General features: G+C 37.4%; 2 protein-coding genes, 1 long non-coding RNA gene and 1 pseudogene across 12 annotated transcripts in view; 2 read left to right on the forward strand and 2 right to left on the reverse strand.

The window, feature by feature from the left end:
• LOC103042831 (keratin, type I cytoskeletal 13-like) overlaps positions 1–2,839 on the forward strand; it is a 4,327-nt pseudogene extending 1,488 nt beyond the window's left edge. Inside the window, exons 4-8 of the transcript XR_007438471.1 lie at positions 1–66; positions 332–457; positions 2,165–2,237; positions 2,323–2,471; positions 2,635–2,839. The exon at positions 1–66 is cut by the window's left edge and continues 96 nt beyond it. The product of XR_007438471.1 is annotated as a keratin, type I cytoskeletal 13-like (transcript). The remainder of the gene's footprint in view (positions 67–331; positions 458–2,164; positions 2,238–2,322; positions 2,472–2,634) is intronic.
• A 13,127-nt stretch (positions 2,840–15,966) lies between these two features.
• si:dkey-89b17.4 (zinc finger protein 646) lies at positions 15,967–31,800 on the forward strand. 9 transcript variants are annotated; one of them, XM_049476361.1, is made up of 7 exons: positions 16,241–16,597; positions 18,578–18,696; positions 22,488–22,575; positions 23,147–23,242; positions 23,732–25,847; positions 26,288–27,427; positions 28,458–31,800. In XM_049476361.1, the coding sequence occupies exons 5-7, from the start codon at positions 23,761–23,763 to the stop codon at positions 29,404–29,406; spliced, it is 4,176 nt and encodes a 1,391-aa protein (XP_049332318.1). In that variant the 5' UTR covers positions 16,241–16,597; positions 18,578–18,696; positions 22,488–22,575; positions 23,147–23,242; positions 23,732–23,760; the 3' UTR covers positions 29,407–31,800. The 9 variants fall into 9 exon arrangements, with proteins under 9 accessions (XP_022538756.1, XP_049332319.1, XP_049332318.1 ...); XM_022683035.2 differs by lacking the exons at positions 16,241–16,597; positions 18,578–18,696 and adding an exon at positions 15,967–16,226; XM_049476362.1 differs by lacking the exons at positions 16,241–16,597; positions 18,578–18,696 and adding an exon at positions 15,967–16,226 and having other exon boundaries at positions 22,491–22,575.
• LOC125799506 (uncharacterized) lies at positions 19,413–19,836 on the reverse strand. Its single transcript, XR_007438474.1, has 3 exons — positions 19,762–19,836; positions 19,588–19,703; positions 19,413–19,500 (listed from the first exon to the last, which is right to left on the reverse strand). It is a non-coding gene; the product is annotated as an uncharacterized LOC125799506 (long non-coding RNA).
• Positions 31,801–44,535: 12,735 nt separating the features above from the next.
• Positions 44,536–115,545, reverse strand: stx1b (syntaxin 1B). Its single transcript, XM_007236496.4, has 10 exons — positions 115,198–115,545; positions 78,311–78,385; positions 71,146–71,245; positions 59,231–59,305; positions 55,826–55,899; positions 54,906–55,014; positions 52,419–52,492; positions 51,934–52,071; positions 48,534–48,644; positions 44,536–47,314 (listed from the first exon to the last, which is right to left on the reverse strand). Exons 1-10 carry the CDS (start codon positions 115,225–115,227, stop codon positions 47,234–47,236), a joined length of 867 nt encoding a protein of 288 aa, XP_007236558.1. The 5' UTR covers positions 115,228–115,545; the 3' UTR covers positions 44,536–47,233.
• Positions 115,546–121,942: the final 6,397 nt, after the last annotated feature.

Here is a 121,942-nt window from a genome sequence, read left to right on the forward strand (position 1 = left end):
CGTGAGCACTATGAAGTCGTCGCTGCCAAGAGCCAGAGGGAGCTAGAGACCTGGTTTCAGGCCAAGGTCAGTTCATTCAACATGTTGTTAATAAATATGCTTATTATGTATTAACCTTTAGACATCTGCAGTTATTAATGTGGTTTTTACATTTGATATTAGTAAAGAACACAAAGTGTAAAGAAACACTTGTAAAGATAATACTGTTTGTAATTATATAAAACATGTTACATACTATACAGGACTATGCTAATAACACATGATCACATATTATAAGGACTCTTTTGACCACTAACTCTTTTCTGTTGTTTTTTTTTTTTTTATTGAACAGTCTGAGACCCTGAAACAGGAGGTTGCTGTGAGCACAGAAACCCTGCAGACAACTAAAACAGAAGTGAACACAGTGAAGAGCACATCGCAGTCTCTAGAGATCGAGCTCCAGTCTCTGTTAGCCATGGTAAGATCACAGAACTACTCTAATACACACTTATCTATATTACTCACATATCTGCATTACTGCATTACACGGCAGATCTCAAAACTACATTAATGAAGGATCAATTATTTATTAACAGTGGCAGGGTGTATAAAGGGCAAGGGCGAAAATATAAAAAGTGGACCATGTATGATACAACTAATTGTACCTTTTTTATTGGAAGGGCAACCAAATAGTTCTTGCTCTTGGGGGCACATCATTTATATGAAGACGGGGCACCCTAGAAGGCACTCAGTAATTTGGACTATGGGAAGGGCAGCCAATAGGGCACTTTAGCAATGTTTTTTTTTTTCAACCATAGGAGTAAAAGGGAGGTGGTTAGTTCACCAGGGTTTCTGAGTCACTCTGAATGTAATCCAGGTACCTTTGTACTTAAAGCACTTTTAACAAAAGTTCTGCACAGAAACATCAACTAAAGCTAAATAGATTACCTAAAATCTACGGAAAAAAGAGAGACTAAAAACATAAAAAGAAATTTAATCAAACAAGTAACCACTGAAATCTAGCTGATGGTAGAAGCAAAAAAACACCAAAATAGAACAGGTGACAGTTTGTTACATACATCTACTGATGCAACCTGGACACATCATCAGTGATGTTACCTGGGGTCATGAAGTGTTTCGGGTCTTTCAAACATCATACACTCTCACCCAGGCGACCCAGCTGGGGTTGATCAGGCCCCAGCTTGTGTCCAGGTAGCGCTACCACACCCACGGTTCTCCTCTCATTATCCACAGCCACCTTGAGGCAACTTCTGCTGCCTCAGTGGCCTCCTTAATAGCCCTTCGCTTGCAGGCCCCACTGATGCCCAAGATGTTGTAGGCCCTGCAGAGAGTTTGGCCAGAGAACCCTCTGCATCCAACCTTAATGGGCTCACACCGTGCCTGCCACCCGTTGTTCCGGCACTCCCCCACAAGCTCTGCATACTTCGCCCTCTTCCTCTCGTTGGCCTCCTCAATCCGCTCCTCCCAGGGTACAGTGAGTTCAAGGAGAACAATCTGCTTGGTGGTCTTGGAGATTAGCACTATATCTGGCCGCAGTGTTGTAGTGGCAGCATTTTCTGGGAATTTAAGTTGCCTCCCCAGGTCAACCTTCAACTCCCAGTCTTGTGCTGTTGTAAGCAGGCCAATTGAGGCAGCCCTGGCAGCTGATGGTGGATTCTCCTCAGGGTGAACAAAAGTGATTGTGTTCTTGGCTTGGCGGAAGCGCTTGCATTGGCATAGTGTATAGAACTGGTAAAACAATGAAGAGTATTCCAAAAGCCTAAAAGTATTGATTGGGGGGAGAATGACTTATATAAGAAAAAAGGGAATGAACATTAATGTAGGAGTATGTGGGAAAAGGAAAGATGCCTCCAGAGATCACCCATCTAAATAGCCAAACATGAAACCATGAAAACTATATAAAGATGCAGAAATAAGAAAACAGATTAGTTTTTCAAGGATATCTTTACACATCTCGTTGTACACTGTAAGCAAAAAAAGGAATCTGACAAATGGAATCCTTTCTAGCAATAAAAAAAGAAAAGGTTTCCACCTACCAAACAAGGTCACATGAACCATTTGAGCATCCATATGGTCTTAGAAATGTATTGGAGCAATATGAAATTACTGTCTATACTAAAGAACATAATTTCAGGCAAGTTAAAATCACTTCTTCTTACCACAGAAAGCCTCAATGGAGGGCACACTGGCTGAAACTGGCACGTTACTCCAGACAGCTCACAGGATACCAATCACAGGTGAGGTTTGATAAAAATCTTATATTTTACATTGTTTAGAACACACACTGGGATTTACGTGTTGTACAAACTGCCTGTTCTGCAGGTAAGCAGTCTGGAAGACCAGTTGGTGCAGCTCCGCGCTAACCTGGAGCGTCAGGGTCAGGAGTACCAGATGCTGCTGGACATCAAGACCAGACTGGAGCTGGAGATCGCTGAGTACAGGAGACTACTGGATGCAGAAGCCAGTGGAAGGTACATCTAACCTCAAAACATAACCTATACAATTATAACCTATAGATAATGTAGTTAAACAAAATTGTGAGTTTAAAAAGTTTGTCAGTAGTTACACTGTTTTGCAACGACACATTAAAATAAGCAAACCGACCTTAAGATCTTTCTCTTTCTGTTCTTCCAGCGCCTCCATCTCTGCCAGCTCCAGCTCCACTACCAAAGCGGCTGTGATCACCGTGGTGGAGGAAGTGGTGGATGGAAAAGTGGTCACCACCTCGTCTTCCACAACATCCATCACTCGCAACTGAAGACCCTCCAACCCGCACCTCCAAAGTGATGAGAAAACAGAATGTAGTTCACTGAGCAAAATAAAGACACCGTTTCAGTGATGCTGTAGTTGTGAGTGTGTGTTTTTTCCCAGAAAAGATCTTTAGTTTGTCCTAAAAAACGTTGGTATCACTTTACTTAGATGGTCCATTATAGACGCCTTTTAGATGCTCAACTACCATTCATCTTACATTCAACTGCATGTCTGTTAAATGCAACTGAACTCTAAGGTGAAAGTAAACAATTGTCTATAGAGTCTATCAAACCCTACATCCAACTTTCTTTTCTTTTTTTTATAATTTTATTTCTAAATTTTTCCCATTTTCTTCCCAATTTACACGACCAATTACCCAACCCACTCATTAGGACTCCCTCTATCACTAGTAATGCCCCAACACACCAGAATGGTGAAGACTAACACATGCCTCATGTGAAGCCACATGTTTTTCGAGCTGCTGCTGATGCAGCATTGCCGAGCGCGCTCGGAGGAAAGCACAGCGACTCGGATCTCGGATACATCAGCTCACAGACGCCCTGTGCTGCAGACATCACTGTAGGAGTGATGTGGGGAGAGAGCGCCATCTACCCACCCGGAGGGAGCGCTCCCTCTGAGCGCCGGCGGCTTGATGGCAAAGCTGCATGAGCTGGGATTCGAACCTGCGACCTCCTGCTCATAGTTGCAGTGCTTTAGACCGCTGGACCACTCGGCGCCCCCCTACATTCAACTCTAACACAAAATCTAATCTTAACATTTTAGGGTTAAGTTTAGTGTTAGATTTATGGTTTGGTTTAGGGCTGGGTTTTAAGGTTGATTCTGGTTGAGGTTGATGTTTAAGTTTTGTAATTCAGTTGCATTTAACAGACTTGATTCTTTAGTTGAGCATCTAAGAGTCATCTGTTATGGACCATCAAAATAAAATGTTACTAAATATTTCGATAAATTGATAAACTGCACTGCATAGTCGTTTGAGAAGAAACTGAGTTGGCTATAAACTTAATAATGCTATTAAGTATGGTACCTAACACAGCATAAACAAAATGAAGAATACATGATCAGCTTGCATACTCTGCTGCAGTTTGGGATGTTATTGCCAAACTTCTCACTTTTGCTGATGTTTATGCTAAAAGTGCAGTTTGAACACCTGCCACGATAACAGTAGTAGGCCTGCCACGATAACAATTTTTTTGCATGAAGAAAATAATTGCGATAAACAATATTATTTATATTTTAAGACCAATTATTGTCGATGATATGAAGAAATATAAGATAAAAAGCAAGCACATAATTAAATAATTAAGCACATCATTAGCTTTCAATTAATTATAGTGTGGACATTGCAAACTTTCTTTCTTCACTTTCTGCAGTCTACTGTGTGAATGGTGGGTTTGTTTTCAAATTGGGCATTGTGCCACTGGCTATACTTAATAATAATAATAATAATAATAATAATAATAATAATAATAATAACAATAATAATAATAATAATAATAATGCTAACAAACTTGTAAGGAAATACAATGGACGATACTAAGATCAGCAAATCTTATGAAGGTCATATAAATTTATTATTAAGTCAATAACATAATCATCATGACAGGTCTACTTGCATGCACATAATGTGCATCAGCTTAACTTGGCACAAATAGACAAGCTTTAATAGCCTCTAAATGATCTGTTTAACAATCTGCATCATAGACACATGGACTACACTCTTACAAACAAATATGTAACATAAAAACATTTTTTTTGCAGTGATATAATAAAAATCTTTTTTTTTTTTTAAATGTACACATACGATTCTTTAAGGCTTTTTACCAGGCAGATTTAAACAGGTAAAACATTCTTTAATATTTGCCTTACTCAGCCAATAAGGTTCTACCTACAAAAAAGCACACTATCAGAGCTATATATAGTACTGTCATGACATAAATGCAAATAACCAACTGAGAACCAACCAGTGTTTTAGGCGCGATGAAAGATTGCAGGCCTTAAAGCCCTCTGGGGGAACAGAGATTAATGACGGGCTATTCAGTGGAGTGTGTGTACGCGTCCACTGTGAGTGATGTGTAAAGTGTGTGTTGCGTAACTCAGAGAAGAATGGGTTCTTTCTTTAGCTTCGTTTACATTTACTCTTTTCAGTTGCCTGCAGGTTACCGCATAACTCTCAGTGGGGTCAAATTCAGGTTGTCCTCTGCCTTCATGCCTTAGAGGTTAAACACAGTGCATGGCAATATAGTACAGTAACATAAAAATTACATAAGCGTCAGTATTTTAATTTAACCACAACAACTAGAAAAGCATACAATCTGAGGAAAATGCAGAGCAATTCCTAGGTGGTTACTAAAGTGATGCTAGGTGATTACTATTGTGTCCTTGGGGTCATTATAAGAATTGTGACTTTTAATTATTTTGACTATTCATCATATTTATAAGGTTTTTGGACTACACAGAAAAGATAATTTCCCAGCTGATAAATCACTTTTTATTTTCACTTTTTATTTCCAGTCGTTCATGACAGGGTGGACAATTTATCAAAAATTAGAATTACATTTAGACCTTGTTCTATTTCAGAGATACATTTTGATATATTTTTTAAATTGTTTTATCCCATTAACAGAAAATGTTTTACCAACATTTATCAACCTTTTGAAAAGATTTTTAGATTGGTTAGCCAGTAACATTACAAAAATAATGTTCCAGGAACGTTCTGAAAACATGAGATATAATAATGATTTACATCAAAACATTTCTCAGCTAGATGAATACTATAACATTGATGAATAATAAAACATTATGGAAATGTTAAAAGTAAGATTCCCAAAACTAAACATTAAAATATTAACATGAGTGATGTTGCAGTGACATTTTCAAAACCTTTACAAATAATAAAAAATGTTCCAAGAACGTCCAGAACAGTTGTCACAGCGCTTTTCACAGGAGTTCTTAGGCCACGTCACACATCTTTACGTACTTACGTGAAATGAACAGCCTCTAAAAGAGGATCCGGCTCAATTTTACTGAACGTGACCGGCTGGTGGAGCAGTGGAGACTTCAGAAGGAGAAACTCAGTGCTCAGTATCTCATTCACTCATAGTAAAAACAAAGTGTGTATAATGATTCTTCTGCATGCTCAGTGCAATTACCCATTCTCAACAGAGAGGGCCCTAAACCCCAAAACGTACGGACGTTTAAAGAAAACAGTATAAAGATGGTGATGTCACTGATGTCAAAGAGATGATTGATTTCAAATAAGCAGTTATCCCATGATGACAGGGTGGACAGGGAATTCCTAGACATATTCAATTTCTATTAAAAATCTTTTTCACAGCAAATATAATATTTGTAATGATTGTGTAATTTCACCGCTTACAAGAATTATTCAACTTAACCTGGAGGACTGGGTCATGGAAAATGCCCACATCAAAGAGAACAGTAGAAATTGTATTAAAAGTATTTTCAAGTGAAGAGTTAAGGTGTATTCCTCTATATTTATAATATTGTGTTCAATCAGAGGAAGTCTTGAAAATGTATTGTTACACAGTGTAGAAAATTTAAACACTTTTGCTGCGAACACAAAAACATCTTATATTAATATTGACCCTCAGGCTCTTGTTATGCAGCTGTTGAGTGGTTGCTAGGCGATTACAATGCATTTCCAATGGTTTGTTATGCTGTTACTAAACACTTGCTATGGTTTACCCAGGGGTTGCTATGAAGTAGGTAGGTGGTTGCTATGCTTTTGCTAAGTAGTTGATATGGCCTCGCAAGTGGTTGCTATACGCCTGTTGATGTCCCAGAAGGTTGATATGCAGTCCCTATGTGATTGCTATTCTATAGCTTTTTATAGTAGGGGATTAACTAATTATTTGGCAATCAAAAATATTTGGCCAAAAACTTTGACTTGTATTAATTATCTACATGCACACATTAAATAAAAACACTGAGTATTACTTACAGTATTATGAGTTTACTACCTCTTCACAAACTGGATGTTTACCTGCTGAAAGGTTAAAGCTGTACAGGGCTGGCTGAGCTTATTTAGCCTTAGCACTCTGTGTAAATTTCACTCACATGTAGTAGTAGCTCTATGACCAAAAAAATCTATGACAAAAAATAGCACAGCTTAAGTATGTAATGGGTTGGGAGCAGTAGCTCTCCAGCCCAGAAGGTTTTTAGAACCTGGATCTCAGGATCTCAGAGCAGTGGATCTCAAAGCAGGTAAACCCAAGAAAAAAGGAAAATAATAATAATAATAATAATAATAATAATATATATAAAATTATATGTATAAGTCCTTATTACACCCCGCTCCACGCGGGGATTGAACCCAGGCTATCGCGGTCGCAGCCCAGTGCTCTAATCGCTGCACCAGCGAACAGATTGGGATGAGTCCGCTTTAATCGCCCTTTAAAGAGCCTCCGCCGAAAGGGGCGGAGCAATGAAAACGGGTGGAAAACAAACCTCGCGCCGAGCGTGAGTGAAAGAGAGGGGGAGAAAACGTAAACTAGGATCGCTGAGGAAGTGCAGCTACCTCTTATAAAACGAGGTGAAGGAGTAACTGAACAAAAGAGCTTCCAAAGAAAACAAAACTGAACTGAGGTGCTTGTGGATTTAAACGCTGCTCCACCAGAGAGGGGAGGAACAGTGAGGGAAAGAAAAGGTGAGCACACCGCGTGCCTCGCGGCGGCTACCACACACACACACACACACACACAAACAAAGACTCAGAGGAGAGCGGTGGAGCTCACAGCTCTACACATCCACACCAAACTCGAGAGGGAAATAAACGGCACTTGCCGTGGATAGGAAAGAAGGAAAAGAGAGTCGGAGCTCAAAGAAAAATCGGGCATAGATTCGCTCTCACGAGCTTCAAAGATCCAGCGCCGAGTGGCTGGTTGGCGTTGCTTATAAGGTGTTGAAAGCAGGTGTTGATAATTAGCCAACTAACCCTCGGCGCTGGCCTGGCGCGCCCTCCGATGCCCTGGAGGACGCCTCGATCGGCCACCAGCCCTTACAAAGTAAATGTATTATTATGATAACACTACTGATTGCACTAGGTAAATGTGTGCTTAAAAATATATTCACAATTACCTGAGTTAGCTAAATGTTGGGGTTTGTTGGTTTGTCTGCTGGAATAATAAAATGTGAAATAATTTGTTATTTTAATTGCTTTTTTAAAGTGTAAGCACATGTAAGCACATTTAATGTTATGTTTTTATTTTGGTACATCTGCATAGCATAGCAATCATGTAGCCACTGAATACCAACCAACTGGAACATCAAGTTTCAGATTTAAATGATTGTGCACCAAGTGAAACATTGTTTTAAAATAGGAGTTTTCAGTTCACCACTGAACAGGAATATCATGGATAAAAAGAGAGGTTCCTTGCAGTTTAATGATAAGATCATTCTTTATTAGTCCCACAAGGTTTTAAGAAACTGCTGTATTTCAATGGAGCAGCAGTTACTGCTTCTTACAACCTGACTGGTTGAATTCATACATAAGGCACACTGGATTTTAAGGCACACTGTCATTTTTTGGTAAAATTCAATTATTTTAAGTGCGCCTTGTTGTGTAATATGGTCATTTTAATCCAGGGGTCTCAAACTCATTTTTGCCGAGGGCCACATTGGCATATTGGCTGTCCTCTGAGGGCCAGATGTAACTTATAAATATAAGAAAATGTAACCAGATGTAATATAAAATGAATGTAATTACTCCTTAATGTTAAATAACTCTCAATATACTATTTATTCAATCAAATATTACAGTTGCATGGAAAAATGGTTGCTTGTTGCTCTATTAACATAAATCCTTTTAATTTATAAGTTATATTAACTTTGATCAAAACGTTTGATACTGAAATAAGGCTTAATAAATATAAAATCAAAAATTGTGAGCTGTGACAGATTTAGCATTTCCTCAGATTTAGCAGTTCCTCATCCAACCACTAGTCGGAGCTGCAGCTGCAGCACCACAAGCCCGCAGTCTTTGCTTAGTCAGAGCTGCAGCCCAGCCACGGGCTACAGGGCTCAGCTCAGCCAGTCTGGAGCGTTTTTAAAAATGTGTAAGTTCTTCTGTGTATGAAATAAAATAACCCCACTAACCGGATAATACAGCTCTCTACAGTTCATCTTTCAGCCCAAGCAGCTAACAGCAGCAGTTTAGAGCAGCGTCACGGAGGCACTGCTCGGATTACATTATAAACGCGCTGCTAACCTCAGGATGTTTATAACTACGGAGTTTAGTGAACACACCACGGCTGCAAGGTTAGACTGTTGAAGGCTACTGAAGACTACTAAAGCAGGCAACGCAGCGTAAGCAAAAAAAAAAAAAAAAAACCACACACACACACCAAAATACAAGTTAAGATAAAATATGAAAACGAACATAATAAAGCATAAATAATTAAATTGAATTGCGGGCCAGATGTATGTTTATTTTGTTAACCCGTGAGGGGCCGTATGAAACCGCGTCGCGGGCCGCATGTGGCCCGCGGGCCGCTACTTTGAGACCCCTGTTTTAATCCAATAGATGCTTAAATTGTTACAGTTCCTTTTTTTTTTTTTACATTGTTTTCCCCTTCAAACAGCATTTCTTTCTGTCTTTCATGCAACTAAAGGTGCAATGACACCACAGGGTGGTGATGCAGTGAACTATTTCAAACACTGGTTAAAAATGGCAGCGCTTACATTTTATCACCTCAAACTGAAAGGCCACATTACTCTCTATGAGATTGAAGGTTTATTCAAGGTTTAGTCTTTAAACATGATCAACCTGACCAAGCCTGATGCTGGACAACCACTAAGACTGGCATGACCAAGCTGGCTGACCAGAATAAAAAAACATCTAGTTTAACATCACAGTTTTTACCATAATGACCAATTTTTTTATCAACCTTGACTATTAGAGACTTAACCCATCCATAAACATATTGGTTATACTTAAAGTTACTACAGTGTTAGATTACTGGTATTTATGATACTGATACATGGGAATGAGGACATCCTGTACTTTTCTGCAGTAAAAAAAAAAGTCAACAAGGAGGGTTTCAGGAGTATCATTGACTGAGGAGTTCCTACTACAGTCAGACACTTCTCAGAAAGTTAATAGTTTCTGGTGTAAGGGATTGGGAGTGTATGACCCTCTCCAAATTTCTGAGCAAATAATGGATAATTTCCATCATTATCCTGTAAAACCTGGACAAATAATATAGATATATTGAGCATATCAGGACATTTTCTGTTCATTCTATGTTCATTTCCAGAAATGTGTTATTTCATGCATAGAATCATATTTACACACAAATACTAAGCATGTATCTCAGTGCAGTAACTTGTTTCATGGCATTCCAGTTAAAACTGATCCAAAACTGATCAGTGATTCTTCCGCTGTAACACACCTGATACGGATCAGTACTCTTTTTCCCAGTGTTAAATAACACTGACAGCATTAAAATAATACAGTGAGTGTTCATTGTTTCTACCCATAGTATTAACACTAGTCGTTTTTTTATATAACACTGGTAAATTTGCTGTGTAGCAAACTGTCTCTCTTAATAGGTGTATTAAGAGCAGAAAAAAATCATCAAACTGCATTGGACACCAGCCTCTCAGGACCACAGCTCACCTCTCCTGCTGCAGAGAACACAATGTGCCATTATGTTCATCCTCAACACAGTTGTAGTAACATATTTGACCACAAGATGTAGCTCACAACGCACATAATATAAGTTTGACAAAAAAAAAATTCACAAAACCAATTAACTTTAATCTAGCTTTGCATTTGTCTGTCTTATGTTACACAAACAATGTTTTATTTAACATTTGTTTTATCACCCAAATGCATGAATTTTTAACAGAGAGTACGTTTGTTCTACATATTCATGTTCAGTTCCAGCTGAGGTTTCTGGTACAGTCTGTAGTGCATTAATTAAAGTGGTAGTGCTTTAATTAAAGTGGTGGATTTGGAGATTTATAGACTTCTCTGGTCAGAATTAGCAATTGCAGAGACCATTATTAGCACTTTTCCACCGACATGGAACCTGCACCATTCTGGTTTGCAAACCTAATTTTGAACCACTTCACCGCATTTCCACCAACAAAAGTAGGTTCCAAAAAACAGAAGAATTCGTTCTTAGCGGGTACCAAATAATACTTGGTTCTTTTGGTGGAAAAGCTCTATATTTATTTTAAGAACCAATGTGTTTACATTTTCTGTACTCATAACAACTCTGGCATCTCTACAGCAGGGCTTCAGCCAGTATGTTCTGCTTTAAACTGTTACATAGCAGAAAATGTTTGTTTTAGTTGCCCTCTGTCCATCACCTGTCCTAAAACAAAACCACAAACACAAATACATCCCTTTACAAAGCTTCAGGACCAGACACTAGTGTGAAACATTCGCAGGTCTGGATACCAAGCTGTCTAATCTTCTCCTGAACAGGTAAACACTGAGCTTCAGCTAAAATTAGCTAACCAAAGATGGGTAATATCATTGATAATTTATCATTAACAACGACTAAACTGTGCATTTTAGGTCAATTCTTATGATTAACATTTGAATAATTGCATTTAGACTCAGTGCAGCTGGGTTAGCAAAGCAGTAAGTACACTTCCTGGCCTAAAAAGGTCACACATTCTAAGATTTATATCAATTCAGTGTTCCATTAATTTTTCACAATTTCTGGCATTGATGACGGTTGAGTCTGACCGCTGCACAAACTCTTCTCCAGCACATTCCAAAGATTCTCAATGAGGTTAAGGTCTGGACTCTGTGATGAACAATCCATGTGTGAAAATGATCTCATGCTCCCTGAATCACTCTTTCACAATTCCAGACCCATAAATCCTGATATTGTCATCTTGAAAATTTTATATTGCTCTCTGAGCACTGTTATATCATGTACTTTAGCTTAGTAAAAATGTGTTCTAGGTGAGGCCAAATGTTGTGTCTTTTGTGGGCTGACCGCTGTTGTCGCTGAAATGGAGAATTTTTGGATGGTCTCCCGCCATGCAAGTGGCATCAGGTTAGTAACATACAAAATGCCTTGACTCCAACAGATGCTGGTGGCTGGTAGGACAAATAGTGACAAAATGTAGTGCACTGAGTCATTGAACTGTTCAAGTTCTTCTGCAGTAAATTTAAGCAGCTTGGTATGATTGCACTGAATGCTATAAAGTTTTGACTCCTTAACAATAAGCTCAAAGAGATCATCAGAGAGACTTTTGAAGTATTAATAAGGAGTCAGAATTTCATCAGCTGATGGAGGGATGTGTAACCAATCAGGGTTCATTGGAGAGGCAGTGGTGTCACACATTTTTCATCAAGGTGTCTGGGAAAACCTACTGTCTTCCTCAAAAAAACTATCATCTACATCTTTGTCTTCATCTTCATCCCCAACAGTATCTTATCAAAAATAGGTTTCCAGTTCCAACAAAAACACAACAAAGATATTTTCAGCATGATATCTGACCCACAATTTTGTATTTTGTATAATCTATGAAATTAAAACTCTATTAATTTACTTCTGTTAAAACCTTGTTCTCCATTCCACGCATCCTCATTGTCATATTGCAGTCGATCTTACTATCCTCACTGTCAGATGGGACTTGTCTAACATGCTGATTTTGCCCTTTTTTTCAATAGAAAAATCTTGTGTCCATTTTCCTGGCAAAATGTGTTAAAATATGTACAGTTGTACATTATGTACATATATACAAAATATGTATAATTGTACATACATGTAATAACATCCAAACGCATTGTTAGCAAAACCTGCCTGAAAAATGCCTGTTATTGCACAACGTTGCCCTGAGGCAACGAAAAGATAAACTTAATTTCTGTACATGAAAAATAAAAATAACTTCATAAAACCTGACCAATTGCTTGTTGACATCTTAATAAACATACATATAATTTTTATTTAGAGTTAATTTAATTTTAAAAAAGATTACTAAAGCACTTAATCTTACGTTCTTCTCACACCATGTGCTCCTATGACCATGGTTCAAAAAAGGAAGTCCCGCCTTCAAATGGTGCTTGATAGTGGCTCCCACACCTTATTGGTTTGATCTTTAGGATTATTTTGACCATTCTAATTGATTGCAATCATTTAAAGAAACATGTACTAGAAAATGGGCTTAAATAAACGTTCTGTTGCCTGAGGGCAACGCTGTGCTGTAGAGGGTTAAGTGGTTATGGTTTCGAAGATTTAGTTTTTTTATATTTTGAGCATTTTACTAGTCATTTTTTTTTATTTAACATATAAAGTTATTTAAATATGTCCAATAATTGCCTGTTCACATTTGGTAAAAACAACCCTTTAATAAAGTTACCTTTAATAAAAGTAACATCAAAACTTTACAAATGTTTTATTTTCATGGGACTGAAGACATTTGCTGCATGTTCAGCAATTAATAATAGTATTTACAAAGAATATTTCTCAAATAGTCTTCATACTTGACTGAGGTAGAGCTTAAACTGTGCATATTACTGTGGTTAAATCAAGGTAAATAAAATTGTTTAAGAAAATCAACATGTATCATTGTAACACAAGTTCACCATGTTTGTAACTCTAGTTAAACCACATTTTTATGAAATGCCAATTTTGCTAAAAATGTCTACATTGTCATTGTCCAGCCTGTGGTACATTTTTCACAATGTAGAAGGCAATTATGCCCAACAAAACACTGAAAAATAAAGATAGAGTCTGTGTAATAAATATGTAAGCAGTTGTGCATTTTGAGCAAAATATAAAACATTGGATATAAGAGTAGTACTGGTACTGTCATTCCCTCTTGAATCCCCCTCTCATACCTAACTTGTGCACTCTTACACTATTGTCTTGTCTCATGTATGTATATACCTGTGGCCTTGTTGTATCATACATTGTGTCTATTTCATTATTATATTATTCAAAATTTTATTCAGTTGTACTTTAGTCAACTATTACTTTATGTTTTTGCTGTAATTTTGGGAAAGACAGTAACGCAATTCAAATCCTCTAAAACAGAGAACAACCCCTAAAAAATCTCAAACCTGTAATCTAAAGTCTACTTGTTAAATGTATAATAATAATGTTCAATAATTAAAACCCCAAATTCCAAAAAGGTTTAAACACTTTGAAAAATGCAAATAAATGTAAAATATCAAGTAGCACAGACCCATATATTATTCACAATAGAATACGTATCAGATGTTGAAAGATACATTTAACCATTTTAATTTTTTTAACTTATTAAGAACTTGATTCAAGATTCAAAGAGTTTACTGTCATGTGCACAGTAAGAAAGACGTTTCCTCATACAATGGAATTCTTTTTTTGCTCCTCGCCAAGTATGCCACATAAATATAAAAGTAGAAAATATACAAAAAAGCAAGAAATGAACTAACTAAATATAAATATCAAATTGCTGTTAAATTTACATCTAGGATGGAAATATGTACATGATAACAGTAGTGTGTTATGGATATTATTTACTAGTAAGTACATGATTATCTACAGCAGTAAAATATTTTTAAAATTTCAGTCGTGCAATTAGAACATTTTTGCAGTAAAGTGAACATGTCCCTCTAAAAAATGGCCTTCACATGTAAACGTGTAGAGAATAAGGTGCAGGGTTATTTCTGATGTAGGTTTATGAGTCTGGTAGCAGTGGGGAAGAAGGAGATTTTGGCAGCAACATATTTTATTAACATTAGGACAGAGGCAACAAAAGGCTTGAAAAGGAAGTGATACTATTAAAAACAGCCAGAAAGGCATTTTGCAACTAACTCACATGACTGTGAATAAAAGGAAATTTAAGAGATGCAGGGTCTCTCAGAAGCAAAGCTAGAAGGATGGTCACTAGTAGAAAATATTTGGTGCATCATAAGATTTATCGTTGAACATTGTTGATAAAGAAAAATGAATGCTGCACAATGGAAGATGGTAGTTCAAGAGTTAATGATTTTTATGCAATGGTAAAATGCCTCTCAGCTAACATCTGATATGTGTTTTAAGGCCTCTGTATATAAAGAAAATGGAAAATTGACACATTTACCTTTTTCTTTATGTTTATTTATATATCTCTTTTTGTCTGAAATCAGCTCAATCCAATGTTTTCTTAAACTCTTCCAGTCCCTGGAGTTGACTGGGACTCCCCGGTGAGTTTTTTTTTTATTATCTTTTCGGATTTATGAGAATGTTTTGAGTCATTGTCATTGTACTGCCCAAAAAATATATTTTTTGGATCTATCAAAGCACATTGTAGCATGTCTGTAGCACACATGCCTGGGGTGGTGGGCAGCCATCGCTTTGGGGCCTTGCTCAAGGGCCCAACAGTGGCAGCTTATTTCTGATATCAGATGCATGTAACTTGATACTAGCTGTTGCAGGAGCCTACTAAATCTTTTAGAATATATTTTTGGTGGAATAGGTGTTTGGAATAGATTCAGACCGTAGACACTGATAAATGTTAAATGAGAGCTAATTTCTTCTTAGTTTTAAGTATAAGTGTGATTGTAAATCCTGTCCAATCTTTAAAAAACTCCAACATACAGTAGTGTTTGTTCTGTTGCCCTGTTGAAGTTAATATATTTCACACATAAACGATGCAGAACTGTAAAATTTCAGTCACTGTCATCAAAGAATGGGTCAAGCCAAAAAAATTGCTCTTTATAATGCAGACAGCTTATGGTAATACAGAAAGATCAGTCATTATTTCCCTACTTGGCACTAATGGCGTTATATCTTGTCTGTACCCAGTAAAACAATGTTGTGTAATTCTGATGAGGAATTAACCAAAACAACTTAAAAATAATGTAACAGAACCTGGAACCCCTTTGTTTATTATTTGGAAAATCGATCTGTTAGACTTCCTTTAAATCCTTATAGGATTAATAGCTTAAACCCTGTGGTATTTTTTCCTTAGGTATGACTGCTGTTAGTTGTGAACTTTACATGTTCTTTTTTTATGTTTTTTGCCAAACCCCGTAATAAACAGATTGTTTAAAAAAACTGTAATTGTAGGAAATTGTTTTTTTTTTATGAGTGACAACTTTCTGAGATATATGCATGTCATTAACAGAACTGCTAATGATTCTGTCGTGAATTTTGTTTATTCATCAGCAACACGAGGGTGCAGGCTATCATCATTTTATTGACTAAGTCTCACCCACACGTGAAATAAACAGATATGAACACATGCCGGTGTTGCTTCTGTCTGGACACGCAATTTCTCGTGTAATGCTCATTATTGTTTTGCAGTTATGCAAATAAGCGTGTTTTCTTTGACGACGGAGGAAAATGTAAACAAAAACGGATTTTCCCGGGTTGTTTATGTTGTTTCCGACCAAAACCACTGGAACAGAAATCACTTCGTACTGGCGACCTCCAAAGACGTAGCTAAGCAGAAACTTCCGAAGAGGAGGAGGAGGAGAAGGCAGCAGCAGCAGCGGACCGCAGGTAGGAGGAGGTTGTTGTTTGTAATGGTGTGGTGGTGTTAGCTAGTGTTGAGGCTCGGCCGGGCTCAGGGCTGCTGTCTGCCTGCTCTCTCTGTGTGTGGAGCTCCTCTCGCAGCCATTGTGCGCAGTGACGCGGCGAGGCGTCTGCAGCTCAGCCCCATTCAGCCTGCAGGAAGTGAGCGGGCTGGGCGAGAGAGCACGGCGCTCTGCTGAACCCGGGGAAGAAAGAGAGAGAGGGAAAAAAACAGGAGAAAAGATTATGGCGAGCGAATGAACTCCTCCTAAAACATTCACGTATATTATACCGTGCTCGAATTTCGCAAAGCATCGTCGAGAAGCTCGGTTTTGTTGTTGCGCGCCTCCGCCGCCCGGGTAAGTCAAAGCAGTATGCATTTTTTGGTACACAACGGTCACCATCACTGAGATACAGCGCCTCGCTCCTCTCCTTTTTCTATTTTTTTCCCTTTTTGGCCCGAGATCTTTGTGTTGATTCAAAGCTAACGTTAGCCGGCTAACCGCTCGGCTAAGCTAACGGGTTATAGCGCTTTTATTTACTCGCGAATTGTCGATTTGAGCGTTAAATATATGAAGCGCGTTAATATTTCTCTATATATTAATTGCGCTAGTTCTTTGTAATCTGTAATATTATATAAACGGCTATATTTCCTTTCCTCAGAGCATCGTGGGGGTGTTAGCTTAGCCTAGCCTTGCTTAGCCTAACTAGCCCGCTAGCCTAGCAGGTATCGCTACACCCACAAAAGCCTGCGCGCTAAAACCCTGATAAAATTCCCAATTTTACGGTTTACACATTAGGCGCTACGAGCCGAGTTTAGGCTAAACCTGTAAACTAAGCTTGTATTAAGCGATATATCTGTACATATTCAGGCTTTAACTGTATGTTCCGCTCTGAATCGTTTTTTCCTCCTCGGCTCCCCGTTAGCTGGGTTAGTTAAGCTAGGTTAGCTAACGTTAGGTTAGCTGGTTAGCAAGCTAGGCGTTTGCGTTCCCTCCTCAGCGAAGGAATTGCGATTTTTCCCTCTGCTCTCCCTCGTTTATTTTTTTTATGATCGACTCCAGAAAGTCGTTTATGAATTCACTTGTTTTTGCGGATTCCCGGTCCACTTTGCCGCCTCCGCCCGGCCGGGCTGCATTCGCTTTGTCCCCCGCAGAAAAATCGGTGTTAATGTGAACGGGTGTGGATCTGGCCAGGCCAAGGTCACACTTATAAACCCAATAAAGACGAAAATATGCCGTTTACACACACAGACTCATTACATTTTACAGCAATTCATTATCACGGTGTGTTTTCTCTCTAGCCAGCAGCCGCTAATCGTATGTGCGTTTCCCCCCGCAGTGTAATAGCGAAAAAAACAACACCGCTATAGATACCAGCTACATATATAAATCAGGGTAAAATTAATTATTAGGTGGTGTTGGTATACTATTTAGATATTTAATATGTTTCATTTGAATCGCTGCAGCGTTTGATTTACTAAAGTCTGACCGAGCCAGTTGCTATTGAGCAAATGAGAAAAGTAAACACTGCAGCTCCGCGCTTTCCCTGCATTTACACACCATTCTACCCCCAGACCTGATCTCTCAGCGCCTTCTTATGAACTCACCGAGTTTTCTTTCCGAAGCCAGAGGATGTTTGACGGCATATATAGTATTTTCAGCCTGACATTTAAAGTGTAGGCGTCATGTTCAATGACATAAGGCTGCATGTTCTTTTGAGGTGGCACAATACCGTTTTGAACGGTATATAGATATATACCGTTCAATATAGATATAAAAAATGACCTATTTTATTTGTGTTTGTTCCTATATGTAAACAGTATATATGGGTGTGTGTGTATATATGTACACACAAACATACATATATGCACAAAATTCTGCCATTGAAATTAAATACTTATTCATTTTTAAATCCTTCTTGCTTAAATTTTTCTTATTTTTAAACTTTTCAAACTCTATCAATTATAGCACAACAAATAAACAAAACACAACAACGTTCTTCCAGTCTTATTCATGGACAAATGCTACATTACATTGTTCATCTTGGCAGGCTTTAGTTTTTTTTATTATTATTATTTAAGGGAAAGTTCCCTCGTTTTCTCCCCACAAAGATAAGATTCTCTGCATCACTTAACAATTCCAAACAAAATAATTCACAGTGGGTTTAACATGAAACACTCTGCTCTAAAGAACCATGCCTAGTCAGAATTGATCTCAGTGATGGTGAATGGAATCAGAAGTCTAAGGATTTAATGCCTTTTCAAATGATCTTGCATACACTGATTGTTTTATATTTTCCACCATTTTACCATTATAAACATTTGCATATAAACCCAGATCACACACACAGGTTCACTGGTGGTTTCGGATACTAAATAAAATGGCTATGATAGTGTTGTGGCCATGGTGACCCCTGGTTCCCATCACCACCACTACAAAGAAATTGAAGAGAGTTGGTAAGTTTCTCCACAGTTTATCATTTCTCCCATTCTAAAAATTGATCCAGCATTTTCCTCTAAGCCAGTCAGCCAGTATTGATACCATTATCAGATTGTTGTCCTCTAACTAAATACAGTTGTTTTTCAGAGAGTGCTATATATATATATATATATATATATATATATATATATATACGTATATATATATATAATGTACACTACTAAACTGCAAATTATTTTTTTAAATTAATACTTTAGTGCCTTACCCTAGTCCCCAATTTTTATAAATACAAGAAATATCTAAACGCGTCTACATTTTCATGTTTTATACATTTCTGTGATGTGATATTCTGCTTCATATGCAGCAACATAAACAACAATGTCCTGCGACCCAGAAATGGACACATTATAGCGCCACGTATAACTTCTGGTTGAATGTAAACAGCAGAGGAAAGAGTGGAAATATTTTTGTGAAGCTGGACCCAGCTGGCATTTCGCTGCATGAATTTTGACAGACTTGATGAGGCTAACACATCCAGATGGTCTGGAAATGGAGACTGCAGGTCAGGCTCTGTAGCCTCAGGCTACGTCAGGGGGGTTTTGTTTTCACACGATTGCTGCAAGACGCCCCCCGACTTCAGTCGGAAATGTGTGTATGACGTAGGTGTCATCACTCCAGAAACAGAGGGCCGTTTTAGCTAGAACTACAACCAAATGACTTTCGTCACTTTGTACTTGGGAAGACGTGTACTTGCCTACAGCACCTCAGTCCTGCTCATTTGGCCTACAGCACCTCAGTCCTGCTCATTTGGCCTACAGCACCTTAGTCCTGCTCATTTGGCCTACAGCACCTTAGTCCTGCTCATTTGGCCTACAGCACCTTAGTCCTGCTCATTTGGCCTACAGCACCTCAGTCCTGCTCATTTGGCCTACAGCACCTTAGTCCTGCTCATTTGGCCTACAGCACCTTAGTCCTGCTCATTTGGCCTACAGCACCTTAGTCCTGCTCATTTGGCCTACAGCACCTTAGTCCTGCTTATTTGGCCTACAGCACCTTAGTCCTGCTTATTTGGCCTACAGCACCTTAGTCCTGCTCATTTGGCCTACAGCACTTTTGGTCCTGCCAATATCACTGGCCACAGTTTGAGTATACAAGTATAAATATTTACATAACAGCTGCATTTTAGCTGAGTGAGAACATAGCCCATTAACCTACATCAGTCTTAAAGGCAAACTATGAAAACATGTTTTAAAATGTAAAGGGACAGTTTCCCAGGCAAGGACTATATCTATTTATAGGCAATGGTTTCTTTTTAATTGAGAATCTCTATTCTGAATGCTGTTTAGTCCTAGATTAGGCCTAATCCCTGTTTAGGAAACTTCCAGATATTAACACATTAAATGAGTAGCACAGGAAACATATGTAGGACATGGGCCCTTTAATCTAGATCACAGAAACCAGCAGGTGAGTTTAATAGATATTTAGCTGAATGTCTGTTAAACACAAGCTGGCCTCAAAGCATCTACAAGGGAACTGAAAATAAGCGTTATTTTGTGTTAATATTGTAGATTTTATTATTTTGTAGCCCTGTATCAACCAAGTCATCCTCACATCTGAAATGTCTTTTATGAAATCTGTTCTCACTGCAGTCATGACGTGGACATAATATGATAATGGTGTGAGATTTTGCTCACTTCACACTGCGATCGTTTGACTAGCCAGCCATTTCGAGTTAAAAAAGTTCCTCTTAGGTTCAGTACAAGACCATCCCTTGGTTCTTATCTCAAACTTTCATATCATACACCCTATGCTCATTCATAAAACACACAGAACATAAATAAACAAAATGTGAAACAACAGCCCTTTGTGTTTGTGCTTTGCTGGCATAAGTGTGTGCGGTTGGTGACAAAGCCTCAAAGTTCCGCAAAACATCCGTCCTTTGATATTCAGAATGTATTTTTTTAAATAAAAAAAATGTTGATCATCTTGAAAAGCAGACAGCCCTTTTTACTTGAAACACTAGGACCGGTTTGCCTTTCTGAATATCACTGTTATTTCTTACTATAAATAATTTTCCAATTTGTGACTATTTTTTCTTGAGAATTCATTTGTTTATAATTTTCATTTTACTTTTCCAAATTTGATGGCTTTAACAAATCTGATATCTTCCTTCTGAGCTTCCTGGCAAATCACAGGTGTTCATGTAGGTGTTCATGCAGCTAATTGGTGACACATCAGCAAGGGCCCAAGGATGATGGTTTGAGAAACTGTACACTTCAAATCAAGTAATATAGTTTTGTTGAGTAGATGCTCTCTGATTTCTAAAGGAATGTTAGCTTAACCATTTTCAGTGCTCACCTGGAGGAAGGTCGGTATTTCCAGTTCCAGAAAAATAACCAATCTTATTAGTCCTTCAATAAAGTCAGGTAATCTGCTAGTGGAACTGGACAAATGCATACATTGTCAGGAGTTTACTGACCAATAGTGCATTCCAACAGCTGGGTTAATGGAGTAATATAACTTGAATTTGTGCCTCTATGTGTCACATCAAACCACTGTGTTGGGGTCCATTAAAAAATGCAGAAATACTTTCATTGGTTGTTTGAATGGTCTTGAAAGGGAGATATCTTTTTATACAGCCCTGAGGCCTGTAGCCAGATTTGTCTCATTGGCTCTTTTGTCAATTAATTCCAGCTAGCTCTGTATTAGAAGTGCATAGTTAACATGACCCAAGATGCTAAAATGTATTGATTTTATAGAGCTTTAATTATGCCAACAAAATTGGTATTGGAAAAATAGTTCATGATTTATTTAAAATCAATATTTGGAAACGTAACTTTTATAAGAGTAATATTTTTACCACAATTAATTTCTACAGCTGGTTGGAATTGATTTACATTATGCACATATGGCAAGTGAGTTTACATTAAATATGCTCTATTCGTGTATATTTCTCCTTTTAAGGTTGATGTAAGAATATGTGATGGTTCAAAAATGTTTCTAGCTTGCTGCCAATACAATTAGAAACAATAAAAATAAAACACCTGCAAATGTATAAATGTATGTATTACTATATTCAAATATTCTTACACCAGTCTTCGAATGAGAATTAAATAAATTAGTTATATTGTCACTTGGCAATATAAATTATGTAGGCATTTTAAGTACACAGTTGGTGTATTTATGAAAGACAAGGTTCCCTAAGGATGTTTAGTAGTGATGCCACAGTATAGCCAGTGTTCTCTTAAGAATTAAGTCAGACATGTAGATTTAAACATTTGTCTTTACATGCGCAGGTTCATAACTTTGAAAACCCTTGGGCAATATTTCTACTAATGTTTTTTTTTTTTTTTTTTTTTTTTTTTTTTTAAAGCAGCCACTTTATAAATGTAATGAATAAAATATCAAACAGTGGTTTGCCCGTGGCATCACCCCAAATAACTGTTTACAGAAGTGACTAAATGTTATAAAATGGTGTTTTGTGTGACAGGTAAATATAAAATTTTGTAATTAATTATTTCATCCATAATGTAACAAATAATGTATGTTTGTAGCAGTTAAGTAATGAAGTTTGAAATCAATACTTGCATTCAAAATGGAATAAAGAATTCCTTGGTGTCTTGTTTCGAGTTATTGGTCCTGTCATCTGAACTGTTAAATATGCAAATTAAATGTTGAATGCTTATAGATTAAATTTTCATTGTTTTTTCTTCTTCGTTTTCAAAGTATGTCTACACGTACTCTAGGTATAAATAATGCATACTACACACAGCAGTTGCCTTTTGACATTATTTTGTCTTTTCTAAAGTAGGAGCTTCCAGATCTGTGATGCACGGTGTCGAACCCCAGTGATTTGACATGGATTGTGCGTGTGGGTTTGAGGAGAAAGTTAAAAAGTAAGAAATTTAGAAAGTTAAGAAATGTATTATAAAATAAGATTTTCATTAATCTGTTTGGCTTTATGGTGCATTTGGATATAGCTAGAATTTTAAAATTCAAAGTGTTGATTGATGTTTAGATTCATCTGGAATTACATAAATAAAGTCTTTAATTAACTTATTAGGTTAGATTTTGTAACTTTTTTTTTTGAGAGAGAGAGATTTAGATATCATGCTTGATGTTCATTAACCATTCCCACTCTCACAATCTTACAAATATAGTGTTTCATTTTAAAGATAAATTAAACATTTTAATAATGTATGTATAGGTGTAAAAAAAGAAAATACAACAAAATAAAACGATGAATTTAAGAAGTTAATGATTTAATTATATAAAAACTTGAAAACATTAAAATAGTAAAGTTAGGTTGTCAATCAGAACACTGCTTTGTCTCATGTTACAGATTATTCTGCATTTTGGCCAGGCTGATGATACTGTTATCATATAATCTGCACAGCTACACATAGAAGTGGTTATATATATTAAAAATAATGTTTTGATGTGTTTCTCTCTTTTGTATCTTCTCAGTTCCCATCTGGTGCCCTACATCTGTCCAGACGCTCTCTGAACTGCTGTGACCGAGTGGATTTGAAAGGCTGATTGGAGAGAATATCTGCCTCCCAGGTAAAATGGCTGATACCACAGAAGCAGAGAGCTGAGCATCACACATTGCCCCCCCTTTCTTCTATGTTCGAGGATCATTTTATGTGGACATTTCCCCCTTCCATTTCAATTTTCTCATCATGGCTATGCATGATATGAATCGTGCCAAGGGTTACCCTTGCAAAGAATGCGACATGATATGCCCAAGTACACCTAGCCTCCTGGAGCACATGAAAGCCCACTATCACCAAGAGGGGAATGGCAGATTTGAATGTGAACAGTGTGGACGCATTTTCAAACATGCCAGTAGTTTGGCATCACACAAAAAGTCCCACGAGATGGGTTCTTTCCAGTGCCCAGTGTGTACCAGAACACTGCCCAATGCAATAGCGCTGAAGAACCACCTCCGCATTCACACTCTGTCTCCTAGTGCACAACCTGAAGAGGAGAATGAGGATGGTGTTGATGAAGATAGAGATTATGGTTTAGCTCAAGATCTTTCTGACACAGGTTTCCGGGGCCACCTGAACAGCAGCGGAATGATGACGGGACACGACCACGACAAGCAGAAATCGCCAGGATCCGAAGATGCTTGGGACAGACCCTTCAAATGTGATCAGTGCGACAGGACCTACCGACACCACGGCAGCTTGGTCAACCACAAGAAGTCTCATCAGGAAGGCACTTACAAGTGCGCCATCTGTTACAAACAGTTCAACAATTTGGCAGCCCTCAACGCTCACGAGCGCACTCATTCAAAGTTTAAACCCCCTGGAATGTCCATGGGAAGCCTAGTGCCTGAGACCTCACAACCTCGCCCCCCTGCCCCCCAAAGTGATGACATGGCAGCGTGCTTTTGCCATCTATGCCAGGTTTCTTTGCCCAATAAGACTGACTTTCAAGAACACATACTGTTGCATAATGCTGCGTCCTCTTCACTGGGGCTGACACGTAGTTTCCCTGGGATAGTGCCTCACAATCTCAGCACTGTCCGCTCCCCAGCAGTTAACCCATACACCCCTGCTCTTGGCGACTCTCTTCCACTTCCTCCTTTACCTGATAAACGTTATGATCAGATGCTAGGGCCTCCTATCAATACTGCAGTTTACACCTGCGCATACTGTGGGTCTGGACAGCCTGACTTGGACAGTCTCAAAATTCATTACCTGACCCACGAACCTCACCCCTCATCACACGCTCAAGAGGGTCCCTCTGTTCTAAGCTCTGGTGGCCTCGGGTCCAACTCCCAGCCATCTGTGTCCTCACCCAGTGGGGAGTCTAGATCACAGCAGTCGTCGTCCATTGATGACGCCGACCGCAGATTCAAGTGTCAAGAGTGTGGGAAAAGCTATCGTCACGCTGGGAGTCTTGTCAACCACAAGCGCTCCCATCAGACTGGGCATTACCAATGCACTATTTGCTGCAAGGAGTATCCACACCTTGCGGCCCTCCAGAGTCATCTTCGCAGTCACAAAAGTCGCCCAGGCTCCCAGGGACTAAACTCAGAAGGAGACTGGCTATCATCTGAGCCCATGACAGGACTTGACTCCCAGCAAAACTTTGTGCATTCACAGAATCAAGAGAATGGCACCACAACCCCCATCTCCCTGCCTGGCAGTCTTGGTGATGCAACCCACTTTGTTTCCGAGGGTGGCCATAGCAGTGGACTGGATTCACTCGAGTTCCACGACCGATTTGATGGTTCACTGGCTCAGGGCAACTCTGGCCACTCTCCTCTTCCACAGAATCATCGCCAGGGAGACAGACACATGTGCTCAGACCAGGGCAACATGTCTAATGGTTACATTGGCGGCATGGGCTTCCACAATTCAGGGGGTGCCTCCTTGCCAGCTGGTAGTGCCAACCACAAAGAAGGCAGCCGCCAGCGACGTGGGCAAGACCAGCACTATGGAGGAGGTCAGGGGAGTGGCAAGAGAATGGAGAGCAACAAAGATGACGACGGAGAAGTCTACCAGTGCACAGTCTGTGGGAACCATTATGCTAGCCTACGGGCTCTTCGTAGCCACCTGCGTAGCCATGGGGTGAATCAAGGTGCAGGGCCTTCTTCTGCCCTCTCGCCTGCAGGTGAGCAAGAGTGGAGAAGGCGACAAGAAGGTAGTGAGTCTGGCCTAGAAGTCTGTAATATCTGTGGCCAGAGTTTTACCAGAAAGCAGGATCTACTCAATCACCAGTTAGTCCATGGACCTCCCCGGCCGGATGGATCTGTGCAGGGCTTGGGGGGCAACGTCTCTAATGCTAATGGCAAAATGGATGGAAGGAACCACATTTGCGTTGACTGTGGCATGTTCTTTGCAGATCGCCATCACCTGATCACTCACCTGTGTCCAGGCAAGGCAAGAGGCGGAGCGCTGAACAAAAACATGAATGGAGCCAAAGGGATGACTGGAGGTGCTGGGACCAGCAGTGGGGTGGACCACCGGCAGATGGCCGATGACCGTCCCCACAGGTGCGACCAGTGTGGAAGAGGTTACAGACACCCCTGCTCCCTTCTCAACCACAAGAAATCGCACAAGACTGGGGTCTTCCGCTGCCTTGTCTGCCAAAAACGCTACTACAACCTGCTGGCTCTCAAGAACCACCAGAGGACTCATTTTGACTTAAAGAGGTTAGCCAGCATTGCATGTGCCCTATTATACTTTAACTGTGTAGTTCTCTTTGCATACTTTTGACTGTGTATGTATTATGAGTTCCCCACTTGTGATTATCCAGGTCATCACTGAAAAGAAATAGATTTGAATCAAATTGTGATTTTTTTAAAACAATGTGTACAACTCATATTCCCATTAAAAACAAGATGAGGGCAACACACTTAGTCAGTCATTCTCTCTTTCTCAAACACACACGCGCACACACAAACACTTGAATCTGTATTTCATAACATCTGTCCCATTTGAGCTTTTTGTGTAGTCATCGCTGTCTGTGTGTAAAGGTGTCCATGCTGTGTTCTGCATTGTTTGTGTATGGTTGTATTGTTTGGGGGTTTTGGTTGATACAGAAGATTTTGACATTGCTGTCTCATTTTTGTGTGTTTTTTCTGTGTTGCAGGCACAAGTGCGAAGAGTGTGGGAAAGCCTTCAAGATCCAGAAGCAGCTGATCAATCACCTGCGTCTACACGAAGAGCACAGAGCTAAGACTGGGGTCCGTGATCAACGAGGCCAAAGCATGAATCAACACAACGGTGGGCGCTATGAGGGGGGGCCATCCCAGATGCAGCCAATGAGGATGGGAGAGCCACAAAAGATGCAAAACCAACAAATGGCACCCAATTATGGCCAACCTCAAGGCTACAAGAAGCCATACGCTGGGGCGAGGGCTCAGCAAGTGGATGATGGCAGTGGCCGGCGCCCCTTTGCATGTGACCAGTGTGGACGCACTTACCGTCATGCCGGCAGCCTGGCAAACCACAAAAACCTGCACAAGATCGGCGAGTATCACTGCAATGTCTGCAACTCCACCTACCCAAACCGGCTGGCCATGAAGAACCACCTCCGCATGCATTTCGCTTTAAAGAAGTTTGCCTGCAATGACTGTGGCAGGGGGTTCAGAAACCAGAGGCAGCTCGAAACGCATACCAGCAACCAGCTGTGCAAAGATCTTCCCGGTCCCAGCATGCCACCCCCGCCTCCTCCCAGCTACGAGTGCAGCGGATGCTCTGATCGCTTTTCCACTACAACCGAGCTAACTTCCCACAACTGCAGCGCTCAGCTCCCTTCCTCTTCTGCCTCTATGAATAGTTCCACCATGAGCATGGACACTGCTGACCTAGGCTCCCCTGAGCGTGAAGAGCGACCCTTCACCTGCGACCTTTGCGGCTGTTCCTACAAGCATGCCAGCAGCCTGCTGAACCACAAGAACACACACAAGACCGGCAACTTCAGCTGCTCCTACTGCGACAAGCCCTACACCAACTACATGGCGCTGCGCAACCACATGCGTATCCACACGCAGAAGAAGCGGCACATCTGCACCACCTGTGGAAAGGCTTTCCGGCTGGCTCGTTTCCTCCGCAACCACCAGAGGGTCCACGAGGAGGGCCACACGCGCTTCGGCTGCCCCACCTGCGGGAAGAGCTTCCAGGGTCGTTCTGGGCTGGCCAGGCACCGCTGCGGGGACAACCAGGTAGGCATCGAGGGCAGCAGGAAGGCCACTTCAAGCACAGGAGAGGGAGAAGAGTGCCGGTTCACGTGAGTTAACGTCTGTTGTTCGTGATTCTTGAAGTGAACTAGTAAAGATCACAGGTTTCTACATGTCTATTACAGGTATATGATCTCCAATCCGGCTTCCTCGGGACCATTCGCGTGCCGGAATTCGGATTTTTCTGAAGTTTGGACAGTATGATTAGTGGAGACCAGATAAGTTACCCCATTTTGCTTTCAGTTAGCATTATACTCTAGCATATTAGGCTACAATACATTTTTTAATTGGTAAACAATGTACCGAATAGTTAGATGTGTTTTGATTTGTATGTCAGTAAAGACAGTTGTCTGATTAAATCCTTCTTTATTGATGTCTTGTTGAATGTATGTTTGCCATTGTTGTTAGTTTTTTTTTTCTTTCTTTCTTTCTTTCTTTAAGCACTTTTTCATTTACTACTTTGTGAAGGGAGGGCACTGAGACAGTTTTATGATTATGGATGGGGTGGTCCCAGGCATAAGTTAGTTTAAGCATGACTGCTACCTTTATACATGTGTTTGATTTTTGGAGAAAATCCTGCTTAAGTATCTTGACATACTATATTGTAGATCATGATGTTCTTTTTAAGAATGTTTTACTAACATATGAAACTAACATTTAAGGAGATGTACAAGTCATTCACAGTATTGTTTCAGGCTGTCCTGTTCAGTTTCTGCAACAATAACAGTAGATATGTTGTACTAAATTGATATTGGAAAAACTGCCTTGTCAACAGCAAAAAGAATGGGTTTTTTATAAATCTTAGACATTTAATTGAATCCATTCAATGCCATCTATTTGGCACATTTTGCCAGTACTTTTGTCCCAGCTAGGGACAGTATGTTTTTGGCAGCTTGGATTCAAGATCATATACCTGTATTTACCTCTCCAAGTAGTTGTTCCTTTTTTAAGTCAAATGTGCAGTGATGGGTCACTTATATTCAGAGTAGTCTAGCTAACTGATAAGATACTGTATGAAGTCAAGAGTGTGCAAGAGAGATTTATGTTCCCCCTTTTGTGTTTTTGCTTGTGTCTTTACAGATGTGAGCAGTGTGGCCGTTCCTACCGGCATGCCAGCTCTCTCCTGAACCACAAAAACACCCACACAGTAGGCATCTACCATTGCGCCGTGTGCCTCAAGACCTATTCCAACCTGCTCGCCCTCAAAAACCACCGCCGCATCCATTCGGAGACACGAAGGCACCGCTGCCCTGAGTGCGGCAAGGCCTTCCGTGTCTCCTCCCAACTCCAGAACCACCGCCGCATGCACCAGAAGGAGCGCGAGTTTGCCTGTACACTGTGCCAGCGGAGTTTCCCCAGCCAGTCCAGCTTCCGAATGCACTTGCAGATGCAGCATGGAAGAGGCAACAAGTCCTCGCATTACCACCAGCACCACCAGCAGCAGCAGCATCACCAACCAATTTCGTCTGGAAGCTCTGACCTGGGCTGGGGCTCAGGACTTGATCTAACTTTGATGCAGGCCCAAGGACTACACCCTAACGATGTGTCCAAAACATCTCACCACGGTCCCAGTTCTAGTAGATCTTCCGGACACCAGCAGCAGGGCCGCAACGAGACGGGCCGCAAGGCACACGTGTGCGACCAGTGCGGGCGAGGCTACAGGCATGCCAGCTCCCTGCTGAACCACAAGAACAGTCACAAGGCAGGTACCTACTTCTGCAACCCCTGCCAGAAGGAATTCTCCAACCTGATGGCATACAAAAACCACAGACGCATTCACACAGAACCCAAGCGCTATCAGTGCCCGGACTGCGGCAAAGCTTTCCGCGTCTCAACGCAGCTCATCTGCCACCGGCGTATTCACACCAAGGAGAAACCCTTCTCGTGTCAGCAGTGTGACAAGCGCTTCTCCAGCAAGTCCAACCTGCGCCACCACCAAAAGGTCCACTGGAACAGCTCGGCGCCCACCAGCACCATCTCCATGGGCGCCACCAGCTTCTTGGGTATGCCCACGGGCCCCTTTATATAAGTTAGTGGTGGGAGTTGGGGAAGAAGGACTTGTTTTTGTTGTGGAGGGTTTAATGCCAAGGTTTCCTGAGGTGCCAAATAGTTATCCCATGCCCCATCATCTTCTCACCTCATCTGCAGTTAGCACAGTGTGTAAGGCGTGGCTGTGAGTTATTCCTCCTTTTTTTTTGTTTTGTTTTCTTTCGTTGAGCAGGTTGTTGTCTAGGTAAAGAGGACTACCCCTCCATTTTCCCATATATTCCCTCGAGACACTGAATAAAACAAGACTCGGTACACGGACCATTTTACATTAAGAAGACAGTCTTAGGTTGACGTGGTGTACAGGCTCCTTACCTCTGTTTTACACACTGCGGTTGACCTTACTTGCATTCTGAAGTTCACTTGATTTACCCACCCTCTGTTTTTTTTTTGTTTTTATCTTTTTAACCTACAGTGATTATTTTTCGCTCAGTGTAGCATAAACAGCTTGAAGAATAACCGTTTTAAACTCAGTTTAACTTGAACTCTTGCTTGATGGAAAACTACATTTCATGTCAGGTTTTTTTTTTTAGGTCTTTTTTAATTACGCCACAGTGAGCAGGATTGAGGGGAATGAATTAGACCCTTCCAATCATTCATACACCACCCTCAGTGTTGAGATCAGTACAGGCAAAGTGGTTAGTTGTGCATCTGAAATCATATGAAGACTCATTCATCATTTCACCTCCATCCTCCTTTTGGTCACCTTGCAAAACATTCAAAATGTTTTTTATATTATACAAAAGTCATATTCACGGTCAAATTACAAAAATAAAAAAATATAAATATTAACAGTAACAGTAAAAAACAAACAAAAAACATTGAGCAACTTGTATGTGTAGGAGCTAGCTCTGACAGTATATAGATCGTAATTGAAACTGATTGCAGTCACCATGTTGTGTAGAACTCTCAAGGGTGTTTTGTTTTTTTTGTTTTTTTGTTTCTCCCATCTGATGTTCTCTAATATTTTCTAACTTGTGTGTTTCTTGCAGCACGAAGATGAGCTTCAAACCTTATTAATCTGCAGATGACAGCATTGCGCTATATGGGTTCACTTCTTTGCAGCTTTGTTTTTTTTTTTTTGTTTTTTTTTTGCATATTTTTGTTCTTTTTTGTTTTGCGTGTTGCCTCCTGTAAGTTTCCCCTCGAGATGTTGCTCAGAACCGTTATTTTTCAAACACCGCACCTGAGTAGCTAGTGTATAGAAACAATAGGTTGTGCTTTTGAGGAATTAAAAAAAAATATGGGGAAAAAAAAATGAAAAAGCAAAATGATGTATATTGATAGGCTTGTACTGGCATTTGGTTTTAACTTGTATTGTATCGTACTTCTGACTGTATTATTTACAGGAAGACTTTTATATAAACAAAATGACAAAAAAATCACTGTAGTATGCATTTTATTTATATTAACCCTTATAACCGAAGACGCTAGTTTTAGGACCTCCCCGTCGTAGGAGCTCTCTGTTCCACACATTTCCTGCTCTTTTTGTTTTGACCCGTGAATCTTTCATATATGATTGACATGGAGTCGAGGATATGACAGGACTCCCAAAGAACACTCATTTTAGTGACTGTAATCTTCCCTTCTCTTTTTTTATTTTATTTTATTTTATTTTATGTTTCCTTTTTTGGTTAAATGCTTTTAAACCCCTTGTACAATAGACAGTGAGCTGTAACAATGTGTGTTTCTCCGATTGCAGTATGATGAGTGTAAAGATATCACTGTATTGTTATGCCTTCCTCACGTGATGTCGTGAAAGTCCCGCCCACCCTCTGACCCTTCCCCTTTTCTCACATCAAGATTGGATGTGCCTCTGTCTCGTGCTTTTAAGCTCACACACTTTTAAGGGATTTTTTTTTTTTGTGAACATTACAATCACTTTGGCAATCTTATTTTCACATATTTGTTTTGTTACATCCTTACAGTATCCCTTGTATTTATTAGTATCCTTTTTTATTTAATTGCATTTGACTATTTGAAGCTCATTGAACCTATATTACCAGGGAGCACTGGTGCTAGTAAGTCCATTCTATTTTGAGTGAAAGTGAAGTTGTAAGGAAAAGTGATATGACTAGAGCACAGGAAGAAGATTGTGTATATATGTATGTTCCTATAACTTGCAATTAGGGTGAAAAGAAGCTAAACTGTATAACAAACCTTAGGTGCATTCATTTGGGAAGGATTGACTTATATAAGAATTATTGTAAGTTTAACCTTTTTGTTTTTTGTTTTCCCTCTTTCATGCATATATATGTACTGCTGACTATACACTTTTTTTAAACTACATTTTGATAATTCATTTCCTAACAGAACTTGTTTGGATTATAACCTTAATGCTCTCAAGTAATGAAAATAAATAGCTGAAAAATCATAATTAATATTTTTGTGTGATTGGTTAAAACACATATCACTGCTGTTTCACAAACCTTCTATCTCCAAAATGACATCTTTCCAGAAGCAGGTACATTTTGGAGCATTTTTAGTGGTCAATTCATTATGAAATACTGACTCAATATTCAAATCATTTAATTCAATGCTGGATTCAAATCTTGTTCAAATGAGAAAAGGAAAAAATGGAAATGCGAGGTTTTTGTCTAACAGCAATGAAGCACTAGTTTCTAATGCACAGTGCTACACTGATACCAACAATTTGCTGTCATTTCTCTGTTAAAAATGGTTTCCCCAGCCTTTCTGGTTCATTTTAGTGGTTTCTCTGCTTTAATTCACCCCCTTCAAATCTGAAAGCATTTGTAAATGAACTGATCAGTTAAATTATGTTAAACACTACTCATTTTAACAACCTACCTTTATTTTAGACCCTCTTTACAATTTGTTAACATGCCTCTTCTCTTTATACACTTCAAAAAGGGAGAATCTGGTTCTTTACTACAGGTGCTGTTTTTTTAGGTATATCAATAGTTTTTTTTATATCATTTAAAGAACTATTTAAATGTTACAGTGGTTCTTTTTGTGGTTAAATGCATCTTCTCTGATAAAAACCCTCTCGTAGATGCATTTTTAAAGAAAATTGTTTCTGCATAGCTACAAATTAGGGTTTCACTGTCTTAATTATGAGGTATTTTTCATTGCTAAAGTTGCTCTGGCCTAAGTAAGTCTTTTTTTTTTTAAGCATTTTTCTTTAAGCATTTTTCTTTTTTCTCTCTTGATTTGTTCACCAGTATGAGTTACTACAAACCATTTGAGAGTATTCTCTCTGCTTATTGGTTAGACCTGTCTGGGGCAGGATCAATAAATACACCAAATAAACTAGTCCCGTGTTCTGGACTAGTTTATATTTCTGTGCAGTTTAACAGGAAGCAACAGCAGAGAAGGTATTTGTTCATAGTTTTAGTTATCTCAGTAATAAACCACATTAAACAACACCTGCATAACGCAGTTATCTCAAACTCCTGAAGTACACCTGATAGTCGGGTTGGGTTGGACTGAGGTTACATTTTTATCACAATATCACTCCAGAGTTTGTTTTGGACTAGACCAAGACCATCAGTTCTTTACAGTCTTGGTGTGGTTGTTTAGCTTTACAACCAAGCTCAGTTCTAGTGTTCAGACCAGCCCAAACTAATCGTATTAAGGGAAAAAACAAACCAGATTCACAGAAACATACTCATGGGGAGTTTGCATGGGTAAAACATGAGCTAAGTGGGTTCCAGGTGGGCATTTTTTTAATGGAACCTAGGTTGGTTTCCCAAATGAACCCCATCAATACATTTGTGTCTCATTTAGGTCAATTTATTACTACTCCTGGTTCCATCCTGACATTCATATGTGGTGCCAACCTGGAACCCATAGACCAAAACTTGCTAGTACCCAGTTGGGCTACCCACAAATCCCCATACAGGCATGTATTCTGGACTAATTGGACTAAAATGTGCACATGTGAAAACGACCTAACCCTCTACCATACTCACCTACACAAAAATCAATGGAATATTTTTTTGGGGGGCAATAATACAAACTAAACTAATTAAACAAATTAAACAATATACCTCTGAGAAAATTACAACACAAATACAAAATGATAATAAAGAAATGTCTGCTGTACAAGGTTGTGTAATTCCATTATTCAAACCTTTTGCAAGAGCTTTTCTATAATGAAGAGATTTTATGAAGAAGACTAATACTTTATGTATTTCTTGATGGTTTAAACCTAATGTTATGTTAAATCTGAATCTGTTTTTTTTAATATAAAACCATCTATAAGAGGTTTTTCCTTCTGTTTAAGACTCATTTATAAATATGGTTACACACTCGTAAAATCTACATTATTACTAAAAGCTGATATTATAGGTGGACATTTCTTATCCTGTGTGAATCAGTCACACATTTTAAAGATGTTTGGTAGCAAAAATACATTATCCCATCTCACCTGGGTAAACTAATCCCATCTCAGTGGAAACAGTTATTTAAGCAAGTAAAAGAACAGAAAAGTAAAAATATTTAGCTTTTTTTTTTTGAACAAATAATGAACAGAAATAAAATAAGTAAGCTTAGAAATATTTCGTATCTAGAAATCGTACTAGATATAATAAGTACATGTCAAACCATAACAATCAGTGTAACGTTTATTAATTAAATTTTCTGACCGTTTGAGGCTAAATGCAAAATGCAGTGCAGTGTACAATAAATGTTTTCATTTATTTTTCCAATTTTTGTTTTTTTTCCGTCTCTGCCCCTCACAATCGGAATTTCAGGAAAAATGAAAAAAAAAAATATTTTCTGAAATTTCCATTTTCCCAGGACAAATCTGAAAATTTAGATATTTATTTTTTTCTTCAAATTTTGCTCGCAAAAGACTGAAATGAAAAACTAAATATTTGGAAATTTTGATTAAAAAACATTTCATGTTCTCTATACTGAATGGAAAAAATAAAAAGTTTTATACCCAATTTTCTATTGTTGAATTAAGCTTGATACAATCAGAAAAATTAAACTGCTAAACGTTACACTGACCCATAACACTTGATAACATGGCATTCTTGAAGATGAATCTTCTGGGTGTCGTGTTTCTTCTGGTGAGTCCACTCAACCTCACATTTTGTTCTTTAATGACTTAAATACAGAAAACAATATTAGTTTGTTAATACAGAAAAGCAAAGAGCATTTCAGCTTTGCTAACAGGTTTACTCAGAAATAAGGTTAGCAGAGAGCTAGCTAAAGTTAGCGTCAAGCTAACATACTAACTTTAGGTCTCTCTAAGCGAGCTAATGTTACCGGGGAGAGAACTAAGGTTTTATTAGTAGTTAGTAGAAATAGCAATGGTGTTGGCAGTAGTATTAGTATTATGAAAAATCATCACTACAATTTAATTGATCATTTCCTCTTTTTCCCATATGTGCAGGGAGCTATACATGTTGGCTCTGTTCTGCCACAAAATTGAAAAAAAAAAAAATGATAACAAACGGGAAACATTAAGTTTTGATTTTTAACACAATAAATTATTTTCTACCAAAGAAATTATGACAACTTTTTTAGGTCTTAAAATAATATTTATTGAGGTCTTAAAAAGGTAATAAAAACAGTAAATTTGACTTTTAAAATGGTACAAGAACCCTAGTCACTGAGGGCAAACAGTCATTGGTGCAGACAACCAGTGAGATGATCATTTTGCCATCCAATCAACACTTAGTATTCAGAATGATAGCCAATCAGCACTCAGTCAGTAGCCAGAACACTAGCATCTAATGCTGCCCGTGAGTGCTCATCATCATCAAGGCTGAAAATGTATGGTAGCTAGCATTAACTAGCAGGTAAACAACTCAAGTTTATTAAGGCGCTCACATTAGCATGGCTGTGACGCATGGGATTAAGATAATTAAGTTGTCTGCACAACTTATTAAGAATTGGAAACAAGTTCTTAATGTGTGGCCACAACTTAGTAAGGCACAGGAATAAGTTAGTTAAGTCCTGGCCATATTACATCACATCACAACCCATTTTTCTCAAATCCAACTTTTTTGGTCAAATCAGATTTGGCTACCTGTATCTGTGTGTAATGTGAAAGATGTGGAGGATCTTTTGCTCGAGTGGAGAGTAAGCAGCTGATCTGAAGTACATGCTCAGGTCGAGGAGGTGAAAAAAGGTCAGACGGTTTGCTTTTGCCGTTCAGCTGCATCAAGAGATGTGTGGGTACAAGAGAGAAGCGTGTAGTGCATGCGTTAAGCAAAAACACGCATGAATTCTGATTTGACAGTTCAGATTCATGACCATGGATCAGATACGTATCTGGTTTAGGACCACATATGAAAGTTGGCACGTTTATACAGCCATGAAAATCTGATCTGAACCACATTGAGGAAAAAAACATATTTGAGTCACTTGAGCCTGGTAATGTTAACATAGCCTATGTTGTCCCCTGATTCGTGCTCTCCTAGCTCGATCTCTCAGTTTGGGTGGACGGCCATGTCTTGTTGGTAGGTTTGCAGTTGTAGAATACTGTTTCCATTTTTGCATGATCAGTGATTGAACAGTGTTCCTGGATATGCTCAAAGAATATGTGATATGTTTTTATAACCTAATCCTGCTTTAAACTTCACAATTTTATCTCTGACCTGTCTGGTGAGTTCCTTTGTCTTAACACTTGTTTTTTTTATTTTTTATTTCATTAAATCAAAAATCATAAATCATTTTTGCTACACTTCACAATTATGTCACTTAAAATCTAAAATAAAAAATACATTTAAGTTCATGGTTGTAAAGTGACAAAATCAAGGGGTATGAATACTTTGGCAAACCACTATACACTTTGCCCAACTCCAAACAAATCTCTCTAGCTAACAGGTGCCATTATTGCCAAGGCAATATGTTTTTAATATTATTTTAATGTCATATGCTGGACGTCCACACATACTTACACTTTATCCTTAAAATATACTCACACTGCAGTACAGTGACAGACCTGCCCATTTGTGTGTTCCTCATTTATATGGATTCTTATTTAATTATGTATGTATGCAGTTTTTCCCCCAACATATGGACCTCAGCCCTGCTGAGAGAAAAAGTGATAAAAAGTAAAAAAAAAAACATCCTGGATTTGATGTGGTTTATTAGTGTAGGACAGGGGTAACCAAACATTTCTTAATTAAAAGGACTAAATGTGGACACAAGTGGACCATAAAAAATATGCAAATAAAAGTAAAATATAAATAAATAACAATAATAATAATAATGAATATATTATGAATAATGTGTGTGTGTGTTTTAACATATTAATAAAATAAATTATTTTTAATAAATACTTTTTAATTTTTACATTATTCTATTATTCTTTATTTTAATTGAGTCATGCTGCTTATTACGTCCTATTAAGCTACTATAATTGTGTCTTTTGATTGTACTGTAATAGGATAATAAATAAACACAAGAAATTGCCTGATGTATGTTGGCATGACAACGCTCCAGCACTTCCTGGCAGCTCCAAAAGTGTGTTAATATTAGCTTAAAGGGTTGGTATTGGGTTTATTGTGTGGTGTATAGCTGGTAGCATGAGTGTGTTTTAAGCTGAAGGCGTGTAAATAAATGTATAGGAAAGGCGCAAGGTTAGCTGCCTGAGCCTGCCTCTGATGAGACATAGGCTCATGAATATTCATGAGATATAAAAACAAAGCAATTTCAACAAGACTTTAAACAGTCTGCGACCTGAGAAGTGTTTTTGATCGTAGTGACTTATGGGGAAAAACGAGAAAACAGTTTGGACTAATGGAACAAAACGTGTGAAAACCTGAAATGTAATTTTTATCTGCAGGTAACGAGAAAAACGTATAGATTAGGTGATTAAATTCAACATTTTTCGCAGGGGTTGATGGGTAATTTGTTCTCTACTGGAATCTTTTGGCGCTTGCTTATGAACAAGTCTCTATAGGTTGAATGGAAAAGGGTTAGGAGCGAGCTCAGTAAAACACATTTACTAGAGAAACCCAACTCGAGTTAAACACGGCTTTTTGCCCAAATGTTTGAGAGTCAATGACATAGAATGCAGTCTGGACTAGTGAAAAGGAAATGTGGAGAAACCTACACAAAATATTACATACTACATTTTGGTATATGGAGATTTTATCCACAAATAAGAGCTGATAAACACAAATTACAATGTTGATTTAAGTAAAAATACATATGATAGAATTTTTAACAAACTTCTTTCTTTCCTTTGTGAAGTTTCTCCCTTCATCCCTTAAGTGCTTTTGGGCTGCAGGACGGTCACAATGAAGTGTTCACGTCAGTAGTGGTCAGTAGTGTCCGGACAGACATCATAAACACTGACCTGAAGAGCTACTTGGAAAAATGAATGGATTTTTTTTTTTTTTTAATGTTTTGAATATAACCAGCAGATGGCGCAGTTATGCACTTTTACTACCCATCCCCCTTTACACTGAACTCACTGAAGAAGAGTGAAGGAAGCTGAGCAGCTAAATAATAAGAGCAACTAAAAGTGATTGTGTTTAATTTACAGAAACATAAACAGGAGGATATTATTATTAAAATGACGATGAAATGTTAAAAGGTCAGTTCTGTTTGTCCACAGGCCGTGAGTTTTGTTTAGATAAAAAATTAATACGCATTCTCTGACATCAGTTATATAAATTTAGCTCTATTATCAGCAGGTCCTGGAACGACCATGTCTGTGTTTTTCTCAGATGTCCTCTGAAAAAATAACAGGCTGAATTACCTACTGTTTTTAACGGAAACAGTAAAATTTCAGAAAATGTAATCTCGTCCAGAAACACATCTCTCAGCGGCGAGTGGAAATGGAGGAGCTACTGAACGCGATGACTTGTGACCGAGAAAGTAAAAAAAACTCACTGGTCCTCCTGTTTTGTTTTGTTCATTTATCAAAAAATATATATATATATATTTACAATTTCTGAATTGCTAGTGTTGAACCCTTTCATGGGGGCATTAAAACTTATTGCCATTATTAGCTGTGCTGTGTGCTATAAAGACTGTTTCTGAATTGTGTACTACACACTAATACTACATCATTTTTTAATGTACTGACCTTTTTTCTACTAACAGGAAGTGATAAACCAACATACTTCACTGCAAGTTCTACATGTTATCCACCATTTTATTCTAATGTGAGTAACTCTCTCTTTTGTTTTATAACCACACTTAAACACTAACCAATTTTGTATTTATGTTTTGTGCATACTTAGTTTTAACATTTCGCACTAAAAGGCGCACTATCAATGAATGTCTATGTTGTGGTCTATTTTCATACATAAGGCTCACCGGATTATAAGGCGTATTATGCGACACTAGTGGAACAGGGGGTGTCGCCATGTTTTCCCTCTAATTCAGCAGGTCTTGTCGCTGGGGGGTGGTGGTGGACGGGGTTAGTTTCTCAGGGGGATGTCTGTTAAAAATATTTTACACTTCTACTCAGTGAAAAAACTCTTGCATCCGGACTGCAATAAAAAAACAGGAGGACCAGTGAGTTTTTTCTTTGCTTTCTCGGTCACGTGACATCACGTTCAGTAGCTCCTCCATTTCTATTCGCTGTTGTGTTTACATGGATCTCTGTGACAACGCACAACTAAAGTGTAATTACGGTGCGTAGCATTGTACAAATAGCTATTTTATTTAACACGAGGAGATGAAACTCAGAGATGTGTGTCCGGATGGGACTAAAATTACCGGAGGACCACGGAGTTCAGAAAAATACAGTAGTTAATTCTGCCTGTAATTATTTTAGAGGACGTCTGAGTAAAACACCTACATGGTCAATCCTGTCGAGAATAAAATCACAGAGGACCCCCCATAAAAGAGAAAATTACTCCAGGACCCCCTGAGAAACTAATCCCATTCAGATAGATCTCTAGTTAAGTAAAGCTAATGAGGGCTGCGTTTATATAGATATTACAAAGAATTTAGAGAGAAAAAGTTAAGGATATAAAATACAATAGGAATGTTAGTGCTTCACAGTAATATAATATATATCATTATAATGTGCATTATTGAAAAGAGATTTATATTATATGTTTATTTTTTAAAAAGAACAAAAACAGCGTTACGTGTGTAAGGGGGGGGGTTCTAGCCAGTGGGGATTGAGCTCTGTCGTCATCAGGCCGGCATCTCGTCTTGCACGGCTCAAAAAAAGCCTGCAGCCACCTCACACTCGCGAGATTATAACACTGTATGTCATCATCACGTGGTGAAGGTGCAGACGCAAATACTAACCGTCATGCACTGAACTAATGCAGGAATGATTGGTGAAAGAAGCCTATTAAAACAGGTTAGACACACCTCAAACCATGTTAGCTTAAAGTCCTTTTACCATAAAAGGTTTGAGGATGATGTTAGCTTTACATCTGACTAAACATGTGCAACTGTTGCTTTAACATAAAATGGCCACCCTTACAAAACAAAGTACTCCTTGTTTTATTCTGCTCTCTTCCACAGTTGTAGCAAACAGAATGGACTGTTAGAGCTTTACTCTAGCTTACTTTATATTTATTTAGAGGTAAACCACATACTGTAACTCCTGTGTGTGTCTAGAGCTACAGCTCTAATAACTCGCACTAACTGAGTGTGTGCATCCTAATAACAGGTCCGTGCTAAACCATAAACCACAATCCATGAACAGTGATATTGTTACACACCTAAAGTTTACTCTATTGCATATTTCCCAAGAACACTTTATGTAGTAAGTATACTAACGTCAATGCACTATTAGCATTCTTGTACTTGTATTTACTTATTTACACCAATACAAATTACTTGTATAGTATATAAATATGTCTTGGAACTAAATTAGCCCACTTTGTAGTTTATGCTTATGCTAGTTTAAGGTATGCTTTTTACATTACTTTAGTATAAGTGTTCTTTATTTTAACTTAACATATGAGTGAAGAGTAGGGATGTGTCGTACCATATAGTACGCAATAATATCAGCAACATTTTTTAACATTGTTATTGCAAATAAAATACCCTGAAATATTGTGATATTTTAGGGCCATATTGTCATCAGGGTACAACTTTTTATTGTTTGTAGCAAACGAAAAATTTACATTTTTTAATTCCCCAATAAATATCTACTACAGATTATTTTCCTTTAATCCTGGATATATGAAGTGTATTATTAGTTTCATGGCATGTTAAATCACTGACTTTTGTTACAATATGGTAAAAATCTCAATTAGGGGTGTGCAGTATCCTATTGCAAGTCAATTGCAATATTCATTTTGTTGTTGTTCAATGTTTTTTCCAAAAATATAGTTGTCGCAAAAATATCCTAATATATTGTGATATTATTTTAGGGTCATATCGCACATCCCTAGTGAATAGCAAAATCTGTCACTGTTGCCAAATCGATAGAAACTAAACATAAACAGCAGTCATTAATAGTTTTTTTTAAATATATTTTTACATTATATACAGTTAAGAGAATCTTAAAAAACATGTTATATATGGGAATGTAATGTATGCAGCTCAGTCCCCCTTGTCAGACTTTCTGAAAAAAGAAGAGTCAAAAGAAAGATAGAAGAAAGCAGGAAAGACCAGGACAGCCACTTTACACTGAACAATCCTTTTTTCTTTATTCTTTTTTTTTCAATTCATAATGTCTGTTGGACGGGGTTTTGTCTTTTTCCATGTTTTTTATTTCAACTTAAAATTTTGACACACTTATAAAAGACAGCATCTGCATAGAGTTGTCATCTTAAAGATCCATGGAGAAATGGGAGCAAGAGAGAGAGAGTGATATAGAGAGAAGGGTAGAAGTAGATAGCGCAGGGGTTTAGGGGACAGGGTTTGGGGAATACTGGCACGTCACACTAACTAAACAGAACAGCAAACAGCAGTACGAGAGAGAGAGCAAGAGAAAGAGAGAGAGAGAGAAAGAGAGAGAGAGAGACAGATAGGTTTTAGTTTCTCTCTTTTTTTTAACAATACAGTACGCACACATACACGCACACACAGGAAAAAAAAGGGACACGAGTTGCAATTCCAGTCAAAGTTGCAGCAATCGATTCAACTCCTTTAAAAAAAACAACTTAAAACTCTTTGCTGTTGAACTAAATGTGTTTTTTTTTCCTGCCCTGTGGCCCCCTGTGTCCTGATGGGAGAAAAAGACTGCAGGTGTCACTGCAAGCACTCGGAGCTGAAGCAGTTTTAATGTTCCTAAACTGGCCGTGAAGTCTTTTCTGCTCACAAAATCTGTGGTCAATCGTTCTGCGTGGTTGTGGAAAGCCCTTTGCTTAGTATTGCACAGATTTATTACTTTCTTTTTCTAAATAAAAATTGACCCAAATACCTATCGCCTTTTTTGATCAAATTCAAGACCCAAGACCAATCCTTCAATCACCTTCGGTCCCACTGCTGGCTACTTTAAACCAATCTAAAATCTATGAGCATCTATCATGCATCACACAATGAGCTTAAATCCACCAAATAACATCAAGAAACTTTTGGCACGGCCGGCGTTCGGCTTCAGCGAGAGCGTTAGAGCTAGAGTACTTTCTGCAGTGGTAGCTGCAGTGACCTCTGCAGTTTTTTTCAGATGAGGGTGATACAAATGGAGGGAAGCACGTCTCTCAGAGTCACTCTGAGCATATTGGTTAAAAGAAACTGCTTTTTTACAAAACGTTTTTTGTTGTTTATACTGAAGCTGCTGGCCATATTCTGCTGCAGGAACAGAAAAACAAAGCTTTGCAAGACAAGAGATGGGGGGGTCAGGGCGAAGAAGAAATTGATCAACCTTTACAACTTTGGCAGGAACCATTTAAGTAGTTTTTATACATAGACATGCAAGTCATTTTTCCTCTCTTTTTAAATTATTTACAATAATTACAAGACACAAAGATCCAATTCAGTATTACTACTATTATTATTTTGATATAACACAACTCCTCGGATTCTCATACGCTGCTGCAATTCGTAAAATTTTTACTGTATCACTGTATCAACTGTGTCCAATTTTCCCAGGCTGCTGCAAAATGCTTTAATAGTGAAATATTAATTTTATTCAGAACAACCTTTGGGGGCTGACAAAGTCGACAGTGGTCATTTGTGTGAAATAATCCCAGTTTTTTTTTTAAGCTTTGTTTGTGATTGTTTTTTTCTTGCAGGGGAAGCTTCTTTACACAGCCATCCCTCAGCCGTACACTAACACTGGACCATATAAACACTGTCAGAAAGCGGAATGGGGAAATATCCACCCACAGAATGACAAACAAACTCGGAAGAAGGTAAAAAAAAAAAAATAAATAAAAAAGGTCTGAGGTTGTTGAGAGTCGAGCAAATCGGAAGGCCTGGACAGGATTGTTTTTATTAAAGCGTCGCAGTCCAAAAAAAATGGGATGATGTCTGAATGTCAGAAAGGTTGGTGGGGAGTATTTCTTTTCTGCTGGTGAGCTGATGAAACTCTCTAAACAACCTCAGACCGATTTACACCGAACCGTCTGAAAGGTCACACAGGTCAACCAGTTACAAAATTCTTTCTCTGTGAGCGTCAGGCCAGTGGATTCCAGCTGATGATGTATGAACGAAGGCAATAAATAAATAAATACATACATACATACAGAAATAAATACATGAATAAATAAATAAATAAATAAATTAGTACATGAACAGATAAACAAATCAATTGTGAAAAATCTTCCATCCAGGTCAGCGCCCTTGTGTGTATGTATATATGTAAATATATATATGTATATATATATATATATATGTATAAATATATTTTTTTGTTTCATTTTATTCGCTATTAGGTTTTCTACGTCTAGCACAGAGAAAGCAGTGCAATGAGTTGAGCGTGGTGAGACGCCATCACATAGATAAACCGAAAGCAAAGTATTCAAATATTTCCAGGAGATTTGAGTCTGACTGAAGAATGTGTGTCAAAGGAGCATTTATCAGAAAAAAACACCATCAATATACCCTCCCCAAACCCCCCCCCCCATCGCCCACCCCCACCTCCCCACCCAGCCGGAGCCCATGTACTTGTACAGTGAGTGCCGGGTTTAATTCTGGGAAGAACCTAGCAGAAACGAGCTGTCCTCCAAGCTCCGCCCTCCACCACCAGCGCAACGCTTTGGCTTTTACTATTATTACTTTTCCCCCGATTAAACAAATTTTTCTTAATATATCTCAACCCAAAACTGGGACACACACACACTCACACACACTCACACACAGCACACACACACAACTGCAGACGCCCAGAAGCCCTCACATGCCTGCTTGAAGTGTGGAGCACATACATACACACACACACCCACCCACATCCATATCTCCTCTCCCCACACACACACACACTTACGTACACAAGCGTGCACTCGGATATGCTCATGCTTACATACACACACTCACATGCACAAACAACTTTTTAAGTATGGAAAAGAGGGCAGCGCACACAAACACACACACACACACATACGCACATCCTCAGCGTTCCACGAAAGCATTTCTCTAATGATAAAAACACACCACGAGCACAATAAGCAATAATGCACTGGTAAAAGAGTTGAACTGTCAATCCCACACGCAGGGGAGAGGGGCATCTCCAAAAAACACACCCCACACAACCTTGGGCGTCATCAGACATCAGCCAAAAAATCATCTCTTAGCAAAAGAAAGCATAGTAAATGTCTAGTCTAAATACGTAATATTTCTCAATTTGGAGAATGTTGTCAGTCATGTTACCTACTGGAAGTGTTTTTTTTTTTTATCCTAAATAAAACACTTTCAGGAAATAAAATGACTTAAAACAAGCAACGGATGAATGTGAAATAATCTTAAAACAAGAAATATTAGCTAGTTAGACGAGATTTGAGCTAAGAGCTAACTTTTTGAAGTGCACCGGGAGGGTAGTGTGTGCAGTTAATGAAGTTAATAAAGATCATTAACTTCGCCAACTAGCCAAAACACAAAGAATTAAAAGTAAAAAGAAAAAAAACCTAAAACAAAACGAATGTAAAAATGGAGTGAGACAGTGTTTGTTTGTTTTTTTTTCTCCAATTGTAAAGTGCCCACATGATACTGAGCAGTTAAATCACCATGCAAAAGTTCTGACAAAGCCTACGCTGCTGCATGCCTGAAGGAAGAAAGCGTTCTCCAGCCAACAACAAAATCCCTCACTAGGAAAGAACAACAACGATATACACACACACGCACACACGTCAACCCCACTGGAACCACACAGGTAGAGTGATCGGACACTAAATACACACAGAAAAAAGCTTCCGAAAAAGAAGGAAACATGCTGGCCATCGTTAGAATTGGTCTAAGGGCTAAACAGTCCAGGCCCTCTGCGTCACACACTGGAAAACACACTCTGATATAAATGACACCGACACACCAACGGCTCAAGGCCTCAGTATAGTTTCTTCTGGAGACGATGTTTGCTTGGCTTTGGTGAAAATTGCAAAGAAAATGAACAACCTCAGAGACGGCAGCTAAGCGAACACCGAACACAAAGCGACAAAGCATGTGATTGGTCAGTGCAAAAGAGGCGGTCTCTTACTACGTGTGATCCTCTTCCAATAGTCATAAACCTGACCATTAAGTGTCAAAGGCGCCACCTGTAGTACTAGAGCGTCTATCGGCAACAGCCAAAATTTAAATGGAAAAAAAAAAAGAGTGTGCAAGTTTGTAAGCTCACACAGGTGGCTTCAAGTTCGCACAACCCTCGCAAGCTTCGTTTCACTGAAAGTATATCGAGGCCTTTAGTCTCCTACAGGCTAGGCGAACCCGTTTCGAAGGGAGGGCTTCTACTGTAGATTCTGCGGGGAGGCGGAAAGCCGGGAAACAGTTAAATAGTTCACGTCGAAAGGGAACGCCTTTCAGCAACAGTTCTTTTTGCAGACATGTTCAGCGTTGGGAGATTTAGAAGATCGTTTGGAGGAGCTGTGTACTTTTTTAAAATTTTAGAAACAGCGACAATAAGGGCTTTCTACTTCTGTAATCCTGAAACAGAACGGAGGGATTTCAGTCTGGAACCACAAGCTGAGCTTAGTTTTGGTTTCGGATTTAAACCCTTGCATAAAAAGACAACTACCTACGTAACACTAGCTCTGTCAAAAAATAAATGTGTGCAGCAGCTCGAGGCCAAACTGTTTGGCAAATCCCTCCCTGACAGAACATGCAACTCAGACTTTGTCATATTTTTCTGTTAGTCCTGCGGGATTAAATCAGCAAATTCTAGCACAATTTGGGCTAGAATTTTATCACAATAGAGAGTAACAGAATTCTCCCAAAATAATGTTCACCTGAAGGAGGTGAGTATGACTCGAGTCATACATTAGAAGGGTTTTCCCAGCCCGCTCAGAAACAAAGCATGTCTGAGATGTAAGTAGAAAGCCTCTCTTGTCTATAAGTAGCACCAGAATAACTCAAGGCAGCGAGCGTTCTCAGGCCAGAATCGTGCAATTTTCCTCAGAACTGTTCCTCACGTGCCTCAGTGTGTAATCTGCACTAAAAACCACAACAGTTACAACCCAGGTTAATCTTTCTACACGTCAAGACTGCAAATAAAAATGAAGCATAACTGGAGTTGTGTATGTCAAACTCCAATTTGTGTTTGTATATATATATATATATATATATATATATATATATATATATATATATTACTATATGTCTTCAATAGGCATTAATTACTATGTAAAAACGACTACTCAAAGGACGAGTCACACCAAATCACACCAGCTGACGGCAGAACTAACCACCTCTGAAAGACAACTATCAGGCTATCCACTGCTTCAAGTTTTTTAAGTTCTTCAGAACATCTTTCTTCTTTTTTTAGCTAGAAAAGTCTTTAGAACAGCGGTAGGCGATGGCAAAAGTGTGCCATTCCCGTCTCTCCTTTTAGATCCTACTTGAAAAGAGCTAAAACAAGGTTTAATTCTAAAAGAAGGATCATCTCTCTTTATCTATCAAAACTGCATAGTTCAACTGTTTGCACATTGCTATTCTCTCCCCTCTCATAAAAACAGAGCTTCCTGAATCTGCAGGAAACTCCACAGTTAATCAGAGAGACTTCAGCAGGAGCCTGTAATGCACTACTGCAGGTGAGGTCCTGGCTTTTTGTGTGGGTAAACTTGGTCAAGGTACTGATAATCTAAGCATGTGTGCTTGGCTATTTTTGTGTTGTCATGTTTTTTTTAGGTGTCCGGACCGAGGATTGTGGTGCTTATTTATATATATTAAATATGTATAAATATTTGTATATTCAACATATAAGCTTCGTCTGCCAAATACAATTGGATTTGTTTGCTGCTAAAAGTGAATGACCTATACTTATAGGCAGCCCCTCAGAACTTGAAGTCCCTCCCAACGAAACCTGACAATTTCAACTAAAACAAACCATCCATTCTCCATTTCGCTCAGTAGGTAAGTGCACTAAACGCCGTAGAGCCGTATTAAAACTGTTAAATCCATGCTCTACTGAAACACAGCCAATTTAGCAGTCGCTGGCACTGTCCTGGAGACACCCCGTAAAACGAAAGAAATGTTTAAAAAATAAGCAAAAAAAAAAAAATGTAGATTGTATTTCTGTACAGGTAGTAACCCATGTGCTGTTTCTTATGTTCAATACATTTACATGTACAGTTTGTAAATAGAGTGTTTATTGTTTATTTGAACCCTCTCTTTTCATATATGTTTTAATCAGCTATTATATAACATCTGGGTTTTTGTTTTGTGTGTGTTTTTTTTTTGTTAGTTTTTTAATCTTCGATTTTTACGACCCTAACCGAAACCCCTTTAAAGAGGAGTTTTCTCTATCTCGTATTGTTGTGGGTATATTTCTCTCAAATATGCTTCTCTCTGCCTTCGTCCGTCTGCAGATGAGTCTAGAAGCCCAGGGTTCCTCCGATAGTGGACGCCAAGATCACTCCCAGGATTACGCAGCAGATGATGATCATGATCTTCTTCTGCAAAGGGGCAAATAGAAAAACAAGCAATTTGTAATGCTCTGATATTGACATCAGCTTCTTTATGGATGTGTATGATGTGTTCATAGAATTAATAACATGGGATAAAACAAGAACACAATACAGCAGTTTGAGTTGTGTCTACGTGTGTTTGTGGCCTCTAACAAATCTAGTGCCTGTTCCAGGAAGCAAAGCACCCAGACTGTTTCTGGTCCCTGTCTTCTGTGGATCTAATTGGCCCTTCTCAAATCTCAGTCTTGTCTCTGACTGCCCTTTCTGATCTTGCCCCTGTTTTTGATGGTATTTTTTTGGTAAAATAAACCAACCAGTGTGTCATCTGCCATTCCGTTTAAGAGACAGGTGCGCTCTAACTTTGGCGGATTGATATTTTAAAGGCGCAGCACTCCTGCGCTTCTCAACAGAGCAAGCTGACCTGCTTATTTACACAGTGACGGTATATAAACAGGTAATTTACGGTAACAACAATGTTATTTTATTCTGTGTTATGTTTATTGTTGATGTAAAGTTGGGTCTGTGCAATGCTGTGCGTCCACATGTTTGCGTGTGTAAAGAGCAGGGGAGTACGGCACTGAGCGTGCGGCTAGCCTGCATTGCCAAGATAGCAATGAATGTCTGACAGTTGATTATTGCCTGGGTTTAAATCAGTCAGTGGCGCACCTGTGCTTTCCGTTGCCAAGATAGCCATACGCCAGACATTTACCTGAACACACCTTATTTCAAGACCACAATGCCCACCAGCATAGATATATTGATAAGCGCATTTGCTATTTGAACGACGCAGCTGAAGATTTGAAAAAAAAAAACAACAGTTTGTGAGGTGTAAGATAGCAATGAGCATTGTGATACACCTTGCGCTAGGTGTAAGATAGGGTCCCTGGTGTTTTTTGATGTATGTTTTGGCAGTGACATGGTTAACAGGGGCAGTGGTTTACTGATGGTTCTCAGTCTTGCGTCTGCTTTGACTCTTTTTGGTCTTAATCTTTCCTCTCACCTCAGATTTGATCTTGTCTTGGATTTGACCCTTTGTGAATGACTTATTTGTACTCAAACTGTTGGCTGTCAACTGACCCTTTAGAATTCAACCTTATCTTTGTCTTTGTGACCCTGTCCGGACTTGTGTCTGATAAAATGCGTTCTGGTCTTGATCTTGTCTATGATTCGGCTCTTTATGAGTGTAAGTAACTGTGTGTGTTCTTACCTTGCGTGCTTGGCTCTGGTATTTGACAGCCTTCTTGGTGTCGGACACTGCTCTTTCTACATAATCTACTGAGTGTTCCACATTGTACTCAATTCTGTCAATCATCTCTCCCTGGTAATGACAAAAAAAATAATAAATCACACTGTCAATAATGGTGCATCAGCTGACATAAACACATACATTCATAAACACATACACAATGCACTTTATGAGGTCTGATTAACATCATTTTTATTCTCTGGCATAGTGGTATACACACACACAATCTCCAAGCACACATCTATCCTTTGTGGACTAAACATAGAAGCCACATTGCCATATTTCCTTATTTCCCCAAGGCATTTGCAACTTGAACGTAACTGGGTTGATTGCAGCAGACGGTGGGAAGTTTTTGTTCTTGTTTCTGTCCCCCAGCGATGAAAAGGAAATGTGCTTTAAGGCTGTACATTTCTCAAAAAAAAAAAGATTTTGCATTTGGGTCGAGGTTTCAGTCTAGTATACTAATGGGTCACTGGCAACAGATGGCAATTATTTTCATATTAAGTCATATTAAATTGTGTAGAGTGATTAATCATCAAATAAGTTCCACGATTATTTTTTAACATGTCTGATTCTTCAGTGTAGAACTGAAGCTACAAATATCTAAGTATCTAAGTAATGAACAGTGCCCCACATATTTAAAAAGACATTTAATCCATACCACATATGAGTTTAGGACACTTTATATTAAGAACACTGTATTAATATTGATTAATACTGAGTAAGGCTTCACTTTGGCCTCAATTCATCATGGCATAGGTTCAATAAGATGTTGGGAAGTAACTGTTTGAGATTCTGGTCCCTGTTGACATGAATGAACCAAAAAAAATCAGATCCAACTGATTTTTCAAGTGCACTAATTATAAATATGTGCTATTGGATTCCAATCTAATGACTGAGAAGCACTGGCGAACTCAGGGTAGGTGCAAAGAGGCCATAGGTGCCCAGCATGGCTGAAAAAGTGTTTCCTTCCTTCTTGGGGGAAAATGTAATCAGGTTTCCACTATTATGTCTCTACAGATTAAGATATATTGATAAAGTGTCTTAATTAGTGCCTATCTTTTCTGCCTTTCCAGTAGAAAAATTGTACCATTATTAACTTCTTCTATGCAAACCCTGAGAGACAGTCAGGGTTCCCTTTTCAGTAGACAAAATTGAGATGTAGTGCTGTACAGATTTCTACTACAGGTGAAAAAACATGACACTGTTCCCGGTTAGGTGCTTCTCTAATGAAGAAGAGCCAGGCCAGTTGATATAAAGTGATGTGGTGCCCTTTATGTGTCTATTACAATAGGATTCATTGTATTTGATGGTAGTAGACAAAGTAAATTGTTTAAAAGTGACGCAAAAAGCTTTAAAAGTCATTCCAATTCTTAAACTTGCATCTATTCCATCTATTTATGTTTTCAGTGTAGCCACACACCCCTAAAACGTACATGTTGTGTGGTAGGTACTGGAAAGACCACGAGTCTGTCAAACATCTTCAAAACCATGTTCTATGGTAAATTATTGATGTAAAAAAATACCTAAAACTGCTGGCTAGTATCTGCATGATTTATGCAATTTTATCATTTTATGTCTCAATTTTATTGTTTTATGCCTCATGATACAAAACTGTCTGAATGAGAAAGTGTACAGGTGTTCCTAATAAAGTATTTGCATTACACATTGCATTAGAAAGTAAATCAAATGTAAACCAATGTAACCAATTATCTAATGATGCAATTCTATAATGATTTCTATTTATACCTTATCATAAAATAACAATCATAAAGAATGAAGAGGGCTGAAGCACATTTCTCAATGAAGATGTGTACGTTATTCTCCTATATGAGTTTGTTCTTTGAAGGAATGTTGCTCAGCACCCACTGGCTATACGCATATGCCCACACAGCTTGAATAGTGGGGGTGCCAGTCTGTAGCCACAGACTGTAACAAAATGGGAGCTCAGAAGTGACAGGATGCCTGAACAAGGTTAGGCAATCCCTCTTGTGCTCCGATAGTCCTGTTCTCCCTCACCACCAAATTACACCACCACATCATTCTCCAGTAAACCCCAGACACTGGATTGGTCTGTGTTTGTGGTTGTTGGGAATCTGTAGAATTCTCTCCCCACTATTAACAAAGGCTCAAACCTTCAGCTTGTCAGACCTTTTTTGGACATTTCCACTGCTGGTGGTAAATTGTAGCTATTATTAGTTTTGTAGAGCATTCTGGCGTTTAGAGGAGAATGGTGGCATTTTGTACAGAAAGACATGGTTTTAGGGGAAATAATATGTTGGTGGAGAATGATGATACTTTTGGGGGGAATTATAATGGTTTATACAGAACGGTGATGTTGAAGAACAACAGAATTTGGATTATAATATTAGTATTGTGAAGAATTCAGAGTTTAGTGCAATGTTATGTATAGACTGAAAGGAGTTAGGTGAAGAATAATTGAGTTTGGTAGAGAATGTTGTGTTGGTGATTGTTGTAGAATTAGTATTGTGCTTATCTTAACTAATCATTTAGAGAATAATTTATAGGAATTATCCCTTTGAGGTAGATTATTACTATAAGAATTATTTTTTTACATTGCAGTTGTTTAAAAAGTTTATCTCTACATTTTCTATAAGTTCTGAATGTTTTCCAGGGACAGTTAAAAATATTCCAGGCAGGAAGTGAAGTAAGAACTGTATTTTTTGAAAATCCATGTCTGGTTCTGATGTCCAGCCCAGTCTACATATTATGTGCTTTTTAATATAATTTTTAGCAGACAATTCAACTTGTTTGCAAGGAAGGAAAGCAAGGAAAACGTTCCAGCCTGCTACTGTTATAAATTAAAAAACACAGTGATATTGTCAATGCCACTTTGTGAACAGTGTTTACTCAGAGAAACTTGTTCAGAAAACACCTTTGACCCCACACCTAAAACATCACTACTCAAATCTGATCTAGTGTGAAGGTTTGTAAATATCTGTAAATCTGACATTTTAAAAGAAATTGTCTGGGTCTGTCCGAATGAGTTGATGTGTTGGAGAATTATGTTGTTTGGTGGAGAATGTTGAGTTTGATGAAAATTAAGGTGTTTGGTAGAGATTGATGGTCTTTGGTAGGAAAGAATTATTTTTGTTGGAGAACGTTGGTATTGGATTGGTATGGACAATCGTAATGTTCTGTGAAACTTGCTGGTTTAAGGTATAGAATGTTGGTGTCTGATACAGAATGATGGTGTTTGGTTCAGAGCAGAATGGGTTGTGTTTGAAAATGGAGATTGTTAGGAAATGTTGGCTCAGCATGTGTTTAGAACATCTCTCTTTCTTCACATTTGATTAGCTGTTGCTGTAAAAGTTGTCCCATGTTGTCCTGCTGCTCTTACCTGGCTCTCCACAAGCATGGCCATGTCCACGAACATGTCATGCAGCTCACGGATGCTGTTCTCCAGCTTAATGATCTCAGTGTGTCGGGTCTCGATTTCATTTAGAGCCTGCTTGGTCATCTGGGAGTCCATTTTGATCTGCAGAACAGAATTGGGACAAAGCTTAAAACATTAAACATTTCCTTTGAGTTAGCGGTTTAAAGATTTAAAAGGTTAGACAGTAAAAGCCTAAGTTGACATGAATATAAATAATAGTAATACAATTAATAACTAAACTGCTGGCTTGCTAAAAGAAACAAAAAAACTTTTTTGTCTCTGATAAACGAAGTGTCAAATTATAAATAAGCATCTTTCATGCACAAATATATTTTCATTAAGTAATGATAGTATAGTTTTAAATTGAGATGAATTGTAGTTTTTGACATTTGTCTTTTAGTTAAGGGTGTAGCTAAGAAAGTTCTGTTAGTATGAGATATTTCACTTACATCATCAGTAAAGACAGCAAGCTTGCCACTCTCCAGCATGTCCTCCAGCTCTTCATTTGTGGTTGTTCTTCCAGCTAATCAAAGTGCATCAATAACATTTAGTCAGAAATTCTTCAAAATGGTCAGTTTACAAGAGAAGTGGGGAAAACATCATGTAAATGATTTTACTTCAGCTTGTTTTGGGGCATTTCTATTGGTCCACTTACCATATCAAATTGTTTTCAATTATATAATAAAGTAAAAAAAGGGGCATATAGCTGAAAAATGAAATTGTTTTGTTCCAGCAATGTGGATACAAAGTAAAATTAAATGATATACTGTAATATTTTGCAAAATCTGTAAAACTGAAGTAGGTTACTCACAGTATACTACCTACACAGTATCTAGCTTCAATGTTTTTAAGCAATAGGTAAACTCTTTTTTTTACCTTTTGGTTGTTGTTAATTGTTTGCTAAATGTCTGGTAACACTTTACTTGGATGGTCCATTTGATGGCCTCTTTGATGCTCAACTGACATTTAACTAACATTCAACTGTATGTCTATTAAATGCAAATGAACTAAAAGGTGAAAGTATTTGATTCTCTATTGAATATAACCCAAACGCTTATCTTAATATTTTTATGATTGGTTTTAGGTTAGATTTTAAGCTTAGGTTAAGGTTAAGGTTAGGGTTAGGTGTAGGGTTCGATTTTATGGATGATTAAGTGTTAAGGTTAGGGTTAGTGTTTGGTTAGATTCTATTTTTCAACTGCTTTAGTTTTCCTAAGACACTATAGCAGTACTATTAATTACAACTAATTACAACCAAAGTTGGACAGCTAAATATAAATTAGTTAGTGTATTACAGGGCAGAGCACCGGTTTTTGGGTTTACTATTGTGTACAACATTTTACTAGACTATTATTATAGAGTACTATATTTTACTAAAGGAGACTACATTAATATTATAAATTGCTTTTGTTCACTATATGACACATAACCAGTATTACAGATTGCTTTATTTTACTACAGGGGACTACATTATTATTATTAATTGCTTTTGTTCTCTATATGACACTTAAACAGTACTAAATATTACAGATTAATATATTTTACTACAGAAGACTACATTAATATTATGAATTTCTTTTGTTCACTATATGACACATAACCAGTATTAAAAATGACAATATTTTACCACTGGAGACTACATTGTTATTATAGATTGTCATTGTTCACTACAGGACACTACACCAGCATTATTAATTACTTCCAGACACCATATGATTACTTTATATAATAGTTTAGAAACATTTAGCATTATAATAGCAGCATTCCACAGTATAACTTTTTTTTTAGCTCACAGGATTTTGCTTAAAATGCAGACTTGTATAAAGTACTAGAGACCCAAAGTCAAAAAAGTGACTTGAGTAGAAGCTGAAGTGTTCTTTAAGCTCCGCAGTCAAGTGGAAGTACTAAAGTATTCAACCTTTTTTTTTTCAATTAAGTATTGCTAGTAGTTTATTCCTAAATTGACTATGCAAGTACTGAAAGTGAAAGTACAATATTGGGTATGTAGTTAGTACAGAAAGCAACCCAAAGGCTGAATATCATATTGCAGCCAGGCAGCAGAGTGAAAGGGAGAATGGGGCTGATCTTCTTATAAGAGAAGCTTGATTACTTGATTCATTCATTGAAGAGGAGTTTCATCAAACCCGGTGACAATGCAGAGCATCTACTGCTCTAGATTTAGTGATAAATAGGGTTTGGAACGATTCCTAAAATTTGTGGTGTAGTGTAGTGAATTAAGATGCAGCACAGAATATATTGGAGTAAAACTACTAAAAATATGTAGTGAAGTAAAAGTGGAAGTAGGAGAAAAATAATACTCCAGTAGAAACATATACAGTATTTTAGAACTTAAGTAGAGCACTAAAGTAGTTCTACTTCGTTACTGTACAGCACTGGAACAAATTAAGAGACCACTTCAGTTTCTGAATCAGTTTCTCTGATTTTGCTATTTATAGGTATATGTTTGAGTAAAATGAACATTGTTGTTTTTTGTTCTATAAAATTTGAAAAAACATTTCAAATAAAAATATTATCATTTAGAGCATTTTTTTTTTTTTGCAGAAAATGAGAAATGGCTAAAATAACAAAAAAAAGCTTTCAGACCTCAAACAATGTAAAAAAAAAAAAGAAAAAGTTCTTATTCAGAAATCAATATTAGTTAAGAATTAGGAATAACCCTGGTTTTTAATCACAGTTTTCATGCATATTGACATGTTCTCCTCCTTTTGGATAATTTTATGCCACTCCTGGTGCAAAAATTCAAGCAGTTCAGCTTGGTTTGATGGCCTGTGATCATCCATCTTCCTCTTGATTATATTCCAGAGATTTTCAATTTGGTAATATCAAAGAAACTCATCATTTTTAAGTGGTCTCTTATTTTTTTATCTCTGATAAAATGTGTGTGTACTTTATATAAATATATATATAAAACTCACTAATTTCCAGCTGTCTCTGGATGCGGTCCTTGCAGCGGTCCCTGTATTTGGACTGCGTGGTGTTGTACTCAGTCATCACCTCCACAAACTTGCGGGACAGCGTGGAGTGCTGCAGTTAGAAAAAGAGGGATGAAAGAGGGACGGAGAGAGAAGAGATGTGAGGAAAATGCAGAACTGCAAAGCTTTAGGCTTCATTGTGAATGAGGTTAGTGAAGCAGTGTGGCTGAGTGTGGTCTGCTGCATAAAAGGCCCTGTCTATTCCACTCCTGACCAGCAAAGGGAGCTGATGAGACAGTGCGGCCTATCAGAGGAAGATGACTCTGTAATTTTAATGTGGCGCCACCATTTTCAAATATACTGTTTAACCCCTTAGAAACTAGTATTATTTAGGTATTCATTTTAATACTCATAATAATGATTAATAATCATCATTGTATACTTGGAATGGATTAATATAGATTATTATACATCACATATAGATCATATTACAGCTTTCTCTGTTAACATCAGATACCATTATAGAGTCAGACTGAATCAATAGTGCAGCCTCTGCCTCTGTTCATGCAGCAGTGTAAATAAAGAAGTAAAGGATGATAAAGGAGTGTGTTATGAGAGCCTCCTTCCTTCTGACCTGTTTACAGCTAACAAATCATGTAAGATTATGTCACAAGTTTATGTCATTCCTGTTACATAATTGTGTGGGAACTGCAACTAACAGTTTCCTTCAAGTAAAAGAAAGAAATGCTAAAAACAATGATGATGTTCATAAGATTTTCTGTGAGAGCAATACAGATTAACATTAAATTCCACATGTTCAGGCTAATTAGAAGCACACTCAGAGTGAAGTGATCAGATACAGAGATGCAGATGGATGTTTTTTTAGACAGATCTTACAGAGCGGAGCTGTAAATATGTCTCACCTGTGTCTTACGGATCCTCAGGTCCGCTGATGATCTGTTCATGACCTCCTCCTGTTCGATACTCTGCTCTATTGCTGAGGAAAGAAAACAGGGTGATTATAGGAGTGCAACTTAAGAGAAAACAACCCCTATTTTCTACTCGCTAATTACATTAATTTTCATAAAAAATAGCTGCACCCAGACGGAACTGTCGGATGGCAATGCTGTTCAAAAAAGAAGGAACTAAATTGTAGTTCCTGCAGAAACTGCGAGTGTGATTGCAATGCTGATTCGTGGGTGTGTTCCAGTGTTCCTAGGTGGTTTCTAAGGTGTTGCTATGGTATCTGTGGTGGTTGCTATGGTGTTGCTTAGCTCCTCCATGCACATATAGTACTGAAAAGCTGGCTGATGCGCGGGGTGTCCAAACTTTTGCCCAATAGCTGGTTGATTTTCGAAAACAGCATAATGTTTTTTTTAGTACAATATATTTTCCCAAAGTATGCAGTAAGTTCTATAAGCATATAATTGAATATAATCAAAATTTGGCCTTTGTATCTGACATACATAGGTGTGCAATTTTGCTCCCCATTCATACTTAATTCATACTTAAAGCTGCATACAAGCCTTATTATGTGCTGCATCTTTTATTTCATCACCAATATATCCATATTCCAATATTCATCACCAATGTATCATAATTATGCATTACAAATTTGTACATTACTTATTACACTACTCTCCCAATTTATCTGGCCAATTGTCCCACCTTTTCAGCTGCTAGTCAGCTGCGTTTCCCCCGTCACTAATGATGCCTCCACACAAGGAGGGTGAAGACTAGCACACGCCTCCTCCAATACGTGTGAAGCCAATCACCACCTCTGCCGAGTAGCATCACAGTGCACTCGGAGGAAAGCGCAGCAAATCAGTACCGATACATCAGCTTACAGACACCTTATGCTGAAAGAGCACGACCTACCCACCCAGATAGAGCAAAGCCAATTGTGCCCTCTCAGGGCTCCAGCAGCTAATAGCAAGCTGCATGACTGAGATTTGAACCAGCTGTTATCTATAGATCCACTGGACCACCTGAAGCCCGGGTACATTACTTTTAAAAATCATTTTTTAAACCAAAAAAATCTAACAAAAAGAAAAATATAGTATAATAAAAGTATGTAACATGAAATCAGCATACCAGCTTATTCTCACAAACTACACAGTGGACAATACTGAGGTCAGCATGAATGTTTGAAGTTATTTCTGCATATCGTACGATAAAGTAATTATTGTGACAAGCCTAGCTGTATTATTGTTAAAATTATGCATATAGCTAAAGTGCTGTAGGTTAAATTAGTGAGAGTGAACTGCATTAAACTAAATGGGTGGGGCTAAACCAAGGCAGTCTGAATGTGTAAAGATAAGTGTCTGTAGAATGAATGGAAAGAGCTAATCTGCTGTAGGCTGAATGATTGTGGCTAAATTGCTGCAGGTCATATGAAAGGGCCGAACTGCTCTAGAGTTAATGGGTGTGGCTAAACGGCTGCAGGCCAAATGGGTGTGGCTATACTGCTGCAGGCCTGACAGGTGGGAATATATTGTTGTTGGTTGAATGGGCAGAGCTGAACTCTTTAGATGGTGCAAACCATGCCTGAGCCACACCCAGCAGCCCTCAATAGAGAATAGCTGTAATCCAGCAGCGTCTCACTGTGCTGCTGCTGCTGTTCTCTAGCTTTAATATCGACAGCCCCATCTTCAAAGTCCTTCTGATGCAATTTGGAGGAAACAGCTACCCAAGTGGGAAGTTTGGATCATGGCAACAAAAAAAGAAAAAACGCAGAAAAAGAAACAGAAAGACAGAGGAATGAAGAATGCCACTCAGCAACCAGCCAAGGCCTGAGGCTCTTCAGACGGAAAACACTTTTAATAGAGAACAGTCCAAACTCCCACCAGTTCAGACACAGCATAGGCTTTAGACCCGCACTCACCCAACAAACACAGACAGACACACACACACCACCACCATCACCCAGGAATTACAGATAAGGACTGACTTAAGTATCCAGATGTATAAAAAACAATGACTAATTTATTAACTTCAGTTAACATCAATTAAAAGTTCTGTATCTGGGTTTAGATGGTGAAGTTCTGTATCTGGGTTTAGATGGTGAAGTTCTTTATCTGGGTTTAGATGGTGAAGTTCTTTATCTGGGTTTAGATAGTGGAGGTTCTGTATCTATGATTAGATGGTTGCATGACTATACCTGGGTTAAATGATGAAATGGTGAAGTTCTGTATCTGGGTTTAGATGGTAGCGGTTCTGTATCTGGGTTTAGATGGTAAAAGTTCTGCATTTAGGATTAGATGGTGAATGTTCTGGATCTCAATTGACATGGTGGAGGTTCTGTATCAGGTTTAATTAAATTTCTGTATCAGGGTTTAGATGTGTAAAGTTTTTTAGCAAAGTTTAGATGGGTGATGTTCTGTATGAGCGTTTGGACCGTGGAGGTTCTGCATCAGGGTTTAGATGGATGAAGTCCTGTTTGATGGGTAGAATTTGTGTGTCCGAGTTTAAATAGAGTTCTTGTATCTGGATTTAGACGATGGAGTTTCTGTTGGCTGCATGTTCTTTCTTTGGCTCTCCGTCTGGGTTTTTTCTTGAAGAAGTGATGACTCAGCTGAATTAAACAATGGCACTATGATGTACCTTTTAGCCAAGCTTCAGTGAAGCCGGACTAAGTATCAATAGTGCAGTTGGGTGTTTCCAGAGATATTGATCAGAAGTGAGTTTTTAACTGCATCGTTAAAGGGAGATTATTTGACTTGGATTGGAACCAAATAGCCCACTTAGTTCCCTCTTACAGGGGTTTTCTCAAGGTGGGAATCCCACTCATGTCCTTTTGGCCTTAGCTCTGTTAACGTTCTCAGTCTGAGAAGCTCTGCACACAAATGTACATGGATGGATGAATATCCTCAAATTTGACTGATATATGTTAACAAAACACAACTTTTTACACAAGAATATGTTTCATTCTTGCTCAGAAATAGCACAGGGATCTGCTGATCTGTGCTCATTGCATGGACTGAGAAAAGGGGTCTTTGCCGGGAAGTGACAGTAAATGTTAAACTGACTGTTTCTTAGTCAGTAAATATGTGCTTAAAAGCAGATTTGTGTGGCGTATTTTGTGTACTGGGGCAGTATGGGTAAACTTTGTTTTTCTGGAACTCAGTGACAACGTTTTAGATGATGGGAGTCATCTAATGCGTTGTTGCTTTGAATATATTCATATATAAATACTTTTTGAACATACTGGTTTGACAGGTAAGGGTTTTGCTTGTAAGACTACTCTGAGACTGACAAGAAAACCTAACATCAGGAAAAGGCTTTAAAATGATGCTTTTCACTTCTGCAGTGTCTGTCAGTGAGATTACCTTTTAATTTTAAGCGCACTTTATTGGCTGTCTTCTTGATGTCAGCTGTGAGGTCCTCCAACTCCTGCTTAGTCTCTGATTAATGAGAAAGAGAGAGAAGAGAGAAGAGAAAGAGAAAAAGATCATAAAAAAGAAGCAGAGATAAAAGAAATCAGGTTATATATATATATATATATATATATATATATATACAGTGAGTCCAAAAAGTATTTGATCCCTTGCTGATTTTCTTTGTTTGCCCACTAATAAAGACACTATCCTTCTGCACTTTTAATGGTAGATATATTCTAACATGGAGAGACAGAATATCAAGACAAAAATCCAGAATATAATTTTAAAGAATATATTTTAATTAATTTGTATTTCAATGAGGAAAATAAGTATTTGATCCCTCTTGCCAAACACACTCAATACTTAGTGGCAAAGCCTTTGTTTGCAAGCACAGCGGTGAGACATTTGTTGTAGTTAACCACAAGTTTAGCACACACACCAGGGGGAATTTTGGCCCACTCTTCTTTGCAGATCCTCTCTAAATCATGAAGGTTGGTGGGCTGTCGCTTGGCAACTCTGACCTTCAGCTCCCTCCATAGATTTTCGATCGGATTGAGGTCTGGCGACTGGCTGGGCCACTCCATGACCTTAATGTGATTTTTTCTTGAGCCAATCCTTTGTTGCCTTTGCTGTATGTTTAGGGTCGTTATCATGTTGGAAGACCCAACCACGGCCCATTTTCAGATCCCTGGCAGAGGGGAGGAGGTTGTCCCTCAGGATTGTGCGGTACATGGCTCCATCCATCTTCCCAGTGATGCGGTGTAGTAGCCCTGTACCCTTGGCAGAGAAACACCCCCAAAACATTATGCTTCCACCTCCATGCTTGACGGTGGGCACAGTGTTCTTGGGGTCATAGGCAGCATTTTTCTTCCTCCACACATGGCGGGTGGAGTTGAGGCCAAAAGGTTCAATTTTGGTCTCGTCTGACCACAAAACCTTCTCCCAATAACTTGGTTCATCTTTCAAATGATCATTGGCATACTTGAGGCGCGCCTCCACATGTGCTCTCTTCAGCACGGGTACCTTTCGGGCACTGCAGGATGTGAATCCATTGTTGTGCAAAGTGTTGCCAATTGTTTCCTTGCAAACTGTGGTCCCAGCTGCCTTCAGGTCATTTGCTAACTCCTGCCGAGTGGTTGCAGGACGATTTCTGACCGTTCTCAGCATCATTGCCACGCCACGAGGCAAAATCTTCTTTGGAGCACCGGGCCGAGGTCTGCTGATTGTCATGTTATACTCTTTAAACTTTCTGATAATTGCACCAATAGTTGTTACTTTCACATCCAACACCTTACTAATCTTTTTGTAGCCCATTCCAGCTTTGTGAAGGTCAACAATTCTGACTCTGAGGTCCTGTGACAGCTCTTTGGTTTTACCCATGTTGGAGACTTGAAATCTGTGTGATCTGTCTGATTCTGTGGACAGGTGTTTTTCACACAAGTGATTAGTGAGAACAGGTGGCTTCAGGTCAGGTAACAAGTTGATTGGGAGTGTCTAACTGGTCTGTAAAAGCCAGAACTGCTAATGAATACTAAGGGATCAAATACTTATTTCACTCCATGAAATACAAATCAATTAATATATATTCCTTAGATTTATTTTCTGCATTTTCTTTTTAATATTCTGTCTCTCCATGTAAGAATACATCTACCATTACAAGTATAGAATGATCATGTCTTTATTAGTGGGCCAATGAAGAAAATCAGCAAGGGATCAAATACTTCTTGGACTCACTGTATATATATATATATATATATATATATATATATATATATATATATATATATATATATATATATATATATATATATATATATAAGCCTATAATAATTTATGTTGTGTGAGTGTGCCCGTCAATTTACTGAATATTACTGTTTATAATGATGGTGGAATTGCATTACATATCATCCATTAACAACAATACATTTTAATTTAAAGTATCTTTAAACAGAACATACATTCAAGTGGTACATTGCGGAAAATATTGTACGTTTTAATATTGCATAAATGAGCCATTCCAACAAACAACATTTAACAACTATTTCTCCTGTTAATAAATCTGTTGTTTTCTTTAATATTGTAAGTATTTTTTTTCTGTTCATAAGTGCCTTCATGAACAGAAAAATATAATTATTTTATGTCATACCTATTGTTTTATATTAAAAAAGGTTTAATGTTTTGCAGAAAGTTTAACTGAAGTCTCTGAAAAGAAAGAAATGGTTGGTAAAAGGTTATTTGTTGAAAGGACTAGTTGTTATTCTTGCGTGAAGAATAATACAAAGTAGACATTAAGAATAGACTGGAACAAATCCTACATTGTGGCTGGTGTTCCTAATTACCACGTTGGTGAAGCTTAGCTCCACTAAAGCTAGTTTTGTCTCACTGTTAAAGGGTTAACTAGGGGTAACTAGCATGTTACCTTGTGCTGAGTATATGTTTGTGGCTAGCATGTTAGCAGGTTACCTCATGACTAATGTGTTATGTTGAAGCTAGTGCATTAGCTAAAGGCTAGCTCACTGCAACTGTAAGAGATGTGTCTGACTACAGAGAGCAAGATGTTTATGTTCAGTTTGTCACCTTGTAAATCAGCCTGCTTAATTCATCTCAAAGGATCAGTCACAACTGCCAAATTTACTCATTTCTTGGAGAGAAATGTGTGTGGCCCAGCCCTGAGTGTTTGGCAGCAAGGAGAGGTGGTAGTACAGTACTACCTCAAAGTACAGCTAACAAAAACATAGTATTCACTCATATAATCACTGTCCAATGAAAAATCAGTATTGCCATTTTTGTTTCCTACATAATTTTAACAAATAAAACTATCCCTTATACTGTGTAAAACTTATTGATGAATGGACCAATAAAAATCTCCAAAATTACCTGAAATAAACACTTTAAGAAGGTTTAATTTCTCTCCTGTAAACTTCTGTTTTGGAGATACTTGTTTTTCATTTGACAGCTAACTAGCTAAGAAGTAATTAAAGTTTATTGATAATTTCTTGGCTTATATTCGGACACAAAAATCAGAATAACTGATTTTGTGCTTCTTTTGAGTTCAAATTATTTAAAACAAGGTGGAATTTCTGCGTAAGAATAATTAAGATCATTATTCCCGAAATAATGATGAATAAAATCTTACACTTGTTTAGTAAAACTAAACTAAAAATAAAAAAACATAAATTGTCATAAAATTAGATTATTTTACTTTCTAGTTTTTGACAGTGTATAGCTAGCTATAAAGCTCATGTTATATTAGCTAAGTCTCTAATAAAAGCTTATATTTAGCTAGTTAGCACTAGTGCTACGATGTGCTATTGTTGCTAACAGGTAAGTTAATAAAAAGCTCAAAACACAGCAGTTAGCTGTGGAGAAAGTTTACACCCTATCAATTACCACTTGAGCTACAAGGGTAATGTAGATAAACATGATAGCAATGAAGCTAGGAGGTTATTGTAACTAACAATTATGTAACTAACAAAGATTTTCTTTTAGGAAAGACGAGAGAGCCTCTCTAACCCTGAGTTTAAAATCCAAGATGGCTGTACTACAAATCGACAGTAGTTAAAGAAATTGTATTATACAGCTTATTATTCCTTCTGGCTATTTGTGCTACATTAAATCAGTCATATATTTTTTTATCTAGTATCACTAGCAATGCTAACCTGGGACAATGCTAACAATGATAGATGATATCTGAAAGTTTAACTGGAAAACAGTCGACTCACAGTTAATCTCACATCTGAAACCCAAGTTAAATGGAACATAGCATTAATAAAAGCTCATGCCATTTTGGTTAGCATTGGAACTATGTGGTTATTAAAGCTTAAAAATAATAAAAGCTATATCCTCTCAATTAGCGCTTGAGCTTACAAGGGGTAATCGCTACAAAATATTGCAAGCTTATGTAAGGTACTACTATCAAAGCTTTTTTGACCACAAAAAAAACATATTCTAGGCAACTGTTTTGTTGAAAATTCCAACCATAATGAAGTACAGATTATATGCCAGGCTAATCACAAATGAGATTTCAGTGTTCAGCGTCTGAATGTTGGCGGGGAATGTTACACACTGAAGCATGTTGACTCACTAGTGCACACTAATAACAGAAGTCATTGGGCAGAGGCTGTCCCTATAAACCACCTAAACCAAAAGGCCTGTAGGAGGGACTGCTGATATAAGGATAATGGCGCTACACTTTTTATGTGTAATTTTATACTGCAGATCTGGCAGAACTGGACAGTGCTGGTTTTATTTACTGCCCACTGAGTTTGAACCAGCATTTTATTTTTGAACAGCGTTTTTTGCCGCTCGGACTGGACTGCAGTAAGGGGTTGATTGATAGTAGCTGCAGTGTTGATCGCCCTCCTACACACTCCTCCACCTTTCTCACTTCTCTTTCTCTTTCATCCCTCGCTTCTGTTCTCTCCATCCTCCACATGCCCAGTCATGCTCAACTTCACAACTACAGAAATTCTTCAACTAGGTGGAATTACAGGAGAAAACTGGCTTTAGCAAATATATATATAATCATTGTCTGGGACAAACCTTGCATCTCATTTTTTTTGTTTGTTTTTTTGTTTTTACTTTTAGATATTACTTGTATTTGGCATATAAAATATTCCAAAATAAAAATGTACATAAAATATAAAAGAAGAGTTTTTCCTCTCTTAAGTTTGATTTTGGAGATACACTGTTTTACCCAAAATTATATAAAAAAAGACAAGATCAGTTCTTCACTATACACTATAGACTAAAGCCAATTGACCATGAAGAGTACAAATCAGAAACTTACCTTTATTTGATGATATTTATTTAATGTAGTTAAAAAAAACACCTTTCACTCTTATTGATAAAATATTATTATTTAACAAAGAAATTTTACTTTTCTATAGTCGTTTTATTAAAAATAATTGTGTTGTGTTAAATTTTTCTGCCTCTAAAACCTAATAATGAAATAAAACTAGCAATAAGGGCTTCTGCTGAGTTACTCTGCTGAGTTAAAATGTGTATTTTGTCATTTAAAACTGGACATTTTGTAAAAGACTAGACGGACCTCAAAAGTTTCCCTCTGTACCTATTAATAATACAGTATACAGTATTTTGTTAATGTTGTTAACATGTTGTTAGTTCAGATATTGTGTCTTTCCATTGATTGATCATAAAGGACTGGTATCCAGTATCCCTGACTTAGTGTTCTGTTTGCCCACAGCAGATCCGTGTGGTCGGCCCTGCTCAGCATAATCGGGTGCAGAAATAAGAAACTTACTTCATGCTGTGTTTGTTAACATTTTTTGAGCTGACATGCTGAAAAGAAGGAGAATGTGATGAAATAAACACTAATTATTATGATTTATGGTAATAAAAATGTTTGGAATATTTGCTGTGTTTTTATTTCATAGAAGAATCATGCTCGTATTTATTTTATTATGGAGTTTATATTGTGTTGTTTTAATCATTGTGATAATTTAAACAAAATAGTTCATTTTTATGCACATATATCACCTTAACTCATAAGAGCCCAGACCCAATTCTGAATATTGATACTAAATTCAAAACTGAATCAGATCAATTCAGTGAGCAGCTCATTCATGACTGTAAATATTTTAAGGTTAAAATCCTGATGTAACGTAAATGACTCAACAACAATTTCAAAACTTGTATTTTCCTTTTTTTTTCTAAAAATCAGGTCAGAACTGGTTTAATTAAAGCATTTTTATTGCTGAAATTGTTGGAACAGAGCTGTAAAAGCAGAAATACACTTTTAAGAATAGCTAGTTTTAACTCCAAACACAAAAAATCACACACTGTCCTGCAATGTTCTGGATGTTCATTATATGTCAATTAATTAAAATTATGGAGTGCTTTAAGGAACTTTATACAGATTTTAAAGGGTTCTTTTGAGCTCTTTTGGGTTAGATTACCTTTCTTTACATTATTACAGTTAGCAAGCAACATTTAGATACATAATTGGCCTACATTGCTTCTTAGCAAACTACAAACTGATAGTCAGTTAGAATAAAATAAAAATATATACTATAAATGATGTTACAGTACAATACTGCACTTGGTAGCAGTTTACGTTTATTGAGCTACATGCTAAATGCTAACAACAATGACAATAAATAATTAAACCTTATGGTTTTACCATAGTGAATACCAGCTGGACACAGTGACGATACTGATTTTATAAATATTCTGTTGAAATGTCTCAACAAAAACATTTAACACTCTTTTTTAAAATGTTGCACGCTAAGCTGATTAGCTCACAGGGGATGACCTAGCTAAGTGTGAGTACATGCTGCTCCTTGTTCTCTCCATAGTGCGACAGACCTCCAAGGGACTAAAGTTGATGAGAAGACACTGCTTATTTCACAGGCAGTGGAACGAGTAGCAAAGCTTCATATGGACTAGTGTTAGCCATAGTGCTAGCGTACTGTTAGAAATCCCACAGGGACTCATAGCACAAATTAGCATTATTGTAGAGGTGGGTTGTATCCTTGCTTTGACATTTATGGGTCGAATTGAAGGCTGAGCTTTATTAGTCACACGGTTGACCACTCACAGAGAGAGAGAGAGAGAGAGAGAGAGAGAGAGAGAGAGAGATAGAGAGCGAGAGAGACATAGGGAGATAGATAGATAGAGAGAAAAATAGCGAGAGATAGCGAGAGAAAGAAAAAAAACGAGAGATAGATAGAGAGAAAAATAGCGAGATAGACGGAGATATAGAGAGAGAAAACTAGGGAGATAGAGAGAAAAATAGCGAGAGAAAGCGTGAGAGAGCGTGATAGATAGATAGATAGATAGATAGATAGATAGATAGATAGATAGATAGATAGATAGATAGATAGATATCAGGAGAAAGTGAGTGAGAAACTGCGAGAGATTGAGAGCGAGAGAGAGAGAAAATGAGACAGATAGATAGAGAGAAAAATAACAAGAGAGAGAAATAGAGAGAAAAAGGATATAGATAGATAGATAGATAGATAGATAGATAGATAGATAGATAGATAGATAGATAGATAGATAGATAGATAGATAAACTGCGAGAGATTGAGAGCGAGAGAGAGAGATAGAGAGAAAAATAGCGAGAGATAGAGAGAGAGAAAACGAGAGAGATTGATAGAGACAAATATAGCGAGAGAGAGAGATAATAATACATATATAAATGTACACTGTGCAAGATATTCACATACATATACACACAAACAGAGACATATATACACACACATAAAAGCACAAGCTTAACTACACACATTCACATAGACACTGCTCTACACACTGGACCCATGTTACACTGCAGTGTGTGACAGTACAGATCAGCTGTTCAGATGAATAAAGCTGAAGAGCAGGACGATGGCTTACACAGTGCCTGAGGCAGTGGACTGTGTGTGTGTGTGTGTGAGTGTGTGTGCGACTGCGTGTTTGCTTTTCTAAATATAATGTAATCTCAACTATAACAGTACAATTTAAGGTCTGTCAGTTTTATCTCTACAGTAAAGTATAATCTGTATGTACTACTACAGTGTCATGTTCAAATAGTATATTCCCTTTGTATTATTGAAGTATCATGTTTAGTTACTGTAGTTTCTATGTAGTAATAAGCAATCGCGTTCATATTCTATAACCTCTTTCTAGTGTAGTGTAACAGTATCATGTTTATATACAGTAATATAATCTCTCTAATATAATGGTACCACTCATACTCATATATTGTATTGTGACCACAGTACACGATTGCTAATATCTCACGTTATAGCACTTCCTCTTATGTGTTATTGCTTATATGTTCATATACTGCATATAGTCTGCATATAGTCTCTAAGCAGCATTACAGTACAGTTTTAATTTTAGTATAATATAGTCTCTAGTGTATATATGTATATATATATTTTTTTTTTTTATGTACTGCAGTATGTTACATATAGGGGTTATAACTGTAAGACAGTGGGAGATGTATGTTGTACTCTGGCCCAGTGTCCTGCTCTGCAGCCGTTATTCTCCTGTGGGGGTCAGTAGTAGTAGTTTGCTCACTCAGAAACAGAAATCCAATCAGACACTCAGCTGCCGCCGGACTCCTTCATGCAGCGTGGCCAAAAAGAAAAAGACAGGTGGAAGATGCGAAGGAGGAGAAAAAGAAAAGGAAGGAAGGAAGAAAGGAAGGAGGGAGAGAGGATAACACAAAAAGAAAAAAAAAACACGTTTCACACAAAGCATGCAGCAAAATTAAACATACTGAAAATAAAAGGCATCATGCGTCAGAAAATATGAACATCAAACAAACATCACAATGCTGACCGCACTGAAAAACGTGATGCATTAAACTTGTCTAAATATATGAGTGCATTGTTTCCACATAAATTAAAAAAAAAAAAAAAAAAAAAAAAAAAATATATATATATATATATATATATATATATATATATATATATATTACATTATTTCACATTACAGTAATTCATGTGGAAATAATACACACATTAACGTCACAGAAATTTAGTTCAGCACGTTTTTCAGCCTAGGGCTGCACAATAAATTGTGTGTTAACCATTGTGATATTGGCCTTTACAATACTGACAGAGCACAAATATGTTACAACATGATAATGAACGTCTAACCAACTAGAGTGGCTTTTTTTATGTGTATTATGCGTATTCTGATAAATCATGGTATTCATGTGATCTAACTAATTGATATTATGTTGACTAAAATTACACATGTTATTTTATATAATGTCAAGGACTTAATGAAATGATTTTTTTTATGATAAAGAATTGTTAGTATATTTTGACCACATAATCATCACAGTATAACTGAAATAAATCACAAAATAACTGCAATATATTGTAACTGCAATCTAAATTAAGTAAAAGTACAACACAATAGTAAGGACAACAATATGTTCACAATATAACTGGAATATATATTTCATTGAACTCCAATATTATAAGCACAAAACTGCAACACAGTCACATTTTACATAAAAAAATAATACAATTACGGTAAAACTGCAATGTGGCTACAATATAACCACAATATAAATGCAATATAACCACCTTGTTACAGCAATATTAACACCATGATATAGCATTATATTCACCATATAGCTGCAACATAAACATCATATAACTGCAGTATAAACATCAACTAACAGCAATATAATCAAAATACAAACTGAAATATACTTAACCACCTTATAATTGCAGGGTAATCACCATATTGCTAGACTATGATCACAATGCAACTATAATCACAGAAACATAACCAATGGTAATATATCCACAATAGAACTGCAATATAATTACCATATAACTGCTATATAATCACCATTTTACTGGTATATAACCACATTATAACTGCTACATAATTGCCGTAAAACTTGAGTAAAATCCCACAACAGCTGAGATCACAGTAGTATAACCAGTGGCAATATAACCGTAATACAACAACATAATAATAGCAGCATGACTGCAATATAATCACAGAACAACTAGAGTATAACTACAATTTAACTGCAACATAACCACAGCGCAAACACAACACAAACTACAATATAATCACAACTGCAATATATGCACAATATTTTGTCCACACTGTGCAGCTTTGTGCTGACGATTATAGAAAGTGTGGATGTAGGCAGCTGAAAGCGGAGATGGTTGCAGATCTAGAGCGAGATGAAGGTGCTGTAAATGCCCTAAAGGGCAAACCCAGACTCCGGACTGTCAGGAGGCATTGGAACGTCAGGGATTAAAGCCTCAACCGACGGAGGAAAAAGGCACATTACCCTGGCAGGCTAAGTTAAGGACAGGGTGACTCAATGCAAAAGAGCAGAAGGGGGGGGGGGGGCATCAGTGGACAGCATTATAGCAGCCAGAACCCAGGCATATAAACGCTTTGAAACCAGAGAGAGAGAGATAGATAGATTTTTTCTGAGAGATCAGATTGAATGCATACTTATTTAGGTTTCAATCAAATCTGTGTGTGCTCTCATTATGTTCACAGTTACAGAATACAAAATGTGTAAAGGTAAATGTAGGATTTGTACAGAGTGCTCAAAATAATGTGTTTAAAAATGAACAATTTATGTGTTATATAGGCCTGACACTCGGCACACACATATACACGCATATTCTTTTGCTGTATATAAAGGTTTTATGAACTAAAGTTTATTCCAGTTTAACTCATCAAACAAACGCATCATAAAATATATAACAGGATATTCCTGGATTATGGTGGAAATATTTATAATGACAAATTGAACTGAATGAACACATTGAGGAACTATTTACACAGTAAAACTGTGTAACTGTAATGTACTATAAAAAAGACAACAACCCTTTTTAAGAATGTATGTGATAATAATAAAATTGTACCCAAAAATTGGGCATATTTTGCCTAAAATTATTTTTGTAATGGATTATAATTTATAATAAGTAAAATGTATTAATATGAATTTCCAGTTGCAGATACATGCATTTTGCAGATACATACATTTTTTTTTACAAAAAATTATGACTTGCCATAAACATTTTTTTAGTCTGATAATGATAAAATTATGCATAATAATATAAATGGTATCTTTAATAAAAAATAAAAAAAAATCATGAAAATCTATAATAACAGCAAACATGTTTGCATTCCAATGCACAGCGTCCAACAGACATAACATTGCAGTTAGGAATGTAAGATGTGTTCTTCGACCTTGAGAAGGTAAGTGAGTAAAAGGATTACTATAGATCCAGGTTTAAGTGATTGCAAGGCCTTTATTAAGCTAATCTGGAGGACATTGAAGATGCCCAGGTTTGATTAGTGTCTCAGTCAGTAAAAAAAAAAAACACCCAGATGGATTTAAACTGTGAGTAACTCTTTATAATAAGACGCCTCAATAAAGATCAACTTAATCATCTAAGTGATAATCACTGTTAAGAGCTATATAATTGGAATTTATCCCTTAATACATTCTTTCATTTAATGTATTTAATTATCTAACCCTTGTCATCAATAACTGTTTGTGAATATGTTTTTTATTTCATACTTATTACACATTAATTATGCTTATTAGAACTCATATAACTGTTTTATGTAAATGCCAAAAATAACTTTTATTTAATTGCAGAGAGTATGAACTATATGATAACTCTATAAGACATGTAATTTTTTGTATCAGCTTTATTTCATTTGTTAATATACATCCATTTCAGCCCTGCATTAATAAATGCACCAATTACAATGGGCATCATGTAGTTTCTATTATAAAAAGATTTGTTGCACAGAACACTAATTAAGACCGTCAGAAAAGATCTTAAACCAGCCAATGAAACAGTAGCTTAGCCCCGCCCACTGAACTGGACAAAAAAAGTCAGACATTAGGGCATGTCAGCACTACAGCTCATTTTTTAGAACACTTTTTACCATAATAAAAAAAAAAATGTTAAAACATAAAAAAGATTGTCCATACTATCCATAATGGGTTGTATAATGTATTAAATATGTGAATTAAATATATAAATAATAATCAACCAATAATTAGTGATTACTTCTACGTATATTCAAAATATTTCTTATTTTTATAAAGTATGTCACTGAACTAAATGAAAGAATTGATATGCAAATAGCAGTCATTAACAAACAATTAGATCACGCTGATATTGCTGTTCATTAGGGTCTGTTATTGTAAGGTGTTAATGAAAATTCCTACCGGTAAACAAATTAAGAACCTTCAGTGCTTGGCCCCCTAATAATTGCTGCGTTATGTAAGCTGAAGCCTTGGGAGAGCGCTGAGCACAACTGTTTCCTCAAACATGACATCAGACTGTAGCACACACTGTGGGTGTCGGTGCGTTGGTGTGTGAGGACGGTGCAGGACTCACTTTCATCAGGGTTGGGTGCTGCCAGGATGGCACTGTGCTGTTTTTTCACCTGCTCCACATCCTCTGACAGCTTCTCAATGCAGCCGCGAATCTCCTCCACCTGCAGACAGACACACCGCAGCGTTAACCACCGTGGCCTAAATAAGAGAGCTTAGAATACACAGCCACGCGATTACGAATGCATTCTGAATAAAATACAGCTGAAAAGAAGACATTAAAAACATATTAGGATCTATTATCAGATGAAAATACTGTACAGGTCACTCCACTGCAGGTGAAAAAAAATTTTATATTAAACAAACTAAAATAATCTGTGAAGCTTTCAGGTGGTCTCTTTATCTTTGGTAATGTTAACTTGCAGTTTCTGGGGCTGGTAACTCTGATGAACTTATCCTACACATCAGAGGTAACTCTTGGTCTTCCTTTCCTGAGGTGGTCCTGATGAGAGCCAGTTTCATCAAGGCCAATCCTGTTTTTGATGATCTTTGCGACTGCACTTGAGGATACTTTCAAATTTCTTTTCGGATTGACTATGGATTTTTACTTACTGTATACCAACTCTACCTCTTCACAACTTCTCAAACAGCTGTTAACTGAAATCTGTTCCAGCTGACTCTACCTTATAAAGCCAAGATGTGCAAAGCTGTCATCTATAAATAAGAAGTGCCTGCTTTGAAGGATCTAAAATATAAAACATGTTCTGCTTTGTTTAACATTTTTTTGTATACTAAATGATTCCATGGGTTTCTCTTCATAGTTTGGTTGACTTTATTATTAATCTACAATGCAGAACATTTTAAAATAACAAAAAAATGCTGAATTTAAGGTGTGTCCAAACTTGTGACTCGTACTGTAAATATAGATACATGTAGTCTATGGCTGTGACCAAAATGGCTCCTTTTTATTTTTAGTAGAATTGTTAGAATATGAGAATATGGTTTATTAGAATATGGTTTTGCGGGCTCTATAATCTAAATTATGAGCCACTAAATCCCATTAAATTCACATACTGAACTAAGTAGCTCCATACTATATATCATTAATACTACAAAATTGATGGTGAGAAGCTGTAAACAAACTGCACAACGAATGTTGAAGCTAGCTATGATGTAAAATCCTAACTGTTGGATGCAATTTATGTATACAGTCAATAAATATTATTACATTATACATCATATATTTGATTATAAATCACTAATTATCTGATATGGAGAGTGCATAAAAAGCAAAGTGAGTACCAACAAATGTGGTTATGTAAATAAGCTCGGTGGCATCCTAAATGCAGTGTTTGTTAGCAATGTTAGCCTAGCATCTCCTTTTGTAAACTATAGAAGTACACAGATGCCAAACATGTCTTTGTGATCGACTGCATACAAGATCAATCAATCATGTTCATTTAATTTTCAACAAAATGCCCCTTTAAATCTAACAAATATATTCTGATATGCAGCATATCGTGAGACAGGAACAAAAAGTGTGTATTATTAAAGCTAAGAAAGGATTTCTCTAGGATTACTCTAGGGGGCTCAGAGTGACCCAGCTGGGTCATGCTGGTTGACATCAGCAGCCAGAGTCTGAGAGGGCACAATTGACCATGCTCTCTCTGGGTGGGTAGATGGTGCTCTCTCCCATATCACTCCTTGTGTGATACCGGTCAGCACAGGTGTCTGTTCGCTGTTGTATCAGAGCTGGAAAACTGTGCTTTCCTCAGAGTGCACTGTGATGCTACTCGTCAATGCTGCATCAGCAGCAGTTAGAAAAGAGGCAGTGGCTGACTTTACATGTATCGGAAAAGGGAAGGGGCTATTCTTAACGCTACTAGTGTTGGGGGCATTGCTAGTGATAGGGGGAGTCCTAAGGGGTGGGTTGGGTAATTGGCCTTCCAAACTGGAGAGAAATTGGGAAAAAATAAAAAATAAATAATAATAAAAAAATGCTGTTCTAACCTGTGGAATGTGAGTTTTGGGAGTCCTGTATTGAATGTGGGTGTGATTTTTGTCATTCTAAGCCAGAAACCACCATTCCTGATCACTACCACACAATGTACTGTCCACTGTGGGAGGTAATATTCTAGGTCTTCTATGATCAGGGTTCATACACGTTTTAACCAATACATTTCCATGATTTGTCCATTACTTTTCCATGTTTCGAGGCAAAGTTTCATGACCATACAATTTTTAAAACATCAGTGCAGACATAGACAATAAAAACAAATATCAACTAAAACTATAATTAAAACTGATATAATATAGTAGGTCTAAAATTAATCAGGTAAAACGCTGACACGCAATTTTTAATAATGAAATGTGTGTCAGATGTGTAGGCTTAAATTCCTGAAAAACTCTGAGCTGACGTATTTATTAGCTCAAAATAGTTTTTTTCCATCGATAAACTAAAAACACAAAGATTCGTAGAGTAAATTTCCATGACTTTTCCAAAACCTTCTGGGCATTTTTATTTTTCCAAAATTTATCCAGGCCTGGAAATTTTTAAATTCCAATTTCAATTTCCTTTTCCAGGTTTTTTTATGACCGTACGAACCCTGCATGACGTATTCATGGTACACACCTGACACTGTGGATTGAGGAATGTTAAATACCTGCGCAACATCAGAAATAAAGGAATGTCACCTACATCTGGCAACCACTTCATATCAATTCTCGCTCAAAAATTCCTTTAAATTTGCTATTACTATAGCTGGCAACCTTATTTACAAGATAAAACCTCACATTTTATACAGGTGTGGACGTTCCCAAGTCATCACGATTAATTTGCATACTGCCGTCACATGACCCTTGGCATGTCAGTGAACATTGAGTCTCTTGCGATATACACACATTTGTCAGTGCACAAATATATATTTAGAAAAGGAAAATTTTCATTTGACTTGATATGAGGACACATGTCTCAAATATATTTCTGTATTATGTAAGTCAGTATATATTAAGTATCATGAGAGGAAAAGTAAAAAAAAATGTGAAACCTGAGAATTTTCATCCTATCCATGTTTAGACTTAATGAACATAAATAATAATATAACTTTATATATTTTTTTATTATTCTGTGTGCTGGTGAATCTTGCTGTCAAACAGGCCTGTTTTATATTGAAAGCTCAAGCTTTCAACCATGGTCAGATATTCCTAACAGGAAGTAAGATATAAGATAAGTAATATTGGCAAATAAGATCTGTAAATCTGTGCAGTGTTCTGATTATGTTAAGCTGAGTTTCTGTGACTGAGAGGGCACTGCCTCAGCACCGCCCAGTCTGGGCACCCCTGGCCTTCTTCTGCACTGCAGATTCAGCAGCTCGTTTGTATTCTGGAAGCACCCTCCCAGTAAAGGAGATCTCAGAGGAGCTCTAGAGTTCAGCAACTGCATTCACTCCCAACTTACAGACGACCGTGAACAAAATCTGAAGGTGCTGGAGGAAACCTTAAGTTTTGTGAATGAGTTGGTGAATTATTTATATGTCTCTTACGGTGCTGCAGTAAGCAGTTTCATTTCCTTAGAGGAACAGTATAAGATACACTGCAAAAAACTATAATAGCAGGGGGAATTCTCATAAATATATGGTTCATTCTATGGTTATTGTGAGATTAAATCATTATTTATCGTATGTAAATAAGTATTTAACCTATGTGAATTATCTTGTTCTGTTGAATGTCTCTGTTTTCATTAACAGTAATAGATTGTTTCTATTAAATATTCATTTTTAAGAATGATGATATTTGATGATTTGATTAATTGATGATCTTGCTTTTTAAAATAAGCAAATATCTGGCCATAGAATAAAAAACACTGTCAGTACATATAAAAAATATTCAAAGATAAATATAATTTTAGAAAACAAAAAAAAAACAATTGATATCACAATACAAGGTTTAAAAATTCACTTTTAAATCTGCTCTGGTAGGGGGGGGGAGTTTTTCTAATTAGAAATGATATAATCTCTATTTAAAAATACATTCATTTGCTGGAATAAGAAGCAGAGTATTATACATGTTCTATGAGACACTACTGTATCTAAAATTGTGATTTTTATCTAGTTGAAACAAGAATTAATGAGTTAGAATATGTATAATGCTTCGAAATTACCATCACTAGACCTTTTCTTACAATGTATATCAAGGAGCCATAGCACTTACAAGATAATTAAGGCCCACTTATTAAGCAATCTATAGGCGAGATGTCAAACCCGCACCATGCAGCTTGATTTAGGGTGTGTCAGCGTGTGTTTGGTTTCAAGAGGACGCAAAAAAATATGCCTTGAGTGGCTCGAAACATGCAAAAGGCATGTACTAATTCTCTTAATTAATCATGGCTGTGTTTTAGGCATAACGTGAAATAAACCAGTCAGGGTGTCACTTGCCATTCCCTTTAAGAACCAGGTGCGCTGTGACTTTGGGGTATTGCTATTCTAATGACGCAGTACTTCTGCACTTCTCTGCAGAGAAAACTGACCTGCTTGTTGACGCTATGAAAGTGCACAAGCAGGTCAATTACAGGAACAGTAATGTTATTTTATTTAGTATTCTGTTTATTGTTAATGTAAACGTAGGGTTTTGCAATGCAGCATGTCCTAGTGTTTGTGTACTTATCAAGCGCATTGAGACGCTTGATGGTCGACTGTTGTCAGGGATCTATTCAGTCAGTGACGCACCTGTATTTTCCACCACCAAGATGGAAACAATCCAGAACTAAGATATATTTGGAATAGTGCTTCTTTTCTTAATTGTACAAAAAATGGATGGTGAAAATAATGTTTAATTGTTAACTTTTTCCACAGCCAATTATTCACAGTAACAAACATTTAGCCGAGTCATCTCTGTCCTTGCCCTTTGTCCAGGTAAGCTACTCAATCTTATTATGTTTTCTTTCTAAAGGGTTTTTGGATCGCCTTTTTAAGGACCTTTATCCCTGTTCTCATTAGGACACCCTATTATAAGCATATTCTACACCTCCTGAAGACCTAGCATTGGAGAGCAGTATACAACTCAGGCCTTTACTGCTAAAACAAGGCCATAATCCAGGAAGAGATATATGATATACACAGTAGACGTACTATCTGAGCATTTGAGACTTCAGTTTAAAGCATTGATTCTGCAGTATATCAGTATATTAGTAGTACTTTTAATGTACTGTAAATATCGGAATATTATTCATTAATCATTTAGATTTTTATTTACATTAGCTGACACTTTTATCCAAAGTGACTTAATGACAAAAGTGCCTAGTCATTCACTTAAGATATTTTTGAACTCTGAATAAGAAATGAGCCATACAATAACCCAACAGCAATCACAATATTAGCCTGCACAGGGTTGTTGCTGACTGATCATTGGGTTTACTTTTAGTTACAGTGTTCAACTGTAAAAAAAAGAAAAACCCTCTCTGCTTGATGAGAAGTGTGTGGGTGTTTCAGAAATTGCACCATAGCAACACAACAACCCTACAGAAGATTTTTTTAAGCCTTTGTTTTTGCTGGTTAATGTCGGGTTTTGAATCTATATAACAAGTGGGATTATTAAGGTCTGTTCTTTAAACAACATGAGAAAATCATTTTAATTGATGATGCCTGTTTTTCAGCCAAAGCCAAGTCCATGCAGTTCCTACAAATATGCTGTTGTAAAGATTATGAGAACAACAATGTTGTTCTGGCATCATGGAATATATTTTCATGATATATCTTTTTTTATGGGGCCATAGCATCCAACACATTAAGGAGCAGGTTTTGTTCAATCTAAATAAAATCTAGTTGCACTACATACAGTAGTTTCCAGTGCATGCCACATGTACAAATGTAGCATTAGCCAATTAGCACAAGAGCAAAAAACATGGTCTTCAGATCAATTCAGTCTTCAGACACCAACCCAAACCATTCTGCTCGAGTGAGTTGAATGATTCACAGACTACAGCTTTTGAGATTTTTTTACAACAGTTTTTAAAAGGTAGCCTAACGTTCACCAATTAGCATTAACGCACAAGCGGGTTTGCACATTGTACCCAAATGCTAAGGCTGTGGTCCTATCATCCGGTCAGAAACCCTAAAGCAAAGTACAAAATCATATCGCTTGTTCGGTTCATAGAGTGCGGACAGTCGCAGAACTCGCCACTGTTGAGGAAAACCTTTAGGCTCTGTTCCACTACAGAAATCTCATTAACTGAATGCCATGCTTTTTCTTCCACACACAGAAATCACTGCTAAAGTCATTAATGATTTTAACTTCAGTGCCACTTCAACAGTCTTAAGTCTTAAGATTTTTTTTAACAGAAAATGTCCAACAATAGTTCTGTTTTGGAGCCGAGTCATGAAGATTTGAACATTTCAAGCAGTTGTGTCAGAATTAAGTGGCCTATTTAATATATAGTGCACTACTATATTTACTATGTAGTGCACAACTACATTCCACAACGACAAAAACTGTTTACACTGTACTTTAACAATCCCAAAGTGCACCACAATAAGTAGTGTACAGACTAATGCAACATTTCTCAACCATGCTCCCCAAGGCCCACTATCCTGCACACTTTTCCTGCTTTAACTTTAAGGTGTGTTGAAAGCAGGCAAAGTACTTAAAACTACTGTATACTTTAGTCAACAACAGTCCTTCACACATGGTGGAACACAATTAAAGAAAATATTAGAAACATCCACACCTGACAGAATACGTCTGTTCTATGCCTGCAATGTCACTTTGAGACACCACCATCAGGAGATCGCCGGTTCTAATCCTGTTCATGTAGCTTTCATATAGCCTTGCACTTTCTGGGTGAGTAGATAGAGCTCTTTCCCCACATCACTCCAAAGGGTGATGTTGATCAGCACAAGGCATAAGTGAGCTGATGTATCAGAACCGAGTCGGGTGCTGGTTACTCGCCAATGCTGCATCAGCAGCAGTTTAAAAAGAGGCGATGTATGACATCACATGTGTCGGAGGAGGCATGCGCTATTCTGATGCCATCTGAGACAATAGGATGCATGAACAAGTCTAGACATCCTTTCTGCAAAACATGTTAATGTCTCATTAAGAAAAGCTAAATTATTCTGTGGATTTTTGGAGCATTCTGGGGAGTTTTTTTTTAGTTAATTGTAATTAAATAATGTTAATTGAGTCACCATTACGAGACCAGCAGAGGGATTAAAGTAATGTGAGGCTGAGCTTACCTGTTCAAAGAACTCATCCATGAAGTTTCCCCGGTCAACATGGACGACTTCCTCATCATCATCGCTGTCCTTAGCCTGAAAGAGTCAAAACAAACAGAATAAAGTCAGTTTTCAAAGTTCAATCTACACATGAACAATAGAAATCACATATAAATGTATTTCATTACAATTAAAATTAGGCAGGTTTGTTTGGCTGGTATATCTTTCCTTAGGGGGTTTAGATTTGGTCTCACAATGGGGATAGATGTGGGGTTTGGTAACATGGATAGAAAAGAACAGGCATGCAGCAATTTGCACAAAGTGCTAGTTACTAATGATGAAGATATTCTAATGGAATCCAGTATATGTGATAGAATAAATACAATAAGACAAGCAATATTGTCATGATGCACATTCAGTAGAGAGATATGTTATATACATATATATCATTATTGTGAAAATGTGAAAATCCTACATTTTCTGATCTAATATATAATACACAATGTGAACCTTTAACATTGCTTAACAAACAGTAAATGTTTGTTTTGGGGCTTATATGGTGCTAAATCTTGTTAATGCATTCATAGTCACGTTTCAGGGCTGAACCATAAATAAGTGTTTGGTGTTTAATGTTTCCCAAGGAGACAGATCTTCATCTGGTTTTGTTAAATGAGAAACACGAGGAAACTGAACAAAATCAGAATAAAGGAAATTTCACATTCAAGCATGTTTTTTTTTAGATAAAAAAACGTATGTGATGTTTAGCCCAGGTCTTTATAGGTAAGTCAGTTTACACCATGACCATGTTTGCAATGCCATAGGGGACGTTATATACACCCACACAAGACCAGTCTCCTATCTATTGGGAAAAGGGGAAATACCAACCTACTCTAAACCAAAAGGTCTAATTATTATTTCAACGATATATTTTAAATCACAACGTAAATATGACAAAACACTCAAAAACAGTTCATAGCATTTGGTTCCATTACGCACAAAACCATGATTTATTTTTATGGCTCTCCACATTGAGGCAATCTTTCCCCACTTACATGATTACCCCCCTTCACTCGCAGCGTAAGCAGCAAGCTGATTGGCTCTTTTTGATGAAGGGCAGAATTTTATCCTTCAATGGATGATGAGTTGAGCATTACAAGAACTCACAGTTACATTTCAGACAGTGTCTGATCTCATTATTAATATATTTGCCTCTGGTTTAACCCAGTGGAATCTCCACATCAAGTCTGATGTCTCTTTTGCATTCAGTTCTGTGTAAATGAAACTAGAAACTCCATAGCTCTCGTAGCAGTAAATTTCCACTCTTTCATTTTCTCTGCTCCCTTTTCACTTTCTGCTTTCTTTTCTTCTGTTCTCTCCCATCATCCTGCAGACCTTCAGCTCTGCTCCGCAGTATTATAATTTCTTTTGTGGTTAGCTTGTTGTACATCATGTAAGTTTTAGTTTTTCTAGTCCAAGCGAGATGAGCTGTTCTGCCGCCATCTTGTTGTTCATTTGTCATGGTCTGCAACCATAACAAGAGAGCTCTGATTTTACAGCTTGATTGAATGTATGCAGCGTTGCAGTCTATCACTTCTGGACTTAGTGTGAAAAATGCTATTAATATATGTGTGTAAAGTGTTTACTTTACATGCATTTTTTCGTTCAGCTGTAAAAAAATCTTACTCACTGTGAAATGACTTTAAGGGGCGAATCTTATTACTGAGCTGATATTAATGCTAAAATGTCAGCTTTAATAAGCTTTAATCTGAGAGTGTGCTATAAAGGCGACCATTTAATTTCCAAAATATGATGAAGACTGTTTTATTACTGTGCATTTAAACTGTAAACTGTAAAAACTGACTGTCACTAAAACTTTCTTACTTTAATCTACACATTAATGCAAATATTTTGCTTTATCCAAAACTCGATAACAATAAACTGTTTGCCATTTCCTTTAGACGTCATCTTGCATGAAATCAAAAAGTCAGACAGGGCTAAGTGTTCTCCCTACCAGTGTCTTTCTTAGACAGTTAATCTCTCCTGGATTTGGCTGCCATTTTATGTGTTAAAATGAAAAGAGATGCTTTGTTTACAGTCATGGTGAGAATTACACAAAATGGAGCTGGTCTGATGTTGGTGTTTCAGTTTCAGTGACATGTCCAGGCCCTGCAGTACTGTGTGTTTGTGTGTGAGTGTGAGTGTGTGTGTTAGTGTGGTGAGAGGGTCAGCTAGTTCTAGGCCATTCTAGTCCAGCCTGGCTGATGCTGCCACCCACAAGCCAGAGGAGCAAACACACAGCGGGCAGAGAAGCCGAGGCAAACACACTCGGCAGAGCTCCCGAGAAGGGCAGGTTAATGGACAAATCGGATATCATTTCCGCTCGCAATAAAATGCAGGCCGGGATTTCTTAGCGCGGTAGACGTTGATAAATGGCCTGTGTTGCAATAAAGAGTTCCGAGCTGCACGCTGCTGGCAAGGAGGAGCGAGGTTGTCTGGCACAGAGCGAGAGATGAGCAGCTGCACGGGTATTATGAACTGTATAAATTAGACAGAGCACTTTCGGCACAAGCAATGCACCACTGTGCGTGTGCTGATAGCGCTGATCTATGAGGAGCTTCTGTACTGTCCTCCCCATAAATATGCTGCCACAGAAGCACAGAGAAGAGGAAAGACAATTTATGTCATTTATATATTAGCTTGTTAGATTTTATGAAGATGTTGTTTGTATTACAGGAACAGAGCAAAGAAACAATTATGTATTCAGTTTAAGAATAGAATAAGAAACCCAGCTGTCTTAAAGGGCAAATACTCTGCATTTATATTTGATTTATATAAGAGTTTTTTTTGTGAGTAACTGTCACCATGACCTTTTTACAACCTTTAATTTGTTGCTACTTCTTGCCTGTTAAGACATGTTATATGCAAATTAGGCTTTCAGTCAATCAACCCTTATTCAAATTTGGAAAAAAAAGCAAGATTGAAAATAGAAAGCTGCAAAAAACTGTAAGAACATCTTAAATCAATAAGAATAATGAAATAAAAAATAACATGAACAGATAAATGATATTTAATAAATATATCAAAAACAAACAACTGAGGAATCAAAAACCAGCTAAAAAATATATATATATTATAATAAAAAAATCCTTATTAAAAAGTACTTAAAACACAGTCCAAGACTATATATATTGAACATACATGAAATGTGCTGAAAATGATTGTTTGTGATTAGGTGTGGGGCAAACGGCCTCTAAAAAGTTATCACAATTTTTTTTGTATAACAGTACTCTTGGCAATATGACAAAACAGTAAATAAATAAATGTATTTAATATCAACAATATATTAATGCAACAAAATTAACGTTTTAGTTTATTTGCATATAATATGATATGGCACATTCTCAATAGAGATTTTGACCAGATTGTCACAAAAGTCAATGATCAATCATGATACTAATAACAAACTTCATATATCCAGGATTGAAGTCAAATAAATAATATAGGACATATATAATCTGTGACTAATATCTATTGTACCCTGTTACACCCTGATGGCCCATATGACCCTAAAATAATTTTTACAATGTTTCAGGGTATTTTTGTGTCAGTGATATTCAAAAATGTTGGCGATATTATTGCATATGATCCAATATGGCACACCCCTAGCTGTGAATTCTATCAGAAATGTGTTGCAAAGAGCAAAACATTTTGAAAAAATAAAAAAAACATTTAAAAAAAATCCACTACACAGGCCTTTTAAAATTGAGATCAATAAAGCCCAAATTATACTATTAGAAATAAAATATTTGTGCCTAACATCCTATTAGTATATTGTTTAAAGTTTAACACATACTCTAATTTAAACAGCAGCATTTTTGCAGTTTAAACGCATGTATTTTTACATTAAAGCACCAATATTCGCTCCTGTCTGTCAGAAAAAACCCTCATAGAATAGCATTATCATGCCGCAGTCACTGTGCAGTCTGTTCCTCTGCTGGAGAAGTGTTTGACTCAGCTCCCAGGCAAGAAATACACCCCCGGCCTCCGCCATATGTAATTTGCTTTCCTCGTGCCATCGATCGGCATACAATATGGCAATGATGGTGTTTAATTCAGCTGGAGAGGCAGCGGAGCGAGCAGTCGATAAACGTTCTCAGCCATGGCCTACAAAATGGCAGCTGCATCGAGGACATCTCTTCACTGGTGCTTTTCGCATGTTGGCCAGAAAATGGGGCACTCTAATACACTGATACAGATCACATGTAGGGAGACGAGGGAGGCAGCGTGAACATGATAAAAATAGCTTTTTTGTGTGCGTGCGTTCACTCGTATATGGGCGGTGGGGGCAGGGGAGAACTGCTAGGCTATGCTAGATTAGCTAAGAGACCGTGTGCCTCTAACAGGGGAGGAGCAGTCACCTCACCTCACTCTTTAGCCGCTAAACCTCGCCTCACTTTAACCCTGATCAACTCATAATTCACATACTACACACGTTACACACTCAGCATTCTTAGTGATGCTTTAGCATTTACACACACCCACACACTGTCAATGTTTGATATTGCTATAATGACCAAGAAACTCCATATAGAACATCCAGAATCAAGCTATAATAGTAGGGGTGGGTGATATGGCCCTAAAATAATATCACAATATTTCATGGTATTTTCGCGATAATGATACTCTTGGCGAAATTACAAAACACTGAATTTAAAAAATGGTTTCAAGAACACACTACTGCAACAAAAAGAAAATTTAATTTTATTATTGCCTATGATATGAGAATTTTATCAGATGTGTAACAGAATCAATGATTTAAAATGTCATTATACTAATAATGCACTCCAAATATCTCCATATATCCAGAAAAATGATTAAAAATGATAATCTGTTCCTAGTAGATATATAATGGGAAATTAACAGTGTGATTTTTTTTCTTTTGCTAAAAACAGCAAAAAAGTAGTACCCTGATGTGATAATTAAAGGTGGTTGATATGGCACACTATTTCAGGGTATAATGTCGTTCATGATATTCAAAACTGTTGCCAATATTATTGCGTACAATACGAAATGGCACACTCCTCTATAATAGCCTTCATATACTTCATATCAAGTGTTAAGAAATGTATCATTATACAGTTTATTTCTTATACATTGTCTGTTCAGCCTGTATAGGTTTTAAAAATGTTTTCTAAAGATAAAATGGAAAACTGGATTGTCTTTTACACTTTTTAATGTGATTGAATGAGTATTCAGCTGCCATGTACCTCAAACAGTCTTAATTATATTTTAACCCCAACAATTTACATACACCCAGTATCGGATATAGCTAAAAGTAGCAGCTCATTCGTTAGAATGTAGAAAAGAAGCTAAAAAGGCTAAACGCAAAAAATAACGCTTCATTAAAAGGCAAACTGAAGGAAGAGCTGCTGAAGGTATCTTAATAACAGCAGGGAGGTCCGGAGCAGAAGTGTGAGTGGTAGCTGAGACCTGCGAAGTATGACTAAGGGAATAAAATTGAATTGAAATTTAAAAATTGAATTGAAAAATTTAAAATTTTAAATAATAACTTCTTATTAAAAAGTATTAAAATGTTGTCCTAGATTAAATATATTTAGCATGCTTGAACAATGCTATAGGCCAAATAAGACTAATATATGAAAATGATTGGTTGTGACACATATAAAGAGAATCAGACATGTGTTGCAACTTAGTTATGAACCGGGGAGTGAGCAAAACATTTTATAAAACTGTACATTTTTTTCCTAAATTAGGGAAAAAAGAAAATCCGAAACACAACAGTCTTGATTATATTTACAACACACCAATTTACACACCAGCAGTTTCTGGAGGCTAAAGGTAACAGATACTTTGTTAGAATGTAGAAAATAAGCTAAAAAGGCTAAAGGCTAAAAGCTAAAAGCAACGCCCCCTGAAAGGCAAACTGGAGGAAGCGCTGCTGAAAGTATCTGAACAACAGCAGGGAGGGCTGGAAGCAGAAGTGTGATAGCTGCTCTGAGAACTGTGAATGATGACTAAGGGAAAAAAACTGAAGAATCAAAAACCAGAATCAGCTAAGATAAAATAATTGAATAGTTTTTAAATAAGAACTTCTCAATGAACAGTATTAAAACACAGTTCTAGAATAAATTTACCGTGTTTGAACAGTGCTGTAAGCCACTAAGCCAATAAGTCTACTATATGAAAATGATTGGTTGTGACACATATAAAATGAATCAAATATGTGTTGCTGCTTAGTTATAAACTGGGGAGTGAGCAAAACATTTTGAATACTCTATATTTTCTCCCAAATTAAGAGAAAAGAAAATCTGAAACTTAACAATCTTGATTATTTTACACACCAGTAGTTTCTGAAGGCTAAATGTAACAGCTTATTTGTTTGTAAATGTAAAAAAGAAGCTAAAAAGGATCTAAAAAGGATAAAGACTAAAGGCTAAAAGCAACGCTCTATGAAATGCTAACTAGAGGAAGTTATAAGGTATCTGAACAACAGCAGGGAGGGCTGGAAGCAGAAGTGTGAGTGATAGCTGCTCTGAGGCTGAAGAAATGATGGCTAATAGCTGGTCTACTTCAGCTAGCTCACCTCTATTCACACCAACTGTACAACAAGAGGACAGCAACAACATCTGTGTAAGATTTGGGACAGTTCTTGGTACAGCATTAAAACTTGGCTAGGCTAGGCTAAGCTAAACTAGGCTAGGATGCGCTAGGCAAGGCTAGGCTAGGCTTAGCTTGGATTTCTATGCTGCTGTCATCTGTCACAGAGACATAAACCAGCATATCTAAGCATTTTCAACCCCCAAAAAGTTACATCTTTAAATTTTGTTTAAATGTTGGGTGTTTGCATGTAAATACTGTTTTACTGTGGGCTGTCTTTTAAGAACACACTGATGAAGGTCCAGTTTTCTGATGCTCTGAAATTCTAAAAGTGTCAGCTACATTCCAGTGTACTTTTTAGAGAATAATAAATACCTATCTATGTGTGTGTGTGTGTGTGTGTGTATGCGTGTTGTAAAGCTATTACAATGCTTTTAAAGTGTCCTCGTCCATTTTTAAAGACCACAGTGCATCCCCCAACCCTATAGCTCCCACTGTGCTCATGATCTACTGTCCAGATTTAATGGCTTTTTTCCTTCTTTTTTCCAGAGTGGAATTTTTCCTATCCCTGTATGAATTATTCATGAGCTGAAAGAGCTCTTGCTTCATCCTGCACACACGCACTCACTCGCACACACACACTCACTCACACACACACACGCTCACACACAACACACCCCTCGGTGGCGGCAGATGCACTGCGCTGCTGTTTGATGATGCTGAAGAGTGATGTGGATGTGCTGAATAAATGTACGTTACAGAAACAGCCCTGTGGTGAGACATTATACACACACAAACACACACACAGAGTTTTATATGACATCAGCTATCTCTGTTTTATGAGGGCTTACTACATAATTTACACACACATGCTCATATAAAATGCAAAATATTTAAGACTTTTTTGAAAGATTTGACTGTAATACAAAATAACAGAGTTCAGTGTTCAGTGTACAGACCAAATCAAATGCTTGTAAACACAGCACTAGTGTTGCAGCACTAGTGGGTGGACAGCCCACATTCAATCAGTGGGTGAGCAGCTTATTTTGTAGAGCGATTCATGTGAACGTAAATAATAAATCTGTTTTTACTCAGCCAGATCCAGTACATGGTATTGGTGCTTTTAATGAGAACATATAATCCACATCTGAGGAGTAAAACACACTGTAAAAGCGGCAATCAGTGCAGTATTTTAATTCTAAACAAACATCACAGTGTATACTGTAGAAACATAATACCACAAACACTTGATAGTGTAGACACACTGGATAAAACAGAAACACTAGATACCACAGAAACACTGGACACCACAGAAACACTGGATACAACAGAAACCCTGGATACCACAGAAACACTGGATACCACAAAAACACTGGATACCACAGAAATACTGGACACCACAGAAACATTGTATACCATTAAACACTGGATACCATTAAACACTGGATACCACAGAAACACTGGGCATCAAAGAAACACTGGATACCACAGAAACACTGGATAACATTGGATACCATAAAAACACTGGACACCACAGAAACACTGTATACCATTAAACACTGGACACCACAGAAACACTGTATACTATTAAACACTGGATACCACAGAAAGACTATATACCATTAAACACTGGATACCATAGAAACACTGGATACCACAGAAACACTATATACCACAGAAACACTGGGCATCAAAGAAACACTGGACACTACAGAAGCACAGGACAGCACATAAACACTGAATGACACAAGAACACTGGATAACACAAAAACACTGGATACCACTGATGAACTGAATAACACAAACACTGGATACCAAAGAAACACTGGATACCACAGAAACACAGGGTACAGTAGAAACACTAAAAACCACAGAAACACTGGATACCATAGAAACACTGGACACCACAAAAACACTGTATACAACAGAACCACCAGCTATCATAGAAATACTGGATACAACAGAAACTCTGGATGCCAAAAAAGACACTGGATACCATAAAACACTGGGCACCACAGAAACACTGGATACAACAAACACTGAAAACCACAGAAACACTGCATAATTAGAAACACTGGGCACCACAAAAAACACTGGATCCTATACAATTAAAATTAGTTAAATTAAATGCATAAAAAAATTATATGTCAAGTAAATGTGATCAGTAATTATCGCAGTGCAAATATCAGAATTGTTTAAATTAATAGCAGCTTTCTGTTTTAGGTGAATCTAAAACATGAGCTACTATGAATATATATGGGGGGCTATATTTTTTCTTAGTAGTAACAGTAAACTACCCCACCATGTGGAGGCTGTACTTCAGTGTCTAAATAGCTCTGACGATTTGCTTTCAAACAGTGCTCTACTGCAGATACCAAGCCCACTAACCAAACACACTTATTATTAAAAAGATACTTATAGAATCAAACTTAGATTTAACAAAAAAGCATGTTATCAGTGCAAGATGCCCTAATAGAAAATACTTCCAAAAGTGAATTATTAAAAAACATGTACCCCACATACACATAATCACTCACACAAACACATTCATACAGATACACAATCCAGTGCACAGCCAGACAGTCCACATTCCACTCTGTTCCTGCTCCCAGTACACCTGAACACCTGAGCCAGGTAAACAACAGCTAGTTCCTGCTTCAGTTACTATAAAATACATTAAAAATAAATAAAAGAATCGGTAAACAAAAGACTGAAAACTAGGGCCCGGCTGCGGAAGACCCTCAGGGGCTCATTTAAAACCTGCTGTCCTGCAGTGCTGTGGAGCTTCAGAGAGTTTCAAACACTGTAATTCAGATAAACCTGCTCTCAGATAGAGTGGCATGTACAAGTTTGGACACTCCTAGTCAAATTATCTGTTGCTGTGAATATTTAAGTGAGTAAATTAACTGTTAAAGTTAAAGATTAAACAGTCTTTTTAACATTTTAAACCCATATAAGCAGTACAATGTCAAATTATGGACGTCAATAGAATTTTTAACTCTTTGTCTAGATTTTCATGACTTATTTTGCATTTTAGGGCTATGTCTTGTTTGCCATTATCAATAATAAATGTCAGGTTAAACAAATTTTAAAGTTTAATACATATCCTGGTTCCTTAAACACGGTCCCAACTATCAGCAACCATGGTCTCCTTTAAGGGCTGCCTAGTACTCACTATAATACTGCCTAGTACTGACATTATAATATATGGTATTAATAATGTAAAAAAGGCAATTAAGTTTATCCACATAGCAGTTATTGAGAAAATGTAGATACTACTCTACTCCGTTCATAGTGTATTTAAGAAAAACCAGATGGAGGGTGGAGGCCAAGCTGAGGTACTTGTACAATTTGAATAATTAACATTAAATTAACATAATACTAATTAAAGAAACATATGTCATTTTTACCTTTCTGATTTGGAAATTAGGTATTTTTGTTCTAACAAAATCGAATAACAGAAAATGATGAGTATAAGAGTTTTAATTTCCAACAGCCTCCATTAAAAATTATAAATACAGATGCATTAAGCAGGACAGGCTATTTTTAACAATAATTGTGTTACAACCTACACTTTGTGCAATTTTTACAGATTAAATCTGAAAACTGCTTAAAAAGTGATATTTATGAAATACAATTTCATGTTGGGCTTTACTTTGAAATATGGATAGATTTATTGGATTGAAACTCTGATTCAAAGGTTTTAAAATAATGTTTCCACAAATGAATCACATTTTATGAGGAACATTTGTATTTTCCTGATCTGGTCTCTTCCAATTCTGCCAACAGATCTTATTCAGACAGTAAATTCTCCTCTCTGACTGGAGCTAAATTGACCAGCAGTCAATAATCGGCTGCTCTGGTCACCTGACTCTGGCTCCACATCCCAGTGGGGATTCCGTGTCAGAGCAGGATGACTTACTGATGTAGCCTCGGCACTTTCACCACCATCCATCCCCCACCACCGTGTATGCTGTCATTAAAGAAGTAGATGTATTTAAAAAAATATATTATTAATAAAGTAACAAGAATTTCATGCTGGTTATTAGTTTTTGTTAGAACTTCACACTGCATATTTATTAGATCTTCACTGTCAATAATAATTTTTTTTATCATTTCAATCTGGAAATAAATTTTACTCCGTAACTTCAATCTAAACATCAATGTTATTTATTATTCAGTACCTACAATTAAATATGCAGTGTCTGCTATTAATATTAATGCACCGTTAATCAATATGCACTTTCAATGGTTAAATAGAAGAGGCCACAGAGCAGAGAGAGGAGAGATGCTTTATGGTTGAAAGGGGCTGCTGGGAGTAGATAAGGTCTGCAGAAAAAATTCAGTGGTGGTAAATCTTCTTCCACACTGGACACGAGACACCAGCTCACAACCTGGTCATGCTGATTAACGCTGAATCTGATCAGAGAGCATTTCACCCTGAATAAAGGCAAACATCTAAAAATACAGATTTCATAGATGCTTGTTAGCGCCTCAGCATTTACAGCAGTGCGTCAATGTTTGAGGACATCCATCACATTCAGCACTTAGCCGGCTCAGGATAACTCTCTGCAATCAGAGAGGAGGTCAGGTGAAGGTTATCCGCCAACGGACAGACAGGGCCTCCAAAAACACAACACACACCACAGGGCCTGCAGTGTGAGGGGCTTTTAAGAACAAACTATCTACAAAACTAAAAATACGCAAGGGATTCACATGCTAGCGTATGCTATATACAGAATGCTAGCATTGTTAACAATAAACAAAACAATTGCTAAAAATTCTGGTCCTTACCAAATATGTGATTGTAGTGAGATGGAATGACAACAAATCTGACCGTGACTCTGAATAAATGCAAATAGCCATCGCCATGCTAATGTGTGCCTGCTAGAATTATTAGCCACATTAGCATGCAAGGTCTAGCCATTTGTTTAGCTCAAGTGTAAAGGTTAAGGAGTGTGGCTGGAGGTTAATTATTTTATAGGCATACATTAGCTGTTTACTGATTCTAAAACATGCAGCAATGTGCTTAAATCCAGACTTTCCTTATTTCTAATTCTGAATGAGTTAATTTGAACTTTGGAAACAATTTCAGACATCCCAAGTTGCAAAAATAAATTTCAGGGAGATACCCCCGGGCCTGGACTTGGAACCCCCCCAAACCCCCAAACAAATCCCTGTCCAAAAATAAATAAATAAATAATAATAATAATAATAATAATAATAATAATAAAACTTGCGCACATACTATACTTTATACGTAAGTATCCCGCATCCTGTCCAGGAGGGGAAAAAAACACTGCCCACCCACACTAAAAACTGATTGGCTGACTCAGATACTCAGATACTTTGCAGAAAACAGGCCAATCAAAACCCTCACTTCATGAATATGCACACGACGGGAGTGCATTTTGCAAATGGGCTCAGTAAATTATACAATTATATCTGGGACAATATATCGTCCGAACAAAAATAGCTATGGTGACCGGCCTGCGTAATGCTGCATTAAATGAAAAATCTAATAATCTAATCTACCTCATAATTAGATTTTTCATTTAAGACAGCATTATGTAGGCCTGTCACCATAACTATTTTTGTTTGAACTATATATTGTCCCAGATATAATTGTGATAAACAATGTTGTTGTTATTTTATCCTACAAGTACAATGATTATATAATAGCATAATAAAGCAATTACACCATTTTACAGTGCAATGACATTTTACTTATTAAAAATATTCACTCTAAAATACCTTGTATATGAATGAAAAAGCTGTTCGTGCTAAAAAAAAAAACATTAACACATTACTACTTCCCTTTCTCCTACTGTAGCAGCACCCGTGTTCCTCACAGCCAGAAATGACCATGCTAGCATGACTTGATTTATGCTGCAGTGTTTAGATCTTCACATTTTCTCAAACTCTACACATTAAATCCAGTGATCCGTATAAATCTCTGAATGTCTGTAAAAACGCTTGCTGCATCTGCAGTGCTGCAGGGAACAGGCTCAGTTTTTTTAAGCATTACATAATGATAGATTAAAGTCAAATTTAGGCTTTCACTTATGCAGCCATGATAAAATTCAAGGAAATATGTGTGTCAGATTTGATAACATTATATAAATAGATTAGTTATAATTATAACAAACAATGTCCTCTTTTTTAGGATGAAATAGGTCACTTGGAAACTTGCTTTAATAGACAAAAAAATATTTTTTTCTTCTGCTGGGTTATTTTCACACTGTCTGGTAGTGTTTGAGTCAATGTGTCATTGTTTAAATAATTTTGGAGTCATTTCTGCTGCAGCCACAAATGACTAGATGTAAAGTGATATTTATTAAGATGATAAGTAATAACAAGGTTTATTTTTTTAAGTAAATATTATTATAAGCTGTTTTTTTGTGGCTGTGTTGTTGGACTAGTAGTATTGGCATTTTAACATATTTGTTTGCTCACTGGTAGTAGCACCCATTTTAAGGTAGGTTATTTGTCAAAATATATAGCTTAATATAGGACTGGGAGGTTAATCAGATTAATCTAATTAATGAAGTGATAGTTTTATGCAATTTTCAAAAAGGCATAATTGGGATTGTACATTTTTCATATAGAAGCTGCTGAGGGAATCTTAGTAGATAGACATTTGCTTCCAGACTTCCCAAATCTCCCAGAAGTGGTGGAAGATTAACGCATATTGATAAAGGCTCCGTGATGCCCGCAAGTCAGATGAAATCTCCCGGAATCTGGAACAAGTGACCCAAGAGTGAACACAAACACGCACGCAGGTGACACAGACTTTTATACCAAATCATGTGTGAAAGAGAGGGAGAGGAGAGGAAGTTGCTCCCTTGTGTGCATATTCATGAAGCCAGAAAAAAACAGAGAGGGTTCTGATTGGCCTGTTCTCTGCAAAGTGTGAGTGAGTCAGCCAATCAGCTTTCCCTTCCTGTATGGTATGTGTTTAAATGATTGCAAGAGGCTTGTTGAGGTGAGTTAAACAGGTTTGTGACAGAAGCACAGACATCCCAAGTTGCAAAAATTAATTTTAGGGAGGTACCCCCAGATCTTTCAGAAACCTGTAAAAAGCAAGGAGGTCACGTTTGCACCATTTTTAATATAAAATCTGCTTTAAGGTTCAAGGGGGCTGCATACTATTCGTAGCTTGGGCATCACTTTAAATAGTTTAAGTTGTTATGTTAGAACTAAAAATTATTTTAAAAAATTAATAGTAATTGAGAATCGCTCTTATATATGAGTGACTTTGAGATTTTTTTACAATATCGCCCAACCCTAGCTGAAAAGTAAGCTCACATTTTTAAGCAGACATTAACTACATTAACTACATTATAACGTTACTGTCGTGGGCTAAAATTAATCCTGCCGCAAAGTAAAAGTTTAGTTTAGTTTAGTTTCCCAAATTAACTTAGGTAGACTAGACTTTAAATCCCTGTCCTTCTGTTGAGTAAGGCATTATCTGCCATAGTGCTGTGCGATATGACGATAAATATCGTGGGAACGATAGAAAAGTGTTTATCGTGCTACTTACCTTCTATGGTCCCTATCATTTCTACAGTAATTTCATCAATTATTCATGCAAATATATAAAGTAGGCTATGATGAAATGTATTGGCGTGGTCACTTTGAATAAACTCGGTTAATATGAGTGATAATAAAGTAATCTTTGCAAAAAAAAATCATAATGTGGTTTTGCAACACGACGCTGCTTTACGTTATTTGACGGACACTTAAAAAAATGTTAATTGAGTTTATTTTGATAAATTGATCAATTTAAATACCTGTATAATTTTGAAAAAAATTAGCTACTGCATCTACCTCATCTGTTTTCATTTAATACATATATATTGCTGCAGTAAAAGGTAGTGATTCTCATTTGTGAAAGTTTGGTTTAATGTCACTTTGAAATAAAGTTTTGTCATATTTTTCGAACAATAACTGAAAACATACTCAAATGTGGTATATCATGATATATATCGTTATCGTGATATAAAAAATTCCTTATCGTGATATATGATTTTTCCCATATCGCCCAGCACTAATCTGTCATGTGCTGAATAAAACCTCATAAAATCAACCAAAAATGTGGCCTAGAAATTCATGTTGCTAAATTGATCAAATCATTGCTGATCTCAGTCATAAACAGCAGGTAATCTGGCCAGACAAGAGAGAATCCCAGAGCATCATGCAGAATGAATGTGATCTAAACAGAGTGTTACATTAGTATAAGTAACATGAGCCACTGAGACTCTAGTATGCACTGCCAGTGTATACACACAATTCCCATTCGAATAACATATAAAGTGATATGGCAAAGAAATGTTATACATAATATGCATCACAATAGAGTACAGAAATTATTAGTCAGAAATAACTGCGCCAGCTATAAAGGACTAATTATGCTTACAAATACAACTTGCATTCAGTCAATTTTCCTAAAATTCGGACAATTTTTATATGAATACAATGAGAAATACATATAGTTTACAAAATGTCCTATTACTCTCCTCATCATCAACACAATTGTTTCTGATTAACTGCGCTGATGTAATACAATTAGATACTAAATGTCATGGGACATGGGACTAGTACTGTGTTCCATGACTTCTGCCACATCCCATGAAAGTCTAGAAACTAGAATCTGTTCATCCATCCATCTGGCACCCACTATCGGGCCTCACTCCATCACTATCACTCTATTGCTTGATAACTCATGTCACCTTGCCATGAGCACACTGGCCAATGTTAGATCTTACTAACAAGATACAACACCTCACAACTTATACAGGTGTGTGCGTTCCTAAGATATCCCCTAAGCTAACAAATTCTTGATGAGTTAACACACCCCTACACACTGATATCGCATGACTTTTGTCATGTCAGCATATACTGTATTTCTTTACTTCAAAAATTAGGCACACGTTTAATTAAATTTGACAATAAGTCAATAGATTTAACTGAATTTAAAGTGTAAGTGTAGCTGCATACTAATAAATAAACAATACTGCCTTTCTCTAGAGAGTGAGGGTTCACCAGATCAGCTCATCTAGAGGCAACGTTTCCTCAGTGTTTCCACTATGAGCTCTGTATGTGTGATATGTTGAGCAGTTCTTATTAAATCTACTGCACTGAATAACATCAGACAAATTAACGGATAATTCATCACTTTTTCATCACCGCATTGACAAGCGACGCAGCGTCCCCGTAACCAGCAGGAAGGCCATTTGTTTTATGTTCTTACATTTTTATTGGATGAAGACAAACATGATGGATGGACCTGAGAGAAGATGATTTGCCGTTGCAGAAAGGTAAGTGACTTTTTTACTGTAATGTGCATATAAGTGTGTGTAGGAATTAAATATTATTCTATGTTATATTTCAAGTAAATAAAATGTGCATAATTTGAATATCCAACATGAAGAGCATTGTGTTCGACAAAGACGGCACAGACGGCGTCACATCAAAATGTCATGATTCTTTTTGTGCCACAGATCTAACCTAAAAAGAACAGGAAGGAACGTGGTGTTCTCCCAGACTCAGCACTTTGATGGCTGGGTGAGATGTGTCTGCATTTGGACTGATCATCAGTGTGCTGCAGGCCCGGATGGGCCATCAGGAGAAAAGGGAGATTTCAGAAATCAGTACACAATCCCAGACATTTTATGCAATTAAAAAAAACATACTGCTTTTTATGTGCAGTTCTTTAGAGGCTTGAGGCTAAATCCTTCCTATTAACAGAAAACAGTATTAAATTATCAATGTTAGCTTGCATACCTTTTTTCGATTTCATACCATTCAGTCAAATATAACTGTCAGGCTTTTTTCAAGCTAGTAAAATCTATACAGACAGTTAATAGGTCAGCTAATAAACGTTAGAGGTAAATATGTTATGTGTAACAATAAATTAAATTAACCAAATTAATAATTTGCCTACTAAGATTTATTTAATATTGCTTAATTGTGAAATTTTAGAAAATTCAGAACTATGAGTTTTGTTGTTCAAGGGTTAAAACTCTGTGTATTGTCATATTGTCATGCAAAGATCTTTCATTCAAGATTCAAGACTTTTTGGTTCTGTCACTCAATAGTTAAAACTCTGGAAATGGACACATGAGGATCTTCCACTCAACACAAGGGTTAAAACTCTGGGTATATGCATTTAAATCTTACTCTGCAACTCTGGGTCCTGTCACTTAAGGGTTAAATCTTTAGGTATGGTCAATCAAAGTTATTTCACTCAAGCTCTGGAACTCTGGGTTCTGATAATCAAGAGTCAAAACGCTTGACTTGGGACGTTGTTATACTTTTCTAGAGGTTTAGGTTCAGTTGTTTAAGGGTTAAAACTTTGAGTATGGTCATTTAAGGTTCTTCACTCGAGATTTAGGACTCTGGGTTCTGTTGCTTGAGGGTTAAAACTCTTGACAGGGAAGTTTTTTTTAAGAGGTTTAGGTTTTGTCAGTCACTGGGTTAAATCTCTGATTACGGTCATTTAAGATCTAGGACTCCAGTACAAACTCTAGGATCATAAATCAATTATGCTTTATTCAAGATTCAGAACTGTGGGTTCTGTATAAGTGTTTTCACTTAAGGTTAAAATCTCTGGTCCCACAACACAGAGCTTAAACTCTAGATATGATCATTCAAGGGTTAACATTTTGGGTATGATAGTCAAGAGTTCAAGGGTTACAAATCTGGGCATGATCATTTAAGAGTTAAAATTCTGGTTGTTGTATTCTAAGGTTCTTAATTCAAATTCAAAACACTTTTTGCCACTTCAGGGTTAAAACGATGTATATGGTCATTTAAGGCTCAGAAATGTGGATACAGTAATTTAAGGTTTAGTTTTATAAGATTTAGTCACTATTGGATAAAAAATAGTCACAAAAGTCATTCAAGTTTTAGCCAGTCAAGGTTCTTTCACATAATATAGTCCCTGACTGTTCCATCACTCAAGGTTAGGGAGTCAACGTTTGATTACTCGATTAGTTGTGTCGCTCGAGGTTCAAAACTGTGGGTGCAGTCAATCAGGCTAAGAAAGAATAGGTAAAAAATGTGTTCACTGAAGAATCAGCTGGATTTGGTCACTCAAGGAAGAGTCAGTCATGGTTGGGTCACCTAAGGTTCGGTTTACTGAGAGTCAGTCACTGGGGTTTGGTCATGCAGGGTTCAGTCACACGGTGTTCAGTCACTCTGTGTTCCGTCACACACGGTGACGTCTCTGAAGATTCACTCGCCGCGCTTCGCTCTGTGTCGTTCGTACAGGTGAGCGCGACTGTGGGTGAACATGCGTGTCACTTCCTGTGCATAATAATTAGATTAATTTATCGGGCTGAGCTACGACTGCAAAAAAGCCCTGGGCAGAAACGGCGTAATAGAGAGTGAGAGGGAGAGCGAGAGAGAGAGAGAGAGCAAGAGAGGGGGAAGGACAAATGAGAAAGGGAAAGGGAGAGAGGGTCAAGAGAGAGGAGAGAGTGCCGTAGTGGGGGAGGGTACTGCAGAGAGAGGGGGATGGGAGGAATAGGGAGAGAGAGAGAGAGAGAGAGAGAGAGAGAGATCTGGAGGGAGAAGTGATGGGGAGGGGGAGCAAATTCATGATGTAGGTTAAAAAGCATCTGTTAGCAAATAAAGGAATGAAATCCTTCATTCCTTCCTGTTTAATTCCAGGGAAAGTGATCATGCATGCAGCCCACACATGAAACACAAGGCCAGCCTTGTTCACGTGGGCCTGGTTCATGTGTGCCGTGATGCTTTTGGTAAACCTGGAGTCACCTGGAGTGCCTTACATAAGCTGAAGTGTGGGCACTGGCTGGCAGTGCCATGCGGATGCATATTGAGTTTGAATCATGCCATTAGAAAATGAGATCTGTATTTAAAATAATAATCAATCTGGGATTGAATGTAATGACATTGGATTTGCATCAATTTGACATTGGATTTGCTTGTTGATAAAGAAACAATCTAAACTCTATTTCCATCTATTTCACTCCTTTTCTCGACACTTAACATTTTTAGTCCACAATTTTCTGCCCAATTTAGTCTATTCAAATTCACCCCACTACCTGTGAATCTGATACTACTACACATGATATTAACAGTGGTGGAAGGTAGAAGGTGAAGGATAGCACTAGGTCTGGAATAGATGTTTAAAATGTATATTACAATATATTTCTCAGTTTCGTTCAATACACTATATTTCAGATATTGAGTAATCAGAAATCAGAGTAATCAGAGCTGGGTAAAATGGTAGTAATATTATATAACAATATTTAATTTTATCTAACAAGATACATAGTATTAAAGCACTGCCTTCAAAACATATAGGGTGGTTTTTTTATTATTATTTTTCCAGCAGCAGCTTGGAACAGTTTTCATTTTAGTCAGATCATATTTAAGATTACATATCAGAATAATCAGAACAGGATTACTGAGAGATTATTAGGTTATCAATTAGGAAATTAATGACAGTCAATATGATGGGAGAGGCATCTGCTTATCATGTCACTCCTACTGGATTAATGTGTTTTAAAAAAAAAACGAAAATAGAGAAAATTAACTTTCAGTTGTATTTAGGTTACTGGTTATAAACAGAAATTTAAATCTTATATTCATTTCAAGCATCTCTGCACAAAGTGAGTTTGTGTAAGGAATTCTGCAATCCCTGAGGAGTGAGTGTGCAGGCTTTCTACACAAATACACTATGTGAACAAAAGTATTGGGACACCTACACATTGTACCTCCAGGAGCTTTTATATCAGGGGTCGGCAATAGGCGGACCGTGGGCCAGATGTGGCTCACAAGCATGAAATATCTGGCCTGTGAGGCTGTCCGAACTACAATGAACGATAATAAAAAATATATATAATAAAATGCTTTTCTGGCTAGCTTTTGTTTACATCCCCTGTCCCCTGACGAGCACGGCATGACTTTAGGTTCCACCCATTTTTGTTTTTCCGCCCTTGCTTGGGCTCCCTATCTCCTTATAAAGGTGTGTCTCAATTCACTAGCCCTGACGACACAGGATCAATCCGGCATGAGGAGCGGTGTGTTTATTTATTTATGTTTCCTTTCTTCTTGGATTTACATGCTTCAAGATCAACTGCTCTGCAATTGGGTTCAACAACCCTCTGGGCTGGAGAGCTACTAGTCTGTAGCACTCCATCCCATTACACTTTATTTTCCAAAACTGAATTTTTTTTGTGACCCGCCACGTAATGGCTTGGAAAATATCTGGCCCATGGCCAAACTTAATTGCAGACCCCTGTTTTATATCATCCAGTTTTAAATGTATAGGCATTATTATGGAACCTGTCCCTCATTTGCAGCTCTAATAATAATAAGTTTGGAACTCTGCACTTATTGAGTCAGCAGAGCGTTGGCACTTTATGGCAAAAGTTGCTGTTGTTTCTACAGTAAATGTTCATTTTTCAGTAATACCACTCACAGTTGATTTTACCAAATGACATCAACATTCTTTTAAAAATGCTTGTAAAAGTAGACTGCATGGCTGGGTGCTCAATTTTATATATATATATATATAGCTAGCACATGCCTGAAATACCCTGCCTGTCATGCCGTACAGTCCAGCCTTCACTTGATGCACTGAATGCGAGTAACACGTAATGACCAATCATTACAGTCAATTTCAATGCATCAATAAAGGCCTTAATACAAAATGGAGAGAGCTCCAGCATTAGCAAGACAGGATGCAGTCTGTGAATGGCTGAAATTTAGGGGATGTCCATCTCCTAGATCTGTAAGGATGTGTCTTCCACTCTTTTAATATGCTGCTGTATAGCAATTGCCAATACCAGTATGTGAACATTTATAAAATACAGATAAACAGAACATCTATTAGTAGGCGTACAAATGCAGATATTTTAGTGCAGGAGTTCAGCATCACCTAAACATCCTGCTCCTCTCGAGTTCAGTCAATACACGGAACATATCATATTCAGTTCTTTCCAGTCACATCCCAGCCACCGCCCCCAGACAACTCCCTCGTCACATGATGCTTTCAACACTGGGAGGCTGAAGGCCGACATGTGAAGCTCCACCACACCTTTTTTCTGCTGCTAATGCAATGCCGCTGGAACTCATTACATTTAGAGGAAAACACTAACTGTTAACTCTGTTATGTCAGCTTATAGACACCCTCCCTGGCTTTCAATGAAGGAGACAATTTGTCTTGAATAAAATTTTAAGATAGTAACACTTGCCCTAAATTCATGAAACCTTATCAACAAACCAGCATACACTTATTGGCAAAAATAATAATGCAGTCTGCAGTTACGTCTTAAGCAGATATGTAAAAGATTACAGGTTTGGCCAACACTAGGTTTTTGAGATTGCAGCTTTGGAAATCTACACATTTGCAGGATCTACAGGCACAGCTGCAACATCTATGGGCTCATGTGTTACAGAATGCCATATGCAGACGTCTCAAGTGTCCCGGAAGTCACGGGAGTCTACTGCATATCAATAACGGCTCCCTGATTCCCGCAGATCAGATAAAATCTCCCGAGAATCTAGAACACAGGCTACACAGATTTTTTCCCCAATCGTGTAGGTGAAAGAGAAGGAGAGGGAGAGAAAGGTGCTCCCGTTGTGTGCATATTCATGAAGCGCATGCAAAACAGAGAGGGTTCTGATTGGCCTGTTCTCTGCAAAGACTCTCAGCCAAGTCAGCCAATCAGTTTTTAGTGTGGGCGGGCATTGTTTTTTATCCCCTCCTTGACAGAATGATGGGATGCGTTCAGGAGCATCATGGCTCGCATCAAAACTCATTTTACCTCTGACTACTCTAAAGTATATCCATGATCTAGTAAAAGTAAAAAAAAAAATTATGTCTTACCTACTGTACAGTTTGTAATAGTGATTTTAGCATTCCCCACAGGGGACTAAATGATTGCAAAAAGCATGTTGAGGTGAGTTAATGTGTCTGTCTGTCCATCCGTCCATCCCTCTATTTATATAGCCAAATGTAAAGTTCTGTTATCCTTTGGTGTGTGCGTGTTTTGTTTTTTTTTTTGGTCCAAATCCAGGTCCAGGGGTACCTACATGTAATTTATTTTTGCATTTATATGCATATGGAACCTGTATGTCTCCCTGCCTGACCATAGCTCATCCTGTATCCATGGTAGAAGCAATCTAACAGGGTACTGGTCACTTACATATATCATCATTACTTTTTAAAAGTATTTATGACTTGTGTTGTGCAGTGTTGTGCTGTTTTATGTTTCACCATAAAGCCTGGAGGAACATTACTTTGCTGTGTGCTTGTATTTAGATTAAATGAAATTAAAGCCTCTGGAACTTTTGGAAAAATGTAATCTGGAGTCAGGGATCAATCAAGCTTATTAGATTTTGGTCAAACTGCATCTTATGTCATAAAAATGACACAAGCCATGTGTTCAGACATTAGCTAGGTTGTTGTGTTTGACTTGACTTTAACAGTGCAGTACCGCAACTCTCCACTAGGGCTGAAAAACAGATCCTGCCTCGGTGGAGCTCGATCAATGACAGACTAGTGCAATCACATCTGCTGTTGACTTCATATCCCATCTGTCACTGCAAACACACACACACACACAAACAGAGGGCCATATCATCGCTGGTATTAGAAAGGCTATGTGCAGTTCCAGCCTCTTCATAACTAGGTTTAGTAGACCCTTATTACATTATATTATATTATATTATATTATATATATATATATTATAATATTTATAGTAATAATTGTACAAGAGTAAGCTTTTAAGATTAATTGTCACGCTGACTGTCAAAAGATATAGTGCAAAATTGAGCTTACTACTCACCTTTTTGTTGCTTCTTTTTAACAAAAAAACAGTGCAGGTTAAGCAAGTTCATTTAGAATTTAGTCTCTCACAGGATTTGTAGACATCCAAATTATTTTAAATTTCTTTAAAAAAAGTGAAATAACTATTTTTACATTCGCAGGTTTTAATAATTTACAAATGTTTCCATATTCATTCGTTTTTTAGATACATTTTTCTATGCACTGTACAGCAATGAAAAATGCAAATGAATAAAGATATGAATAAAGTATTATTAATATTAATGCTGTGGTGGGTGATTTATTTTATAAAAAAAATTTATTATTAGTTTCTTTAATTATTCTTTACATTCAAAAGGCAATTAAAACAATGATGTGATATTTATGCAGGTCACAAGAGTGAAGACTAAATAGACTATGATGACTATGATTAAATAATTCAGACCAAATCAAATGACTGGACAGCCTACCTGCCTTGTCTACCTACTTGTCTAACTGAGCTAATTCACAAGAATGGCAGTGAAAGAAACACAGTTATATAGAGGTTGGATAAAGTTAGAGGAACAATTTAATATTTTCTACAAAATCCTCTACTCCAGCTTTAATCACAGCTGTCAGAATCTCTAACATGAATAAATCACCTCAACACAAGTGTTTTGGTATTATATGGCTGTGGAGAAAACCGTTTTTCAACTACAGACATGACAGTTGACCGAATGTAACTCAAACTACTAAAGTACTTCTCACATTCTCTGCGGATGATCATGAAATCTGAGGCCTTTTTCACTACAGTGATACAGCCGTCGTGCCCTAATTATAGTCTGCATCTGTACACAGTTCTCTGCATCTCCCAGCCAGCAATCAATACAGTACCTTGAGAATGACTAAGCAGGATTTCTCAAGGCAGGACCACACGGCATGGACTTAAAGACACAGCTGTATTACAGCTTTACTGCAGCATGCTCACCAATCGCAGTTTAAAGCTACAGACAGGATGATTTCAGGCATCATTTTATAGTTAATCTCTGTGTTAAATGAAAGGGTTTTTCTTTTCATTAACATTAATGAAAAGAACAGCCCTGTAACCTTTATACTATGAGATAGAATCTAATGTTTTGTTGGAATTAGAAAATACATATCTCCAAATTCAGTAGAAATATGATGGTGTTTAAACTCTGCAGTTTTACTAAAGGCCTATCATGTCAGATTAACCACTGACAGCATTCTCATCACAGTAGATGGGGTGAGTTTTGTCTAAAAGCCCTACTCTAGTTCTAGGTTCTAGATAAATGTGAGTAGGTTACAGCATTGTTTAGGTCAGATTGAGAAATTATAGTGTTTTCATATTCATTTGTTTTTATATATTTTTTTTCCCTATGCACTGTACAGCACTGAAAATGCATATAAATAAAGATGTATTATTAATAATAAATCTGAAGTGGATCATTTATTTTATAAACATTTTTTTATTATTAGTTTCTTAAAATATTCTTTATATTTAAATAGCAATTAATTAATGAAATGTTCTGACAATAAAAAAGAACAAGATGTGTGATCTGTGAAGGCCATGAGACTAAAGACCAGATGGGGCGAGTTTACAGAACCAGTCCCATTCTATTCACAAGTAGATCTAAAGGCCTATCACGTCAGATTAACAACTAACAACATTCTGATCACAGTAGATGGGGGTGAGTTTGTCTAAAAAAAAAAAAAAGCTTTACTCAAGTCCTAGGTTTTAGATAAATATGAGTAGGTTACAAAATTAAAAAACATGTCTGTTATTCTTGTTGTCCACGTTTTGTTGCAGGATACCATGTCTAAATATGACTAAGAAATAAAACAGCAAATTCTGATTGGGAAACATATTGGAGTAAATAATGGAAACATCTCACAATTACACATAAGTACCGGTAACACCTCACATTTACAGAATTTCCCTCTTGGATCAATAAAGTATCTATCTATCAATTCATTAATAGCAAGAATCTAAAAATACTAAAAAAGCTACTCTGTTCCTAAGCTGATCTACAGCATACGTTTAAATAATTGTCTTTTTTTGTCCTCATCCTATTTAGTTTTGCTTTCATGCAAAAAAAAACAAACATGTTTTTCATCTCTGCTTTTTCTCCTTTTTATCATATTTTCAATCCTATTGCTGTTCGTTTTGGACGAATGGACCAATAGAAATGCTCTAAAATGACGTAAAATACAATTTTTGTACATTATCTTTCATTCAAACAAACACACAAAAAATAACGCAAATACAGTGGACATACAGGGGTGTTCCAAATAAATAAATAAATAAAAACATCACTTTAGGTTCTCACTGACCATTTTAACAGAAACACTATTCATGAAGGTGTACAGTAAAGTTACAGACGGTGGCCCATCTGTTACTGCACAGAAACAGGGTAAGGGAAGGGAAGACCCCACCATGGGGTAGAACAATATTACTGCCCCATACATATGCCATATATACTCCAGATTTTATTGGGGTTGTAATACGATTTCAGAACACCATTAACAATGACATGGTAATGTTCACAATACCGCGTGTGGCGCTGTTACGTGTACCTACCAAAAATATCCACACAAGGGCAGCTCTGTGAACAGAAACTTCCCACTGATAAAGGGCTAGAGGACACAAAGTACAAACTGTGCACCAACAGATGGACTCCAGTCTCTAGCTGTATACCTGCAAGGTGGAGCTATAAGAGGGTGGGGTCAAGCTGTACACAGGTTTTACTTCTGCATGTGTCCTGCTCCATCTTGCCTGCTGCACGTCAGGCTACACTGATTCATGTAAAAAAAAATCTTCTGGATGCAACAATTAGTAAACAGTGTGGTTCCCATGTTGAGTAAGTAGCATTTTACTAGGCTAATAAAAAAGTCAAATTAACTTAAGTGTGGTTTACCATCTTCTGCAAACGTGTCTAATGTATTCACATTTATTACTCAGGTAGAAGTATAGATACTAGGGTTTAAAATACTATTGTAGAAGTTGAAGTATCAACTTAAGCTTTTTCCTAAAACAAAAAAGTAAAAATGTAAAAATACTGGTTTCAAAACAACTTGACATGGTAAAAAATATATACCTAATTGTACTTAAAAAATATTGATAAATGTCTAAATATGCTGTAAATATACTAACAGATTTATGTACTTACTTAAAATATAATAAAAGTACATTAATATTATGCTTTATTCAAATGTTTGAAAGTAATCTTTTGATACAATATAGTGTATATCAAAAAATAGAATGATATGAAGTACACTTTTAATTTAATGTAATTCTATATACTTCTAAAATACTTATTTCCAAATATACTTTTGTACATTTTTAGCAAAGTGTGTTAAACAACTGTTACAATAGTTCACTTAAAGTGCAATATATCATGTCACTTTTTAGAAAGTAAATTAATTACTACATTTATAAAATTTAAAGTACATTTGTAACACACTAAACATTTTAGTACAGTATATTCAAATATATATTTTTATACCCAACAAAGTATACAGGAACATCAATTCTTAGTACAATCCTAATATACCCGATGTGTAACAGTTGTATGTGATACAGTTGTATGTGATACAGTTGTAATACTAATTAAATTTATTATAATATTACTGTAAGCATATTTAAAATATGGGGTTACATACATGCATTACTATGTTTAAATGTTACTTAGGTATATTTTAAATAGCTTCATTTTAGCACAGTTAAGTACACTTAGCACAATTTAAGAAAGACTTTTGTGCTATTTTTATACAATTAAAGTACAAAAAAATAGTTGCATTTTAGCACAATTTAAATATACGGATTAAAAATGTCACTACAAGTAGATTTTAGTGCACTATAGCATGATAATGCTTAATATACTTTAATCTACTTTTTTTACTAGGGTCTACTTGAGTAAGGTAACAAAATATTTACACTTCCTTATTTACATATCTGTAAATGTTCAGTAGTTTCATATCACTGACCTCTGTTGTCAGTTAGCTTTCTCTCAGTCATTAGCATGCCTGCTCTGTCTGCGCTAACCTCTCGACTCTCAAGACCCGAGAAGAAAACACGCTATTGTTAGCTTGGTCTGAGCGCAGTCAGTTCTTCCCCACTGGTGGTGAATAAGCTCATAAAAGAGAGAGAGTGTAGACACAGTCAGTCAAGAGATTAGATTATTATCTTCACTTCTGTGACTGAAGTCATTCTGGCAGGCGAGTCAGCCACTCTGTTAACTACTAAGTTAGCTCCAAGCTAAAGGCAGCTCCACATACGAATTACCCCAATTCTGCCAACTACAGCAGCACTAAGCTCTTGTCAGCATAACATTATATGATATAGTTATGTTTACCTGAGCTGCGTACAGAATCGCTCCCTATTACAGAAATAGTACACTAGCTATAGTGTATATACTGTGTGTCAGCCATGTTGTAGGTGTCCTGGCAGGTGTAGATGTAGTTTTACATTTTATGATCTAAATTAAATCATACATACATACATCACATCCAACATACCAGGAGGTAAACCAGAGTGAGTCCTTTGTATTATTTAACGCTGCATTGTTATTTTTCTGTGTGCTTTGTGTCCATCTTATATTCGCCTCGCAGGAATGAAATTTCTGAACTGAAGCTAATGTGACTCACATGTGTAGCTGCCTAACCCCTTCAAAATAAAAGGCCTTCAAGTGTTTGTTACATTATCTTCTGTAAACGGATTATGTACTGGAGACTGAAATTATATGATTCATTATTCATTCATTTCCTATTTGGGATGCAGACCGGACAACGCAGAGTAATGCTGACCATACTACAACCTTTATAATTACACAGAATAATATGCATTTTAACAACGGCACAGGGTATTGACCTTAAACGTAAGGGCCAAGCCTGCATGGCCCATGCAGAAGGTTATTTGTTAACATGCTGTTGTAACAGAAAGGTTAATGATTATATACTATACTGGGGCTGCACAATATTAGAAAAACTGACATGTTTACTGGCGATATTTTGTTGTAATGTATTGCAATATTAAATAATTCAGCAATTAGATTTCAACAGAGTTCTCTATAAATCAAGGATGGTCCAACACATTATTATATTAATAATGCACTCAATATGTCAAAGACTGTAAAATAAATGATATTTGATAGATATGTCCTTAAAAATGAGTTATAATCAAGCTGTAGTATGACGGTTTTGCTTTTTGTGACTTAGCATTCCCTGTGACTATTGTTTATACGTGTATTGCAATGATAGTGCTAAAACAATATACTGTACAGCCTTCATTTTTTATTTATTTATTTTAGAACATTTAGATTGGTCTGATGAGCATAAGTGGGTTCTTGTGTTTTGTAATGTTCATGTATTTACTGAAGATTTATAAAGATTAATGTGTCCATTACCACAACCTGATCACTGTGGATCAATGATGGCCACACTGTAACCTTCATGTGCATTTCACTAAGAGCTATCTTTGATGTACGGCACAGATTGATGGCCTTAAATATGAGGTCGAGCCTCGCACAGCCCATCCAAGCAGTTATTTGCTGACAACTGAACAAATTCTTGCTGGATATCAGCCAAACATCTTCGTAAACGTGAGTAGAAACATTATCACCCCTCAACATTACTAGCTGTACTCTGTGCTCACATTACTCTGTGCGCTCCAAAAAAGCATTAAGAGCGTAAAGACGTTTAGAGAGCCACAAACACACACATAAGCAGAAGCAGGGCCTCTTCTTTCTGAACAGCAAATTGGCAATTATGTAAATTAGGCTGCATTGAATAATCAATATCTCTCTACTGTCTCACCAAAGCCCTCCCGTCAGCACTGATCTCTTCCACATGTGCATCCGTAGAATAATCTGCACTGCAAACACACACATACCTGCCACAATGTTAATTAGGTCAATCTGATCAGTTTACACACATCACATCTTTGCACACGCAGCCAAACCGAAACGTACACATTTTCTTTCAGTTACGATTCGTCACAGTGAAGACTGTACCGCTGTTTAATGGAGAGGCATTTATTAAATTTCCTACAACAAGAGCCTTCTAATATTAAAGTATATGTATATACATTTTTATAGGGCTGCAGAACGTTATTTTTGTCTATGTGTGTAAACATTTTAAGCAACAAAATTTGCCCCTCCACCTTAAATACCCTTGGCGGCAACCTTCTGAATGTTGATAATCCCATATCCTTGCTCTTTTCTACCCTTTTTCTACTCACTAATCCCTGCCTCAGAAAATAACAATATATCCATATATCGCAGTATTATGTTTTGTAACACTGTATTGACTCTCAAAAACACAATATTCCTTTTTTAATTACAAGACTAGAGATTGTAAATATTGTTTTTTTTTTATTTAGTGTTTAAACCTCGACTTTTACTTATCAGAGTTACTTATCAGAGTTGTTAGATGCCACTACTCCCAAATGCAACTTATATTTAACTCTGATTTTATGAATAAACATGATATCTGCACAGTCTAACATGCATTTCTTTTAAATGTGCTAAAATTAGTGCTGGACCTGAGCTCCCTGTAAAGTATATTACCTTGTTATCTGTATAATAATGCTTATAACTGAGATTTGGCTCTGTGTAATAACTGTTTTTCAGCTATATTTCTTAAATTGAAGCATAGCATCTGAAAAATTCAATGTAAAAATTTCTAAAAGTACCCCCCATATTACATCTTCAGTATAAAATACTAATTCAACTGAGTGCTTGATTGTAATTCACTGTGAACTGTACATCCATATAATTGCAACTTTAAATTCAATGCAACCAATACAATCAATCATTTAATCAATATTAATCCATCAGCTAATCATTAGTCAGTGTTAATCCATTGCTTTCCATTTTGCATTAGTCCAGAGTTGTAACCAAACCTTAAGTAAGGCGTTAGATCATCAATTTTTTTTTCATTTCTCTCTTGTATTGAACAGAGTTGTTCATTGGTTTTAATCAAGTGTAATATATAGGTGCATTTCATTCCCATATTTTCACCTCAAAATTCAGAGAACACAGCCCTGGATGTAGTTGGCAAGGAAATAAGACACATGTAGATCATATGATACAAATGGTGCTCAGCTAGGTAAGTGAAATAGACACACTAAAAAGTGACATTTGCAGAGCCCTACATATCGTACGTAGTCAGCCAAATCACTGAATCATCCCAAAACATATCAACAAATCACTAAATTGGACTGTAGAACACAAATAACTTTTAGGCAATTAACCATAAATCACACAAATATATATATATATATATATATATATATATATATATATATATATATATATATATATATATATATATATATATATCACAGAATCAGGCCAATAAGAAATGGCTAAATCAGTATGAAATGTAAACGCATCACTAAGGCTCAATCCCGTTTCTCATTTGTACCCCGACCCCTTATTTTCAAATGTATCTGTGGTCAAAATATTGATGTAAAAAACACTGCTTCATTATCAGGCAAGTGGTGATTCTCTAAATAATTTGAAAACGCATTAAACTAAGATAATGCAACAGTTATTGTAATTTTTAAGAAAGAAAATATTACATTTGTGAGTATCTATGACTGCTTGTGCTGCCATCTTGCTGTGATTATTAGAACCCTCTGGTTGTACGTGTCTCTGAAATAACTCCATTTTTTTTTTTTGACCAAGTAGCCCCAACACTTAACCCTATCCCTCTAATCCAACATAAATTGGGACACCCTACCTGCAGGCATGAACATGCAAAGCAGAGGGGTAGGGCTAAATGGGATTGAGCCTAAACCACACCAAAACAGACAGTTAAAACAGTATGGTATATTATTTTGTTGTTATTTTATCCAGATTATAATCAGAATGTCCAGAAGCACCCAATGGTCAAAAAGGCCACGCTTTGCAATAACGGTGCAGAAAAAGGCCTTCGTTGAGCTGAAAATGAAAAACTGAAATGAAGCGTGATTTTCATTTCTCTGGGTCGTTAAGCCTTTAAAACGTCCCCTAGGACCATCCTCCTCCTCACACCGTTTGTTGTGCTCTGCTCGGGGGACCAGCACAGTTATGGATCAGCATCTGCTATTTTTGAAACTGTTTTATCTTAAGCTCAATAAACTGCCATAATAACCCTGCATGTGGAGACTCTTTTCCTCGCCTCCCCCACTCCCCTCAATCTCCCATAGCCTCACTGCATGACCGCTTCCTGTCCTCTCTCTGACCACTGATGGCATTTCACTGAGTCACTGTGGGGCGATGCAGCATGTTTCACTTCTGCAGAACGGCGAGTTTGGATGCGGTGGAGTTGGCCATCATGACCGTGGACAGAAGGGCCCACCCATACAGCACCTGGCTGCTTCATCACATGTTCTTTTGGCCACTAGAAGTGTTACCATATATGTTTTACCCAATTCAATTCCATTTCTGATTCCATTTTGGAAATCCTTTTACTCCCCAAAACATCACAGCTCCTATAGATTATTCTTTAGAAACAAATATTTAAGAGGCAGTGTGCCCACTTTCTGTCCTGCTCTCTTTACTCTGACAGAATGTACACAGATATTGTAACTGTACTGTGATTCAATTTAATCCAAAAGAACCCATGGTGACATATGTGTCAGAGACACTTTAAAAGCTGTGTTAAGTTCCTTATAGTACTCTGTCCTTCCCTTTATGAAGTCATAAAGTCCCTAAGTGACATACATACGCGGAACACCCTGAGAGCATCACAGGACAGTGCACGAATCTAGTGCACAATCTAGCTAATTTTAAAGGTGTATTTTTTGCTTTTACAGCTTTGTTCTATCCTTTTCTATCCATATTAACAATTTAAATAATTAAATTCTGTAGAATTTTGTAGAACTAGTTCTGACCTGATTTCTAGAACAAAAAAGATATAAAAATGTTATTATATCATTTACATTACATGAGCATACATTACCTTAAACTATTTTTTGCAGTCTAAACTGCAAACATATTACGAAATTGTCCCACAACAGAAACATAAATCACTATATCGGCTTAAAATGTAAATTAAACTTCTAAATTGGTCCAAAACAGAAACAAAATTCACTGTATCATCTTAAAATATAAAAATAAATCACTAAATTGGCCCAAAACAGAAACAAAATTCACTGTATCATCCTAAAATATAAAAATAAATCACTAAATTGGCCCAAAACAGAAACAAAATTCACTGTATCAGCCTAAGATGTAAAAATAAATCACTAAATTGCTCTAAAACAGAAACATAGATCACTATATCGGCCTAAAATGTAAATTATACTTCCAAATTGGTCCAAAGCAGAAACAAAAATCACAGTTTTGTAAAGCTAAATTGCTACCCCAGCTTATAACCCAACAATAAATCAATACAATAAAAAAATAAACTAATAAACTAGATGCAGGTTTATGTGTTTCAGTTAATTTTACAGCATTTAAAATGATTTTGTTGTTGTTATATCTGGCTACTTTTTAAAAAGTGCAACTGGTTAAAATTGTCATTGTTAACCGAATTATGGACGCACCCTCTCAAAACAGTGGCCAGTCTGAGACAGTAGAGGAGTCTAGCCATGATTGTGTTTCTCCTACGCTAGCAGATTTAAATATAGTCCCGCCGGTGGCAGCGTATGACCTTACACAGCCCAGCGGCCCATAACCCCCCTCACTCTCCTTCAGACAACCAGGAAACCATGCGCTGCTTACACTCACTGCTGTAACTGTGGCAACATGACACTGCACAAATCATCACCCAGCTAACGAGATGCTAAAAACACCACAACATCAGGCTAGCAGCATTAGCAATACCACGGGAGCACATTTAGCTTTATGTGACTTAGCTAACCCATAGCTTAGCTTCAACAGTTAGCTTAGATAAAAACCATTTGTTTAAATGTCAAAATGTTTATATTTTCTTAATAATCAAGAGCAGTTAATAAAATAGCTTTTCTTTACCAAAGTAAAACTAAACATGTGTACTGTTTAATGTATCTTTTTAGCAATTCTAGCCCAAGGGAATTTTTAAGCATTGAAAAAAAATATTTTGATCATAACTAAGCAAATTTATTTTGTGATTGTCCACTGGCTCCTGCAAACATTTATTTGCATAGTGGCTGTGTCCCCCTGTTCCCCCCCAACTCGCATCAGTGTGTAGTTGTGCCCCCATGCTACCTCCTTTTGTGTATTATGTTTTTTTGTGGTGACTGGCCAGCATTTTTTGTTGAAGCCTATAAGAACAAGTTGCCATTTGGTCCATGCATGAGTTTTACTTTTGTGTAAAAACTCAATTGTCACACTCAACATTTCACTCCTAAAACTGTGCATTAATCTGTGCTCCCAGGAACTTGAATAACTAAGTTAAACTTAATTACTGGAACAAGTGAATATAATTCGTATTAAAAAGTTATCTGTACAAAAACACAAAACAACACGCATTATGTACTCAAATCAACTTGCAGAGATAAGTTTAAAGCCATATAGGACTGTCAGAAGTAAATCCTATTTGATTTAACATACAAATTTAAGATAGCTTTTGGACTGGATGTTTTGACTATGTTGCTGAAATTGGAAGCAAATATAGCTTTATGTAATTTTGCCTTGTATAAATAAGTAGCATTGAGGCTTTGACATCTGCCATTGACAAATATGACACATCTGTCTTCCTAAGACATTGATGTTACAGTGATGTTTAGGTTATTTAAGCATCCTTTTTTTCAAGTGATTTATGTATACATTAATACTGTGTTCAGTTTATTGAGTGATGTAATGTAATGTACATATCAGGCATAATTTCTCTTTAGGTAAAAAAACATGTGTTAGTGCCAATAACAGTTTCAAAGGCCTGGGTCTATATAGCTAAGTCAGAGACAATTTTAAATAAACAATATAAAAAGCTTTTTTTGCTTAAGGGTGGGTTAATATTATGTGATTTTTGTAAATGGTATTACTGGTATGAAAATGGATGCTGTGTTTTTTATATGTCAGCAGTTTGTGGGAGTGGTATCATCTAGTTTAAAAGTGTGATTTGTGTAAATGCTTGTGGCTGTAAAGACTTACCCTTCATTCAAGGACAGACTAAAGCCTGAGGAGTAGGAAAGCGACACAGCATGAACTGAAAAAAGGGTTGAATACTGGAGCTCTAATCCTTATCTTTTAGATGCTAGCTAGAAATTGCCTTCCTTGAGGGGGTGCTGTTTTAACTGCTGTCACTAGCTTTCACATAAGCACTGCAGAGCATTCATTCAAACGAGTTTAGTGATATGTAAAAAATATTCTCTACATATGAAACAAAACATATAACAAGATATATTCTTCAGAATGGATTGCATAAAAATATTCAAGAATTTTTAAAACAGTAGTGCACACTGAAAGATGATATTGTCACACACTTTAGTAGCTAATTTCATAGTAACTAGTTATTTTTTGTTTCCACTGACTGAAGGCAGATGCACATATCCATAATGAACATTTTTTCGAACTAACAGATGATTTAATTGACTTGTATTATAGTAGTATAGATAAAAAAAGCATATCACCCATAAGGACAAAAACATCTTTTTAATCTTTTGTGAATTTTCGACTACTAGTTTTGAGAGTTTCTCTGTTCGATGAAATGGATGAAATCACAGCACCCAAATAAATGAAAAGGGTAAATCTCGCCTTAAAGTGTGTCTGTGGCAATTTACCCCAGTACAAGAAATGAAATGCACTCCCATTTCCCCAGATGTAAAGTCTGATTCCTCTGCACAGGCCTTCTCCTATTTAATACCTCTTATTAAGAATCCTACCGCAGGCAGATCGTCTAGCATACACCGTGGAACATGATGTACCATCTTTCACTGGGAACGGTTTTTAAGAGCAGATTTCTTCACGATAAAGATAGTATTAGTTCTAATATAAGGAAAGGTCAGATACGCTTCTGGAATTGGTGCCAAGAGCTGCAATACACTGGTATTAATACTTCTCTTTCTGTGTGCTGAATATATATTTGAAATGAAAAAATTGTCATACAAGTGCTCCCCTACCTCTTCTCTGATCTGATGCTGTCAATAAATGTTGCTTTCTGGTTTCCAATTTATGGTTAAACTGAGCAATATCTGCAGCCAAGTGAGCCTCAGGACAGCTTTCGACAGCTCAGCTAGTACAGCTAGGCCCTTAATTGCGCCTTCACTCAAAGCACAGATCCAGCAGATCCATTCAGATCTAGCAGGGAGCAGCAATGCTAACAAAGTGTAACTGATTAACATTGCTCAGTCCTGCCTCACTGATGACTCATGTATAGACAGGGTTTTATATATAAAAAAGAAACAAATCCAGATTAAACTCAGGTTAGCATACTGTATTAACTATCAAGAAAGAAAAGCAGCTAATGAGGACCAGTTTTACATTTTAACCTGGAAACAGTGGCAAAGTACACCAAGTCAGTTTTGACAAAGCAACAGTTTTCTCATGCTGCAATACAGAAGTGCTACCATAGCTAGTGGAATCTTCTTAAATATGAAGTTATATAGGTAAACAGTACAGCAAAAGCTATTTCTAGATATTTGTTTTTTGTCATTTTATCATTTTGCTCGTTTTAATTAACCTGGTGAAACTGATTTTATAGGTAAAAAGCACATTTTAATAGATAACTAGTGTTTAGTAACTAAATTTATTAATAGTAATATTGGTGGACCATGTACACAGATTAGATATTGTTTTACTGATTTATTTTATTTTTTTAAATATTTGATTTACTTCATTTTTAGTAGCTTATTTGCAGTAAGCTACTAATGTAAAGGCTAATGTGATTTTAGGGGATCCAAGCATTCGCATAGAACTGTGCATATATATATATATATATATATATATATATATATATATATATATATATATATATATATTTCTATTGGTCAATTTATCATAAAATTTTAATACAATGTAAAGCCAAGTTCAAGTTCAAGTTACATCAAAATCTCAAGAACAGCAAAAATGAAAGTGACACTCTATCTACACAGACAGATTGCAAAATCTTTTTTCCATATAGAATCTTGTATGAATTTCGTTTCAGTTATGCTACACATATGCTAGCCCCCCCCCCCCTCCCCCCTCCCACACTGAGCTCTATTGACTTGATATAAGAGTCGACTTTGCACACCAGGATCGTTTTTTTATGCGCACATTTTCCTAGCTGCCAGCAACAATGCCCCCTAGCTTAGCATAACGCTCGATGACTCTGAGGGTCTCGGGGCCTCTGCGCCTTTGCCTTGAGCTGAAGCACCGTGGGCATCTCCGCCCAGCTTACAATCAATAAAGTGGAGCAGAATTCATGCTGCAGTGCACACACACCCACGTAGGCTGAACACCACATTACGTCTCCCCCTCCTCTATCTCTCTCTCTCTCTCTCTCCGCGGACATGGAAAAATGGCTACGTTAGTGGAGGCTCTCGCTGCATATGCTCATGTAACCCCGCAGGTTTTTCCTCGCAGGAGGACAACGCGGCTTCAGCCATACGTCACCGTGATGCTGATGATTACATAAAAGCTGATTATTCCCCAAATCACACAGCACCTGCTTCTGGTAGGCGATCGATGGAGCGCGCGCACACGCGCAGCTGCAGCCTGTGTGAAGGGGCTAGTTTAAAAAAGGGGAGATGACTAAACACAGGTGCAGTAAATGATGCTGCTAGCCCTGCGCTGCATCACAGCGCCTGCTTTGTATGCGCTTCTCGAAGAGAGGGGCTTTGGCTGACAGGGTTTTTACGGCAGTGCAGTGGCTAACACGCACATGCACACGCACAGCACAGTGCAGCGGGTTCAGGCAGTTCATTACGAAGACGTTGTGCGTTTGAAGTCGTGGGGGGGTGGCGGACTAGCTGGAAGCCGCGCTCAGGCACTGAATGCGGTGTTTCAGCTGGAGCTGCAGCAGATGAACTGTGTTCTGCCACACATGAAGAAAGCAAGCCGCTACGCTAATCCGCTAACCCCCGCCCCGTCTCATCTACCTCATCCATCCATCCATCCTTCCACCCCGCCATCCTCTTTTCTCTTCGTGGGTCAGCAGTCCAGAGGGGGAAGAACACGAGAGGGATGAAAATATCACCCTAAGCCCCAAAGCCCTGCTGCTCTGCTGGAGGGGGGTGGGGGGCAGGGCAATAAAAACTCAGAACACAGAAAGCCCACCACAACCTCCATCACGACACTCGGCCATAAAACCCCCCTGTCACACCGCCATTAACCGCACTCTCACACTGTCACTGCCTCTCTATAATGCAGTAGGCTTTTAAAAACACATACACGTACATACAAACATCACATACAGACATAAATCTAAAGGTATATTTCATTGTACACCATACAATACAATACAGCTCCCATCATTATGGTGCACACCATAGTGAGAAGAGGCATGCAGAGCTGCAGCGAGGAAGGGCAGCATGAGGATGAGGATGATGACGATGAGGATAGGGATGGGGATGGGGGGAGGAAAAGAGGGAGGAAGGCTTACGCTCCGCAGCTCCTGTGTGCGATCCTTCATCTTTCCGCCGCCGTTCTGCCTCCAGAGAGCCTCTTCTCTTCTTCTTCACCGAGCTGTTCCCCCCCTAAACGCCTCCTGCTGCTCCCCTGCGGTCTGCTCGCCTTCCTCCTGCTGCTCTCTCTCTCCCTTCCTCTCGCTCTCTCTTCCTCTCTTTCTATTCTCTATCTTTTTCTCTTTTTCTGGGGGGTCTCACGCCCTCCTTTTATTCTCTCCTCTTCCCTCGTTCCACTCAGTGTGTGCAGTGTGTGTGAGAGCGTGCGTGTGCGCGCGCGTGTGTCCTTCCTCCCTTTTTCCTTTCCTCTCCTCCTCCTCCTCCTCCTCCGCAGCAGCAGCAGCAAGCGAATGCGAAACCGATGCTGCAAAAAAAAGGGAGAGAGAGAGAGACAGTGAACGAGAGAGTGAGAGAGAGAGAGGGAGACTGGAAACAGAGAGAGAGAGAGAGATGCTGGATACAGAGAGAGAGAGAGAGAGAGAGAAAGGCTGGATACAGAGAGAGGGAGAGAGGGGAGGGGAGGGGGAGGGAGGAGAGGGCGGGGGTGCAGGAGGGAGCGTTGCAGAGGGATGGAGAGGCACTGCGACACTGCGCATGCGCGGCTCTCCTCAGCCTCACCCCGCCCCTCTCCGTTGCATCCATCTTCTCCCGCCTTTCCGCAGCGGTCGCCTTGGACACGCGTTCGTTTCTATTTATTTATTTTTATTTATTTTTTTTTTCAATTTTCATATTTATTTAATTCCACCCACCACACCTGTATCTGAATAAAGCCCCGCCTGCCCTCTCTTGCGCTCCGGTCTCGTGTGCTTCCCCTGTTTTTTAGGCCCCGCCTCCTCTGCAGACCTGCTTTCAGATTTTCCAAAGCCTCCGCTAATCACAGCTTCCGCTGGGCGGGGCTTCCCGCTTCCGACACCGGCTGAATGGATCCTCAGATGATGCGAGAGATACGAGCTAATCGCAGAGCGGGTGGAGGGGCGGGGCCATTCCGCCTTCCACAGCGGCCGACCTGCCTGTGATGTTCGAGCCATCATCCAATTGAAGCGGAGCGGGGGGCGTGGCCTGTCGGAATACGGGTGGGAAACGGAGTCGAGCGTTGAGTGCTGAATGAGAGCAGCGGTGCAGCATTTAAAACTACCTTTACAGGATTAAAATGTACTGAATGACCACGCCCCTGCCTTTATAGCGTTTTATAGATCTTGTATAAGCGTTTGTAACGATTTACGGCAACATGGAGACACATTTCTGTCTGCTGCAGATTTTTATTAGCTCTGTTGAGGTCTGCCGCTGCTGATAGTGGTTTCAAATGACAAAATAAATTCTTAAAAAAAAATAATAATAATCTACATTGTACCAAAGTATTCCCAAAAATGCAAAACATTACAAAAATACTGTATTTTTATGCTTGAGCGTTGGCTTAGCACAATTAAGCCCTATCCGGACGGGATTCGTTTCTCAGGGGTCCTGGGGTAATTTTCTCTTTTATGGGAAGTACTCTGTGATTTTATTTCCGGCCAGAATGACCATGTATGTGTTTTTCTCAGATGTCCCTGAGAAAATTTCATGCTGAATTACCTACTGTATTTTGCTGAACTCGGTGGTCCTCCGGCAATTTTATTCCCGTCTGGACGCACATCTCTGAGTTTTGTCTCCTCGTGTTTAATAAAATAGCTATTTGTCCACTGCCACGCAACGTAATTACACCTTGGGCAAGCATTTCCATGGAGATCCATGTAAACACAACAGCGAGTAGAAATGGAGGAGCTACTGAACTTGATGTCGTCATGTGTCAAAGAAAACCCAAAAACTCACTGGTCCTCCTGTTTTTTTTTAATTGCAGTCTGGATGCAAGAGTTTTATCACTGAGTAGAAGTGTCCCCCTGAGAAACTATCCTGTCTGGGTAGGACTTTAGTTTGACTTTTTTAATTCAGCTAGTGCTCATACTAAAATATAAAATTCCATTTTATTTCTTGCCCCTACCACTTAGCCCTGCCCTGCATTCTTGGGATGCATGAATCCTAGGGATAGAATGGTCAGGTAAAGAGTTAGAGCTACATGGCCTCCAAACAGAGAGTTTTTAGAGACACATTTAAACGAAGCAAAACGAGAAATCACAGGCAACATGACTACTCAAGTAACCAAAGAAACCCACAGAGTTTTTTTGTTAATAATTAGGATAACCATTATTAACTTTTTTAACAAGCTATGTCCATTTTCTACATAACAAGCATAAATAATTGCTAGTAGTATGTCGTGGTAATAAGCTAGCTATGTAGCTAAATATCCCCTTCCACCTTAAATGGTGCAGCAGTTACATTACCTGCAGATAAAGAAATCTGACTGCATGATGCAAACAAGAAGCTAGCAAATAGTTAAGTTCAGTTCCTTAATATAGAGGAATTAATGATGTGGATTAAAAAAAAATTGAGTGATATCACATACTGTGCTAAGGTAAAAGTTACTCCACTATTTAACTTTGTGGAAAAGTTTATTTTTTGTGTTTATAGAATAGACTAAGTGATACTGTGTTAAACCGCATTAATTGAACAAATAAAAATCTTGGTATGTTTTGAGCAGTGGCGGATGCTGGTCTTTCAAGGAGGGGAAGCTCAATTTCGGCCTACATCTTAACATATGTAGTTTTATTTATACGTAAATTCTACTCTCCCTGAGATTTATTTTTTTTTGTAAGCAAAAGGCATTATTTTCAAGTTTTCACTACACAACAAAAAGGTACCCATTCTTTACATTGAACAATTACATAAAAAACGACGCTATGACATGAATAAACATAAAATGATCAGTAAAAAAAACATTACGCAAAATCTTTAAAGTTGGTAAAGGAAAAAAATGCAGGTAAATTTATTTCCTTTTTAATTTCCTTAAATAATCTCTTTATTAATTTAAATTATTTAAATTATTTTTAATAATAACACAATACTTACTACAGGCCCCTGTTCATTTATGTCCTGAGATTCATCAAGAAGAATGGCCATCAGTACATTTTATTTGTTACAGCACTTCCAGTCAGCCAGCTCACTTTATCATACCAGAACAGCTGAAAATACTTTTACCCACCTTTTTACACCAAATTAATCTGAGCAGTTGATCTGCCCTGCTATTTAACTCTTACGTTTTTCTTCGTAAGAAAGACTATCAAATGGATTTTTACACTAAAAGATCACTGATTCGCTCATTTCGCTGTCAATCAAAAAGGGACTCCGCCTCAGACAGATCATCCAATCATCACGCAGAAGCTGAGCGTCCGGGCCGGCCGAGGCCAGCCCACTGCCCCATAGACCCCCAGAGACGCTGAGCGTCCGATGGGCGGGACAAAGCCCAGCATTTATCCAATGACTCGTCTCGTTTCGCCGCGCGCTTTGCTCCGCTATTGAAGTCTGTGGACGCTCATCGTCCGCACTGTTTAAAGCAGCGCTTTGAAACTGCGGGAATGAGTGAGAGGAAAGCCGCGGCGTTACCAGTGTTAAGAAGCTGATTCTGAACTAAGTTCAGCGCGGTGTAGCGCATATTTAATCAGCGACATGTACACACAACAGTATATATTTAATCACTTTTTTATTTTATTTTAGGGGAAGCTGAGCTTCCCTTGCAGTCTTGGAGCAATCGCCACTGGTTTTGAGAAATAGTTTGAGAACTATTTTTGGACATGTTTTTACAAAAGTCCAGTATTTGTTATCAATGATTAACTGTAAAACAAAATCACTATCAAATCATTTTTATGAGATTTATGAGATGCAGCTTGCATATCAGAAGCTTAGAGGAATCTGCTGCTCTGTGGTCCATTATAGGGTCCCCAGAAGCAAGGTGGGCTGTTGACCCTCCAGGTAAGTGAGCCGTCTGGAAGCTACAGGAGACTTCTTGTATTTGTCACACTGCGGGCCTTCAAAGCTCAGGCTGCAGTTTACACTGAGTTTAACGTAGAGCGTGCCATGATTTAAGCTGAACAGCTTCTTCACATTACTGCCTCGGTGAGGCAGCACAGAAGCTTTTCCCAAAAAGTCATCATCCCACTTGTTATCACAAACCAAAAAAAGCTGAACATGGAGTTTAAATGGCCTTTAAATGCAGAGAACACATTTAAATGTGAGACCAATCTGACTGTGAAGTGAGTGAATAGCCCTCACCCTTCCTGAAAGAATATGGAGGAGTTTTGCTCTATAGTATACTGTGATATTTCTGATTAAATAAATAATGTCTTTTATCTTAATCAATATTTAGCATGATCAATAGGTTACCTATTTTTTATGATTTTTGGTTAGTTCTTTTTTAGTGATTCATACAGTGGTATGAAAAAGTTTAGGCACCCCTAATAATTTTCATGATTTTCCTTTATAAATAATTGGTTGTTTGGATCAGCAATTTTCTGTTAAATATATCATATAGCAGATTAACACAGTGAAATATTTCAGAAGTAAAATAAAATTTATAGAATTTACAGAAAATGTGCAATAATTACTTCAACTAATTTAGGCAGGTGCATATATTTGGGCAACAGAAAAATGACAATCAAAATTTACTAGATCCTCCTTTTGCAGAAATAACAGCTTTTTTTATTTAAACAAATGTTGTTGTTTTTTTTTTTTAAAGAATTTTAAAGAATTATTGCACACTTTCTGTAAATCCTATAAACTTCATTTCACTCATCAAATATCACTGTGTTTATCTGATATATTCAACTAAAAATTGCTGATCCGAACAACCAATCATTTATAAAGAAAAATCATAAAAATGATCAGGGGTGCCCAGGCTTTGTCATACTGGTACGAAAAATGGTATATATAATCAGTATTTTGTTGATTATTTGAGATAGGTGTGTGCTTCATGAGGGTTGACTATGCATTATAATAACTGATTCAACATTAGAACAGGCTAATCAAACAGGTTTAAGACCAGCCATACTGTTTCTGAGTAGATACTGATTCATACTAGGGTTGTATTTAAAAAATCGATTCTTTGATTTAAATCGATCTTTATTTGAATGATCCAATATCGAATTGATATAAACCCAAATCAATCTTTAGAATTAGGCCGCGAGACCATCCTCGTGAGCACCGCCCTCGGGCTAGGGTGAGCTGGAGCACAGAAGTCGGCACTGTGGGGAGTTTCTGTAAAAATGTAAATTATTTTCTTCTGTATTTCTATTCACTGCTGCCTGTGTTTATCAAACTAGTACACTTAACACATTTTTTTAAAACCTGAACTTTATTTAAAATATGACCTGACTGGCTGAATCTATCGCTATCTTAGCTCTGTACTAATGCTCAAGATAAACTTAGCTATACTATTTAGCTTGAATAAAATATGTTTTTTTGAGGGGGCAATTTGGAGAAAAATCTCATAAAAATGATTTGATACTGATTTTGTTTTACAGTTTATCATTGCTAACAAACACTAAACACATTGTTAAAAAAAATAAGTGGAGTAACTTTTACCTTAGCACAGTTTGTGATATCACGTGTCTGCGTGGACCCTTCTCCTGATTTTGAGAAGGGTATAGTAATGAGTCATAGGACAATCTAACCAATCAGATTCATGATTTTCACTCCGCGGCGGGGCCATGGCTGTCTAACCCTGTCTGAGCGCTGTGCTGAAGGAGTATGCGTTGTTTAGTTGTAAAACGGAGCGCATTGCGGCTGCAAATGAGACAGATATTGTGTCACATCATTTTAAAAAGACCTTTTAAAGGCTGTCCTTCAATGTGAAACTAATTCACAGTAATAGGCTGCCTGACTGGTGAGTTTTTTGTGTGTACTTAATGTTTTGGCTGCTCTGGCGTACTGTAGACATACACATGAGTGATATTTGTTGAACGGTTGTACTTGTAGGAAAATTTGGCATTGATTTTTGGGTCCATTTGGGGGGGGGGGGGGTGGTTGCAGAAGTGGTACCCACTATATTCACTGCACGTTTATACATATATACATATATACAGTGCTGTTAAAAACAATGGCTACCAAACCTTATTAATGTTTTGGAAGTGTTACCCACATGTAAACATTTGAGTAAAATGGCCAAATCTGTATAGAGATGTGAAGCAGTGTCACAATTATGTGGATAATGTGATTATATTGATTAATTGTTACAGCCATTTATAAATGTCAATGTGCAACAATGATTCAGTAACCTATAAAAAACTTCTGTGCGTTCTTAAGTTATTTAAACAAGTAGAGCTCTACTGCTTTTTCTGTCCATACTTAGAGATAGCATTGTTTCATACAGTGTCAGAAACTACATAAGTCTATTAGAGATTACTGAACCCTTAATGTAATAATTTAGGCATCTAGGTACTAAGTGACTTCAATTACTTGTTAGGTACATAAGCTCTGTAGCGCCAGTATAAACTTATAAATAAAGGTTTTCTGTTTTCTGTATTTTAGGGTTTAGTGGGCTGAGCTACTCTGCCTATGTGTTTCACAGCCTTGTCATAAATAACAGACTCCAGACCACACCTGCTGAGCACACATTCTGAGGTGAGAAACTGTCAACCCGTCAGAATTCAGCTGTAAAGCATTTTCAACTGCGCGTCCCAGAAAGAAGTTTTACTGACAGAGTAACTCAAAAGCTAATGTTTAATAAACTTCACTTATTACACATATCATGATGCAGAAGTAGAAAGGAATGTAATAACTTTAATTGTAACTCCTACATGGAAAAAGTTCACCAGACAAACACAGTACTAAACAGTTCCAAAAATTAATAAAGAT

This window comes from Astyanax mexicanus, chromosome 3 (assembly GCF_023375975.1).
Source record: "Astyanax mexicanus isolate ESR-SI-001 chromosome 3, AstMex3_surface, whole genome shotgun sequence".
NCBI classification, from domain to species: Eukaryota; Metazoa; Chordata; class Actinopteri; order Characiformes; family Acestrorhamphidae; genus Astyanax; species Astyanax mexicanus.

Bases quoted from the DNA above. Each gene is read 5' to 3' on its own strand.
- stx1b (XM_007236496.4), bottom strand. From the start codon at position 115,227: ATGAAGGATCGCACACAGGAGCTGCGGAGC. The intron at 78,386-115,197 runs GTAAGCCTTCCT...TGACTCTTTCAG, and splicing joins GCACACAGGAGCTGCGGAGC to GCTAAGGACAGCGATGATGA. The intron at 59,306-71,145 runs GTGAGTCCTGCA...CTCATTAATCAG, and splicing joins AGCACCCAACCCTGATGAAA to AGACTAAGCAGGAGTTGGAG.
- si:dkey-89b17.4 (XM_022683030.2), top strand. From the start codon at position 23,362: ATGGCTATGCATGATATGAATCGTGCCAAGGGTTACCCTTGCAAAGAA. The intron at 25,848-26,287 runs GTTAGCCAGCAT...TCTGTGTTGCAG, and splicing joins ACTCATTTTGACTTAAAGAG to GCACAAGTGCGAAGAGTGTG. The intron at 27,428-28,457 runs GTGAGTTAACGT...GTGTCTTTACAG, and splicing joins GGAGAAGAGTGCCGGTTCAC to ATGTGAGCAGTGTGGCCGTT.